The sequence below is a fragment of the Salvia miltiorrhiza genome, chromosome 7, assembly GCF_028751815.1.
Source record: "Salvia miltiorrhiza cultivar Shanhuang (shh) chromosome 7, IMPLAD_Smil_shh, whole genome shotgun sequence".
Classification (NCBI taxonomy): domain Eukaryota; kingdom Viridiplantae; phylum Streptophyta; class Magnoliopsida; order Lamiales; family Lamiaceae; genus Salvia; species Salvia miltiorrhiza.
In genome coordinates this window covers 20,211,985-20,354,766 of record NC_080393.1, presented here as the reverse complement: position 1 = coordinate 20,354,766, position 142,782 = coordinate 20,211,985, and the positions used below count along the sequence as shown (strand labels likewise).

The window sequence follows — 142,782 nt, the reverse complement described above, 5'->3', positions numbered from 1 at the left end:
CTTCTCCTCTTCTCTCTACTTTCAACACCCATATTGTTATTATAGTTCCTAAAAATGATATGTATAATTTTTTTTTTTTTAAGAAGGCGTGTGCAACATATTAACTCAAATCAGAAGCAACAATGTCTAGAAATCAATTAGAAAAATCGGCCTTCCAAATAAATAATCAGAAGAAGACAAAGAAAAATGAGCAAGCTCATGAACTACTCGATTAGCCTCACAATGAACGAGAAGAAAATCCAACACAGTATACTAGCGCGCATGAGCAAAGGCCTCCCAAAGCTCATCGCACAAAGACTCGCCCCTGTTTAGACTCTTGAAGAACATGTACAGCCAATAAAGAGCCGTATACATCACCACTGGTCCCGAATCATTCTCCAAACAATAACCCACCGCCACTAAAAGAGTATGCAATTCAGCCAAGAGCACCGTGGGAGTATAACCAATCATCTGGCAACCCGTTGCAACAGGCTTACCCAACGAGTTTCGGAGAATAAATGATATGTATAAATGGCATATCATATTTATATATTGATAATCAATAATTAATAACAAATGTTGCAATGACATAACTCATGACAACAAATTATTTTTAATATTTTAATTGAATGTTATTTCTATGGTGACATGTAATAAACTTAAAAAGATTTACTTATATACAATTAATAATATATCTATACTATATTAAAAAGGGAGTTTTCAATTTCAAATTGATTTCAAATCAATTTCAAAATTGAATGGCAAATTTGTGATTAATTAAAGGTTTATATATAAGCTATACATCCTTTTCTTTTCTCCTTCATTAACTTCTTATTTTTCTATTTTTTTTCTTTCTAAAATTGTGAAATTCGACTAATAATAAAATATTTGATATGCATATCAAATTAAAGATTATGACAAGAGCTTTAATTTGATACATGTTATGTAAATATTAGATTTAAAATATAAAAATTATATTTATTTAAAGATTAAAACTTAAGAAAATTATCTCTCCTCTCTCCTCTTTTTTTTTGAATAAATCTATTTTTTTCAAATATCTTTTAACTTATATTGTTTTCTTTTTTCACAATATCAGTTTTTATTAATGTGAATTATTCTTTCTTTTTTTATATTAAACTAAAATATTTATCTTAAATTTCAGTATTTTTTTTAATTATATTTAGAATTTTTTTATATAATAATCAAATTAATATCAATTTTATATATAATAAAATATAAAAATATTTTTCGTGCGTTGCACGAGTGCAAATGCTAGTTTTGTTATATCAATGATATATTTCATACAATATATGTGTGTATATATGTATATATTGATTGTAATCTACAATAGATGAGATATTATAGTCTATGAATGTTCATTAATTTAATCTAATATGTATTTATATATAATAGTACAAAAGGGGCAAAAACATCCAAATATTCTAAATCATAATTGTTTAAACAAAATAACTCATAACATGCAATATTATATGTAATCAAAGTAGTTCATTAAAAGTAATTTGTCACTCACATACATAAACATAAAAAGATTAAATTTTCACCTTTAAAAATTTGAGGATATTATAGAGTAGTAGCTCACTAGCTCTCGATCAAGACAAGTGATTTATTACGTTTGTTACCAACTTTATAATTTTTCAGTATAAAATACGAACTAAGAGGTAAGTAGGATTAAAAAATTTAGAATCGAATCAAATTCATTATTACAATTTGAACTTATGAGGATGATCAATTTTTTTCATGAAGCGTCTATTTTTCTATAAAAATAAAGCAAGAATGTGAAAATGTCAATTCAAAATAATTTCACTTAATTGAATTTTTTAAAAATAAATCATTTACTTTCTTTAAAAAATCTTAAATTTTAATATTATCTTATGTCATTTTCCTCATTCAGTTTATTCCATTAAAAAATTAATTTATTTTAGTTTCAAATTTATCTAAAAAATATCATAAATTTACACCAAAAATTGTATAAATTTTAGTTTTAGTGTACTCAAAAGAATCATCCAACTTCTTCTCATCTCTATTGTCCTGATCCGCATGATAAAACATATTATATCCATTTCAATTAAATAGACATTTTTTTTTTCAGATATCTCAAAATATAGGTCAATTTTCGTAAAAGGTAACGTATTTATAAATTATTTATAATACATATCTATTTAATTATTTAATTAACTCTAGCATTAATGTATTGTCAAATAATAAATACGGACATATTAAGAAGTTACTTGCATAATTTTTTTTCCAATGATTTTCTTAATATATCCTTGTGCAGAATTCAATCAGCCTATATAATTGGGACGAATGAAGTATTTTGAGAAATTCTGAGTTGTATAATATGCATCAAAGAATAAAACTTCTAGAAAATCTTTTTTGCTAATATGCATTAAAAAAAATTTAGAAAATATTTCTTGCTTAGTAGAAACCTAAAATAAAATATACTACATGGATATTTTGATGGACATTTAACTAGCTAATAATGATCGTTTATAAAAATATGTTGTTAATTGACATATTGGTCATTAATTTGACTCGCATACAATTATAAAAAGTCACCTTTATTTGAACAATTATAGTATTAGTGAGATCTATCTTATATAAGTTAAAAAAATTATGAATGTTATCTTTTAAGTTATGTAAATATTATTAATTTTATTATAGTTGTATTAGTATAATATAAAAAGGCATTCAAATTTTAAAAATATAAATTAGTTATACTTTTTAATGATTTAATTAAATAATTAATATTGTGCATCGCACGGAACAAAGCTAGTTTTTTTATTAAATACCATAGAAATGCTAAAATGTAGAAAATCCTAAAATGTCCCCACAGAAAAATGGACTTGTTTGTTTTAATATTCTTGGTTTAGTCGTTTCCAAAAACAAAAAATGGGCCGTGCAACACTTTCTACCAATAAAATTGGGTTCTCCATAATGCCTAGTAGAGTGACAGTAATCGGATTAATGGATAATGAAATTGAATTTCTTTCTCTTAAATCGAGATACTTGTGGCTATGATGCACAAATAATAATTAGCCACATATTAAAAAAAATGTTGCATAAAACTGAAAGAATATAAATAAATAAATAAAATCAGTATATTCGTTATGAAATATACATCTCTTGAGCTTTTCTTTTCATGGGTAAACAAAGATTTTTATTTATTTATCTTTTTTATTACCCCTGTTTTTATCTAACATAGCATCCTCGTAAGAGGTTTCGAAGGAGGCGTTTGCTTTTTGAATGAGGTGATAGATTGATAAATATGAAGTTGAGTATTTAAAGGATAAGAAGATCAAATAAGTTGAAAATTAATCAATCTATCAAATTAAATGGTGCTTTTATTATTTTTATTAATTAATCATATCATTCAAAGTAAACGCAACACCCCTTCGATTGCTAAAACCAACAAGATTTTGATTTTATTTTAATTTTATGTTTTGTGGAGAGCACCAATAAATTTATTCAACAAACAAATTAATACAATCGATCCAAATGGGAAAAAAAAGGATGGTCTAGGTTTTTTAAAGATTTCATGATATATAAAATTAATTAGATTGTTTAATATCTTAAAATATTTTGTTGTTAATTCATGCTTCCACGCCACTTTAAAGCTAGGTATGCATCAATCAAATTCAGCATTCCTAATTGAGGTAGGCATATGGCGATTTTGGGCAACCGTCATTGTATTATTCTCAGTTAAAGTTTCAATATTACATGAATACGTGATGCAAAATGTTAGGATGATTGGGACACAGTGCTGCAAAATAAATTAACTCAACCACTCACATGCATGAGCAAGTTACCCCGTCTTATTAAGTTTGATTTTTAAGTGTTTTGAACATGCATATTAAAAAAATCTTCCGCTCAGGCCTAGCCCAAGCCCACTATTAACCCTAGCCCACTACCCTCTCCTGATATACCCCACCCAGCCCCACTCTCTCTCTCACTTTTCACTCTGCGCCGCTCTCTCTCAAACCCTAAATCCCTCTCTCTCCCTGACTCTCCATCTCCTCCGCCGCTCCACCGCCCATCTCCTTGGTTTCTCCATCACCATTATGGCTCCCCACTCTTTACCGTTGTCCAGCTCCACCTTCTCCTCCTTTTTAACCCTTGATGCTCATTCAAACTGGGATAACGAATTATCAAAAGCAAGAAGGGCTATCACCGGGCCTTCCAGACCATCAGAGCCCTGTTTGGTGGTTACCTGAGTTGCTCTTTAAGTCATCGGAGGCCTGAACTTTGGCTCCTGCTGTTGGTGACTTGTCTGCACTGAGATCTGTGAAGCCACTCCACTTTCAGTTCCTGTTGGTCGTGATTGTACAGCTGCCGGAAGGGCTAGCCGAGTACAGGGGAAAATCTGAGCCCCACAGTGTCCCGAGGACACCTTTTCCCCCTTTTTCTCTGAACTCTACCTCTTTCACCTTTCTGTTCTTCCTTTACTTTCTACTGTTACTTGCCTTCTTTCTCTTTTGTGCAGATCAGAAGGAGAGGAGCAAGGAGAAAAAGTTGAAGATCAGAAGAAGAAGAAGAAGACGAAGTCTCAAGTGCTTGAGCACGAAGTGGGGAAGACAGGAGGTTCGGGAACTAAGTGGTGAACCCTGGCTAGGCGAAGATACCCAACAGTGGTATCAGAGCCACGGTGACCTAGCCAGGGCACCCTCCGAACACATCTTACCCACCCCGCCGCCCTTTGGCTGCGCCGATTCGCTCCCGACGAGCAAGGAAAGGGTAAGTCCAGCTCTTCCCCCCGGAAGAGTTCGGCTCTGGTAAATTGGCTTCCACCCTGAAACTCCTAGTCATTAGGATTGGTGTTGCCTGCTGCTTTTCTTTTTTGCATATTTTTGTTAGGTCTTGGTATCTTGCGATCATGCTCTTCTGTGTGCTTCCGCTTGCTGCCTAGTATCTCGATAAACCCCTGGCATTCAAAAGCCAAGTGAGATCTCTCTTGTATTTGGTCCAGTTCGTCTGGATTCTCCTTTAAAGGAGTCTCCTCGTGCGAGTATCCTGGAAATCAAGGGAGAAATGGGGCTATCTAGATTGGCTGTGTGTGCCTTGTTTTCTTGCTGTTTCTGCTGTTGTTTTGATCTCTCTGGTGTTTCTGTTTGCCCTGAAAACTCTCTTGGATTGAGAGTTTTACCCTGCTCTGGACTCAGATAGTCCTTTTGGAACTTCTCGGAGGGACCAGTGTGAATCCTTGCTCCACAGATCAATTTGTGCTGAGATCTGGGCTCTTCCCTGCTCCTTAACTCCAGAAGTTTCCTCCTTAAGGTCCCTGTGACCTTTTGTTGTGGTGTTACTTGCTCTGTGTCTTGCTAAAGTGTTCAGCCTTGTTTTCATCTAAATTCATCATGAACAACATGCATTTGGTGCCATTCAATGGCAGGGATGATTTTCAGGACTGGAAAACCAAAATAGAATGCATTCTTGTTAAGGAGAAGGTTAATAAGGCTTTACTAACTAAAATTGATAAGACTGTCACTGATGAAAAATTGCATGACATGAATGATAATGTTAGGGCAACAATTCTGTTGAATTTAAGCAGTTCTGTTGTAAGGAAAGTGTCACACCATGCATGTGCTAAAGAACTGTGGGATGAACTAAACTCCATTTATGCTGCACCATCTGAAGTTTCTACTTGGTCTTTGCAAAATCAGTTTATGTCTTTCCAAATGGATTCTTCTAAAGATGTTGACACTAATATGGAAATTTTCAATAAATTGCTTCATGACTTAAAGCTTGCTGGAGATGACTCCATTGAAAAATATGCACCCCAGATTCTGTTAAACTCCATACTTGAATCCTTTGTTGAGGTAAAATCTGCTCTAAAATATGGTGGTGCTAAGGTTACATGTGATATGATCATTAATGGGCTTAAGTCTAAGGAGAGTGAGCTTAAATTGATAAAATCAAAACCTTTGCATGGTGAGATTTTATATGTTAATAAAAATCAACCCCAGAACTTCAATAGGGGTAAGAATTTTGAAAAATCCAAGGACATGAGACCTGATAATCAGAATGGTGAAAATAGAAGTCAGAATCAGAACTCTGACCAAAAATCTAGGAAAGTTTGCTGGAATTGTGGAAAACCTGGACATTTTATAAACAGATGCAAACTTCCTAAGAAGAAAAAGGAATATGTCCCAGAAGAGTCTAATCAGAATGCTAATAATGTGTATGAAGAAGATGGTGTGTACATGATGCATGATTATGATTTTCAGTTCATCAGTTACTCCAATGCTATTTCAAAAACCATGAGTTCCAGTGAATGGCTCATTGATTCTGGTTGCACATTTCATGTTACCCCATTTGAGCATATGATTCATAATCTCCAACCTGTTAAATCTGGGCATGTTGCTTTGGCTGATGGGCAGAACTGTGAAATCATGGGAAAGGGTGATGTCTGTTTAAAATTTGAAAATGGAAAGTTTCTCACTCTAACTGAAGTCAGATTTGTGCCAAACTTGAAATTCAGTCTGTTGTCTGTGTCTCAAATTACTGATAGCATGATAACTGGTTCTGTTGATCACTTAAGCTTCCAGTTTAAAAAGGATTCTATGCCTTATTTTTCTGCACTAAGGAAATGAAATCTGTATGCTGTGAGTGCTGAGTCTGTGCCTCTGCATGTTGCTAATGTGATTCATGAAGATAAGTCTGCACTTTGGCATGCTAGACTAGGTCACATGAGTAATAAAGGCATGGAAATTTTGAAAAAATCTGGGTCTTTTGGGAATGACAAAGTGTCTGGCATATCTTTATGTGAACCTTGCATCTTTGGTAAACATCATAAATCTGCTTTTTATGTGACTACTCCCTACCCTAGGAAACATGTCAGTTCAGAAATCCTTGAATACATTCATGCTGATGTTTGGGGCCCTGCCAAGGTGCCCACCCATGGTGGAAACATGTATTTCTTATCTGTTATTGATGACTTTTCAAGAAAAACTTGGGTATTTCTCATGAAAAACAAGTCTGATGTGTTTGAAAAACTTTCAAAATGGGCTAATGAAATTCAAAATCAAACCAGAAAAAGGATTAAGTGCATCAGAACTGACAATGGTCTTGAATTTTGCAAGCATTCCATGGATACTTGGTGTTCTGAGTTAGGCATCATTAGGCACAAGTCAGTCCCTTACACTCCACAGCAGAATGGAGTTGTTGAAAGGATTAATAGGACTCTCCTTGAGAGAGTTAGGAGCCTACTTGTTGCATCTGGTCTTTCCAAACATTTTTGGGGTGAAGCACTTATGACTGCTGTTTATTTGATTAACAGATCCCCCTCTGTCCCCTTACTTGGCAAACTACCTGAGTCTGTTTTCTATGATAAGCCTGTGTGTTTAAATCACTTGAAAGTGTTTGGATGTGCTGCCTATGTTCATCAGAATGTTGGGAAACTAGAACCCAGAGCTAAGAAATGTATTTTTCTTGGATACCCTGAGGGTGTTAAGGGTTATAGGTTGTGGGATAAGTTTGTCCCTGGATTTAAAACATGTATAAGTAGAGATGTGTCTTTCAATGAACTAAACTTTCCTTGTCTACTTGAATCCTCACAATCTACAACTCCAAGTGAGGTGGAGAACTTGAATGCTCATGATCATACTAGATATGAATTTATGTTCACACCTGTGGTTCCTTTTGAGGTGGAACCTCAGCAAAACACTGAACCTCCTCCTGTCCCTGACCCTATTGTTCAGCCAGAACCTATTGTGCCTGAACCAATTGTGAATGAACATGCTGTGCCTGATCTTGTTGATCCTGAACCTATTATGCATCAACCTGTCCACAATGAAGTGCATGTGAATGAAAATCTGGATAATTATCAACTCACTAGAGATAGAGAAAGGAGACATGTTAGGCAGCCTGCTAGGTTTGATGACTACAACCTATCTTTGTATGCCTTTAATGTGTTTAAGAATGTGGATCAATCTGAACCATGCTCATATTCTGAAGCTGTTAACTCTGAAAATTCTGATAAATGGTTAACTGATATGAAGTCCGAGATGAACTCATTACATGGTAACTCTACATGGATTCTTGTTCCTAAACCTGCTGATTGTTCCATAGTTGAGTGTAAATGGTTATTCAAGATTAAAAATGAGGTGGATCATGCAGGTACAAAGCTAGACTTGTAGCTAAGGGCTTCACTCAAAAGGAGGGCATAGATTACAATGAAATTTTTGCACCTGATGTTAAATTCACCATTGTTCGCATTATGCTTGCTTTGTGTGCTCACTTCAACAGGGAATTAAAACAGATGGATGTAACTACTGCCTTTCTTCATGGTGATCTTGAAAATAACATTTACATGAAGCAACCTGAAGGTTTTGTGGATAAAAATTTTCCTGATCATGTGTGTTTACTGAAGAAATCTCTCTATGGCCTTAAGCAATCTCCTAGGCAGTGGAACCTGAAGTTTGATAAATGCATGCAAAATTTGAACTTCTCCAGAAGTCAATTTGATCACTGTCTGTACTTTTCAAACTCTGAACCCTCTGTGTATTTGCTGCTTTATGTTGATGACATGCTACTGCTTGGCCCATGTTTAAAAACAATTGAAAGTGTGCAGAAAAGCCTATGTGAGAACTTTGACATGAAAAACTTAGGAGATGCTAAGAAAATCTTAGGCATGAGCATAGAAAGAAATAGAGAGAAATCCACCCTGTTACTGCATCAGTCAGATTATGTGAAGCAAGTTCTTCTTAAGTTTAACATGGATAGCTGTAAGCCTGTGAATGTGCCTCTTGCTTCCCATTTTGTGCTTAGTAAGGATCAATCTCCCCAGTCTGAGTCTGAAACTGCTGAAATGAAAAACATTCCTTATGCAAATGCCTTAGGATCTGTCATGTATCTTATGATTAGTACCAGACCTGATATTGCTTATGTTGTGTCTTGCTTGAGTAGATATATGGCAAACCCTGGACTTCCCCACTGGGAAGCTATGAAATGGCTTTTCAGATATTTGAAGTCTACTATGAATCATGGTCTGATTTTCTCTAAGTCAGATGATGGTATTAAATGTGTTGGTTATGTTGATTCTAATTATGCAAATGATAGAGATCATAGAAAATCTACCATATCTTATGTGTTTACCTTATGTGGTTCATGCATTAGTTGGAAGTCTCAACTGCAAGGTATAGTTGCATTATCTACCACAGAGTCTGAATACATTGCTACCATTGAGGCTGTGGAAGAAGCAATTTGGTTAAATGGTATCCTGTCTGAAATAAAGTTCATTGATGATAAACCTGTGCTTTTCTCTGATAGTCAGTCTGCTATACAACTATGCAAAAATCTTGTTTTTCATGATAGAACCAAGCATATAGATGTCAGATTTCATTTCATCAGGGACATTGTTGAAAAAGGAGAAGTTATACTTGATAAGATACCATCTGAATTCAACCCTGCAGATATGGGCACTAAATGCCTACCAGTTGCAAAGTTGGAATCTTGCAAAAAGACCTTGAACATTGGTTTGGGTTAGAATCATGTCTGTGTGACAAGTTCAGCCTTTGTGGCTGCTTGTTACTTGTCTTTGTGTTATCTTTTGTGTGTCCTTGTTTCTGTTCTTTGTCTTGATTTTGCTCTGGTCTTGTCTTCTGCTCTGTTATGTGGTTTTGCTCTACTTTGCTTGTCTTGTTTTCTGTTGTTTGCTCTGCATGTTTTTTGAGGTCTGTTCTGCTGTCTGTTGTGTCTGTTGCATGTTGTGTCTTCAATGATAACCTACTTTTGGGTTTGAGAAATGGTGATTCCCCATTGGGTTGGTCTCTGTGGCTTGAGATTGGGAATAATATGCTTAATATTATCTCTCACCCTCTCTTTCCTGTCTGTGTGATAGGTTAAGGGTAAAAATAGGGGCTGTGATGACAACTCCAAAACTCAATGGCTGGCCGTTCCCTGGTGACAAAATGATCAATGTGCCAGAGGTGGAAATGTGGGTGTTGGCCCATAAAAAATCTTCCGCTCAGGCCCAGCCCAAGCCCACTATTAACCCTAGCCCACTACCCTCTCCTGATATACCCCACCCAGCCCCACTCTCTCTCTCACTTTTCACTCTGCGCCGCTCTCTCTCAAACCCTAAATCCCCCTCTCTCCCTGACTCTCCATCTCCTCCGCCGCTCCACCGCCCATCTCCTTGGTTTCTCCATCACCATTATGGCTCCCCACTCTTTACCGTTGTCCAGCTCCACCTTCTCCTCCTTTTTAACCCTTGATGCTCATTCAAACTGGGATAACGAATTATCAAAAGCAAGAAGGGCTCTGCTATTCCTTTCAGTGTGTTGTTCTCTTTATAATTCGGGATTTCCTGTGTGAGTGGTGGTATCACCGGGCCTTCCAGACCATCGAAGCCCTGTTAGGTGGTTACCTGAGTTGCTCTTTAAGTCATCGGAGGCCTGAACTTTGGCTCCTGCTGTTGGTGACTTGTCTGCACTGAGATCTGTGAAGCCACTCCACTTTCAGTTCCTGTTGGTCGTGATTGTACAACTGTCGGAAGGGCTAGCAGAGTACAGGGGAAAATCTGAGCCCCACAGTGTCCCGAGGACACCTTTTTCCCCTTTTTCTCTGAACTCTACCTCTTTCACCTTTCTGTTCTTCCTTTACTTTCTACTGTTACTTGCCTTCTTTCTCTTTTGTGCAGATCAGAAGAAGAGGAGCAAGGAGAAAAAGTTGAAGATCAGAAGAAGACGAAGTCTCAAGTGCTTGAGCACGAAGTGGGGAAGACAGGAGGTTCGGGAACCAAGTGTTGAACCCTGGCTAGGCGAAGATACCCAACAACTATAAAGTAAAAGGGTCTCATTTATGTTAAAGCATAAAATATGAAAAAGAAAAAATGAAATTGGATCAGCTTAGGAGTTTTTTTTGGGGGGGGGGGGGCTCAACTTTGGAGTTATCAATTCCTTTTTTCTATGTATTTTTTTTATTGAGGAAATAGAGTTAATCTAATCCTAGTAGTGACACAGCTGCCATGAAATTGGCTTATATTAGAATATTAATTGGATAAGTAGCGTGACATGTGAGCATAGTTTTATTTAATTTTTTTAATGAAGAAGTCATGGTTTTAACTCTTGCCTAATTTTGAAATGACCTCTACTGGTCAGTGGTCAACAACAACTTCCTAATTCTAAGCGATGTTTCAACGACTTAACAATTTTCATGTCTCATGTATAATTATGTTTCTTTTCTATTTGATGCTACGAAACGGTTTAATACATACCAAGAATCACTCGTTACACTCTAGTTCATGTAAACAAAAGAAACATCAATTTTAGAGAGAACATTTTTCATGAATTCTAGTCACTAGCAATCCAAGATAGACCACTATCCTGTTATAATTACTATTCACTAGCTACCATCCTCACTTTATGTAGAGAATTAAGTTATGGCATTACATAATATTATATATATATATTTGAGTTACACAATATTTGAAATTAATTTTATAGCTCATGTTATTATTATGAATATATAGATGAAAATGCATTTTAAATATATATAGATGAAGCCAAGTAGAAAGCCAAAGACAACGAAGACCAAAAGTAAAACAACTTCTTTCATAACTATAGAGGATGAAGCTACAACATCCACTATTTGGAAAACATAACATAACAACATCATTTGACTACAAGCAACCTCTCCCCCACCCACACAAGTATACATATCGACCAAAAGCGAAAGATGAGTTATTCCGGTTCACTACAAATAGTAGTGTCTTGATAAAGACATGTTAGAAAGAGTAAGAGCCTATTATTATAGGGGCGTGAAGAAGTTGCTGCTTTGTGGGGGGGCTAGTTTCAATGGTGGATTGGCTTGTCAAGGTCCTCTAGAGGGCGGAAGAAGGCTTTCTGCTCCAGCACCGAGTCTGCAGCCGCTCTCACATGCAACCCACGTTCCGCCCTGTGATCCTTGGCAGGGCCGAACACTCCGGTCTGAGGGTGAGGAGACCAGTAATGCTCAGGCTGGGGTGGTATCACATCATCCGGGACCAAAGTCGCCCGGATGTGCTCCTCGGGGTTCTTGTCGTACACCGACACGTGGACACTCCTCCTGCATATACATTACAATCACTTACCATCATACTTTCTCATACATCTAGTTGCCTAACACAATGAGCATTTTTCGTAAGATTGTTTCATGTTTGAGAAGCTTGCATAATTTGGTTAATTGATACAGTATATAGCAGGTGCATATATGAGTTAGGTAGTGAACACGTGCTATATATATAATGAGATAACATCCCACCTGAGTGGGCTAAGTGTCACAATTAACTTTTGCAGCGTGCTACCTAACTCAGACAAGCCAATTAATAATGAATATAAAATCAAAGCCCAAATTTTTTCCATGCATAATCTTGTAATGTGGGCTACGAGGACAGATAATTAAATAAGCACCCCCAATATTAAATTACATGGCCGTCAAATTTAGACTTGAGTTTATGGATCTGATTGAACTAAGATCAATGTCAAAATAAGTGCCTAACATGGGATGGCTTGCCATACCTGGAAGCAATTAAGACATATAAATAGCTAGTCGACACAAACTATGGAAAATAGCAATATTCGTAATAAATGAGATCATAATACATAATTCAGCTGAATTTCTTAAATTTATCACCTCCAATCACCCTAAGACAAACAAAACATAAGCACATCAGGTTTTTAACTTGAATATGAAGTTAGCAGTGCCACTGGAACACAGTCAAACAGCTGCAAGATGACTGCAACTTAATCACTACATTAATTTCACATTTGAATTCATTTCTTAATGTAGGTCGCAAAAGCTGCAAGAAACTCTATATCTGAAGAAATGGTGCATCTGAGTAGGCATACTCAGTCATAGTCATTTTATCTCATTTATGCAGTAGTATGGCGCAATAAGCGTTTAACGAATCACGCGTCATTGGGGTTTCTACTGATCTATCAAATTTTTTTTTTGATCGGAAAAAGGAAATTAGATTGAAAAAGGGACCAAAGGTACCAGCAGTACCCAAACACAGTTCAGAAAAAGCTGCCGTAGAAAGAGGAAAAACAACAACAGCAACAAAGAAATAAAAAGAACAGGAAAGCTCCAGAAAAAAAAAAAAACACAGGAGAGACAACAATTTAAGTTTTTGAGTGATATATTCTCAACTTCTACCATGTCATAAAAATTTAACAAGACGTATGGATAAATGACTAAATCACGAATACATAAAAAAGGGTAGTTAGGTCACTAGACACTAGTTCGCCCCCACCTATGCTGGAGATCATGAAGTGTAATTTACGGCTCATGTGGTGTCCTTATCCCTACTAACCTACCAAATACGAAACGAATTAGATTAACATAAGATTATATAGTTATAATTTACGGGGCGATAATTTCAATATTTTAAGCCAGCAGATTTGAACTATAGATACATTGAGTCCAAAAATTGACATTTCAACAAATGTAACAAGAGAATTTCTGTTACAGACATATCATTGATCTACGCCATGATGTAGCTTAATTAGAATTTTAATCTGCATGATATTGCTTTTCAACTTCTCCAGAAAACTTAACAAAATTCCGCATTTATATTTACGTGAAACTTCAGCTGCAGGAAGTAAAAATAAAAAATAATACAGATCCTAAATATGCTGCAAAGTAAAAATCCCCAATAAAATCCAGAAAAACCATTTCAGTTAGTAGAGCAGATTTAATGATGAACCGTGTACGTAACTAAAAATTAAGATAGGAGTTATTCAGCAAAGAACACTACCTCAACACCGATCAGAAAGACGAAACCTCAACAGGAAACAAATCAACAAAATTTAGAAAGCAGAGACTGCGAATTCTTCAAAGTCCCCAACCAACACGTGCACAGAGACAGAACAATCCGCCATAGCCAAGCAGTGAAGTAACTATACGCAACAATTACAAAAAACGCACAACACACGCACACCTGATGGAGAGTGAAGGAATGACAGAACGGATCTGGCCGCCAACCAATCGCTTTCCGAAGCTCGCCAGTCTGGAACCCTGCAAATTAGCTGCCATACAAATAACACAAATTTTCTTTTAGAGAGAGAAGGAAATTTGAAGATTTGATTGAAGTAAATAAGTGCTGAAAATGTGAAGGGAGAATGGCTCCTTTTATAGTGTGCGAGGTAGGTGCAACACTGTTATCATGTTTCTTCGTTTTTATTTATTTTTATTTTCTTCCATCCAAACAGAATATTGCCTTTTGTTTATTTGCTTCCCGCCTTGGTTGGCACCTATCCGTCAAATTTATGGACCGCCTTTGTGTCGGCTGCGGTCGCAGTTAACGGAATCGGGAAAGGCACTGTTTGGATTGTAGAAATTAAACCTTTTTGGATTATTCATTATATAAATATTGTCGTTCTCATTTGCAACAAAGTTGGTCGTATGCGGTATGCCTAATTGATAATTTATTGTCTGAAATTATTTGTTTCCATATTTGTGTATACACGGCTGATAAATAATTTCATCTTTCAACCAGTTAATTATTTTCTTTATAGGTGCATTTACTTTTTGAAAATTAATTTCAATAGATAAAATAATATAATTTTTTTTATTAAAATAGATTTAAATTTTGAATATGTCAAGATCCTTTTAATTTTTTATTATTTGAATTAATTTTATTTAATTTATATTCTTCATTAAAATAATGGAATTTAAAATTCTTTAATAAAAAAAATAAATAATTAAGGCTTGCATGATGATATACAGTACTTTATAATTTTTGTAATTGTAACTTTTTTCGTTTCTTCATGGTAACAAAAGTAGGAGACGGAATTATCGTATTCATCTTCTTTTAAAAAAATTAGATGGATCTGTGTGTCAAAGTACGATAATAATGGGATAAATGGGAATATCCATATAAATCCATGTGTAAGGTATGGTAGATTACGTGGATCCTACAATGGCTTTATCCGTTGGGACTTGGGACTGTTCTAACTATTTTTTCGGTTTGATTTGATTAATAAAATTACGCTTATGCCCCCTCTCATTCGAGTTAATCCTTTGGGTTTGCGAAGAAACATATGGGATCCTCTCTTTCTGTTCCAAAATGTAGTGTGTATCATCGACTCATCGTGTATAATTCTTAATTTTTTTATTTAATATTATTTTTTATAAAATTAAAAAATATTATTATATTTTCAAGTCTAATTAATATCTATCACTAAAAATTATAATGTAAAAAATTATATATTCTAACTTTGAATGAATGAACTCTAATAATATATTATTAACTCAAATAAATATAAAAAATAATTATAAATTCTAACTGAATGAGTAAACCCTTGCTAATTATTTTTATATTATATTAAAGTATAATAAATTAAAATTAAATAATAAATAATTAAAAATTATAAAAAAATTAAGAGTGGTACACATCACATTTGAAACAGAGAAATCCCATTTGGTGAAATGGGGTACCTCGACAACTCCCCGAAGAAATAATAAAAAATAAAAATTGTATAAAAGAAGCTACCTCGAAGCTTCCAAGTCGTATCATTATCCCAATTCGTTCAAGCATTTATGCTATTTTTTTTACGTACAAATAAATTTATATTTATAATATATACTTTATATCTCAACCGTCCTATAAAAATAGTCGTAGAAGAGAGTGATACGAATATTAATAAAAATAATTAAATATATTATGAGTGGAGAAGGGATCCTACTTAGCAGTAGTATTGGTAATGATAATCAATTGTAATGTGAGTGAAGAAAGTGGTCCACCATTTGATAGAAAGTTTCTAAAAATAGAAATGAACTAATTTTTGTAGACGTTCCAAAAATGACAAAAAAAAGGACTACTTTTTGTGAGGAGAGGGAGTATGCTATAAGTAAAGAAATGGTCTCAACATAAAAATAGTGTTAATAATGATAATTAATTATATTGTAAATAGAGATAGAATCCTATTATGCGGTAGAATTGGTAATAAGTTAATGCATGGCGGGTAACCTATTATAAAGTACTAATATTTATGAATAGAATATGATTATTTTTTATGGACACTTTAAGAAAAAAAAATTATAATTATTTTGACATGACAGCAGAGGGAGTATTAATTAGGGTTATTAGCCTGTAAATACATGAACTTTTTATATTTTCTGAAATTTAACATGACTTTTATTTTTAGCCCACAAATACACGAACTTATCATTTTTTCTGATTTTTGACATCGACAAGAAAAAACTCTATTTGTTGTTGAGGCGGAGGCCGGAATACATGATGTGGACTACGAAATATGCACTTGAATAGAATAATTTAATTCATTATTTTGATTTGAGAGTGAATGACATGGTATCCCGACCTTCACGTTAATAGTAAATTAGAATTTTTTCTTGTCGATGTCAAAAATCAGAAAAAATGCTAAGTTCGTGTATTTGTGGGCTAAAAATAAAAGTCATGTTAAATTTCAGAAAATATAAAAAGTTCGTGTATTTACAGGCTAATAACCCTATTAATTAACATACAAGAACTTGATAAAAATATTAAATATAGTGTGAATGGTCTAAAACGAAAGTAAAATTGTAATAGTATAATTTAGACTACAGATACGCGGAATGGTCAACAAAATTACTCTCGGAGTCTGATTTTGAGGCCTAAGCATTTGACTAATGTAATTACATTATGTAAAGCAGAATTCTTTATTCTGAGCAAAGGATATTCTCAGGGAATATTAATCGAACTATTAGACAAAAAGCTAACTTGCGAGATTTAGATTTGTGAAAAGAATTAGAATAAGAATGCAAAATAGGGAAATGAGAATTAATATATTTACCTTAATTCTAAAGTAATCACACTTTTATTATTTTGATACAAAACTGATGTGGTATTGACACCATTTACTTTTTTTAATAGTATATTATTAATTATTAGTATTATTAGTATGAATAACCAGGGGCTTAGCCCACTGGCCACCGGATCCTCACTTAAGTGAAGTGACCCGGGTTCGATCCCTCTTGGGAGCGAATTGGAGATTGGAGATATAAGGTGAATTTTCTCTTATGGAGAGATAAGGTGGTTCTTGGAGTGGATGGGGAACTAATTACTAACATCTAACATGACTTTGCCCGATCAAAAAAAAAAAAAAAAAAAAAAGTATTATTAGTATGAATAGCACCGAGTGGAGAATTCATGATACCCTTTATACACGAACGAAATCAAAACACAGTTAAGAATATGATTCCTTCTCTTTAAGCGGCACTCACGTGTCATTCATTTCTTACTTCTCTTTTCTTAAATTTAAATACCATAAACCAAGTAAATCTAAAATACGATATCTATCAACAGGGACGGATCCAGAAATTTCTCATTATGAAGGCACAAAATAACTATAAAAATATAATACGTTAAAAAAAATATTCGTTGTCCATGAAAAATAGTCTTATTATGTGTTGGACACAAATATTAATTAAGTTGTTAAAGTTATTGTAAGTAAATCAAATAAATAAGTGTACAATTTGTAGAAATAGTATTAATACAAAAAATAAAATAAATGTATATTATTAGTTAAAAACTAGAATAAAACAACAATTTATAGATAAATAAGATTTAATAGTTTAAAAAGTGAAGTAATTTTTTTTTGTAGATAAATAAAAGTAGGTAAATGAAACTTTTATGTGCGTATTGTATTAAGGATTGAGAGCTTTAAAAGTTTCTTATTTATTATATATTTATATATTTAATTAAATAAAATAAAAAAATTGTGGGGGCACGTGCCCCCACACCGGGACATGTAGATCCGTCCTTGCTCATCAATATATTATACTCAGAAAAGTTGAAGAAGCATAATTCAAATGGCAAAATTGAGACATTCAAATTATATTTATCAAGAAATTATTAATTCAGATTTCACTGATAACGTGAGTTGTATTTTTTTGGACGTTAAATGTTGAATTGTATATATTTGAATATTTAGTCTAATTTATAATAATATTTGTATTTTTATGTGTATGATTAGGCATTACAAGATAAAAATGTCTTACCACACTTTGTACACCCAAAGTTATCATATTCAAATAAGTTGATCGTAAGTTTTATGAATTTTCCTTAAAAGTAAATAATTTAATCAATATGTAGGTGTGTAATGGAATGACGAATCCTTGTCTTTTTTTTCTTTTGTTGAGTACTTGATTTGATGAAGAATGTATTAAACTTTTTTTTTCCCCTTTATTTTCAGAGACTGTGGATTGTCTTAACTCTTAAGTAGGGGGTTTTCGTCCAACTCATGGTAATAATTATACTTCCTCCGTCCCATTTTAATAGGCTCGTTTTTCTTTTTGAGACTATAATAGACTCGTTTTTCATTTCGAATAAAGAAAATGTACTTAATTGGAGTGGACCATACAACTTTCCTCCTAAAAAATAAATTTTTTAATCTCCGTGCCCAAAAGAAGTGGGGTCTATTAGAGTGGAACGAAAAGAGTATATCTTTTTCTTTTAATTTTTCATTTTCTTGCGAGGACATGAACCGGAAGGAGTAATATCTTTTTTTTCTTTTTCTTGTAAGGACATGAAAAAGCTTCGCTGCGCACGAAATATATATATTTGTATATAATAATACATTTGTGCATGTTAATTAATAATTAATAAATATATAGGATATATTAAATTATCATAACTTTTTAATTTTATCATTAATGATTAATTTTTATCAATTAATAACTAAATTATTAGAAGCTATACATGCGAATATATCTCCATATAAATTTTTGAATACTTTAAATTAATAAGTTATGTAGTTTTTTTTGTAACACTTTAAGAGTAGCGCTGTAATTACAAATTGGATCAGAAGTAGTGATTTTATTTACAATTAAGCCATTGTATAGAATTGGGAGGTTCTTCGCATCAAAATATTAAATATGTGGGGATTGATCTTAGTTAACCGGATTCGTGCATCGATAATTAAAATATTGTTTAATACATCAATACATATAGCTAGGTCTCACTAATTCTATTGTTTAATTAATAGCAATACGTATGTGTTTCAATAATTCTATTGTTTAGTACATTCAAAAAGTGTGGATTTCATTTAAATATATATATTATCGGTCTGTTCGAGCTCCAATAATGTTATTAATTTAGTAAACCGGGCAAAGTATTGCAAGTCTCATTATTATTTGAACTGTATATAATGTCAAGCTCCCAATATTGAAAAACACACCATGTATGAATAGAACATTTGTCGTGAATTGTTAAATTAAGTTTTTTGACTTCGTGAAAATCTCTTTCACTAAGTAGTCATCAGGCATGGACCATGACATGTAACAAAGTTTCCCATTCAAATTTATATTTACATTAATTAATTGAATCAAACTTCTCCACATATTGATTGCAATCACCGAATTATATATATATATATCCCGCTTCCTCTGCCGCAACACCTCATATAGTTAAACTCGAATCCATATTGCCCAAAATGTTCAGATATATTTAAGTATAAATTTATGTAGTACACGCAGAAGTATAACTTTTTTTTTATTTCATTCCATATTTTCGGAGCAAATTAAATTCTCCCAATGCAAAATAAAAATGCACCGGTGTCAACATCGATCTTTATATATATAAAAAGCAAAGTAAATGTAATTTAATTCAATTACAAGGATATAATTGGAATTGGAAAAATAATTTTACTCACATATCCTACAAAATCGCCTCGCCCAAAACAGTTACCTACAAAACATGAGAATTGTTAATGTTAACTTGATCTCTAAACCAAATGAACTCATTCAATATTAGTAACAATTAACTGTATACAGTCCGTGCTCCACCTTTTCTGTTTCTTGTTTCTCTTCTTTTTCTTGTGGCCTCTTGTGGTACCTCTGGTGCCATTTTGATTTAATACAACTTATCTTTTCCGATCAAAAAAAAAAAAAAAAGTAACAATTAACTGTACGTTTTAAAAATATTAACCAATATTAATGATGGTTTTTTTTTTGAAGGAAATATTAATGATGGTTAAAAAACGATATTCATGATTTTCTTTTCTTTTTTCAAACAATATCAAAAGTCATTTATTTTGAAAATAGGATTAATATTGTAAAATAACTTTTAATGTATTATTTTTTAAAAATGCAAATTATTTTGTAATTTTTCGACAATTATTTTTAATTTATTATTTTTTCTCATTCACTGCATAATTTTTTTTTTTCAATTTTTGTGTAATTTTGTCTATGATAAAATATGCATTATGTGTCTTATAAAACATGAGATCATGAAGATATATACCTTTAGTTTGATGCGTATTTAAATTTTTTTACCTATTTAATGTTTTAATTTTTTATTTGTATATGCTTGAAAGCCAATTAGACGGCTAACATGCTTAACGTCTTTGTAATTTTTTTCTTCAAATCACTTTTTTTTCTCTATTTTATGACATTTTGATTTTCATATTATGCAGTTCTATTTATTTTATGTTTATTTTAAGAACGAAATTATAAAATTACCACGTAGCAAAAGGATGTTTGTCAACATTGTCACGCTAACAATAGTTTATCCATGTTTATTAAATTGATTAATGATTTATTTGAATTAATTAATGTTAAAATAATTTTAAATTGATATAAAGGTAAAAATAATTACGAAGAGTTAAGTTTTCAAAACATAGAAGATAGTGATCAATTATTTAGCAGTTAACTTTTTTTAAAAATAATGAAAGTCAGTGAAATTGAAAAAGGAATAGAGAAATATTTTTTTTTTCTTGAAAGAAGGTTATGCTTAAGTTTTTTTTTTTTTTGAGGGTAAAGAGAGATGATATTATTGATCACAAATACATGGGGGATGGAGATGACCCTCCACAAACGACGGGGGTTCATTCCACACATGATGTGATAAGATATCTCTCGCAGCCTTTGCTAAACTATGAGCAATGACATTTTGTTCTCGCTTAATATGAAGAATACTAAAATCCGAAAGTAGCCTTAGTTCCCTACGGCAAAAAGAGGCAATCACACCCATCTCTAAAATGTTCTTCTCGCCCGAACTAATGACTTCGCATGCCCGTTTACTATCGGATTCCACAACTCCTTTCATGTAACCAAGGTCCTTGAGCCAAGAAAGAGCTTCTTTGATGCCAATTAATTCCCCTTCATCAACACTTCTACCTCCCGGCATCTTCATCGTTTTTCCAGCCACGAAGCTCCCTGCTGAATCACGGATGACTATACCAATTCCCATCGATTGGTCGTGCGCAAAGAACGCAGCATCGACATTACATCTCACGGAATCAGCTGGAATAGCATGCCATCCCAGACATGGAGCTGTCAGCTGCTGTCGAGCCTTAGGAGTAGCAGCCACTGACCTCGCCAACTTCCAATCAGACCACGTAACAGCTGCAGCCACAACAGAGGTACAAGGTGCCGGGTTGCTTTCATTCCAGACCACTGCATTTCTTTCTTTCCAAATCTGCCAAAGAAGCATGCAAACTTTGGTTTTAATATCATCATTCGAGCTGCCAACAATGAGAAAAAGGGCCATGACGAATGAGTCACTTCTGCTGATAATATTGGCGATGAAAGTCTGCAAATTACTAGCTCTCCAACAATCTTCGGCGAACGGACAAAAGAGAAACACATGCCAAAGATTTTCAAAACCTTGTTGGCAAATCGGGCATTCACCCCCGACACTAACCCCACGCGCAAGCAGCCATTCTTTCGAAGGTAGATTATTGCGTGCTGCTCTCCAGAGAAAATTCTTTACCTTTGGCGGAACGTCAATCTTCCAAAGATTCCCCCACTGACCTTCAACCTTAAAGGTGTCATCGATAGTGATAGAGCTTGCAAGACGATAGGCTGATTTGACTGTATAATGCCCATGTTCAGAAAAATGCCACACATGTTTGTCCGGACCTGCATCAGGGAGCACTGGAGTATTAATAATAGCTTTGAGGTCATCTTCACCAACAAGAAACTGGAGCAGATCAACATTCCAAGAGCAGGTGCCTGGGATAAGGGCTTCTTTGACAGTGAAATCCTCAAGCTCATGAGGAACTGGACCAGAAATTCGAAAGGAGTCCTTAGCTCGCACCCAAGGGTCAGCAAAAAAACGAACCCTCGAACCATCGCCAATTCTCCACCTTGTACCTCTTCTCACCAGATCTTGAGCAGAGAGAATGCTCCGCCAAGTGAAACTTGGACTATTACCAATTTTTGCCGTGAGGAAATTCCCATTAGGAAAGTACTTTGCTTTGAGAACACGACACATCAAAGCGTCAGGCTCGTTCATAATTCGCCAAGCTGTTTTCCCCAACATAGCAACATTCAAGAGTTGAAGACTTCGGAAACCAAGGCCACCCAACTTCTTATCCACACATAGCTTTTCCCATTTTAGCCAATTAATTCCCTTCCCTGAAGCTCCTTTATTCCCCCACCAGAAGGTGTTGAGCATGCGCTCCATCTCATCTGTTAAACCAATGGGAAGGGAGAAGATTGCCATGCAAAAGTTCGGAATTGATTGAGCAACACTTTTGATAAGAGTTTCTTTTCCAGCCTTTGAAATTTTCTTATCGTTCCATCCTTTATTCCCCCACCAGAAGGTTATGCTTAAGTTATCTACATTAAAAAGTTTAAAAGTTTGTTATTATACAATTATTTTTTAATTAATTATTTTAATTTTCAATATATTTTTTTTAATGAAGGAAATTTCAATTCAACGTCAATAATATAATTTTTGTAATTGGATCAAAAGTTATAGGGGATAAAGAGAATCAAATACGAATAAATATGTTCAAAATTGTTATTGGCTTTTAGATTGATAACATTATGTTTTTATTGATATTTCAAAATTATCTGCTAAATCTTTTGGACCTTTATAGAGTTTGTGTATTGTTGTTTGTTAAGAAAGGGCTGTTATTAAAAAATATATTGAAATTTTCATAATTTTTTTTTTAAATTGATGTATAAATATTCACAGCGCATCGCGCGGGACATACACTAATAATGATTAAGAAAAAGCTTCATATATCTGACAAAAAATCAATTTATAACATGAAAACAAATCAATGTGGCATCATAACTAATAAGGTTGATGCAATACAACCAAGAGTCTCACTCAAAGCCGGTGTTTATATAATTAGGTCTAAGTCTAGTCAGCAAACCAACGAGAATGGACTATTATTAAAAGAGGAAAGGTTAAGTAGTAACTAGTAAATGCATTCCTAATATTTAAGGTAAATAAATAAATATAGATTATATTTTGTATAATTAAATTTCGAACGTTCATAGATTAGAGTAAATAGATACTAATGTTCACAAATTAGGCAATAAATCTCTCTATCTAATGGATGTTAACTTTTCGTTAGAAGAGAGATTTATCTGTCTCAATTTCTAAATTATATGGACCTATATATTTTTAATTAGCTATAAACGTTATGGGTGGTTTTGCTACTTAATTATTCTTATTTTTTTCAACTAAATTCTTAATTTATGTCTTCTAAATTGATTCCATATTGTATTATTTTTTTCTTAAATTCTTAATTTATGTGTTCTTAGTTTTGTATTATATTTTAAATTATTTCATGAATAATAAGTTAACATTAAGCGTAATTTGTGCATTTATTCAAGATAATTTATATAAAAGTTATTGTATTACCATATTATATAGGAGTAGTGATGATGAGTAATCCTTGCATCAGCGCTAGATATTTAATTTCAAGTTATTATTATTTTATTTTATTAATACCAACACTTAGGGTGTAGCGTTATCACGGGTACTATCTGGAACAAAATAGAAGGTGGACATAATCGCCAGCACCAAGCATAATCTCTCAGCACCGCCAAGGAACCAGCGCTGACAAAAGAAATGAGCACGTTCCAAATCGAAAGTAATCGAAGGGGACATTGTCATATAATATTCCAAGCCAAGGACAAAAGATGAAGATCCAGCATCGTACAAATTACCCGAGAGGCCAGCGCTGATCTGTCAGATGAGAGAGCACCCGACAAAAGCTGCAAGTTAGTTACGGAAAAGAATATCCTAGGATGATGATTGAAATAGTCGTTCGTGCATGAGTATGTGAATTGGAGTGAAATGTCTCTTTTAACCTCATTGTATATCTCTTATAAAGAGCGATTGGCCGTCATTTGTAAAGACACATTCTCAATAATATACTTTTTTCTTCAAATATTCTTCAAGTATTTAGCAATTTTCTCGCGAACCAGGTTTATTTTTTCATCGATTATTAGCATTTTATTTAGGGTGTTATCTCTTGCTTCATCAAGTAATATTTAATATGATTAGTTATTCGAGCTTTATCTTTAATCTTATAGGGTCCTATGCAACACCTCTTATATCATTTATTTATATTTATCTTAAAATTCTTATTCTGTACATTTTTAATTCATACTTCCTCAGTCCCACTAATTTAATCGTCTTTCACTTTTCACACATATTAAGAAAATGCAATTAATCTTCTTTTTTTTTTTAAATAATTTTTATGTTTTTATTTTTCATACCTTATTTATTATTTTCACACATCATTTTCATATTTGAGTAAAACATTAAATAAGGGGACGTTCCAAAATGGAATATCTTTAGTTTAGTACTCCCTCCGTCCCGAACGAAATGTCCTATTTCTTTTCGGCACGGAGATTAAGAAATGTGTATAAAGTAGATAAAGTGGGTTGGTGGAAATTATTTAAATATTAAGTATAGAGAGATAATGTATTGCCAAAAAAAGGAAACATGACATTTCGTTTGGGACAGCCCAAAAAGCAAAACAGGACATTTCGTTTGGGACAGAGGAAGTACAATAATTTTATATAATCATTTTCACATTTAGTTTAGTAAAACGATATTTTTATATAATATTAATTAAAAAAGTGGACTATCTTTTTGAGACATCCCAAAATAGAATAAGGGACTAATTTTATGGGACGAAGGGAGCATATATTTTTTTTTAATATTAGAAGTAATATTCAAAAATATAATTCAATTATCTATCTTACATGACATCCACATATATTTTCGTTCTTATTTATCTAACTTCGTAATTTAATCTCTCTATGTTTTGGACATGTTTAAATCAAAATTTTGGTTAGAAAAATTGATTAATATAAAAAAAAAAAAAAATAAGAATGCAGAATGTAGAGATAAGGAGAAGAGATATATTTCTTTTCTAATTCCTTATTTGATTATGTGGTTCATTTGGATGAAAAGGAATAGCGGTAAGCACAGAGCTAACCCTTTTCGTGTCTCTCAGTCTCATGTTATTTCGTAGGTTATTCATCATCTCCGCCTTCTTGTTGCGGCCGGGACTCTCACCGATAGTCATTGGCGGGGATGTGCTCCCCCAGTTGATTTAATGCCACCAACTTGCCTTTTGAGGAGGACTCTTCGCTCCACTTTGGTGGCGCTGGATTCCTCTGGAGTTCCATGGGTGAAGCTGAACACGGATGGTTCTTACTATTCCCAGTTGCAGCGTGGTGCGGGTGGAGGAGTAGTTCGTGATCACACTGACACTCTTCTTATTACTTTCTGCACTCTTTGTGCTGCTACATCCAGTTTTGAGGCTGAGTTGGGTGCTTTGCTCGAGGGACTCCGGCTGACGATTGCTTTTTCTACTCATGTCTGGGTTGAGTTGAATGTTGCGGCGATCGTTTTGCTCATGTTTGTTGGGCATCATGGTCATACTAGTATCCATCATACGGTTGTCTGGATACGTCAGCTTATTCGGCACCGGTAGGTTCGCTTCACTCACATCCATCGTGAGGGAAATAAGCCTGCTGATTTTATGGCTACGACGAGAGGTCATCAGGTCATGACTCTGACTACATTTGATTGCTTTTATGCTCCTCGACAGTTTTTTGCTCTTGTTAGGATGGATCAGCTCGGTTATCCTAACTTTAGATTCAGATATCATATTGATAGTTAGTTGGTTCTTGGTTCTGTCCTTGTTGATGTTGGTTTCTTCTTCCTCTGGCTATAGTCACTTTTGGGCTGTAGCTATGTATGGTGTTGATCTGTTTATTTTCTATTTTTCCCTATATTTTTTTGTGGGCGTTGTCACTTTTGGTCAACGCTATATATAGGATACTGGTTGATGTCTATGCACAGGTTGGGGGTTTGCCTAACCCCTCATCCTTGGGGTGTTTTCTTTAAAAATGAAAAATAAAAAAATATAGAGATAGGGAGAAGGGTTTCCGTGCGTTTCATTTTCTTTTTTTATAGAGAAAGGTTCCCGTGCATTTCCATGTGCGTGTCTGAGAGAGAGAGAGAGAGAGAGAGAGAGAGAGAGAGAGAGAGAGAGAGAGAGAGAGAGAGACGCCTATGGCGTTGGGCGGCGCCGGATTTCGCCAGAGAAGGCTGCGGCGGCAGTAGATCAGGAAGAGAAGGGGCGAATGTGTTTTGAATGTGTTGGGCTTTAAGTTATGGGCTCAAGCTTTAATTCATCTATTGGGCTTATATAATTACCTAGAAAATAGATTTGGGCTTTGATTTAATTAAATTTGAACCTAGAAAAGACAAGAATTTGGCTTCATCTTAATTAAGAGTTGAGTTGCATTTGAATAAAAAAAAGATCTTTAAATGTTTTTTTAATTGGGCTAGTGATCCTAAAAACTTCTATAGAATAAATTATATTGATTTTAATTAAATTATTTTATTCTGATGAGGTACGGCGGGACTACGACGTAGAGATTTTGATGTGAATTGTCAAAATAGACTTTCAAGTTCAAGTTTAAAGTGTGAGATTTGGCTCGATGTTTAAGATAATTAATGTTGGGGACACGTGAAAGGTTAGATAGGCACGCCAAGTGACTTTGAGAAATCGCTTTTATTTCCATCTAATCTAAGTACTTAATTGTTTTGCTTAGTGTACTTTTCAAAAAAGAAAAAAAAATGTTTTGCTTAGTGTAGGGGTGGTAAAACAGTTCCGATTAACCGGTTTTAACCGTAATCGAACCGAAAAAATTGATTTTCGGTTAACCGATAATCGGTTTTTACCGGTTCGATTCGGTTATCGGTTAGTGTATTCATCACTAACCGGTTAATCGGTTTAACCGATCGGTTAACTAGTTAAACCGATTAATCGATTTATTTTATATTAAATTAATTAATTTATATTTTAATATTTTAATTTAAATAATACATTAATACTCAAGGTTTATTTTATATTAAATTAATAATTTTAACTGGCTAAACTATGAGTTTCGGAACTACGAATTATTAGTTACATATTAATATTATTAAGATTTCTTTATGTCGTGGCTTGATGGTTTTAATTCAAGGTTTTACTTGAGTATTAGAGCATTCACATTCCTTGAGTAAGTTCCTTATTCAATGGAGTGAGGGGATCACTTATGAGTAAGCACTCCATATTGGGGGAGACTCATCCACTTACTTATATCCATTAATTTTAATTTTTACATTTTTCATTTAATTTGAATTGCACCAAATTAAATAACACAATTACTTAAATTTAAATTACATCAATTTAAATTACTAAAATTTAAATATAAATTTAAAAATTAAAAGATTGAAAAAATTACAGCAAAAAATAGAAGCCCAAACATTTTTAATTTTTCTTTAATACTCTTTTAAAATAGAAGTCCAAACATTTTCAGCCCAATTATAATTTTAACATTAAAACTACTCATTTAACCTCATAGGCCTAGTGCGCTTCATCTTCACTTTTCCTCCTCCTTTAATGGCACCGCAACCGCAACCGCAACCGCCAAGTAATTTTCAGTTTTTTTTTTTTTTAATTTCTTGCGCGTGTACTACACGCGATGGTGGAAAAGAGCGGATGAGCCTCACTCATTATATTATCGAGTAAGCCCCACCCCACATCAGCTTATTCATCACCGAGCTTACTCGAATAAGCCCCTTCGAGTAAGCTGGTATGGATGCTCTTATATTCAAGAGTTTATTTATTCTAGTTAGTTTTAGAAACATTTTTTCAAGTTTTCACAGTAAATATTTATTTAAATTTTAAGTTTAATATTTTAATTAGATTACGATGTTATTAGTCTCTAGATGGGAGGAGGGCTACAACCTCGGCCTCTAATCCTACGCTAAACATAATTCTTATGTACATACGCATTAAATATATAAAAAAGGACTAAGACTAATTATTAATAGTACCAACTACTAATAGATTATCGGACTCTCTCACACTATCTCTTCATTAATGCAATATTAAGGGCGTGTTTGATATTAACTAATACACTGTATTGGCTAATTTAATATAGATTAGTCTAGTGTTTGGTATTATTTAGTAATAATGCGGATGACCCGGTTTAATCCCACGACCCAGTATTATTAATCCGGATTTCTTAGGATTAATAATACCATATCCCCCCGTAGGATTAACTTAAACCAGGACATTCTGTATTTAGCCATGATAACAAACACCAACTCAGTATTAATAATCTGTCATTATCCACGCTAAATATCCTGATTACAAATTATCCTATATAATCCTTTACTGAAAACCAAACGAGCCATAATAGTATTGATACTATCTAGAGGTGTTCATCCGATTCGAATCGGAATCGTCGAACCGATTCGGAACCAAAACTATAGTCAATAATAGAGCTGTAAAATCGGGTTGTGGGTATCGGGTATACCCTCACTCGCCCCGATACCCGCCCGGATATCGGGTACCCGATACCTGCAAATTTAAAGAGGAGGGTCGGGTGCGGGTAGCATATTCTCAAAAATCGCGGATAGAGGGTACCCGCGGTATACCCGAGGGTACCCGCATACCCGCAATATAATATTTAAAAATTAAAATTAAATAATTTTATTTAGGAATTTTAGGAATTAAAATTCCCAAAACCTCCAAGCCCTAATCGTTTTCGTTCGTCTCTTTCTCTCATCTAATTTTATTTAGGAATTTTAGGAATAATTTTGATTGTTGTGCTTGTTTGTCAGCTGTTTATTTATTATTTATTATTTATTTATCACAGGTTTTATGGATAATCGATGAAATAGAAAGGATATTTTCAATTTTTTTTGTGAAATGCGGGACAAAATACCCTCCAGCGGGACCAAAAACCCGCAAAATTACAATTAAAAAAAAAATTGCGGGACTGTAAGGGTACCCTCATACCCGCAGCGGGTATTCGCTGCGGGTATTCAGGTACCCGCAGTATGCAGGAGGGTCGGGTGAGGGTGGGGATTTCGGCGGATTTTGTCCCGCGGGTACCCGAATTTACAGCCCTAGCCAATATGGTTTCGAATTGGAATCGTCTCCATTCAAGTTGATTAATGTTTCAATTTTTTCAAACCAGTGGTTCATGGGTTGGAATCATAATCATTCATTTTTTTAATTGCTATATTTTGGAGTGTTGACTTGAAATTTATGAAATATACACAATATTGATCCTTTTTATTTAGATTGTAAATTGTTGGAATTTATTATGAATTAGATATGAAAATGAAAATTGACCTTTTTTTATTTTGGTTGTAAATGGTTGAAGTTTAGTAGTATGAATTAAATGTGAGAATGAGAATTCAACAGTTGTATGTGGTATTTCTTTTATCATTATAATATATCTATCTCAAATTCTCATTCTCACATCTAATTCGTACTAAATTTCAACTATTTACAATCTAAATAATATGATCAATTATCATTCTCACATCTAATTCATACTAAATTTCATCAATTTACAACCTAAATAAATGGATTAACATTGTGTACATTTCTGAATTTCAAGTTAACATTCCAAAATATAGTACTCCCTCCATCCTAATTCAATAGGTCATAGGGCTTGGGCACGAATGTTAATGAATGAATATTTTATAATAAAATATGAGAGATAAAGTATTTATTTTATAAGATATATTTGTTCAAAAAGTAGGAGAAGAAAATGTATATGACTATTATTTTTTAAATGAAACGAGAGATATTTGTTATGTATGACTTTCCATTTTAAGAAGTGGCTTATAGAAATGGGACATCCAAATAAAGAAACATTGACTATTTCTTATTTTATTTTATTTTAGCACCAAGAAACATTAATAATAATAATAATAATAAAAACGATTCCAAAGTTTTAAACCGTGAATCGGCGATTTGGAACTGGCCCGGAACCGCAGATGCACGGTTCGAACGATAATCGTCTAACTTTCTTCACGGTTTGATTATGATTCCATTTATTGGGACCATGGAAATATATATGGAGGTTCCGATCTTGTTCAAACTGAAACGCATCAAAACTGAGAGAAAATCAAAAACCAAAATAACAAGCAATTACTTTATCCGTCCCAATTGATAGGTCGCAAGACTTGGACACGAATGTTAAAAAATGAATAGTTAATAATAAAATAGCAGAGAGAAAGTAATTTTTTTCAGGGATATATTTATTGGTTAATTGCATATAAATTACTGAACTTTCAACAAATACTCATTTTGCACACAAACTTTTAAATCTTTATTAAAATTACCCAACTATTAATTTTTTTTTCTCATTTTGCATATTCACCCAATTTTCGTCGAGGCAACATGGCATAAATAATATTCGCTTGGCATGAATATGCTTGCATGTCATAAATATGACCGTGTAAAAAAATAGAACTGGCGTTGTATTGTATAATTGGATGGAAATAACATCGTTTCATGCCCAAAATTTAGTCAGAAAATGGATAAATATGCAAAATGAGAATTTGTTGAAAGTTAAATAATTTATATGCAATTAACCCTGTATTTATCAATAAAATAAAAGAGATAAATGGAGATATTTTTTTAAACGAGAAAAATGATATTTGTGGACCATAATGATATTTAATGTAAATAATAAATTATATGAAATTATTTATTATATATTAATTTTTTAATTAAAAAATGACCTATTAAAATGAACATTCAAATAAAAAGAAAAATTGTCGCATATTAAATTGGCAAAAGAGGGTGTATTAATTTATTTATGTATTTATAATCAAGCAAATTTGGAGGTTTCAAATCACGCACCGACGCAACCCAAGGGTTACTAGTTTTATGTTACTAGTATTAACCCAAGCGAAAAATCTAAATTTTTGAAGCAACTGTGCCACAAATCGAAGACTCGGGGATCTCAAACAAAAAGTGGAGATTCCATCTCAAATAATTGCGTTTTACTATACTTTAAAAAATAAAGGATCTCATAACACAAAAACATAAAATTGTAGAAATATATACTAGGTTTTGTAAATTCCACTATTATATGATTCAATTATAGAGTTAATAAAATAAAGCAAAAACCTGTAGCCACTAAAAGGAGAGAGTGAAAAAAATCTTTAATTATTTAAAACTAATAAAATAGGAGTACAGTAGTAGCAATAATAAGTAGTTGCTTGAGTTTCACACTTTGGCGCAAACTGGAAATCTCGTCGGTTCAATGTCTTCGGCTTTTGGTTACCGTGGCAACTGCAAGTGATTAGAGAGAGAAAGCGAAAATGGAGGTGGAGAGAAGAAAGGTGATTCTAGTATGCTGCGTCGTCGGATTTCTCGGTCTGCTATCTGCTGCGACAGGCTTTGCTGCGGAAGCTAAGCGGATTAAGGTAGCTGTCGATTTTGATTATTAGTTTTGCTTCTCTTTTTTCCCCCTTTTTTGGTGAAGATGAATCAGTTGCGTACTGGCTAAACGAAATGAAAGGCGAAAATAAAAACTCGGATTCCTCTTTCGGTGTAGAGAATTGTATCACTAGCATCCGGGTTTAGGTTTATATAGCTAAGTTCTACTTTAGCAATAAGCAAGCACCAATTTAGCAATGGATGTTTGAGGATGAAATTTCTCATTTCTTCTTTTGGCTAATTAAGATTGTGTTTGTGTGCTTTTGGTTGGATGATGATAGATGTGTTTGTGTAGCATTACATGTTATTATATTTTCCTTGTTTATTGGGCTGCTCCTTGTTCCTTCTATAAGTTAATTGCTTAATCACACCATTATATGAGCCATGAGTTTACTTGTGATTTCACAGTGAGCCTTAAGTGTTTGTTGGCTAGTTGACACATTTGTGAACCAGATGAACACTAGTTGTTGACTGTCGTCCCACTTTCTCCAATTGCATCTTGTATAAGTATATCTTTCAATGAGCTAGAAAGTAACATGCTGCCTCGAAAGTTGTTGACTGTTGAGGTACCTTGCTTGACGTAGTTCATTACAAAACGCGCAGACAAGCAAAGTTGTTTGGTTTATATTTTGATTTAGGTTACTAATCTTTGGTATCAAGAAATGAGTTGTGGTAGCATTCTTTTGAAATCTTCAGTTCTGTTAGTTAATCAAGCTGTATAATTGGACCATTTGTTTGTTTTGTAGGGTGGGCAGGTCCAGTTTCCCTCTCCTGAAGAATGTATATATCCCAGAAGTCCTGCCCTAGGCCTTGGTTTAACGGCGGCTGTTGCTCTCATGATTGCTCAAATTATCATAAATGTTGCAACTCGATGTGTTTGTTGTAGAAAAGGCCCACATCAGTCAAATTCTAATTGGACGACAGCTCTGATCTGCTTTATCATTTCATGGTAACTAAACCATTTACCGCCATAGTTCTTGGAATATACATATCAACCAGGATTGTTTGGGGGAAATTAGAATCCAATCTTCAGCTATATTACAAATTTTGTTTGTTCGTTTACATAGTCAATCTTTGTAATTGTGTGTGCAGGTTTACATTTGTCATAGCATTCCTTCTATTGCTAACTGGCGCAGCTCTGAATGATGAGCACGGTGAAGAGAACTTGTACTACACCAACTACTACTGTTATGTTGTAAAACCTGGCGTTTTCGCTGGAGCTGCTGTGCTGTCTCTTGCCAGTGTCATTCTGGGGTTAATCTACTATCTAACCTTGAATTCAGCAAAGAATGCATGGGGTGCACCTGTCCCTCCTCCTCAAAGTCACATTGCAATGGGGCAACCTCATTTTCCTCCTCAAGATCCTTTATTCGTGCACGAGGACACTTACATGAGGCGCCAATTTACGTAGTCACTTGGTCTTGTGTCTGTAGTGATTATGCCAATTGGTACAAAATTAGTCTCTTGCTTTTTCAGTCTTCAGTGAAAAGCCTTTTGAGTGATTTGAGGGATGTGAAAATGGTAGGTTCCAAAAAGAACTGATCCCAAAACAGAACGAAAGAAAAGTGTAGCAACCATTTTTTTAAATAAAAAGATGCAGTTCATATATTCTTGATATTAACTGTCACGATGTGTGACTAGCCAGCAAGCAGAAGCATGTATATATATGTTACAATCATTTACAACAGATATGTATCCACTGCCAACCCAATCATCTAATGCGGTTCACGTGAGCGAAAGGCACTGAGTTTGTCTTTGGTGCAGGCTTAGTAGCAACTTCAGGTGTCCCAAAAACATTCCAAAATCGAAGAGTCTCATCTCCTGCTGCAGATGCAACAGTGCACCCATCTGGGCTCTGCGCCATATAAAGAACTCGAGAGGTATGCCCAGTGAGTTCAGCCACCTTCACCATTGATGGGTACTTCCAGAGAGTGAGCTGATTGTGTGTGAAACCATGAGAACTCAGCAGTTCGCGCTCATTTTTGTTCCACAGAAGAGCACAGACCTGTGAGCCGGTGTCCACTGAGTTCAAGCACGAGCCGGTGTGTGTGTTCCAGAACTTGATGCACCTATCTCCAGCGCCTCCACCGGAGGCCAGTAAGTTGCTCTGGAACGGACACCACGCGAGTGCTTTAACAGCAGCGGTATGCTCCTCGAGCCTGTGAAGCCACTGAGTAGGAGCATTCGATGCTGCCATGGACCTGTCCCAGATTTGGAGGACATTGTCATTTCCACCACTAGCTAACTGCTGCCCAGATGCCGACCACTTAAGCCCACAAACTTCTTGATCATGTCCGGTATAAGTTTCAACAATGTGTGCCCTCACTCTCACATCATTGTTGAAGATCTGACCGTCCATACCTCCGGTTGTTAGGATGTGATTGTTCCAGTCCATGGCACCTACACGCGACCTGTGCCCTCCTTTCAAGGTTCTCAGCTGTTGCACCATTACACAACAAAGTAAATATTTGATTTCTTGAAAGACAAGACCAATACCAAAAGGCACTCACCATTCTGTTAGAGGTGGAATCCCATAACTGAACTTCTGAGTTGTTGAGACCAACAGCAATATGCCTTCCATCAGGAGCCCATTTGACACTGGTAATTGGGCCACATTCTTCATCAATTGTAACGAGTTCGGAGGTAGCTCCATCAGGAGCATCCCACAAATATACAGTGTGTCCAAGAGCGATGGAAAGAACATTGCTGCTGCCCCAGTCCAATAAATTCAAATAATAATCGTCCATAAGATCAGGGGCATCCAGTGTCTTCTCAGAAGTCTGCACAAAGAAATCCAACTTGCAAAGTTATATAACCTAATAATCAAACCCCATGTACAATAATATGATCTCCATCAGCACCAACCTGGGGGATGTGACGACGCGGTTTGGCAGATTTGACTTGGTGAGCAGCTGATGAGAAATCACTGGGAATTGCCTCTACTGGGGTTGGTGGCTTGTTCTTGAAAGCCAAAATCCGACTTCTGTTCATGTTGAAGGTTTCTGCAAGCTGCTTCCTGTATGCTTCTCTGGATGGAGAGGAGCTTGCAGTTGGGTTTTCCTTACCTGTAAGCATGTAATGAGCATAGTCGAAATCCATTGCCGACCTATTCGGTATGAAGCGATCCAACTGCACCAAAGCAAGCAGAAACACTCACTTATTAGTGCCATCTACATTCGAATCCCCCAAACAATGCCCAATTTCAAGATCAAACCAAACAGTTTTTTAACCCTAAACATGACTACAAATTAGCATTTACAAAAAGAATGAATTGCTTCCAACTTCCAGGTACACAAACAATTTTGAAAACAACAAATGAATGAATGCAGCCGAGATTTCTCAAAGTTGTGAAAGCATTTCTACGGAATAGTAAATCGTATAGTTACTAGGGCAACGAGAGCGGAAAATAGCATACATTCTCCTTCGAATTTCTTCTTTGCAGGAGCTGTTCTTGCAGCGGGAGTTGCGACTTACTCTTGTTTGGTGTGGAAGATGAGTTCATGTTTCCTGTTTCCATGTGTTAGCTCAAAAAAATAACAACAGTAATAGGCAAATACAAATGTGTACAGGTATAACCAAGTGTGTTTGTGTACGTGCGTGCTTCTTCAACAATCAGATATAAAAACAACAAATTCCCCAGAAATTAATCCAACCACAAATTCCAGCCTGCAGAAGAAGAATCAGTATATAACAGTTCAAATTGGATTAGTTATACAAAAAACAATAACAGATGTATGTAATTGAGATGACAGATCGTGAGGGATTTTTCTCGATTCAGCAGACAGAGATTAAATTGCTTGTTGGGTGAATGAAATCTGGTTCAATTGAGGGGTTTTTATATTGGATTGATTTTGTGTTTAGGGTTTTGAGAGGGCTTTTTCGAATGGAAAGGCGCCAACGGCTAATTTGTGGAGGAATTCGAGGAAGAGAGCCGTTGAGATTTACTTGACGAAATTTACTCGCTGCCAAGGAGGTCTCATACTCTCATTTAATGAAATAATAAAAATATATTATGTAGACTATTTTACCCTTTACATCAATTAATGGATTATTGGCACCTAATACACAAACATTGAGTCTATTTTAATTTTTCCCACAAACTTTGAAAGTTGTCAAAAAGTATACAAAGGGTGATTCTATTTATAATCCTATTTTACTCTTTATAGCCCATTATTTAATAAAATATTAAAATTATTAATATATGTACTATTTTAGCCCTATAGCCCCCAATTTAATTTGCACAGATTAAGCACTAAATCTGAAGAGAGAACTGAGCATATCCTCTACGACGGGGGGGAGCCTGTACTCCGGCGCTACCACCATGACCAGCAGGCGGAGGCAGCAAGTGTGGTGGTGGGCTAGATTCTGGAGCCGACGCAGAAACCGCCGTCGTGGAAGAAGTAGAGAACGGGGGAGGGTGGCAGCGGGGGTGGAGCGTGGTTTGTAGAGGCAGAGGTGGAGGTTGCGTTGGTTGTCATATAAGCAGTCTTTCCAGACGGCGGTGCCGCCATCTTCCACTTTGGCGGGGAATTGAATGTTGTTGCAGGACATGGAGCCGTCATTTGCAAAATTCCTTCACAATAATTTGATAACGAGGAACTGGCCTTCAACTGTTGCCTAGATGAAAACCTTGAAGATCGTTATTTGAGAATTAATTGAATTAGGAATTGAATGCCTATTGTGAACCTTCAAGATTGCTATTTGACCTTCTAAAGAAGATATGATGTCTTATCTTTTCCAAAATGTCTTCTATCCTTTCATTCGCATCATATAAAGAGTATTCCTAATTGAAGGCTTGAAGCCATGAAGAATTTGTAATTCAAGGCTTAGAAGAAATTATAATTAAATCTTACGTTTTCTTCTTAAATTTTCAAGGCTATGGATAAAGGTATACAACATGTAAATTAAATTGGGGCTTATAGGGGTAAAATAGTATATATATAAATAATTTTAATATTTTATTAAATAAATGGCTATAAAGAGTAAAATGGGGGCTATGAATAGAATCACCCATACACGAATTTTGACTCATTTTATTTTTTCCCACGAGCTTTGAAAATTGTCAAAAAATACATGAACTTTAAGCTCATTTTATTTTTTCCCACGAAATATATTGTTATAAAAAATATCTTAATATTTTTTTATAATTAACTGTAAACAACTGGAACCACAACAACACTCGCACAATTGAAGAAAATAAGATCGAAAGAAAATAGATGCAGACACTGAGATTTTACGTGGTTCAGCCAAAGAATTGGCCTACATCCACGGCAGACAAATAATCGCTTGTATTGATCAATCACAGTTACAACAATGGTGTTTCGAGCTCAAAAGAATATCTACGCTTAACACCTATCTCTCAACTATTTTCTTCTCGTGTTTTTCTTCTCACATATCTCAGAATGAAGATGAAAAACAACCAACCGCAAAACTTAGGAAGAAAGCTAACTATATACTAGCATGATAGTATATCTCTCAGATGCAATCAGACGACAGTAAAAGAGTTGATGATAACAATCACCAACCAATCCCATGACAACCCCAAAAGTACTTATGCATGGGAATATTAGCCTACAACCGGTGTATGCATGCTGATATACTTCTTCACATGCAAGCATATATAACAATCTCCACCTTGCTTGCTTGTCTCGCTATTACTTGCCTGCATAAAACCAAAAATCACCTGACATTTACAAGTTCGAGACAATACTCGAACTTCTCCTTCGGCAAAGGTTTTGTTAAACAATCTGCTGCATTTTCCTCCGTAGGAACTTTAGACACCCGAATCACACCTTTATTCACCAGATCTCGAACGAAATGGTATCTCACATCAATATGCTTAGACCTCTCGTGAAAAACCTGGTGCTTAGCTAAATGAAGTGCACTTTGGTTATCACAAAGAATTTCAACAAATTTCTGATGTATACCAAAATCTCCAAGGATCCCTCTGAGCCAAACACCTTCTTTGATTGCCTCTGTCATGGCCATGTACTCGGCCTCAATAGTAGACAAGGCAACAACTGACTGCAAAAGAGACCTCCAAGATACTGCTGTTCCATACAAATTAAAGATGTATCCAGTTTGAGATTTCCTTGAATCCACATTTGCTGCGTAGCCAGCATCCACAAAACCAATCAAAGGATTACCTTTGTAATTCTCTTTTCTTGTGAAATCACTCCAACATCAGATGTACCTTTTGCATACCTTAAAACATCCTTCAGTGCCTCCCAATGAGCCCTACCAGGTTGAACCATATATCTGCTCAAAACACTAATTGCATATGCTAAGTCGGGCCTAGTACAGATCATTAAGTACATAATGCTTCCAACAGCATTAGAGTATGGCACCATAGCCATCTCCTTCCTTTCTTGATCAGTGGCTAGACTTTGAGATGCAGATAATTTGACTTGTTGTGACATAGGTGTCACACTACTTCTTGATTCATTCATTTTGAATCTCTTAATGACCTTCATTATATAATCCTCTTGCATCAAAATCAGTTTCTCAGTCTCCTTGTTCCTTATTATATCCATGCCTAGGATCCTTCTAGCTTCACCCAACTCCTTCATCTCAAAAGTTGCCTTTAGCTTTTCCTTAATAATCTGAATTTCAGACTTTGACTTGCTATCAACATATCATCAACATACAAGAGGAGATAAACCACAGGCTTCTTCCCTTCCCTTTTAAAGTAAACACAACTATCATACCTAGACTTCACAAAACCTGATCTCATCATGAAGTTATCAAATCTGATATACCACTGTCTGGAACTCTGTTTCAGACCATACAAAGACCTCTTGAGCAAACATACTTTACCCTCTTCTCCTGGTAATGAAAATCCCTCTGGTTGTTCCATATAAATGGTTTCAACAAGGTTCCCATTTAGGAAAGCCGTTTTCACATGAAGCTGTTCCAAGAACATATTCTGCTGAGTGACTAGAGATAGAAGTATCCTTATAGAGCAGTGCTTCACCACTGGAGAAAATATCTCATTGAAATCCACTCCTTCTCTTTGTGTAAAGCCTTTTGCAACAAGTCTGGCCTTATATCTGATGATTTCTTTTCCATTTAAAAGCTCAAATTTTTCTTAAAAATCCATTTACACTTCACAGTTTTCTGGTGTCTAGGTCTGTCAACTACTATCCATGTACTGTTTTTGTGAATTGAATCCATTTCTTCTTTCATTGCTTGTATCCAATGAACTTTCTCTGCACTTTCCATGGCCTCCTTGTATGAAGCTGGTTCTTGATATTCCAAATTTTCAGCAACAGACAAAGCATAAGCTATAAGGTCAGCATGACCATACCTCTCAGGTGGTTTGATATGTCTTCTGACTCTATCCCTGGTCAGTTGATAGTCATTTGTGTCTCCATTGATGTCATGTTGAGCTTCTTCTTCTGATTCATGTTGAGGCTCCTGATCTGCTTCATCTTCAGAAAATGAAATAGGCTCCACCTCAAGTTCTGTAATCTTAGACTTCTCAACATCCTTCTCAGACTCAACTGATTCCTTTCTGTATGGCATAATGCTTTCTTTGAAGATAACATCTCTGCTTATGATTATCTTCTCAATCCCCTTTTCTGTACACCATAATCTATAACCTTTTACACTATGTTGATATCCAAGCATAACACATCTATATGCTCTTGGTGCAAGCTTGCTTTGTTTCACATGAGCAAAAGCCTGACATCCAAATACTTTGACATCTGCGTACTGGGGTGTATGCCCTGTCCACACCACATCTGGTATTTGAAATTTGATAGCAGATGATGGACACTTGTTGATGAGAAAAGCTGCAGTTGAAAGGGCTTCCCCCCAAAACCTTTCTGGTAAACCAGATGAGATCAGCATACATCTCATCTTTTCAAGTAAGGTTCTGTTTATCCTTTCTACAACTCCATTTTGTTGTGGATTGGATGCAACAGTCCTGTGTCTTCTTATGCCCTTTGCTTTGCAGAATTCATCAAACTCTTTGGACAAAAATTCCAGTCCATTATCAGTTCTCAAAACTTTGAGAGTCAATCTTTTTTTATTCTCCATCTCTACACACCACTGTTTGAAATGTTGGAAAGCATCAGATTTTTGCTTTAGTAAGAACACCCACACTTTCCTACTGTGATCATCAATAATGCTCAAAAATACTTAGCTCCTCCCATGGTTGGTGTACTAGAGGGCCCCCAAAGATCAGCGTGAGCATAATCTAAAGGATTTTCTGATGTGTGTTTCCCTTTAGGATATGGCAGTTTGGTGCTCTTGCCAAGTAGACATGTTTCACAGTGACTAACTTTGAAATGAGTGGGATGAGAAATGACCTTCTGTTTCAATAGTTCATTCAAAGCTCCTTCACTTACATGCCCCAGTCTCATATGCCATTTCATAGATTCATCCTCATGATTGACATCACTTTGTGCTGTTAGAGTTTGAGCTTCAAGATAATACAGGCTTTGCTTCCTCTTTGCCTTCATAACAATATTACTGCCCTTTTTGACATAGAGTTCACCATTGTTGGAAGACCAGCTGCATCCTTTAGATTCCAGTGTCCCAAGAGATATCAAATTTCTCTTGAGATCTGGAATAAACCTGACCTCAGACACAATCTTAATAGATCCATCATGCATCTTAAATTTTATGCTGCCAATACCCTTTATATGACATACTTGATTATTACCCAATAACACAGATCCACACTCTTTCATTTCAAGATCCATGAACCAATCTTTCTTTGGGCACATATGGAATGTACATGCAGAATCAAGAATCCAATAGTTCTCTGCCTTTCCTTGAACAACATTAAGTACCTCTGCCTGGGCTTCTTCTTGAATATTGTCAGCAGCATTATTCTGATTTCCCTTCAACTCTTGCATTTTCTTCTTCCATATGTAGCAATTTTTCTTGAGATGCCCTGGCTTTTGGCACTCAAAACATTTCCTGGTCTCCTTCCCATTATTTTTCTTTCATTTCAACTGGTTTTTCTTCTTTGTATCATCTTGGGACTTCTTTCCCTTTCCCTTTGATTTCTTGATGTGTAAACTTTCAGCCACAGTATCATGTTTGGTGTCACTTCGTTTCTGCAATTCCTTTGCTCGCAGAGCAGTAAGTACCTCATCAAGTGAGATTGGGGATTCTCTGCCGAAAACGATGGCATCCTTCATATGCTCAAAACTCTTAGGCAGAGCATTCAACAACAGCATTGCTTTGTTTTCATCAAGAATTTCAGTATCTATGTTCTCCAAGTCATCAACCGACTTACAGAACTCATCCAGTTGCTCATCAAGGCTTCTCTCTTCGGTGAATCTCATGGAATACAGCCGCTGCTTCATATACAATCTGTTGGCTAAGGACTTGGTCATGTAAAGTGACTCCAACTTGGCCCAAACATCTGCGGCTGGTTTTTCTTTTGAAACCTCCCTTAGAACCTTATCTCCCAAGCAAAGAAAGATTGAGCTTCGTGCTTTCTTGTCAATTTGATCTAGTCGAATTTTTTCTTCTTTGCTTGGATCCTCCCCTTTGATCTTCTCCTTCGATGGCAACAGAGCTTCATCAAGCCCCTGCTGGATCAGAAGAGCTTCCATCTTTATTTGCCATAAGGCAAAATCGTTTTTGCCATTAAACTTTTCTGCGTCGAATTTTGCAGAACTCATGTTTGCGAAAAGTCCTTCCAATCAGATCAAGAAAATCGACGTAATTCTTCTTCCGCCGCGAGATCGATTCCACCCAATCAATGGTTCCCACAGACGGCGCCAATTGTAAACAATTGGAACCACAACAACACTCGCACAATTGAAGAAAATAAGATCGAAAGAAAATAGATGCAGACACTGAGATTTTACGTGGTTCAGCCAAAGAATTGGCCTACATCCACGGCAGACAAATAATCGCTTGTATTGATCAATCACAGTTACAACAATGGTGTTTCGAGCTCAAAAGAATAGCTACGCTTAACACCTATCTCTCAACTGTTTTCTTCTCGTGTTTTTCTTCTCACATATCTCAGAATGAAGATGAAAAACAACCAACCGCAAAACTTAGGAAGAAAGCTAACTATATACTAGCATGATAGTATATCTCTCAGATGCAATCAGACGGCAGTAAAAGAGTTGATGATAACAATCACCAACCAATCCCATGACAGCCCCAAAAGTACTTATGCATGGGAATATTAGCCTACAACCGGTGTATGCATGCTGATATACTTCTTCACATGCAAGCATATATAACATTAACAATAAACAAAGTTCATTTTTGGATCATTTTTTTATAACAACATAAAAGAATATCCAAAAAATATTGTTAATTATAAGAAAATTATTTAAATTATTTTTTTACAATGATATATTTCGTGGGAAAAAAATAAAAAGAACTAAAGTTCGTATATTTTTTGACAATTTTTAAAATTCATGGAAAAAAATAAAATGAGTTAAAGTTCGTGTATTTTTTGAGAACTTTCAAAGTTCGTAAAAAAAGCCCAGAGTTTGAAATTAATATTTATTAATTTATTAGTTTAAAAATAGGCCCAAAGCTAAAAAAAATCTATTGTTCCGAATTTGGCCATTATGTAAATTACTCTCTCGTTCCATTATAAATGTCTCATTACTTTTGGACACAGAGATTAAGTAATGTGTAGAAAATAGATAAAGTGGGTTGGTGAAAATTATTTAAATATTAGATATAGAGAGAGAAAATATATTGTCAAAAAAGGAATGAGACATTCGTAATGGTACATCCCATTATGAAAAGTGAGACATTTGTAATGGGACCGAGAAAGTAATATTTTTGATAAATTAATAAAATAATAATTTCTCATAAGATCCTTGTATAATTATGTGGTTCTGAACACTAAATCAATAATCTCCTAAATTACAACGATAAATAGAATAATTTAGCAATTAAAATGAACTAGCGTCTAGCCCGTCGAAATTCGACGGGAATTATTTTAGGTCATCATTTATAATTATTTTATGTTATTTTTATTACTATAACATATGAAATAGTTTATATATAAATTATTTCTTTAATTAATTTGATATGATCAAATTAAATTAGTAATACAATATTTGAAATAATATTAATCTTAATCACGTTCGCCAATTAAATGTAGGTTGTGATAATAGAAATATATATATATATATATATATATATATATATATATATATATATATATATATATATATATATATATTCATTTGATGAAGTTTATAAAAAGTTGATGTGGGATTGAAGATTTTAGAAAAAAAAATACATGTAAATATAAAGTATGATATGATGTACGATTGATGTGTCGCATCTGCTGTTAATCGTATATCGATAATATTTACTCTCTCAGTCCCTCAAACGTTTTCCCTTTTTTTTTCTATTTTGGTTCGTCCCCAAAATATTTTTCTAACCTATTTTTGGAAACAATTTCACTAATTTCTTACAATTTCACTTTTTGTGGGACTCGTTCTCCACTTTCACTAACTATCACTCTTATAATTTCACTTTTTGTGGGACCCATTTTCCACTTATCAAATACATAACTAACTTTTATTAAAACCTGTGTCATCCTCTCTTAGGAAGATGTTTGGCGGACGGAGGGAGTATTAAGTTTGTTCAATTTTTTTAAATTTGACGGATAAGAAATAATTTAATTAAACATATATCATCTGAGTATCATCTCATATGGACCTAATAAGACCAGATAATCATATTAAGCTCTAAAGACCACATATGACATTTGAACGTCAAAATTTTGAAAACTATATTCTTTGGAGTTTGAAATACCACATCTGAATTTTGAGCATCATCTTGTATGGAGCTTGAAGATTATAACTTACTTGTGAGTATCATTTTGTCTAGAATTTGTGAAACTATAATTAAGTTATGAGAATAATCTCGTCTCAAACTTTAAACAACATCGTCAAATTTGAAATCATATTCAATCATACATATATATAGTTAATTATTTAAGTAAATACATCTATATATAAACGTATTATATATATACATATTAATTTGTGAGTATGATGCGATAAACTTAAACTAATATTATATAATAAAATAAAATACAAATATAAATCTTTTCTATATATGGAAATTGATTAAAAATTTAGAAAAAAATAAGAATGAATGAAAATTGAAGAAAATTAAAATAGAGTGATTATACGGCCACGTAGTATAGGATTTATTTGCTATTATATATATATATATATATATATATATATATATATAGATTGGGCATAGACATGTATTTTATTTATTTATAACATTTAGTTGAAGAATATCTTTTCTAAAAAATGAATCGACATTTGAATTGATTGCTTTTCGTGGATTAATTTATTGGTATACTTTATTTAAGTTTTAGTCAAACTTGGAACAATCTCAATTAACTGGGTATAATTATTTCTATTCTGGATGTCATCATTTTATTAAGTTAAATTTTTCGGGTGAAAAAAAGGTGGATTGTGAGGCATGATGAGTTCTTGTTGGTCATTGTGTTTATATATATAAGAAAAGTTGGTATAAGGTTTGGAGGGATTTTAGGCGTTTGAAAACAGACGAATGGACCCTCGAAGTGCTAATGTGTTTTAATTTGGCTGGGTTCCGATAATGAAATGGATATGTAGGATTTATAATTAAATGGATGTATTGGATTTATCTAATAGTTGTATACAATTATTTAATAATACAGACTTTATCTAATAGTTTTATACGATTATTTAATAGTATATATAGAATTTATCTATAAATTTATATGATTATTTAATAATTTTAAATGTAAAAGTTGATTAGAAATGTATAAATAAATAAGAATGAATGAGAATTGAGGAAAATTAGAATGAAGTGATTATACGATGCCACGTAGGATAGGATTTATTTTGCTATAATGTAAAAATTGATTAGAAATATATAAATAAATAAGAATGAATGAGAATTGAGGAAAATTAGAATGGAGTGATTCTATTACGCCACGTAGGATAGAGTTTATTTTACTTTTATATATATATAGATTGTATCTCTAACTTTACGCTCTCAAAAGCTTTGGCATAACATTCTCGACCTGCAACAAAATTATAAAGTGTTTTCGTCGCTATTATTACTTCCTTTGATATTAATTCTCAAATGAATTTTTAATTATTATACCAACAATTTTGTCTGAGGATTTTTAAACATGTTTCATTTGACTAGGATAATAGATGTTTCACATCCATTTTATCGTGGTAATGAAGATTATTAACTTTAAGGTGTGTTTGCTTTGAGGTATAAATGAGGGATAAACTACATTTATCGCCTTATACTTCGTTTGTTTTGATGTATAAAAAAATTCGAACATATTGTATAATTTTTCGAACAGCCCCTTATCTCTTGGGAAAAAGATAATTTTATACCTAAAAGAGGGTGGTATAATTTTATACCATGGATAAATATATTATCCTTCAAATCAAATAAGATATGACAAATGTGGTCCTCACTTTAAGTGATAAGTTTATACCTCATTATATTATCTCTCCATTTAGAGGGATAAAAAACAAACACACCCTAACTATTGTGTTAAGTTCACAAACGTCTTCAGTACGTGCTTCACTTAAATTCTTCGAAACCCCGTCACCCTTTCGTACGAATTTAACTACGGACGGATATTGTCTCTTTTTAAACATTTAGGGTGGTGTGTTTGCTTTTTATCCCTCTAAATAGAGGGATAATATAATGATATATAAATTTATCACTTAAAAGAGGGACCACTTTTCTTGTTTGATTTGAAGAATAATATATTTATACACTCTTTATAAGGTGGTATAAAACTATATTATTTTTTATTAGGTATAAAATTATCCATTTTCAAGGAATAAAGAGCTGTCCGAAAAATTATACAACCCGCCCGAATTTTTTCATATATAAAAACAAACGATGTATAAAGTGGTAAATGTAACTTATCCCTTCCTTATATCTCACTTATATCTCAAACCAAACGCAAGTCCACGCCAAAATTGCATGATACTAAACAATTTTTTATGTAAAGTTTGTTGAATCTATGTGTTATTATATTGAATTTAAGTTTGTTTAACTTTCTATGTTATTAAATTTAATATCGTTAAATATAAAATGAATAATTGTCTATAAATTTCCAAAATTTTACCCACTTTCTTATTTTGCACTCATACTTTAAATTTCGCATATAAATACCTCAATTTTGTTAATCATCTGATTTTGCACCCGAAGACGAATTACTCCCAAACCACATTTGACATGACAATATAATTTTGACATGGTGCACATATGTCTTAAATAATTAAACGTCGTTCTCAAATCTCCCTTTACATGGTGCAGAATCAGCTTTTGACATGACACACACATGTCTCCATTCATACAATTACTGCTCGTCAACGACAACAATAGTATCGTCGCCTTGAGTTCTTCTTCGTGTGAGACGTTTTCACATCTGCAGAGATTTCATGCTTGCACAACCTTAGGAAAGAATAATTTTCATGTAGAGAGAGATTTGAGGGAGACGTCGTTTAACTATTTCAAGACACGTATGTGTCACGTCAAAAATTATATTGCCATGTCAAATGTGGTTTGAGGTGATTCACCGTTGAGTGTAAAAACATATAATCAATAAAGTTTAGGTATTTATGTGTAGAATTTGAAGTGTGAGTGGAAAATGAGAAAGTGGAAAGTTTGAGAATTTACAGGCCGTTACTCCAATACAAAATATATGTTTTAATTAATAAATTATTAATTTTTATCTCTTTAAAATAATAAAATTTTGTGGTCCTCACAATATTAATCCCTCTGTCGACCAAAAGTATAGCACTTTGGTAATAAAATTGGTGATGACTTTTATGCAGTGGAGAAAATGTTGAGATGCATGGTTGAGATTAAATTTGAGATGTTTTTTTTGGTAAATAAGAAGTACTTGTAAGGATAGAAGTTGGTTATGTTCTAAAAATGAAAGTGCCATATTTTTTATGGATGTCAAAAATAACAAATTAAAAGTGCCATATTTTTCGTTGACGAAATGAATATTTGATAGAGGTTATCAATATATAATACGATTAAGGATTCCTGCGCTCTCCTTAATCTGGGGTCCTACGTGGCATATCTAAGAATTCAAGGTTTAAAATCCCTACAATTCTAGAGCCTTTAGCTCAATTCTCTATCGCTGACGTGGCAATATAATTCCACATAATATTTTATTATTTAATCTTTAAAACACTAACGAAATAATTTATCACTCCTAATTCCCAAATTCGATTTCCCCTTCGCAATCTTTTCTGCCTCCGCTCTCCATTCCCCACCCCCACCGGCTCTCCATTCCCCAATCGCTCGATCTGCCCCTCCCACCGCCGCGATTTGCTTCGCCGGACCACCCGGCTCTCCTTCCACCTTCGCCCACCGCTGCGATAGATTCTCCCTTCGTTGTCTTTTCTGCACATCGGCTCTCCCTTCCACCGCCGCGATCTGCTTCGCTGGACCACCCGACCCTCCTTCCCCATTACCCCACCGCTGCGATCTGCCTCTCCCACCGCCGCGATCTGCTGCTCAAGCCTCAATTTCGTCCCCAAATTCATTCTTTCCCCCGTCGCCGATGGCCCGTTCTTCGTGTGAATATCGACAAGTGAGATATTTCAATGAATGTTGCGTACGGGAAGGCCGCAATCGCCTCTGTCTGCTTCGCTTCGCCGGCCGCCACTCGGCCGTCTGGCTAGAAATCGCCATTACCGCTGCTGCCACCTCCTGTGACATGGTAAGCTTTCACCGAAATCGCCATTAAATGATACCCTAATCTCCCTTATTGCTCCCAAAGAAACCGTAGATCCCCAAATACTCACCGTCTTTTTGCGATTTCCGGCGATCACGACAGCCACCCTATCGCCGCCGCCCCTAAACTCCGGTGAAAGCTTCTGCCGGCGAGCCACGGCCACGGCTTCTGTCTCGACCCATCTCCATCTCTCAGCCCCTAATCTCCCTCATCTCTCCCAAAGAAACCCTAGATCCCCAAATCCTCACCGCCTCTTTGCGATTTCCGGCGACCACGGCAGCCATGGCCGCCGCTGCTTCGACTCCCTCTAGCTCTGGTAGAACAGTAACAAATCGCCGCCCTTCCCCACATGGTAAGTATTAAATGTTTGACTATTTTAAATATAGAATTATTGTTATTTTGGAAAGAATTTTAACAATGGAAACTCATAACCTAGATTTTTAGCTATAAATTACACGAATCATTCAGAAATTGGTCGCAATTTTTTTTACAGCCAACGCAAGGTATTGCTGCGTTTATTTATATTTGTTCATTGCTTAAGTTTTCTTTGTTTTTAAATAAGTTCTGTTTATAATTTCTCTTTTTATTTCTCCATATTGCGGCACCAAAAATCTAATATTTTACCTCATCGTGTTTTTACAAGCAATTGCAAGGTACCCTTCTTCTTCTTTTGTTGTGTTTCTGTGATTCACCTTTTTATTTCTATTTTCCAGATTTTTGGTTTAGATTTAGTGAATTAACTCTATGAGGGAGTAAGGGATTGCTTTACTTCCCTATTTTGCCGGTTTAAGTGTTCTGTTAGATTTCTTGTGATTTTCTTGAAAGCTTTCTTTTGTTGGCTGATGGCTGTGTTCTGTATTGAGATATGAGAAGTTTTCTGTTGTAACATATTAGTTGTACGTTCTGCACCAGTTTCAATTCAGATAGCTTATATTATTAGTTTGGTGAGTGGCAATTTACTCATGGAACTCTAGGTATAAATGTTAAAATTTCTGGGAATAAAATTTGGAGTATATATTTGATTGTGAATTTGTGATGCAACCCTAGGTGAATAAAATAGAATAATAATGTTAAGTTGTTTCTGTTTTGATGCACTCAATACGTATACCCTGAGTCTATCTAATAGATGTACACTATGAATTAATCGTGTCTGTTTGAGTTGATTACAGATAATATACAGACCAACGGCGCTTACAACACAAGAGAGGAGAGTTTGAAGAGAGAAGTAAGCATAGTCAATCTCTCAAAGTTCATATTTTTCATTTATTTGTCTCTGGTACATAGAGATTTTGATAAATTGGATTAGATTGATAGTGGATGCTTCTACTTTTACTTTTGGAATGTACTGCTATGTCTCCATTTCACATTTACCTTAGTGAATGGTCATCTATCTATATTCGCATTAGATTTGGGCAAGCTATCCATTTTTTAGTTCAGTTTTACATCTTCTTGAAATTATTCATCCATTTCGAAGAATTGTTGCTGTAGTGGCATTTTTAACTTCAATTTTTTGCTTGGGGATTTCTGGAATTTTGTGTGTGGATTTCTGAAATTTGACAGTGGGATTGATTATGTGGGTGCAGTTTTACATCTTATGTGAGCGATGGATATTTTCAGAACATTGTTGTGGTTGGTAGACATCGAGTATGTAAATTAGATGATTCTAAGATATTTTAAGATATCCGTTGTAGTGGGTGCGGATTTTCTCAATTTCTGGATTTCAGCTATCAAAACTGGATATCTCACATGTTTTTGAATTAGCTATGCTACAAATTGTGAATTAAATTAGATCTTCCTCTGCATTTTTTTTGGCCAATAGCTCATTTGGCTTCTTTAAGTTTCAGGCTTTCTGCTGCACGGGAGTGGAAAGATTTGTGGAGATTTTTGCAGCAGTAGTTCGAGTTCCTCCTCCCCAAAAAAACAAAGGGCATTTTTTATAATATGTAAATTGGATGTGGGCATTAGCGTAATTTCACGATTTGAAATACTATATCTGTTATCAAACAGAATTCTAAGATATTACACATATTTTCTAATCTATCAAACAAACATGTATTCCTTTCTAGCATAATTTGTATCAGCTATCAAACATTCCTATAATACAAATCCATTCATAAATAATATTGAATTATCTAGCCCTCTACATCAAACATTGCCTATAATTTTAATATCTTTATCTGACGCCTCCATTATTCAAATATTCAAATGATTATTTAGTTAATTAGATTAGATAAATGTGAGCAAGACGGGACACGTCGAATAGGATACCTGCTATATTAGTCTAAGGTATTTTATTTTGAAAATACATATATTTATCAACACGGTTTTGGTTTCTAATGTTTTTCTTTTTAGAACTATGGATTTTAACTTTGCAAATATTGAAGATTGTTACTTCAAATCAGAATGTGCAAAATCTAAGAGTAAGGATAGTTGGATATCTAAATTATTATGTTTTATAAAGGGAAAAATTCTTTTGATACATCAATTAAATTATATTGTAATTTCATAATTATAAAATTGCAGTGTTCGATAAGTTATGGATTGCCCAAAAAATAGTAAAATTTCAATTTATATCATGCATCTATCTCATAATTAGTTCTGCCAGATAAAATGTCATTCTTATAATTATTCCATGTTATTTTGGAAAAAGGATATACAACAATAAGTGGGAAAGTGACAACTCCTCGAACCCAAAATCGAACATTTATTATATTTTCACATTGCTCTATATTATTTTCACTTCTTTTTTAGTTCGTTAATATGTTGTTATTTAATATTCCTATCTTAAATTAGTATGAGTTATGACTTAAGAACCTCTCAAGCCCCGGCGGGTATCCGACGGGTAACGGGTGATGGGTATCTGAAGGGTAGTGGGTTGGTGGATACTAGACGGGTGGTGGGTATCCGTGGGTCGCGGGTATGCGTGGCAAATAGTAGTGTACAAGAAGTTGAAATTTTCTCTAAAGTTTGCTATATTTTCGTGGTGATTTATTTGTTGGGTGGTTGATTGCAGGATATCGACGCCGAGAAGCAGCAACGCCTCTACCTCTCAAGTCTCGGTGGGTATCCGATGGGTAGTGGGTGGTGAATATCCGACAGGTAGCGGGTGTCGAATACCCGACGAGTGGCGGGTATCCGCGGATCGCCGGTATGGCTGGCAAATAGTATTGGGTGGCAAATAATTTTTTCGAATATACATTTCGCTAAGTCATGTTAAGGATGAAAGTCCTCCTTAATTTATTTTTCATTTTAGTTTGATATATAACATAGACCTATGTCATATTAACACTTATTTATTAAATAATATTCATCATTTATAAATATATTATTAAAGATAAGTGTACTTTTTATTTATAAACTAGAACATCAAATAATTCCCGTCGAATTTCGACGGGTTACACACTAGTACTATAGATTATAAATATAAAGTAGAACCTCCGTAAATTAATATTCGATAAATTAATAATTTCTCTAAGATAATAATTTTATTCAATCTTGATTTGGGCCCAATATAAAAATTAATAATTTTAGTAAATTAATAAGATAATAATTTTTTAGAAGACACTTATATAATTTTATGGTCCCATCAACATCATAAATAAATGATCTGCTAAGTTCTAAAACTATAATGATCACTAAGATAATAATAATATATATATATATATATATATATATATATATAATGATCACTAAGATAACTTAGTAAAATATAAATTTATAATATATTCCTGTTGAATCGCAACACTCAAAAGCTCGTGTGTGGCATTCTCAAACTAGAACAAAAAATTATAGGGTGTATGATTTTAAAATTCTTTAATTTTATTTTCTTTCATTAATATGCAACATTCAACGTATCTAGTTTAGTTTTTTTTTTCTTTTTTTTTATACTGTGGTTTTTTCTAAGCAATCAAATTCAAATTAATTTATTGAATTCATACCTCATTACATTTATATTCAATAAATCATATTCTAATTATGATTAATTGCATGTAAATTTACGAAGTTTCATATTTTTCGGATGTTTTTCACGATTTTTTTTAATTTTGCATAGTAATTCGCCACATGTAATTTTCTTCTTAATGTTTCCGCGGTGACAAAATTCAGCCAAATTTCTTCTTTTTAAAGACCCTACAAGAAATGGAGCTCCAATAATACTTAATCATCACATTATTTGGCTAGATTTTGTCACCGCGATAACAATAAGTCAATAAGAAGAAATTTACATGCGATAGATTACTATGCAAAATTAAAAAGTTGTGGGAAACATTCGAAATAAATGAAACTTCCTGAATTTACAGACAATTAATCTTTTTAATTAATATTTTTCTAAAATAATAAAATTTTATGCAGCCATCAATTGCATTTGGATCTAATATTAGTTCGAAGAGAAACGTCAACACCAGTAATAATAATAATGTCTAGTAACTAATCCTTATTAATTTTGTTACATTACATCAGTATTTTATTAACGTCACAATCAAATATATTTCGTTTGATCGATATGTATAACTACACACATGTAATAATTATGACACTGATGCACATTTATAGGAATGAGATTTTTAATTAATAAAGTAATTAAAAAGATAAAAATAAAATACGCCGCGGCTACTGCCCCCAAAATTCAAAATTCAAAACCCCCAACGGTCATCTTTGACAACAATTGCAACCCTACATGTATCTTACCCCACCGCACACTATATATATATAGGCATAGCAGCTCCTTTTCCTCATTCATTGCCGCCTTCATTCACACTTCCCACCTGCCGGAATTTCTACTTTGAAGCAATGGATTTCCACAGCCTACCAAGAAGAGAATTGCAGGCCTTCTGCAAGAAGAATAAAATTCCAGCCAACATGACAAATGCCGCCATGGCTGACGCTCTCAAAGCTCTCGAGATCGTAAGTCCGTTTGTCACTTAAGTATCGTAACGGCAAGACCTATTTTTTTTTCTTCTTCTACTCTTATCATTCGGTTAGAATCGTCGACAACTATCACAGATTTGTCAGGAATGTGTGGATTGTTTTAGTCCAGCTGGGTGGCATGATTTATTTGCGGCCAGCAATTTTGATTTTAATTTTGTTTCTGAATTAGTTTCATTTATGAATAGATCTGGCTGAAATCATGTTCGTTTTACTCTAGTTCGTCAAATGCTCTATTTGTTTATTTGGCAGATTTTAATTGTTTGCTCAGTTAATTCATTTGTATAATGTGGTAGTGCTGAGGATTTTATGAGAAGATATATGTGAACTTGAGAAATTTTTAACTTAGTGAATATATACATTTAGGTATTTTATTTGAGCTTATTCTACTGAACTTCTTCGAATACATTTTTGATTGACAATGAGCTTCATATTTTGAAAGGTTTTATTTGATTGCTTAATTAGTGAATATATACATTTAAGTATGTTATTTGAGCTGCATACTTTCTACTGAACTTCTTCTCAAAGATCTATGGGAATTTGAGAAATTTAATCAGTTCTGCTATTTCTGTATTCTGCTCTTATGCAGACTTGGTTGCTCGAGAAATTATTCTGATTTATGATTTGCAGGTTGAAGGAATTGAAGAATTTATGCAGCTTTCTCAATCAGAAAGTGCGCAATCATCAATTGAGCTACCGGATGGCTCGGAGGTAACATCTCCATACGTGCCTCCAACTGGTGGCAGGAGTACACGTCGGAGAAATGTCGTGAAAGATGACGTAGAAGCTCTCACCTCAATCATGACTACAACTCGGCGTACTACTCGAAGAACTGCTGCCAAAGCCTCTAATGAATCACAGGTCGATGCTATGGAAACTCCAGCAGTGGTTGCGCAGGCTAGTAGAAGGAAGGTTCAGATGGCCTCAGCTTGTCTGAAAATGGATTCCCAGTTGAAGGAATGCGTAGAGGAACAGAAGAAGGATTCTTTGATGACCCCTGCTGCAGTGGGGGTTGCTAGCCGAAGAAGAAGAGCTGAGGAGACTGAGAAGAAAATGTACAGCACACGACGATCAGTAAGGTTGGCCGTGAAAAGTGTGCAGATGTCGAACAGTGTGAAGAGTGAAGGATCTGAGCTTTCTAATAATGAGTTATTTGCTAAAGATTGTGAAGATCAGGAGGTGAATCAGAAAGAGAGCCTGGAAGACAGGAATGAAATCTCAGGAATTCCTGGTACATTATTTTCTCAAGGATATATGTACTGAAATGTTTTAATTATTTCATATGCTTGTTTGTTGTATAATGATTACTGTCTAATTTGTAAATTTCTAAGGTGTTGATGCAATTGAAAATGTGGATGAGAATAAAGAAGAATCTGAAGTTGTTTCAGCTGAAAAGGAGGATATGACCATGGGAGGAACAGAATTGGGGAGTACTCGTGAAGAAGAAACGTCCACGGATTTTGCGGTGGAAGTTCAATCGGAAGAGATATGTGATAACACAGAATATCCTGGTGAAGAAGATGCGATAGTGCCAGTAAATGTGAGCGATGAAGTTCAACAGAGTGAAGGTATGTTTTCATCAGATTCTTGATTTGTAATGTCTTTGGCTGAACAGTTTATTTACTACTCTGTTTACTTATTAAAATGAAAACTTTGATGCAGGGCCTTTTGATGTCCCCACATGTGAAATTGAAGTTACAGTTGAGAGCTCAAAAGAAGTAAATACTGAGATTGGTGATGTCCCCACATGTGAAGTTGAAGTTACAGTTGAGAACTCAAAAGAAGTAAATATTGAGATTGATGAGGCCGGTGACTTTGAAAGTAAAGGTATAAATTTGTTTTTCTGTTTAGAGCTTCAATTAGGCCGTGAGCATATAACCATCTTAAATGAATAATGTTGCATGGGTGATTTTACAGTGGATGAACAAGGCTTGAATGTGAGCTTAGGCAAGCTGACACTGCAACAAGAAGTTGATTCTGATAATCTGGGCATTCCTGAAAGTGAAAAAAGGGGTGAAGAAGAAGGCGTTGCTAATTCCCCAAGCAAGCAGCCGCCATCTGGTGTTCCTCTTCATGAAGCTTCTGTAGAAATAGGAAATAAGGCATCGATGACTGGATTTTCAGACAACAAAGAGAACATCGAATTAGTAATCCCGCAAAAGATAATGAAGCGTAGTTTGGAGGAGGAAAGCTTGAGAAAGCTCACCAAGATGTTGAAGAAGAAGCTACAGATCTCGAGTGAATGTAGCAAGCAGGGCAACAACGAGGTCAGCCTCTCTCTCTCTCTCTCTAATTATTCTCAACATGTAATGTAATGTAACTAAATTTGTGTATTTGGATGGAATAGGCACTCCCAAGATCAGCTCTGCAAGTGCTTCCTGAGAATGGAAATGGAAAGTGAGGAGTTTGTGTGCACTGTGCGTGCACCACTGATGATGAAAATTTTGATGGAATTGTGAGGGTGAAGAGATGGGGGCTGTATTGATATTTCATCAATTTCCAAAAATGTGTTTTTCGTATTTGGAATTTATTGACATTCATGAGAAACAATTTGAAAGAATTGAGTTGATTACCGGTCTTAGAATCGGAAATAAATAAGCTTGTTTTTTGACAGTAAACATGGATTCGTGTATCGTAAAAGAAATGCTCTTGATATATTGCTTCTGAAAAATGAAAATTGTATCGGAGAATTTACATACGTCAGATGATATAACATCTATTTTGGATGAAAAATACTGAACGTGATTTTAGCACTTACTAGTGGACTACCCATTGAGTTTGGGATGAAAAATCACTTACATCCAAAATATTTATAAATTATAAATATGATTTAAAAAAAATATTTTATTTTTAGCATGATAATTCGATAATAATCAATTGGAAAAAAGTATTAGAAAGATTAATAAAATTGTAATAGAAAAAATAGGGTTAAAAATATTTTTTTTTATTCTAATCTTCTTTTTAACTTTATTTGTTTAATTTAAAAAGTTATCTTACTAAGAACAAACTCGAATCAAAAGTGATTTTACAACGTGTTAATGTTCAATTAAATTTATAAATATTTTGTTTAAAATTAATTTAAATATTTATTTTAGTTAAAAAGAAATATTAATTTTGTATTCAATATTAAAATGTCTAAAATGAAATGAAATGTTTTGATTTCAGACATATAGTAACAAAGAAGTGGGAATTATCACTTTTAGCCTTTTTTCATAAAAACATAAGTTATATAGCCCCTCCTTATGAAACATAAGTTAAACAACCCTTTTTAACTTAAAAGACTAGAGTGCCCTTTGATTTTTTATATTTTTATTTCATATTTGTATTTATTTAAATTTTACATTTTATAACACATTTTTTATATTTTTATTTTTACATTTTATATATTATTTTTATACACATTTCTTTTTTTCTTCATGTTTCTTCTTCACATTGCCGCCATCCACTGGCGGCCCGTTGCCATCCGCCCCTGCTGCCGCCAGCTCGCCGCAATCCACCCATGCTGCCGCTGGCCCGTCACCGTCCGTCCCCGCTGCTGCCGGCCCGTCGTCGTTCGCCCCCACTGTTTCCTCTAAAATTGGCCATGGCTGCCATGGCTGATTTTCGAGCTCTACCATGGCTGCCATGGCTGCCAAACCAATTAATCACGCCTCTCCCTCTCTCTCTAGCCTAGAATCATGTCCCAAATCTCTCCAAATCACATCTCTCTTTCTCTCTACCTTAGAATCACGTCTCAAGCTCCAACCCACGCGTCCCAAGTTCTAATCGAAGCCGCATTGTTCAAACCCTCGCGTCCAGTACTCGATTGAGTACTCGATCGAGTACTCGATGGAGTACTCGATTGTCCATCGAGTACTCAATCGAGTACTCGATCGAGTGTTCCATCGAGTACTCGTCAGATTTTTTTTTTCTCTTCTCTTTTTTTATTATTGTTTTTGGGAAGTTGGTGCTAAATATGTATTTTGCAATGTATAGGTTATTGCAATTTGCAATATTGGTGGATGTCATTGAGTATCTATACGCATAGTCAAGAATGACTAGAAGATTGAGTTATATAACTATATGTTTTGTTTGAAAACTAAACTATTTTGATATTAATTTGAATTGATTTGTGGTGGATTATAATATTTGATGATTGGATGATAATTTTATATGATTATCATATTTAATGGTGCGATCAAAATTAGTACAAGCGTATAATAGTTAATAATTACATGTAAAATAAGTGTATAATTAATAAATGAAAAAAAATCATCATTGTTTTTCAGTACTCGATGGTGTTGACCATCGAGTACTCCATCGAGTGGTGAAGAACAATCTTCAATTTTGTCATATGTGTCACATGTTGAAATGAAAAATATAATACCGATAATAATTCTCGTTGGTGATACAAACAAGCAACATGGACTTAAATCAAAATAATTGAAAGAAAACCATCATTGATCTTCACTACTCGATGGTTTACTCGATGACGTTCATCATCGAGTACTCCATCGTGTAGTGAAGAACAGTCTTTAATTTTGCTCATTTTCTCGAGATTTGTCATTATATGAAGCATTTCGCCGGTCTTAAATAACGTGTTTGTGCTAAATTCACAGAAAAATGAACATATTCAGTGTACTTAGCTATTGCACTTGAGTAATGATTGAAGTGTGTATATATACTACATAAGAGATAGTGTGGACTTTTATTTTAAAAATCAAATGATGTGTCACATGTTGAAATGAAACATGTAATAACGATAATAATTATCATCGATCGTATTTTATAATAACCAAATACACTCCCGTTGATGTTACGAACAAAAAACGTGGATTGAAAGCATAATATCAAAAGATGTGCCACGTGTTCATCGATTATCACACCCCATGTTATATAATATCCAAATATACTCCCGTTGACGTTATAAACAAGGAATGTGGGTTGAAATCACAATAATTGATAAAAAAATCACCATTGTTCTTCACTACTCGGTCGAGTACTCGATGGTGAACGCCATCGAGTAGTGAAGAACGATCTTCAATTTCGCTATTTCTCTCGTGAATTTTAATGATACGAAGCGTTCCCTCGCTCTTAACTAATGTGTTTATGCTAAATATGGTGAAAAATATAAGTATTAAGTGTATTTTACTATTGCACTAGAGTAAATGATTGAAGTGTAGAATATCTACTTCATAAGACATAGCGTGGACTTTTGTGTTTAAACTTAGGATACATGCCACGTGTTCATCGATTATCACACCCATGTTATATAATATCCAAATATACTCCCGTTGACGTTATAAACAAGGAATGTGGGTTGAAATCACAAGAATTGATAAAAAATCACCATTGTTCTTCACTACTCGGTCGAGTACTCGATGGTGAACGCCATCGAGTACTCCATCGAGTAGTGAAGAACGATCTTCAATTTTGCTATTTCTCTCGTGAATTTTAATGATATGAAGCGTTCCCTCGCTCTTAACTAACGCGTTTATGCTAAATATGGTGAAATATATAAGTATTAAGTGTATTTTACTATTGCACTAGAGTAAATGATTGAAGTGTAGAATACCTACTTCATAAGACATAGTGTGGACTTTTATGTTCAAACTTAGGATACATGCCACGTGTTCATCGATTATCACACCCATGTTATATAATATCCAAATATACTCCCGTTGACGTTATAAACAAGGATTGTGGGTTGAAATCACAATAATTGATAAAAAAATCGTCATTGTTCTTCACTACTCGGTCGAGTACTCGATGGTGAACGCCATCGAGTACTCCATCGAGTAGTGAAGAACGATCTTCAATTTCGCTATTTCTCTCGTGAATTTTAATGATACGAAGCATTCCCTCGCTCTTAACTAACGCGTTTATGCTAAATATGGTGAAAAATATAAGTATTAAGTGTATTTTACTATTGCACTAGAGTAAATGATTGAAGTGTAGAATATCTACTTCATAAGACATAGTGTGGACTTTTATGTTCAAACTTAGGATACATGCCACGTGTTCATCGATTATCACACCCCATGTTATATAATTTCCAAATATACTCCCGTTGACGTTATAAACAAGGATTGTGGGTTGAAATCACAATAATTGATAAAAAAAATCGACATTGTTCTTCACTACTCGGTCGAGTACTCGATGGTGAACGCCATCGAGTACTCCATCGAGTAGTGAAGAACGATCTTCAATTTCGCTATTTCTCTCGTGAATTTTAATGATACGAAGCATTCCCTCGCTCTTAACTAACGCGTTTATGCTAAATATGGTGAAAAATATAAGTATTAAGTGTATTTTACTATTGTACTAGAGTAAATGATTGAAGTGTAGAATATCTACTTCATAAGACATAGTGTGGACTTTTATGTTCAAACTTAGGATACATGCCACGTGTTCATCGATTATCACACTCCATGTTATATAATATCCAAATATACTCCCGTTGACGTTATAAACAAGGAATGTGGGTTGAAATCACAATAATTGATAAAAAAAAAATCACCATTGTTCTTCACTACTCGGTCGAGTACTCGATGGTGAATGCCATCGAGTACTCCATCGAGTAGTGAAGAACGATCTTCAATTTCGCTATTTCTCTCGTGAATTTTAATGATACGAAGCATTCCCTCGCTCTTAACTAACGCGCTTATGCTAAATATGGTGAAAAATATAAGTATTAAGTGTATTTTACTATTGCACTAGAGTAAATGATTGAAGTGTAGAATATCTACTTCATAAGACATAGCGTGGACTTTTATGTTCAAACTTAGGATACATGCCACGTGTTCATCGATTATCACACCCCATGTTATATAATATCCAAATATACTCCCGTTGATGTTATAAACAAGGAATGTGGGTTGAAATCACAATAATTGATAAAAAAATCACCATTGTTCTTCACTACTCGGTCGAGTACTCGATGGTGAACGCCATCGAGTAGTGAAGAACGATCTTCAATTTCGCTATTTCTCTCGTGAATTTTAATGATACGAAGCGTTCCCTCGCTCTTAACTAACGCGTTTATGCTAAATATGGTGAAAAATATAAGTATTAAGTGTATTTTACTATTGCACTAGAGTAAATGATTGAAGTGTAGAATATCTACTTCATAAGACATAGTGTGGACTTTTATGTTCAAACTTAGGATACATGCCACGTGTTCATCGATTATCACACCCCATGTTATATAATATCCAAATATACTCCCGTTGACGTTATAAACAAGGATTGTGGGTTGAAATCACAATAATTGATAAAAAAATCGCCATTGTTCTTCACTACTCGGTCGAGTACTCGATGGTGAACGCCATCGAGTACTCCATCGAGTAGTGAAGAACGATCTTCAATTTCGCTATTTCTCTCGTGAATTTTAATGATACGAAGCGTTCCCTCGCTCTTCAATTTTACTATTTCTCTCGTTATTTTTAATGATATGAGGTGTTCTGTCGATCATTGTTCTTCACTACTCGATGAAGTACTGGATGGAGAACGCCATCGAGTAGTCGGTCATCGTGTACTCGATAGCACCATCGAGTAGTCGGTCTACTCGATGGACTACCGAGTATCGTATCGAATAATAATTTTTTTTCATTGTTTAGAGTACAAACGACGTAATATTTTATTTGTTAATTAATCCAAAAAATAATACAAAAAATATAATTATTTTTCATTACTCGGTGGTGTACTCGATGGAACCATCGAGTACTCAGTGTACTCGATGGCACCATCGAGTACACGATCGAGTACTCGGTGTACATCTTGCACAATTTTTAATTTTACTTATTTTCTCGAGATTTATAATCAAAATTATGTTGCATTTAATTATTAACGAATTATACGCTTGTGCAAATTATAATCGAACCATCAAATATAATAATCAACTAAATTATTATCCAATCATCAAATATTATAGCCACACTCAAGTCAATGCATATAGTTACGCAATGAAATCCAACATTACAAATTGCAATAACCTACACATTACAAAACACATATTTAGCGAAGAAAAAAAGAGAAGAAAATAATTTCTGGCGAGTACTCGATCGTGTACTCGATGGAGTACTCGATCACGATCGATCGAGTACACGATCGAGTACTCCATCGTGTACTCGCGACAGACAACAACTGGGCGGCGGATTGCAGCAGCAGCGGCTGGGCTTTAAGCCCTAGTTCGGCGGCGGAGAATGGGGCTTCAGCGGCGGACAAGGGTCGGCGACGGGTTGGACGACAAGGGCTGAACTTTGAGCCCTAGTTTGGCAACGGAAAAGTGGGGCTTCGGCAGCGGCAGACGTTGACGGGGGCGTTTGTGCGTGAGCTGGGCTTCGACAACGACGGAGCAACAACACGAAGCATGGATGCGCTTCGACGGCGACGGGTCAAACGACGGAGTTGGGCGAGCAAAATTTTTTTCGGCGAGCTATGTCTGTAAATTACAATTTTGAGAAAGAGAGAGAGAGAGGAAGAGATTGGCTGGAAATCGCGCTGCTGGAAATCGCAGCGCGCGACGGCGGGCTTGGCTGGGCTTCGATGGCAACGGCGGAGTTGCGGCGGCGGCGGCGACGACGGGTGGTGAAGATGCTCACAGTCGCCGCCCCTTCTTCTTTTTCTTTGAAGATGAAAAACGTGAAATTCAAATTGAGAGAGAGAAGAGAGGATTGTAATTGTTTGTCTATTTTGTGAGAAAAAAATAAAAAATAAATAAGGGTATAATAGTGCTTTCAGCAAAAAAGGGTTGTTTAACTTATGTTTCATAAGGAGGGGCTATATAACTTATGTTTCATAAAAAATGGGCTATAAAAAGATTTGCCTTAGGTTTATAAAATATCTAGATAATCAAATATAATTTGTTACTTTAGTTGATTATCCGTCTCAAACAAAATTCTAAAAATACAAAATAAATATATTAATTATAAATGTATAAAATAACAAAGAATTAAAAAAAAAATCAATTCCACTTGCTTTCTTTTTTTCGTTTCCACTTTGAGCTGAAGTTTTCATGAAATTTACAATGTACAATGGCAGCTGCCTAAATATACATGGAAGTTTTAAAATGGATTCTCTAATTGGAATCGGGGTTATTTACAGCCTGACTTCAACCACATCCCCATCTTTCAACTCTGTGTTGGGTAATACCAGCTGCCCATTTATGGACACAAGCTTCCCATCAAATCCTATTCTTCTAGCAGCATCACCGGCCGTGCTACCAGTGCGCAGTCTCATTATCTCCCCGTGCGGCCAGCACACCACTGCAACTTCCCCAAGGGAAAATGACTCTGCATTCCTAAATTTTCTGTCGAACTTTAGTTGCCGTAGCCCTGCTTCAGAACGCAGTTGCTCCTCCCATTGAAGCATTGTTCTCAGCAGCTGTACCTTGTTGTTGATGTCAGTGTCCAGCAAAGCCGATTTAAAAGCAGAGCTAGGCTTCTCATTTGAGTTGGATACAGATGGAGTAGTCGGTTTCCCCTCGAAAACAGCTGACACAACAGCCCAGTATTCAGCTTCTTCCCACTCTGTCAACTCAATGACTTGGAGGAAAGTAGGCAAAAGTCGTTCAAATTGGTCTTGCTGCATGGTAGATTATACACTGCTGTTTTAGTACCCCTCTTTAGCTAGTCAAAACACAACATGTTGTTAGGACAAGGAAAAAAGGATTCAAGTTACCTTATGGTATATACCATCTCGACAAAGGGTGTACTTTTCCAAGCAAGTACACCAATCTCCGTGTCCCGGTGCACACCACCATTGATCCGATACCTGGAAAATGAAAAAAAAAAAACAAATCAGTCACAATAACCAAAAAGCTGCTGAACTCTAGTGATCTATCTAATTTTAAAGTCATTGGAATTATCAGCGTGAATACAGTCATAGTTATTCCATTGTTTAATCCAATCTTGTTAAGGAACTTTGATAAACTTTAAGACAACATTAGATTACGATATGTCATTCCTCCTTATTCATTTTAGTTGTATTTCTACAATGCCCCACCAAAAGTAAGCAGCCTGGTAAGATGCAACCAGAGAGAAAAACTACAATATGTCAAAGGGAAACCGATATTTCAATTCTTGAAAAATCGGGTTGTAATACTAGATTCAGGATATAGAAATAAATCAGGACTAGGGGAGGGCAAGCATTAATCTATTCAGTCAATTTACGGAGGGAGCATATTATAACTTATAAGAGCTTCGCAATAGAGAATTAAGGCAAGAATAATTTTCATCATTGACAAGAAAAAGCATCTGTGATGCTAAATATCGTAATAATATTTAAACTCCTTGGAAAAAAAAGAAAAAAAAAAACTTAAATCATGCTACCCGTCAATACTGCCACCTACTATTCAAGGAAAAATGCGAGTGCTTCATGTTTTTTCTGTATTGGGCCCCTAACCTTTTATTTTTTCATATTTAGTTCATGTCCCTATACTTTATTTGAATTAAAATTAGATATTAAAATTCAATTTATGTTAAAAGTAAGCCTTGTGCTACCCCAAAAACAATGACCTAATGTTAATATAAATGGAAATCCAGGATTTTACAAACAAAAGTTTAAGGACTTAATTAAAAAAAAAAAAAAAAAAAAAAAAGGTGAAAGTACATCACTATTTATGATTTATTCATTTAACAATGAAATTTGTGTATTTTATTACTTAAATGGGCACCTTTTTAAATAGATCTGCATAAGCTTCCCATCTTTTTATTTGGTATGGGGATCTTCTTTCAGCTACTGCCGTAGAAGCAGCTAGACCAAAACTCACAGCAACAAGCAATTCTCTTCCATCATTATCTATGCTGAAAATCACAGTTCGGTTTCAGAATCAGAGCTTTGATATAAAGATTCCACTGACCTGTAGAAAAGTTAATGTAATGGGTCTTGGTTGATCCGTGAGTGAGGTCATACGACTCATACCTGACAATAACTGCAGCAAGCAAGTGGCCAGCTTCCACTCTAAGAACTGGATGACCTACTTTAAGTGAGCTATATTTTTGTAGCATATCAGTGTCAACAGAAGCTTGATCTTCTATTTTCTCAGAAAAATCTGAAGAGACCCCAATGTTAGAATCATCTACACAGATCTTTGACGGCAATATATTGTCAGTTTCCTTGTATAGCCAATGAGCAGCAAGCCCATGTTCAGCATACTCATGCATTCTCTAAATCAAAGAAAATGACATCAGTAAGAACCTGAGATGAGCTAGTTTAAGAGGGTGTTTGGCTGAGCTTATGAGCTCTTGAAAACAGCTTATAAGCTGTTTAAGAGCTTATAAGCTCTTTCAAAGTATTTGGCAAAATAAGCTTATAAACAGCTTATAAGTTGTAAGAATAAGCTCCCAAAAAATAAGTTCATCTACCCCAACTTATTTTTCATAATCTTATATGCAACAATCATTTTACAGATATTATTCAACCATGGTTTGTTAATTCCATTTTCTCAATCTAACAAAGATTTTCTCTCTAGCACAAGATTCTCTCTCTAACTTGTAAGTTCAATTATCCAAACACTTTGACAACTTATAAGCTCTTGAAAAACTACATCTTACAAGTTGTTGGAGCTTATAAGCTCTTTGAATAAGCTTAGCCAAACACCCACTAAGTAAGAATATGAAGCAAATTGTACCTCTGTTCTTATTTGAACTTCAAGAGGAGAAGAGTCAGGCCCTTGTACTGCAGTATGAAGCGACTGAGACCAAGGAAATCCGTCATCAAGAGAAGTAAAAAAGAAACAAAATGCAAGAAGCATTCCCTGACAAGACAGAAGAACACTTTATTATAAAAAAAGATTACCTGGTAACCACTTGGTTTTGGGTTGACAATGTAATCATCAAATTCGCCGTCGATTGGGGCCCAAAGTCTGGGGAGATGAAAAGATGACGATAACCAATTAGTATCACCTTTGACCACACAATGAGAAGAAATGTGCAGGCGGAAAAGAAGATAGGCAAATTCTTGATATGTACTTGTGTATGATGTTAAGTAGATTGTAACAACATTGAACTGCCTGCCCATGTAAAGTCCCATTCTTATCTCCAACAACAACCCTCAAGGCTCTGGCATCATATACTTTCCTGATTCCGACATCTTTTCTTTTCATCTACAGAGTAAGATGAAAAACAGCAGGTGTTGGCCAAAAGCTAGATGAGAACAGCTAACTGATAAATCATCAATCAAAACTAATTTCTTAGAGTAGAGACAACATAATATATACAGATTCGTGAATAAGGAGTTGCTAGGAGTGGGAGGACAACTAAACAATTCAAAAACTAAAAAGAAGTACACAGGTCAATATATTCGCTAAAAGTAGCAAACTAATCTTAGGTTCCACTCCTCTACAAAGTCCAGTTTATCTTTCCTTTACATGACATACCTCTGCCTCATGTATTTTGCAACTCAAACCTCAGAAAGAACTGAACAATTTTGTGTTGTATCTTTGTAACACCCCAGAATCCCATCCATACCTTACTGTAGATGCTATACAAACTTTTTAAGCGTCCAGATAGAGATACTTCCATGCCAGGAACATAACTGCAGGACAGGATTGGCAATAAAGTAAACTTCTGGCACTTAACAAACTGTGCTGAAAATTAGGTTCACGAAAATTTCAATTTATAGCATTAGATAGAAGAACCTACGACGTTGAAATAAATAATTCTCGCTCCAATTCTTCTTCACAAACTACGAGTGATGCCAACGCAACACCAGCATCCCTCACAACTTTGGGTTTTTTCTGAGTATCCGAGCATGTTTCAAAATTGTGTGAAAAATTTACACGCTTTTTTCTATCCAATAAGAGATCAAATGGAAGCACAGCTTGCAAAAGAACCTGCAGATTGAGAACAAGCGAGACTGTTTAGTACAAAGGACCAATAAGGCACACCAGCAACCAGTTAATCATGCCGGTACTAATTCCACATAAAACAGGGAGAATTTTTTTATAATAGCAGCAAACAAAAGTTACATATACCTCATGACTGTTTAGTAGGTTAGGTAATTAATGAATATCTGATCATATTATCACTGGCTATAATTCAAATTGACAAGAAACAATAATTGTATAATGTATAATAAGGAAGCGAAGCAGTAGAAAATCCAAGAAGAGGTTGAATCAGTAAGCTCATGCAAGTACAACCAAAGTAGTAAAGAACTCTCTATATCATCTAGGTTTAGCATCTAAGAGTTGTACCTTCATGCTTGTATTTTCCTCATCCAAATCCCCAAATTCTTCACATTCTTGAAAGTGTACAACACCACTTGACTTTGTTGATATTCTTCTTAAGTTGCCTTTGTTACTAGGGCTCCACATGGATACAAGGTCCGCCCGCAGTTGACGAAACACTTTAGGCTGCAATATGAAAATACATACAGGCTTTACTACACGAGGACGATCAAACGTATCTATTTCTGGAATTTGTCCTTTTCCACAAAATATTTAAAAGATAATTAATTAGGTTTAACCTGAAGGACAGCAAAGCACAGATCTTCAAGTTCAGCTTTAAGAGCCCACAGACCTAGTCTGGAAGCAAGTGAGCACCATATAGCTAACGTCTCCTGTGCCACAGCTTGGGCTTTGCTGGGATGTAAAGCATATCTACAAGAAAGTACATACATAAGTTCCACAGGCTATAAATAACGAATCCTGTGTTTTTATGTGACAATTCGAACTACACGGCAGAAAATTAGCTTTCACTGCTGAGGAAAATGTGAAAAAGAGAAAACTAAAACTGGTAAAATGAACATAGTAGTAGTACATATAAATACATATCCTATAGATGTCAAGCCATGTAGAACATAGAGACAATGAAAAAGTAACATAAATTCAAATATGTACATAGTTCTCATATTATGAAGTCGATCTGCAAGCTTTATGAGAACGACACGTGGATCGTCAACCATGCCCAGCAACATTGCTCGTAAATTATTTGCCTACACAAAGATGAGACAAATGAATCATCAATTTCAATGAGGTTTAAAATCACAAATTATGTTCAGCACCTTATTTCACCCAGTCCATATTCATCAGGTTAGCAATGTAAAATTATTTATATGATTTATTCAGGTATAACGATATTTGCATAACCAAAAGAGCTACTCAAATAGTCACAAGAGAGATGAAAAAGCATCATGCTGCACTGAGTACTAGTAAATATCTGAAGTATCAGGAAGCCATATAAAAGAATAATATAAGGATCATGTAAAAATATCATACATCAAACACATAACAAAGAGCAATATTCACAATAATAATACTGCCATCTTGAGCACATATTAGCTTGTCTGTTTAGTTTTAAAAAGTCAATGTCTACACCATGATATTGGTTCTGGTATATTTTGGCAACTGCAAGCCTAGTCAAGAAAGAAAATATTTAACTGACATGCCATTTATTTTGGCAGCAGAAAGAAAATAGAGCTTGCTTAACTCTCATCTTGCAACCTCAACCAATCTATTGATCCTGTATGAACAAAGTGATTCAGCAAGGGCTGTCACAGAATCATTGATTCAATGAGCAACCCTTTAGTTAATACTTGGCATGGCATACTTGCTTTCTTACCTCTTCATGGTTGAGTGTATCTTGACCTACACTCATCCTGCGGCGTCTACGTAGTAGCTGCAAAACAAGTAACTGCCAGTGTTAGTTAGTGCAGAGCATGGTCAATACAAAAAAGGAAAATAAAGAAAAAATCATGGCAGTTAAAAAAAAATGAATGTTTGTGTGGTAAAAAAAAGTATAGGGCAAATGGCTATTTTTAGGTATTCATCATCACAGTCCACAATCTATTTGGCAAGACAATTTCAAGCACCATATCTTCAGAGGTGTTTTCACCTATGATACCTTGCTACTAAAGAGAGAGAGCTCTGGAGTTCGGGATATGTACATTAAGTGCTATACCTGATTAATATAGCTCAGACGAGAAACTCCAGCAACCAACTTTGCCACATCAGAATCAAATTCTCGCTCTATGCTGTCCAAACTTTCACAAGTGTCATCAACTATGTCGTGGAGGATCCCAGCTACAATTGTATCAATGGCCTGAATAAAGAGCACTAACTACCTCTGAATATGGATGAATAGGCAAATATGAATCACAGGCCAGAAAATGGCAGACATACAGTTGCACACAAAATATAATAGACAAGAAGCCCCAAATCCAATTATTGAACCCTGTTGCCTGTCGCTTACAGAGTAGTTTTTAAGATTCATGATTCACCTATATCATAAGGACGCAATTCAAATCATGCAACTTAATTGTCCACATAGGTTAATTACTTGGGAAATTTGCATCATTCAGAAGATAATCATGCAGTACAAAATGCAAATAAATTATAGGAAAGAGGATTACATACTCTTTTACCATATGATGGGACTAGAACAGCTAAAATTTTTCCTGTGTGAATACAGTGGGATAAATAGGGATCCCCTGTTCTTCTTGTCTGACCATGATGGGCTTTCCTTGCAAATGCAATTGCCTTTTGCACCTGCCTTCACAGGTTCAGAATCTTAGTGGCTTACAGTAGCAGAATATTTTAGGAGCAAATAACATAAACGAGTGAAGATGGCAAACCTTTGCATCATTAAATATGGGATACCCAGTAACATCTACTCCATCAAGAATATGAGATCCTGCCCAAAAGTGCACTCTCATTTCAACATGGCAAACAACTTGAAACATCAATTTGAGTTGCTAATCGCATGATAGATTCTTTAATTATATGAACTAACAAAATTATAGTGGTGTATAATTCATTTATGGATTCATCAACTATAATCCAACTAAATGGATAAACCTAATCATCCAGCATAAGAAAAAATACTTTCTGACATATATGGCATGACAAATCCACAAAAAATCTGACATATAGGATTGAAACCATGGCAAGCCCGTGCTGCTGTGGGCCTTGGGATTTCTTTCCTGTGTCTCTTTTCTTTTTTCTTATTTAATTTGTACCTCCTGGAACTGGTCGTCTTATATCTTAATCCACCTTATTTCTGAAGTTATGTCCTATCAAACAAAGCTATAACGTTCTCCAGTTTCTATACCAACTGCAGTGGTCAGAAATCCTTTCCAAGTACTTAATCTTCACTTCTCTACAACCCACTGTGTTATATTTCTTGGTCAGTGTTCATCAGTTATAAGAAAAAGGTCATTTCATGTACTAGATGCCACGTGGCAACCATCATACTGAGTAGGAGTAACCGCAGTATTACTTTATGGACCCTTAAAATTAAGAGTTGTAGCATAGTGCCATGGATTCAGCAAATTAACATATTTTGGTTACTTGACATACTTGTAAGCAGGTAGAAGTGACTCGCGGTGCTATCAGGTCATCAGAAAATTTTCAGTTTCAAACCAAAAAAAAATAAAATCAGCACAAACATCAACATTTGACCTAATATAAAGGCTAGAAACTTATCCTTCAACTGATATATCATTATAGCTTTGCAATTCGCTTCAATACATAAATTCAGTATATCTTTATAAGCTAATTAATAAGAGTCAAAAGCATATAAACTTTACCAGGTTTCTCATCAACTTTGGGCCACAGAAACTCCACCTTCGTGGAAAGACAAGCGCCAGAAGCAATTGCCACCGCCGTCACCGCCACTTGCGTGATAGCTGACGTCACGGCTCCATGAGCCGAGCTCGATCCGGCGGCGGCGGCGATCATGTTTCCGGAACTCAGAGACGCCGTGACAGCGAATTCCGGCAGAATTGGACCCAAAACGCAGCGAAACTTGGCAGACTTACCGATGAAAAATCGATTTTTCCGAATAAGTATGGAAGTTCTGGGACCGATAAACATGGTGGAAGAGTGGCATGAAGACATGTCTTGCTCTGGTGGTTGTGATTTGGGGTGAAACTCACATTTTTTTGTGAGATAGAATCGAAGAAGAATCCGAAATGTGGAGTGATGTGATATTTTGTTTGAGTGAAGGGAAAGAGGGAAACGAGTGGTTGGGATTGGGAAGGACATCATTAACTAAATATACTTATTAATCTTAGTTTTATTAACATGACTCATTTTCTATTTTTATGCCTCACTTCCCATCATTGAATTGGATAAGTTTTTCAAATACCGGCTCTCATAGTAGCTCTGATTAGTGGATATCATTAATTAAATAAATACACTTATTATTAATCTTAGTTTTAGTTTATTAACACGACTCATTTTTTTCTTTTTATGCGTAACTAACTCACTTTCGATTATTGAACTGAATAAATTTTCCAAAATACCCGCTCTTATTGCTTTAATAGTAGCTCTGATTAGTGGACATCATTAATTAAATACACTTATTAATCTTAGTTTTAGTTTATTAACACGATTCAGTTTTTCTTTTTATGCGTAACTAACTCACTTTAATAGTAGCTCTGATTAGTGGACATCATTAATTAAATACACTTATTAATCTTAGTTTTAGTTTATTAACAATTTAACACGACTCAATTTTTCTTTTTATGCGTAACTAACTCACTTTCGATCATTGAACTAGATAAGTTTTCCAAAATACCTGCTCTTCTTATTGCTTTAATAGTAGCTCTAATTAGTGGACATCATTAATTAAATACACTTTTTAATCTTAGTTTTAGTTTATTAACATGACTCATTTTTTATTTTTATGCGTAATTAACTTACTTTCGATCATTGAACTGGATAAAATTTCCAAAATACCGGCTCTCATTGTTTTAATAGTAGCTCTGATTAACACTAAGCATGTGTTCTTTTTTATTATAAATTTATCATGAAAAAAATAAGAGATAATAATATTATCCATTTTTTGTAGTGAAAATGAGCAATGAGTAAATGTCAAATTCTATTTTATAAAAAATGAAGAAAAAAAATAAAGAATTTAAAGGATGAAAAAAAAAATTATCCTTTATTTGCAAATGATGAATTTACAACAAAAAATAACACCCCCGAAATCAAAACTACCCGTTCAAAAATTTAAAATATATAAGTGATAATATATCAATTTACACAAGTATTTAAAACTATCTGCCTAAAATATTCACTTTTCTAAATCTCTATATATTATACCCATTACATTTATTAAACAATTTTTGAAGTACAAAGTATGTCATACATTTTTTGACCAAATACATTCCTTCAACTACAGTTACTTTTTCATACATGACATAATTATTGCTCCCTCTCATAAATCTCCATCTTTCAGCGCATAAATCCTCTTACCTCTCTCATTGTTTTTTCCGCCTCATTTTTGCTCCAATTACACCCTCTGGGCAGTAAAATTTCGGAGTGTTCTTATTTTCAGCGTTTTTGTTGGTTTTATTTTTTATTTATTCCAATTTCTTGTAGCCGTTGGATTTTGTAGATCTAACGCTAGAGATGAATTCTCTATTCTCTATTAATGTAGTATTCTCCATGGATCCCTCCCATATATATATATATATATATATATATATATATATATATATATATATATAATAAAAACATAAAAAAGAGACCTTGAATAAATAGGCAGAATCTTATTATATATGATTATGTAATGAGTTGCTCCATATTTTAGACTAGTGCATTAATTTGTATCACCTATTGATCCCACAGAGCACATGCTTCATAAATATTGTAAGTATTGATAGATGCACAAAATAAAACTCTAATAATATAAATATCATGTCATCAATAGTCACCACTAACATGTGAATAGCAATCAATATTTAGTGTGAACCTTCTCATGTATTAAGATCCATAAGATGGTACCCAAACCCAAATCAAAATAAATATTATCAATATTTTTGTTAGCGTTGGAGTTGGATTATGGAGCATTAGCAACTGGAGGGATGCTAAAATTAAACATTCCAAAGAAGATGCTATCAGCTATAAATATGAACGACTCCAACAATTTCCTACATAAACGCATTTGCGTTTTCTTTCATCATACAAACACATAATCCAAGTGTTGTTAGAGGCCTTGGTACGCTAATACACTGCAAAAAGATTCAAAGGGAAAAAGGGGCAGCATTTCTTTAAGCACCTCGGGCTTTTGCAATATACAGATTTGATTCATTCTGGTATCAATCTCAACCTACAAAATAGAGTATATGCAAGTTGTAACTGTGAAAACAAGCTTGCTGGTTTCCAGAGAGTTCAGTAGGACAAACAAGACTCAACCTTGTTAGAACGACGAAGGGCCCACCGAAGAAAATCCAGCAGCCTTGTGCTCCTTTAAAGTGCTTGATAACCAGTCCAGCCCTTCATACAACCCATCCCCTTTGAGGGCGCAAGTCCCTTGTATGTGCCATTTTCTATTCTTAAGATCGTAAAGGCCCAGCCCCTCACAAACTTCCATAGGGGTCATTGCGCCTTTCTGAATGGAAAAACAGACTTGTCAGAGACAAACAGAACCAAACCAGGTTATAATCTGCCCATTGCATATGGATATAAGAACTGCATACCACTTCAACCAGTTATACACACAATATAAGAATTGGGTCTCAGAGTGAAAATATGATTTTCCCTATTACATTTGGTGAACAAAGTTTGTTAACCCAAACAAAACAAAAAATCACAGAAAATATTATGACTAGATTAGACCCAGTCAAATGTACAAAGTCACGATATGAGTGTGAACATAAGATCGCACTCTCATGATCGTCTCTTAAGCTACCCACTTAAACTTCATTTTTCATAATTTTCTTAGTAGTAATAGTATTACAGAATCATACATTGATAAGGAAATGTATCTATATTTGTCAATGATAGAATTTTCTAAGAATCATAGTAACCTAGAGAGACAATGTAAACAAGGGAGACAGTTGAAAAGTTATCGAGGAAGACTGTGAATTGGTATATATATTCCTCAATGGCAATCTACATCCTAACATGTGTAGGTGGTTCATCACGTAGCAGTAAAATATATAGATAATTATAATAAAAGTTCTCCGTTTTACTCATCCTACTTAGAATTTATTCCATCATCGACCATCTTCATCTTGACGATGACCTCAGTCACAAAACCTAATCTTCAGTTTCTTGTTCAAAATTTTCAGACATGAAGTTCAAAGTTAATTATCCTCTGACCCGCATTTCTACCTCTTTCTCCCACAGCCAAACCAAACTGGATGATACACAAAAAAGCCATAGTACATATAGTACATTGCCTTCCCAAAAATCTAAATTCGCTGTTAAGAGATTGACAGAGATGCTTACCATGTCTTGTTTGTTCGCAAAGACCAATATAACAGCATTAAGCATGAAGGGGTCTCTGATAATCGCCTGGGAATATAATAATCAACTCAAAATAATGCAACTGTAGAAAATGTGGCATACACATATGTATCATTCAAGAGAAAATAAACCTGAAACTCTGCCTTTGCCCTGTCAATTCTCTCTCGATCCAGAGAGTCAACAACATAGATCTGCATCACAGAAGAGTTGGCATCAAGGAAAATTTGGGGAATGGAGTTCATACGACCAAGAAGAAAGGACATAATTATGAAAATTGTATCATTACACTTCGCACTGAAATAAAGTGAAGAACATCTCATAGAAAAAAATTAAAAATCTTCACTTCTTGACCACAACATTCATATAAATTCAGATCCACGAACAAGAGTTTGCTACATCCTTCTTCAACCGAGAACTAGGCATAGATCCCAAGAGTTCATATTTATCCAGTAAAACAAGTTCTCACATTATATCAGAAACAAAACTGACAAAATTTGTCCGTCGCCATGGGTCTCCCTTCCTGTAAAACTGATATTTCTCCACTAGATGTTACAGAACTAATAAACATATAGATTGGTAAACTAGGCACATCAAGAAGGGCAAGGTGCAGTAGCAATAGAGTGGCGTTTGAGGTGCTAATTCACTGCAAGCTTTCCAGGTATTGTTCGTTTGGGAAATATATGGGTTCAAACATGTTGCTTCATAGAACATGTGAAATTATATTTGCAGTTCTCTATCGACTTATGTTGTTGGCATCTTTAAGATGCACCTAACTTTCCTCAAAAAAAAAAGATGCACCTAACTTAACAATAACTAGTCAAAAGAAGTATACTGCTAAAAAATTGAACCTTACCAGCCCATCGGTATTATTGAAGTAATGTCTCCATAACGGTCTCAACTTCTCTTGCCCACCAACATCCCACACGGTAAAGATCACATTTTTATATTGAACTTTCTCTACATTAAAACCTGCATAATAGCAACAACTTTGATCAGATTCAATTCTTCTTCAGGACTTATGAGCCCCAAAAACCAGCAGAAGAAACACAAAGCACATGCACATATGTAGATGCAGACCAGATTCTATCAATTGTCGATCACTTACGCAAATCTTATTATTTGTGAAATCTTGAAGAAACAATATCAATCATATGGTACCTTGAACCAACAACAAGAACCCAAATGCAAAGCAGCCAAGTGTTGCTATGAGCACATCGAGTTGATGTTTAATAAAATGAAACAGGAACTTGTACCCAATGCTCATGGCAGGAGAAGGATACGTATAAGTATAACTATTCACAAATCACAATTGATAATCCTACTAAACATCATCAAATTCAAAATGTACACCAGCCACTCTGTTGTTAACTCAGTTTGTTGTGTTCAATGCATAACCACATAATGCCTCATACTGGCTATAATGCAATAACAAGAGATAATCTGAAAGGGAGGGGGGGAAAGAATATATAAACCAACCAATGGTAGGAACAGTTGATAAAACCTCTCCAATGTGAAGCTTATACAGTATAGTTGTCTTGCCAGCAGCATCCAGCCCAAGCATCACAACCTAAGACAATTGAGATTATGATATGAAGTTAACCTTTTAGCATAAAGTAGCATAGCATCTACTCATATTAATTTTGTTTGGCAGTAATAAAAAGGATCAAAGACAACAATCTACAAGGATGTTGAATCTGATGATAGAGGATGGACCTACAAAATAGTAACCCCAATCTACCTCCACATTTAATAGGCAATAATACAACACACTGGTCAAATAAGTATATCGACTACATAATACAAAAGTGAACTCAACACATGTACTATTAGTTTGATTGCCTAGACCAGTGAATTAATACGTCAGCTGATATACCACCTAGCTGGTTCGTCATATTCAAGCATGTAGCATTCTCCAAGTTCACATGTTTCAGCTAGATAACAAAGCACTATGTAATACATAATACAATTTGCTGTTCGTGTACCATTAGCACTAAATAATCAGAGATGTCACATTGTTTAAGATGCTACATCTGGTTGAGGAGCTCAAAATTCTTTTTCAAAAAACTGCTTCATAAGTGGACTTATTGGATATACTATACAACACAAAGTAGAATCAACAATATAATTAAAGTGCATGTGAAACTCAGACCAACATTTATACTAATTAGCAACGGTTTCTTGATCAACTTTTAGAGTCAGAACCAACAATTATGAAAATAGTTAGCGATTTCCAATTCATAAACCAGATATGCAAATTCTGTTTATAATCACTTCTAATCAGAACAATCAAACTTTGAAGCGTATGAAATGATAAAATCTAAGCTGACTCCTGCCGATAAACTTCATTATATTCCAGAACAAAATAACAACACCAAAAAATTTCAGAAAAATCAGAAGTACAATTTTAGCGAATCCAACTCTGGGTTAAATGAGAAATTGATAGCGCGTTTCTGCAAGTACCTACCCGCATCTCGGAGTTGCCGAAGAAACTATCGAAGAGCTTGCGAAACGCTTGTCCCATTCCCCGACTTAATCTTTTCCTCGCTCTTTCAATTCTCTCACTACGCAAACAATAAGAGAAAATCAAACGATCCGAGAAGTAGCACGGTTTTATGTTGTATTGGAAACACAAAAAAGTTGGAATAGCTTTGAAATTGAAGAAAATGATCTGGTGAAATTTACAAAGACAGGAAATGTCTATGAGAGAGAAAGAGAGATTCTTTGAGGAAGAAAAGAAAAGAAAGGGCTGCGTTGTTTTTAGTTTTTGCTTTTAATTTTTCCTTTTCCATTATCAAAGCTTGAAATAGTCAATTACTACTATTCATTTTACCATTAGCATTTTTTTCTTCTAAAAATAAATAAATAAATACATTAACCTTGGCCTTTCCTTTTCACTTAGTTCAACCAATAATTTATTTTTCTTCTAGTTCTTTTTTTTGTTTGAATAATTTACCTTGTAAAATAATTGGATGTCTGGCCAGTTTGGATTTATACGAAGATAAAAGTAATTTCTGTTAATTGAATACGATAAAATCTATTTGTAAAACATCATTACAATTGATACTAAACAAGTCTTAGAATTTTGTTACATGTTAGTATATGATATATTTTACATGATAATAAACTATTTATTTGTTATAATGTATAAACACCCAATTAGCAATTATTGTGACATGTGAAAGATCATAAATGAGTATCGTGGTGAAGATGTATATGTGGTGAAGATTAAAAAAAAAATACATTTTGACTTTAGATCATTATTAAAAATTATGAAATAGTTAAACTACGAGATAATTATTTTAGAAAACATTGAAGTGGCTTTACCTCTAAAATAAGCTTATAGAATCCAAATTTTAAGATAGTTGCCTTTTTCTTTTTAGACTTGCAAACTTGATTTTATAAGTAACAAAGTACAATACATTATACGTAAAATATAATACCACCAACAGAATCCAATAAATTACAGTAATGCGAATTATGAATTGAATGAATGCATATGCATGTGCACAATAATAAATAAGCATCCATGTCAGCGGAGATATATCGTTAGTTGAATATCGTTCACTGCCACGGAATATTGCACATGTCGGCCGCTTACTGGCAAAATTTGCGCAATGATCGTAATAATAATGTTTTTTCTTGGAGACAAATAATGATTAATATTTAATTTACTTACATAAAACCGGTCAAATAATTTAAGCTCATTTTGACTATTTTTTCTACTCACCATAGAAAATACGAACATCAATTTTCCCCTTCATACGAAGCCATGAACATGAACCAGGGCCGTTTTGATAAACCCTAGTTATCAAAAAACCAATAACTTGGAATAAAATGAAAACAATTTAGAAGAGTGTCCAAAACTGCAAAGTAACATTAAAGAATAAACCTTTATAAATTCAGAATACAGAATACTTCTACAAATCACCAAAAAGAGGATTTTTCTGCACAACCCACCCCCCTATCGCCACTGCCAACCACAATGTCTTCACAAATCCTTCTAGTGACATGCCATGTTCCTAACATTAGAATCTAAATATTCTACAACCAATACGTGGTTTCTTCAGCAGCACGCCGACAGCTTCCTCCATTCATCCAGAAATATTCCGGCCAGATTACGCAGACCACGGATGAAAACCCCCAAATAATGTGTATGAATGCGGAATTCAGCTGCCCAACCTAATTTTCAGTTAAAAATCCAAACTAGCCTTGGCTCAAAAATATGCCAACGCTCATGAATCCACCATCTCGTCTTGTATCTCATTGGGTGCAATGAGTCCTGGAATTGATAGCATGCGCTGTCGCTCTCTTTCTCTCTGGGCAGCTGCTTCCTCAGCATAAAGATCTTTATTGTCCTGAATCATAAATGTAAAATCAAGTGCGGAATCTCAATATCCAAATGAGGGTACAATTTAACTTCAGTCTCAGCTTTACATAAATAACATTTCAAATGCAGATTCTCTACGAATAGGTGTATGTTCACCTTCAAGCAGCCTAGCTCATTTTGACATTTTGCCATTCTATAGAAATATTTGAAGACTATTTCTTTCCCATTATAGTACTAGTCTAAGGGTTGGCTCAAAACACAGGTTGGTTTTTTGGTCAAATTACCCTACAGACTAGGTGTTGCCAAGACCAGAGATCAAAAGGAGAACTCGAGGAAAAGAAAATCGTCAACCAAACTCTGAGACTTCATTCATACGAGGTGCTGCACATAGAAATAGAGAAGAAGGTAGGTAGTGAAAGGGAAGAACATGTCTGTAGTGTGTGAGAAGGAAGTGGAAAGAACAAAAGAATTAAGCGATGAATAGACAAAAAGGGAACATAAAGCAGCAAGATGTAGCTACTGTCAGTCAAACGAATTCCATTACAAAAGCATCCTCACAAAGATTCACCAGGAGATGGGTGGAGCGAGAATAAAAACTTGATAGTAAATACTTCACCTGAGCTGAAAATTCTTTCGATTGGACAAGAAAATCTCGTATGTGGTTTTTGAATGAGGAAAGATCGCCTCTTGACTCAAAAAGTCCATTGACAAATTGGGTAACCTGAAGAGAACACAAAAACAGATAAATGTGCAGATGGTACACAAAACATCTGAACTACACCCAGAAGTTTTGGTTTAATACCTCAGTTGTTGTCATGTTGGGAAACGATGAGCTCAAAAGTTTAATGGTATACTCCCGGACAAACATGCCATTATTTGCATAAGGATAAGGAACATTTGAAACATCCCAGAGAGGCTCAGTCAACACACCCGATTCTACCTGTAATTTTACAAAAAGTTGTTATCAAGCTTGCTCAAAAGAAGTTTAACCCATAGAATCCGAATAACTCATTAAACAAGAAATGCACTCAAAGTATGCAGATTCCACTAGCACTTATTCCATTAGATTTGGTTAGTCAACAAGCTTGCCGGTACAAAAGGAGCAACCATAAATGAATAACAAGAAATATTGTTACCAGGCAAAACAAGTGTTGCAGCACCAGTACATGCAACTTAAAACCGGGCTTGTGGAATGTGTCTGTCAAAACAGCAAATATCTCTTGCTCTATTGTCAAAAAGTAAGTCCGATAGAACTGGTTACAAAACTCAGAACCCTGAAAAGCCGTAAAAGAACTTGTAAGGAACTGGCTAGATTAATAATCAAAACCATAAGAAATTAACAAACCAAACAAACCTGAAAATTTTTCAGCATTTCCAATAAAAGGTTGAGACCAGTCTCTGCAATATTTCGTTCAGTATGCCGGAATGCCCAAATGATAGAATCCAGAACAAGTTTCAATTGCTGAACATAAGAGTAAAACACCAAAATAAATAATATGTGCCAATAAGAATACAAAGACAATAGGTAACCAACGATCTTGAGTTGAATCTCCAGCATGTTAAAATGGAATTTATGGACAATCATCAACAAAGCAACACCAGTAACTTTGGTGCAACCATACCTCACTAGACAAGTGCACAAGGGCAGGAAAACAATGTGCAGCAATAGCTCTAAGTAGCGAAAAGAACTTCAGTCGATGCTCGGGATAGTCTTCAAAATTCTTTGTTATCATCTGAATGAAATTAATAGTTAAACACAAAAACTATAGTAGACACAGAACATAAATAGCTGTTGAAGCCCAACATTACAAGAAAATGTTGTAGTAGATCTTCATCACTACCAGTATCCAATAATAGCAGCATAAAATATTAACACATATTTATATGCATGGTGAAAGCACAGTTTAAATAGCTTCAAGATCTTGTTGCCTGAGTAAATATGATAATTAAGAATTTAAAAAAAAAAAAAGAAAAAAAAAAGACATTGATTATTATGAAACAACTAATATGTACCCAAAGGCTTCACCAACCTCTAGTGTACACTGGAATACAGCTTCAAATATTCGAGGAACCTTCTCAATCATTGTTCCCTTGTACCTAAACAAAGTTGAACAAGAGAAGAAAATTAATGATGAACGACAGCAGGATCTAGAGAAACCATATGCATATAAGCAATGACATCCAGGGCACAATAAAATCATCATGTTCAACAATGGTACTTGCCATAAAAGTGGCAAAGTATTCTTAGAAACACTTAAAGTTGCTGTAAAATCATTGTTAATCATTGCATGTATATGCAGTAGGTTGTCAGAAGGTCAGACGGTGTTCTGCTACAGATATCTAAGACAAAGGAGCAAATTGTAAAAGAAACCAAAATAAAAACTTACTTATTTATTATTGTTGCGAAGAGAGATAAAACTTCTGACTCTCTCGCATCAGGCAAATTCCGGGCATAGTCACCCAGCACATGGTCCATCATTGGAGGCACAAACTGTTTTCCGAGATGTTTCTGTTCTTCAGCTTTATCTGTTAATGTCTCAGCTTTTTCTAAAAATGTCTCAATGAGCTTTAATGTTTCCCTCTTGACTGAACTGTTGAAAATGGACGAGATGAACACAGCTATCAGACTGAAAATGGACAAGCAAAATGATGATCCAAAATTTGAAATATACCGTAAGAGTTTCACAATAGATGTCCGAGAAGCATAGGGCCCTCCTTGGGCAATACTGGTTGATATAAGCTCACTGTACATTCTGTGCCAAGCAACTCAACCATCAGGAAAAGTGAACACACATGTAACACTATTGAGGGAAACTTAGGACAGTGATTCTAAAACAAAATCCACAAACCTGTACACATTGAGCATGTCCAAAAAGATCATGGAAATCTGTGGCATGAAATACATCCCAAGAGAGCTAGCAACACTAGTATTTGTCTGGAAGAACAAATGTATGCATAAAATTATATCCACGGCAAGAAGATGAAAAAGCACATTGAGAATAAATATGGAGAGAGTAATAAAACTAGACAAGGGCACCGGAGAATGATGCCTATGATTTGTTGGCATACAATTGTCTTAAACACATTAATCACTAAAAATGCCATTCATATAGAGCAGACGAAGAAAAGACCAAGATAAATTAGGATTGTAGTAGAAATATTATCAGTTTTTCATCTAAAAGAAAATGCACCCTTTACCAGCCTTAGGTAAAGAAGCTTGTACTTTTGAGCCAACCAATACAAACAGCCATACAATCTTCAAAGGAAGACAGCAACCACACAACCCAAACCTTTAAGTAACTAGTTTCTGTCGTGCCTCAGACATCCGTATATGATTTTCGCTTATGAAGAGGGTGTGTGGAGTAGACAAATGCATCCAGGATAATCCCATCCCATATTGAACTTTTCTGGGTACAATAAATCGAGGTGCATATATAGATTGAATACAAGGAACCCCAGGTTGCTAGCCAACAAAGGTTGTAACCAAAACGAGGCAAAATCCAAAATTGCATTGCTAAAGATAGAGAATTTTACTGTATTCAATCATGACAAAGTGTGTCAGCTTGGCTTTATAATTAACTAATTGAGTATTACAACAGCCAAGAACGAGATGAGATCGATTTCTCAATATATATACTATATATGTAAATATACACAAGTACACGAGTTTATCTTTTCTCTTTTTTTTTTTTTTTGAGGAAAAGTATGCGAGTTTATCAGAGAGCCTTTAATTGATCATTTCCAGCTTGAACTTCAGACCATCAACCAAGCATCAAACCAATCAAGCAAATTAAACTAGTTTAGACTTGGCAATCATATTTTGTTTGAAACGAGTTAAAACAGACTCTATGTGACCATTCTCAAGTTTTTCTTAAGCAGTTGGTTCTTCTACCTATCGATGGCTTAGTACATATAAGTGAAATGAAGAAGGCTATATTGCATGGAAAGAAAAACTTACGATCCCATATAAAAATGAAAATAACTATAATAATAATAATAATAATAATAAAAATAATAATTTTAAAAAAATACCTGCAAGATATTAAGCACCGCACGGATCACATCTGGATCTTTCAAGAAATCCACACTCTGGCGTGCCTGTCCAATTATTTCAGTCCATTTCTGCAGTATAAAGTCAAATTAGCCACATTAAAACTTGAACGTCATGCAGGTGCATCAATATACATATGCTAAAAGAGAAACCACCCAATTTCCCTTCCTAGTGGAATTTTTCTTGCCCAAATTGTATGCTAATCTAGCAAATTGCTGTATATAATTGCATATTCTAATAGATAGATCACCTTATAATTATTTAATTATTTATCATTTTCCTTCTAAACTATTGTAAATTGTCTATTAGTACATTGCATTATTGCACAAAAGATGAACCACCTAATCCAAGTCAAAACAATAAAATATATTTACCCTTGACAATCATATACACTGCATGGAAAAGTTGCGTTATTTCAATAATCATTCAACTACATATATATTTTTTCAACAAAATATCGTGCAATGCATGAGATAAAACCTTGTTAGTTAACAAACAAATATTTAACAAAAGTGAAGCAGGTGGAAGGCACAACGAAGTGTCCTCCGAAATCTGTAGGAGCACTAGGACAAAACCTGATTAGGAAGTTCCATCAGCTTCTGCAGGTATTCAGCTCTCCTGAGGGGATCAGTTTCTGCTTGAATCATATTACCAACCTACAAGGCACAGAGTGGCAAGAATTAAAATAGACATAATGGAAAAAAGGAATATCTCAAGCGGTCAAGCTTTATGAGTTCATAAAAGGACCAGATTGGTATATTCTAAATTAGCAAGCACCATACGAGAAGGACCTACAGATTCATAAAAGGAATGGATTTGGTGAGGCTCAAGATCTGCAATAGTAGTCGGAAGTGTTGTTAATAGTTCCGATACAAATGGCTCGTGTTCTCCAACCTGGGTTTGGGAGAGACGCAGTTAATTCCTTTGGTTCTTAATGTAACATTTATGACTGAGATCAATGCCAAATACAACAAATGTATCATAACCTGCACGATGACAAATTTGCGCTTGCATTTTTGGACAATTTTCAAGAATGTATCACATGCCATGTCCTATAAATGAGCAGAAAGAATTAACATATCGGCACGCAGTTTAAGAAATTAATAATGATAAGTAAATAGAAGCATAGACTCATCAGAGATTTTTGGGAACAGCAGAATGGTAATAAAAGCCAAGGATGATCAAGAACATAAGGAAACCATATAAGAAACATGCACATAACATCATGGCAAGTTAAGGAATATCAGATTCCAACCTGAACTCCTGGGTGAGTCTCATGCATGAACTCAAACAATTTGTTCACAACAGTTTTCAAGAACTTCCAGTGAGCCCTCAAAAATCGTGGGTATTGACCAACTACATACCTGAACCCAAATAAAGACAAGGAAAAAGTTCAGGAAAAAACAGAACCACATTTTTGTCTGCAAATCAACTATTTATACTAATAGATAGCATATTGACCAGGTATTAACTCTCGCGCAGAATCATATTTAGACTCATGTATTTTGAGATCCTCACATTATGTTACTGGCAATGACAGCTTTATTGTCCTTCCCTTTAGTGATCTCACAAAGGTTTAACAAATCACGAATTACCATCACCAAAAACCTGTTTTCCTGCCAAAAATTGAAAGGTAATGGATATGCCAATTGTAAATTATGTCCAAGCTTCTCAACAACATATGACGTAAATTACTATCATGTTCCAGAAGAGAATAAAAGTTGAATTAATGTATCAAGAAACCACAAGACACATAAATGCACCAATATGCCTCAATGAGGATAACACACATTTTTCCAACATAAAATCTTATTATATAGCTCCATGCAATTTTATATGAGAAGTGGAGAAAATGAAGGCAATATTCCAGTTTATATATATTTCTGTCTTCCCAAGTAAAACCGTGTTGTGAGACTATTTTAGGGAAACCCCCTATAGCTTCCCCCAAAACAAACCCACATATCCAGCTGCCTCCATTTCCCTACCGAATTTCACTCAAAATACAGACTTCACATGAAACGAAATAAATCAAATTTAGAAAAGGTCCAACAGCCTTAGCAATGACCTCGCAAATTGATTGCCATCTTGCCTAATATGTCAATTGTTCGAAATCGGCCGAGATGTGGAATGCCATGGAAGATACATAATACTAAAATTTTATTTGTCATAGTTCTTTTATTGATGCTACCTTGAGTACACTTGATGTAGTATCCACTATCCACAGAGATAAAAACACACATGTGATGTGTGTGTGTGTGTTGGTCTAGCGGTAGAGTGGTTAATGCCCAAGGCCAAAGGTCTTGAGTTCGTGTCCACCGTGGCAGGATCTTTAATTTTCTTTGTTTAAATGTTAATATATCAAAAAAAAGGCACACACACATGTGCCCTCATGTATATTTGCAGATAGAGAGTAAACATAGCATCACATGTATTTCACAAGTGTAATGAGAGATGATGTGAAGTCAGGATACTTACAGAATCCAAATTCACATATCCAATAACTTTGTACCCTCATAAGAATCAAACCAAACATCAGTCTTGAGTTATTCTCATTCTCAGCACAACTACTTCATACACTCACCCACTAAAAATGAACTTAGAATAGATACCTATGGGCTATAACAACTTTCCCCTTCCACCAAAACAAAACAATATTAGTTTCCTCCAATGTTTTAAAGTAAGTTTTGTGAGGCGAAACGTTTTTCCTCCTGCTCACGAGGCGTAAGTTTCAAAAAGGAGTGAGGCGTAATAAAAAAACGGAATTCATAAAAAAAACGCATAAATTATACCTAATATCATAAAACACATAAAAACATAGCAAATATTCCAAAACACATAAGTTCTTAACTGCTAATAAGTCTTTAAAATCTTAAATTAAAGTCGAATAGTAATAAATATAGGCCATTAATCAACTATCAAATGTCCAAGAAGCTTAAATCATCCCCATCTCCATCTTCATCTCCATCATATGATTCATATTCATCTTCTTCATCCTCATCAATAAATCCAATGTTCCCACCTATATGATCATATAAAGATTGCTGAAATGATCGTGTACTGCTGCTATCCATGTACCGCTGTGGATGTGTACCGTGTACTGCTGCTGCCTGATTCCAAACGGTGATGGGGAGGTGGAGAAGTCGATAGATGAAGAGGAGAGGAACGCAGAGAGTTGACACTAGTTGCCGCTAGGTTTTTCAATTTTTAAAACATTTTGACCTTTTATTTTTATTTTAATATGTTAGTCACACTTAAATTATAACAGCCCATTTAAATTAGGGTTCAATTTAACTAAGCCCATCTATTTTCGCACCAAATGTCCTTTAAGCTCAGTTCAATTAAGTTCAGAAAATCACAAAAAGTAACTAGGGTTTGACGTGAAGCGCCTCACTGCCTCAGCGAGGGGGAGGCGCACGTTCAGGGGTGAGGGGGGTAAACGGCGCATGAGGCGCAGGATTCTGCCGAACCGCCTTGAAGCGGCATTTTTTTTCGTTTTAAAACATTGTTTTCCCCTCCAACCAACAGAATATACAAATAAATAAATAAATAAATAAAATTTTTAGATATTCATTCGTCTTCACTTTATCTTCAAGTCCCTATTGCATGTATCCCAAAAGGAAGAAAACGACTACAAATCAGAACATCATAACTGACTTCAAAATATTTCTATCTACATAACTATAAAGTACAGATTCAATTGTTGTGTCGTTATAGGCAATTAAGTGGGCACCATGGAAATAAAGTGCCATGTTATTTTTAATAGGACATCATGAATGACTTCCAAAGGAGGAAATGGGATGATCCAATTGCAATTAAACATAAACTTAAATCAGTCAACATTGCAACATCAAAAACATCATAATGGAATAACATGAAAATAGATATCTTTAGGACAATGACACCATAAGCTACAAAGCCTACAATACAATCATTTAATCAAAAATTCATGGGCCAGCTTTCCTAACAGTATATCACAGAATATAGATCTCATCAATGTGTACGCAAGCAAAGCTTATATACTATTATTACAGCACAAAAGAAAAGCAATCTGATAAGCTCTTATATACCTGCTCCTCTGCCATTGACCCAGAAATAGATCCAATGGCCCAACAAAGCGTATTAAGGTTGTTCCAAGTAAAATCCTCTCCATTAAGTTGTTTACCCAACTTTGTCAGCATCTGTAGCCACACACAGGATAAAAGTTTATTGGTTCAGTCCAAAAGCACGAATGCAATTCAAACCCCTGATTCCAATATGACAGCAAGTAGTTGAATATAGCCTTAAAAAACATGGATACAAGATGAAGAAAATCAACGACAATCATTCTAAGGGAACCAGCATAAAAAGCATAGAAAAGTACATAAAACTATATCACCGAAGTATAATCAGCCAATAGTTAAACACAGAAAAGAAGAGGCAGAACAAAACATCAAGCACTCATTGTATCACTCAAACCCCATACGCTAATGCTATAAGGCCAAGATTAGAGATAAAATCCTCATTAACTACTTTCATGTCCATTTTAAGGATCCATTACTCACATTTTCCACATTCTAATCCATAAAACCAAAATAAATCTACAACAAAAAACATTCCATAATCCAAAACTTCTATGTGGTGGATCTATATAATCTACAACAAACAAAACTAGCCAGACACACCTGTTTTTCAGTATCCTCGTGATCAAGATGAGCCAAGTAAATCAGTGTCTCCCTCATTATCTGTGAGTTCAAATTATTGCACATGTACCACAAGAGTCAAAGCAAGAACTTCCAGGCTAAAGAAGCCATTGTACGAAAAACTGCAGTGTAAAAGCCACATGAATTTTAAATATACTGGAGGACCTTATACTGCACAAGAACATCATTGTCTTTCATCGTCTCACGAACTATATTCCCATTTTCATCCTCAACAATGAGAACCTCTTCTGGCTTAGCCATGCGACAGATCATTAGTAATCTCAACTTGGACATTGGACCAGCATAAAGTTGACGTCTCTGCAGGAGTTGTGATCCTAGTCCATCAACCATAGCCGGAAGCATTGGCATCTGCTCGAAAACCAAGAATACAGCATTCGCATCACCATACCCTAACTTAGTTTAATTTACAAAAGAAACAGTATTTACAGAAACGATCATCAACATAATGCACAAGAAAAACAACACTTATACTCGGAATATTTAAAGGAGGAACCCTGAATATCATTTCCACCTGCAGTCCCATCATGTGTGCAGTCCCAGCAGGACTATCCAGATTGTGGTTAGAATCAAACAGCTCCGAAACTAAAGAATTCCAATAATCCAGGCAAACCTGCAGCCCATAGTACTCAGAAGGTGTGTAAAATATTTCAGAAGTATAACAAAAGTCAGACCTACATAATAGATTTAGAATTGATACAAGTACCTTAAAAACTTCAGTGTCATCCACATATGAGATACTAATTAGATACTCAAGGCCAACTAGTAGTATATTTATATTCTCTTGCGAAGACTCTAGCACTCGAATATGACACTGCATCCGACCAGGGGGGAAAAAAAGGTCAGTTAGAGGATTAGTAAGCCTAATAAGGGGAAAATGTGAAAGAACATGATCAATTCTCTTTTTCTGTTTCCGTAAAAGAATGCAAGAGGCTTGATGATTAATTCGGATCAAGTACCAGCAGAACAGAAGGAAATATTATGACTAGTTGAACAGAACACACAAAATTTACAATTCAAATGACTAATCATACTCACCAGCAATTGAACAAACAAATTTATCCCCAGGAAAACGAAGATGGTCGACAGCAATTGAGAACAGTCATCAAAAGAAAAATTAAATATGTTTATGCAAAGGAGATACTGACATAAAACACAAATGATGCAGGTAATTAATTACTGATAGAAGAGAGCATTTTAGCCACTTCAAATATGTACACACATTCAGCCATTATATGATTTATATCCACATACTGAATCCCTGGGTAGCCACTTCCAGATAGTTTTCTAGCCACATAATTCAAAAATAAGTAGCAATTGGATGGTTTGTCTCTTTTCTCTTCTTTTCATTGTTTTCATTATTACTATTATTATTATTCATAAATTAACAATTATATAAGTAAATTTAAAGACCGCGCCACGGTGGACTCGAACCCAAGACCTTTGCCCTTAGGCATTAACCACTCTATTGCAAGGCCAACACACGGACACTGTTCTCAATATTATGTAATACCAATGAAGGTGGGTTACCTTGAAGAATGATGTGAAAAACAGTGCCAAGTTCTGAATAAATGCCTGAAGAAACCATAGTAGACAAGTCTCAGTTCAAGGTTAAATATATACATATGGAAAAGGTGCAAAAATCCGCATAACGTTACCTTAAACTTTTCTTTGGTACATTCACCAGGAGGTGCAAGTCCCCCCCGCCCAAAAAAAAGATTTTTTGGTGCAAAAATACCCTTTCATTGACCAAGTTAAACAAAAGTTGACAGAATTTTCTTTTTTATTCATTTTTTCATCTTTCTAATCTAAGTTACCTTATAGACCTCAAAACATATCTACATAACTAAAAAATAAAATTATTTTATAATGGTAAAGCATTGATGATTTTAGGCATATAGATGTAATTTTAGGTCTAAATCAAGGGAAAGTAAATACACAAAAAAAGGTTTTAGGAATGAAAAGGATGAAAAATATGGAAAAAAAACAAAAATTTTGTCAAGCACCATTGACTTCGATAATAAAAGGATGTTTTTGCATGTTGGATGTGCAACAACAAATTAATAAATTTTTAAAGTGGAAGGGACTTGTACGTCCAGGTAAATGCCGGGCAGATATTTGCTCCCCCCCCCCCAAAAAAAAAAAAAAATTAGGACTATACCCTTACATGGTAAGGATTGGAGCCTTGGTGAGGAGGCTCAGGAGGGGATTGCACCTTCTACCAATAAGATTTTCGCAAGCCTAATTCAGATTCAAAGCACTCACCTGCTCCTCACTATTGCCATTTGCATATGCCTCTTGAAAGTTGGTAGTGGATGGGACAATAGCCTAATAGTAATACACATGAAAAGGTCACACAACAATCAGCACACCAACTAACTGGTTATATCAAGATACAACTATAAAGATCACATAGAAGAGCAGCATTATCTTCACTACCTGCAGTTGCACCATGAATATAGTATACAGTTTGACATACTGCATGTTATAGAAGTCCCCAAAACTAAGAGCAGCAACCTGAGAAAACCGGCTAATTAACAACCAATGTAATTGGACAAAGCATTTATCAAGCAGTTAGAAGTGAAAGGGCAGAAAGCTACCTCAGTCAGACACTGAATAGTGAGATTGCGATATGCAGGCACAGGAAAGAATTTCAATAGAGTTTCAAGCTGCCAAATAAATCACAACAGAGAGCACCAAATATTAATTAAGCAAACAAGATCAAATCAGCAACTAAGACACTAGACCAGATCAGAAGATTGCACTTCCATTCCTTCTTTGAAAAAGCAACCAAATGGAAGGGAAGAATTCAAACCAGTGGTGATTCAAATATGTAGCCCAAAGGAATCCAGGACAGGAAAGCATGTAACGTGGCCAAGGTAGCCCTGATGAGTTCAGCTCTTTGAGATGCAGACAACACGTACAAGCATAACTCGTGAATGAGCTGGAATTCACTGAAAACAAAAATTAAAAGAATTAAAAGAATCAAGAATAAAACATAAAATAGAACAATTTTAAAGCAGCCATACATAAAATACACACACCCCAAATGAGGCCAAACTACCATCAGAACTTCACCAAAAGGAAGGAGGGGGTTATAAGTAGTAAAATTGCCACCGGGATGCATACATGCAACTAGGTATTGAATCCTTGAGATATAAGCTAATGAAATACTATAATAGCAATGTTCACATGATTACCTATTCATAGATTGTTTCAACTCTTTAATCTTCTGTTGAGTCATTTCGCCCCTTGAAAAATCAAAGACCTCTTCACTTAGAAGCTGACAAGTAAACCTTCAAGTCAATCAGAGATTCAGATTCTATTAAAAGACCCAGATCAACACCATAATTACTTACTTTCAGAATGGCCATGCAATTTTCGCAGATGGTTTCACTTGATTTTGCTGCTGCAACCAAGTCAGGTACGAAACTACGCCACCGAGCTGGCCACTCATGCTTCAATATCTGGATATAAAAGAAAATTCACAAATGTGGCTAACTAGAACCTAATTACATGAATTATTTAACCAAAAAGTGATACCAAAATATATATAGTGGTTATAAATGCTCAATGTCTTCCAATAAATTACCTGAACCAGTATTATGTTTAATTTATTGACATAAAGCCTCTCCCTCCGGAAAGAGACTTCATCACTAGAAAGCTAACAAAAAACATTAGGACAAAATGTAAGTATTCGTACTTCCACAGTAAGAAAAAACTCCGGATCATAATCAGTCATGTGCAGATTTAGTTACCTTAACTATAACATCAGAAATATAGTTTTTCATGCCATCTCGTTGTTCTAGAGGTAAAGCATTCCATCTGTACTTAATAACACCTTCCAGAACCTGTATAGTGAAGTTCAGCATCTTTTTTATCAGTAATCACAATTGATGACGAAATCAAACAATATCTGCAGATACTGATATGGAAAATAAGCTTAGAACCACAACTAAAGAGGAACCTTATATTAGAATGAACATGCTTAACATACCTGTAAAGCAAAAAACTTTGTGTTCAAATTCTGAGCACTAGATAAAATGTGGACCACTTGAAGCCACATATCTGGGTTATTTTGTAAATCTCGCAAGATATGGTCTGCAGCGGTCCTCTGTCAAAAAAAACCCAAGAGAAGAAAGCCAAAAGTATTAAGCTGCGAGGAGGAGGATCTCAAGAAAACAGCATAGTTTCAATTAATTGCCTAGTTAATAATCTTTCCAACTAGATCTGCCTTCAAGCACAACTTAAGCATACTGTGTTGCAGTAGAATAACTTAGAGTATTTATACATGTAAATGACCAAAAATAATGGGAGAAGCCATATGCACAGCCTTCAAAATTACAGAAAGCAAATTGCACGACTGTGCCTGAATGGCCTAAATCACATTCCACAGCTAAGAAGATGTCATAACATAACCCAGTTGCAAGAGACTGGAAAAGATGTTCCAAGCAACTGTATACATAAATATGAAGATTGTTCAATCTTGTTCTGAAAATGAGATTGAGAGAGCGATTGTCAAACATTTTGAAAGAAGTAAAAAATAGTTTTCAAGGCACTTCATCCAATTTCTCGGTCGATTTTGGTTTAGTTTTCTTGTAGCTTGCTGACATCCACGCAACTGCCACGATTTCCTTGCATCTCTCACATATAGTACTTTCTGGTCAACCAAGTCCTCCCTCCCATTCATCTGATACAGTCCAAACATACATTTCTATGCAAAACCTGCTATTTCTGTATTTCTGTTGGAACTATCATTTCACCTCAATTACAATAAGATCTCCTACACTACAACTGCACACCATAAGATATTGCTCTCAGTCACTGTCCATGATTGGTTTCAACATGAAACAGCATATATTTCAATATAGTAATAATGCCACAAGAATAATGCTAAATCAGTAACTTAAAGGTAATACTACTCCAGAAAACTAACGTAATTTCAGATCCAACCAAAAACCTAAAAAACTCTCTGGAGGTCAGGTTGGAGGGAATATATTCTCTATGTTCAACTGTATGCCCATCTAAACAAATAGATTAAGAGAAACCAAAAGAGTGTATTCTGCATATAGTAACACAAAACAGATGCATAACTTCATATGCTGCCAATTGTTTGATGTTCACTTAAATGTCTATACTCTCTTTTACATGCATATCACGCAATTTGTTTAATACCTGTCTCTTTTTCAGTTTTAATGAGCTATGTAACAGAAAACAGATGCACAACTTCATATGCAATCACTTATTTGATGTTCACTGAAATTTCTCTTTACATGCACTACTAAGCAGTTAGTATAATAGCTGTTACTTGTCCACTTTTAATGAGTGAAGTGTCAGCTGTCAAATTAAATAATTTGAAAATGAGGCAAAATGCTTTATCAGAAAATGACATAAATTCAGATTAAATTGTCCCTAGTCTGATGAGTTTGCAGTTTCTATGGCTTCAACAGATATCGCAATTTGTCACTTAACAACCAGGCCTTACCGTTAGCAAAAAAAAATATTCTACAATTGTGTAAATTGGCATTGCCATATACTCAACAATCAAGTACACTTGCTGCCAAATAATTTCCGTTGAATCAAACATAATACGTGCCAGCACAAAAGTAACTCATGAGTCCCTACATCAATACTATGACAAGTGATTAAGAGCAGCACTGTGTACAGGATAAAGCTTTCGAAACCAACTAATTCTGTAGATTGTTTTATGAAAATCCATCAAATTCTCGTGCAAGCAAAACAGACAAATACAATTGAGGCGCCCTACAGAAAACCAAACCGCAGTAAAATTAAAGACTATAACAAAAGCAAATGCTCCACACCTCCTCTTTAGATCCGGTCCCATAGAAAGCGGCGACGGTGGCGTCGAGCAGGGAAACATCCAACGGCTGACTCAAATCCCGAAGCTTTTCGGCCGCCATGGATGAGATCACCAGTCACTCAAATTTAAACCCTAGGCAAAGGAACTCAGTAGTGGTAAAACCCTAGAGCACTAGCGCGACTAAACCAAGTCTATATTTACAAAAACTTGTGATAAGGAAAAAGGAGGGAGAGATGGGGGATGAGGGCTGAATTGGAAATAAAAAAGACAGCTTCAAATTGAAGCAGAGGGATTTTAGAGAGAGACTTTTAAATTGGGGTTTAGCCCCTTCTCTCTTGTTTTATACTACTATGTGAGAGAGAGTGACTGTGTGCGTAAATTTATTAACTAATTTAGAGGAGGTCTTGCTCCGTGGCGTGGATCTTGGGCTAAACCGCCTAAATTGTAAATTTTTGAGATTATGGCTTTTCCCACTTCGGGGAGCTACAATATATGACGTCACAATGAACAAGCTAAGAGCACCGTCAGTGGGACTCGGGGAACGGGCGCGTGCAAGCCCGCTGTCGTTGGCGGATCGAAAGGGCACGAGGCGCGGCTTGCATGCATGCACCGGGTGTGCATGAAAGGTGAAAATTTAAATTAAAAAAAAATCTGGGAGAAAGTTGTTCGCTTCAAAAAAGAATTGATTTTGTGACGGCATTCTTGATTTTCCGTCTTTTCATTTCTTATGTTTCTTTTATAAATACTATACTCCTTCATCTTATTACTAAATAAATTCAATTTTCTTCATATCATTCATTCTGCTTCAAATTTTCTTCATTTCCTGGTATTGTGATAAAAAAATAGAGGATGATTGGAGAAATTGGCAGAACAACCACCCCCAAAATCCTGCCCTATCGGCAGCCAATCCAAATTTGTCCGACGGAGCTTTCTCGTTGTTCTCTCAAGAATAAAACGCCTTCACTCCGGCGGGTCTTGAGGTAATTAACTTGAACAAAAATATTATCCAAGACAATGATGTGGCTGAGATACCCGCCATGCAGATGACGACAAAGTAATGATCTCGTCTATTTAGGAGGCATCGTCATGAAGTACAACGAGCAATGGTCTCCCAAAAGCAAATCAAGTCGCACTTTCAACGCATCCAAAATTACGTCAAGGTGAGGGAGGCCATATACAAAAAATGTCGAGCGAATTGGGGAAACAACATGTCAGCATGAGTGATGATCAAATCATTGGTCAAGCTCAAAAGTTGTATGTCTCCGAGCATGGGGTCAATTCAAATATCCTCACGTTTGGCGTGTGCTCCGTGAATCACAAAGATTCGCTTCTACCGGCTCAGATGTTCACTCATCCAAATAGGGGTACGCATCAAGTCCAACCCGGACCGACCGAAGGCCCGAAAATTTTATAAAAATAGATCGATTTGAACCAAAAACATAATGAGGACTGACCTTGGATTGGATCGAACATCGAGTTCGATTCAGTCCAGGCCCATCCCGATTTCAATTTTCAACCTATTTTTGCGGCGTGACGGGAGGGTGAGAATCCAATAGGTCGTTGTTGCGATATGACGGGAGCTACAACTCCGCCTAGTGCCCGAGGACGTAGCTGCTCAAGACGACGCCCTCGACTGCACCAATTTGTGGGGTGATGTGAAGTTCCCATGCATTCATCAACGTCGGAGAGGTGACATCACTGAGAACCTCATGCCGGAGCAATCGAAGTGCTCAAGTTCAATCCTTACCTAAAATGTCACGAAATCGATGTGATCAGAGCAAAATGGAAGTGATAATTTCTTATGGAATGGACGAAAAAAGGAAAAAAAGTGATACTCCCTCCGTCCCACCGAGCTTGAGGCGTTTCTTTTGGGCACGGGAATTAAAAAGTTGTAGATTAGTGTTTTAAGTGTGTAGTATAAAAGTGATAAAGTAAGAGAGATAAGGTAATAAAGTGATAAAGTAGGAGAGAGAATGTAATAAGGGGTGCAATTAGTTTTTGTAAATCATTGCTTTAAATTGCCTAATTTTTACCAAAAAAAAGAAATGATTTAAGCTCGGCGGGACAGCCCGAAAATGAATGCGACTCAAGCTCGGTGGGACGGAGATAGTACTTTCTTATGGGACGGATGAAGTATTTTCGCCATTATAGTATTACCTTATATTTAATTATTTAATGATTTCATTGTCATCATATTTATTTTTCATATTATATATATATATATATATATAGATATGTGATGAGGGGTGAAATACGTGTTCATCCAAGATCATGCCACGTGGGCTACTCAAATAAGTCAAAACATCAGAAGAAACGAATAAATATCAAAAAGCGTTCCTCATCAGAGAACTTCCAGAGAAGAGCAAACCGGAGAAGACCAAGCCAGAGAAGACCAAACCACCAGGTCAGAGAAGACTAAGTCAGATAAGCGGCTACCAGAGAAGAGGCTCCAGAGTCCAGACTAAGCCAGAGAAGTCGTTACCAGAGAAGCGGCTCAGGGTCAAGTCAGAGAGGCAGTTACAGAGCTAGAGCCGACAAAAAGTCTGACACCTTTTCATAATGTATCCGCTTAGGCCTAGGTAGTCAGTGCGCGGAGCGCGTGTACTAGTATAAAATTACTGTAATACTCTTCTTGTAACCTCTATAAATAGCTCATCCTCATAATAATATACACACGATATTCACCACACCTAACAAACGTTTTTAAGGTTTTCTCTTTCTTGTATATGAAAACTCAAGTGAACCAAAGAAATCTTTCTCCGTCCAAATACTTAGCTTAATTCTATACTCATCAATATATATATTATGTATCTTAATTTTTGTTTTTTTATTACATCAATTAATTTATTTACTTAAATCATAAAATATAATTAAAATATATTATACTAGTGCTCAAAATTTTTTTAAAAAAAATTATAACACAAATAATGTTAAAAGAGAAATTAATACAACACACAATTAAAATACACACGACATGTTAATTTAAATATGAAATGAAGACAAGCATAAAATTTAATTAAATTATTAATTATCGCTTAATTGTGTCCACACGTGGTCAACCAAGTCGGAGCGAAGTTGGTGTTGTGTTTTCTTGTCATGTAATCTATCATCTCTCAATCTCACGACGTAATTGTTGCATCCTCCCATTAAACTGTGATTTATTTTCAAATTATTGTCTCGACGCGCTTGGTTCGTCTCTGACACATTCTTTTGTTATTGCTCCTTCATTCTCAATTATTATGTTATGTAAAATAATGAAGCATAATATATGTGATATTTTCTTTGTACTCGAACTGGCTTATACCGCTAATTGTTGGGTCCCGTAGGTTACTGAACTAGTGTATGGGGGATACACCAGTAGGCTATTTTTGAAACTTAAAACTTCTTTTGTGAGCTTATGTGAGTATCGAAACTGATACTGACGTGAGTTGACTAAAGTGTTCAGTGTAAAACAAAATCAGTTAAGAACGGGCGTAGAATGATACTGATATTGGTTCAGTGGTTTAACTTCAGTGCGAGGAACTTGTCGACACACTGATAGTACAAGTGGGGTTTCAGTCTAATCAGTTTTAAACAATCAGAGAAGTGTTAGAAATCTTACTAACTATCCGAAGATTTGTTAGTTAGATTGATAACACTTGGAGCGGAAATAATTTTATGAAATAGCCTTTAAGTTAATCACTTTGTAAGGTTTTAGGGTGGGGTTTCTCTTTTCACTTTATCAGTTTTCAGTATAGATATGAAATAGAGTACAGATAGATGAAAAATAAATATTGAAAGCAATAAGAACACAAAGAGTTTTACGTGGTTCGGAAAACAATTTCATACGTCCACGGTCAATCAATCACAATGACAAATCACTGGGCTTGTGCTTGCGGGTGCAGAGCAAACCTTGCTTCTGAAACTCAAATTTCAGAGCCAATACACTAGGTTGGACTTTTCTCTTTCTTAACTCGCAGCTGCTAAGATAAGACAACACACGTCTAACTTGCAGTGGTTAAGATTCTCTGAGTTCAGACAATGAGACAACCGTCTCGAACTCTCTCTCTATCTCAAACGCTCTTCTCACTCTGGTATAAAAGGGTTCAGATCTCCAACTAAAGACTACTGAGAACAGGCTCTCGAGTAATAAAAAATCTAGGCTAATGATGAGAAATATGTGCCTAGAAGCTTCTAAGAGAATGTTTGTATATCAGGTGAACTGATATTTGGCAATGTGAATTCTCTTCTTCGATTCAAGTGTTTTTAGCTAAGTATAAGCGGAGTCTTGAGTTTGGCAGAGCTTCAGCGTATGTTCTTGAATCGGTGAGGTCGAAGGTTGAATATTGAGTTTTATTTATAAGCGAACGAGGAGGAATAGATTTGTTGGAGGGGATCCTTCAATCATATATGCCGTTTGACTTGTCAATTCAAATATGGCTAAAGTCATTGTCCTCTCATTTTCGCCGAAAGAGGTATAGTCTTTGTGAAATAGGAGATGTGTTACAGTGTAAGGTAACATGGAAAGAGAAACTCTGGAGGGTGAAGGACGATTCACCATATCCTTACATTAAATGCACTGCCCTTTACATTACATACGGCGTGTACTGGAAGTATTTAAGTTGTCATTTGTTAACACTAAGGGTGCGTTTGATACATAAATTGAGATAAGGGATGATAAATAATATCTAGATAAATAATATGAATTACATGAGATTGTTATTATTTATAGGTGTTTGATAAGTAAAATATAATTCTAAGATAATTAATATTCTTGTTTGGTATACAAGATGCAACTATAGATTAAATAAGTAAATTACAATTTTAACATTATAAAATTTAAATAAATAAATTTAAAAAAGAAAAAAAAATTATATTGTAACCCCACCCCACGCGAGCCCAGCTGAAACACCCAACATCGCCAAATCCCCACGCCGGCCGCCCAGCTGAAACCCCATTCCCGCCGACAAACCTCCATCTAAAACAAATTCAAGAATTATCAAAGAACGATGCGGTTTGTTCTAGATGCAAACAAATGAGGATTTATTTCTTGAATTATGAAGTCAACAAACAAAGAAGGATGAATTTGTTTTAGAAATAAGCAACAAAGAAGAATTTGTTTCTAAAATTTTGAAATCAGCAATCCCCCAAACCCATCGACTCTAAACCTTACCCCCTACCCCACGTCGACAGCCACTAAACACCTCTTTTCCCCTGCCAACGCCCCCATCCCACGCAGAAGAGAGAAGGGTAATTTTGATAATGAAAATGTTATATGGGATATAGATAAGTTATCCGACCAATTTGGTGTGATTAGTTTTCTCAGTGTAACAGTGAAATTGATGCGGGCCTAGACTATTATATAAAACGCCTATCAAACAGAAGGAAAAAGCTAGAAATATAAGATAACAAGCCTAATATACCCTATCAAACAGGGCCTAAGTGTGTTATACATTACTTCAGCTTCAGTTCGTATCTGCACTAATAGTCCGAGGATTCTATTCGAAGCATTCCTTTCAGTTGCATTAAATGCTCTTGAATGATAAAGTGTACTGAAGTGTTTCCTTAACACTTATACTTCAGTGCAGATCCTGCATTGAATTCAACATTTAATTCAGGTCGACTTCATTCTTCAGTATGGTGTATTCAATCATTCATTCTTCAGTCTTCAAGACTTCAGTTCTTTCGGTCATTAGTCGTTAAGACTTGAGTGTTTTGGTCTTCAGTCCTTTCGGTCTTCAGTCGTTAAGACTTAAGTGCTTTGGTCTTCAATCTATAATAGAAAGAAATGAACTCCAATAGTTGAGTTCGAAATAAAATCTAGTATAGTAAAATTAAAATCTAAGGATTTTGGGATCATCAAAACTAAGGGTAGTATATTTCTTCTTATTTCCTAGCACTAATTGTTGCCTAATGAGCTTGGAGAATCTCAATAGCTCGTTCAATCTCTTTTATTGCTTGTTCTTGCATTTCCTTGAACTTCATTCTTTTGGGATCTTGATGACACTTGAAGCTCTTGGTGAAAGTTGTCCATTCAGGATATATAATGTCTGATAGGTAGTATCCATAAAAATATTGCATGCCATTTACTGTGAAATAAGTTATCACTAAGATAAATATCATGAATCATAAATCAAACACTAATGGGCAAATTTATACAAATACAACAAAACATTTCAAATGGACATACAAACTCTAAAATTAGAAAACAAAACTTAGTCACACATAATTTAAGAATAACAAAACAAAATTAATGAAAATAATTAAATAAATAAATTTCGAAGATGAATCGACAATGAACAACTTAAATTCGAAAAAACAATCATTGCAGAAAATAAATATAAGCTCTAAAAATTGAAGAACAATGATAAATTAAACTTATGTATTGAATTATGTGTTGTAAAACTGTACCTTGGGTTCTATATATAAACACAAGAGAAAATTTGATAACTCACTTTTCTATGATTTTTAATATTCTTAAAGTGTCAATTTTATAGGAAATTGAGTGTTTGATAGTTATTTTATGCTTTAATTGCTTTATCCTATAAAATGTAATACCTACTCGTAATTTGATGAAATCTACATGAATAATGAAGTTGAATTAGGAAGAGTGTTATGAATGAAAGTCGTAGATCATCTGGATAAGAGTTCATGTTCCAAACAAATCATAAATCAAAGTTCAAACAAGGGAGATATGAACGAAATAAGAAAGTCATGCATAGTGGTGAATAATGATCGCCGATTTTGTGAAGGACAAAAGAACAACTTCGTTTATCGTCGATGTGATCTTCGATTTCTCTATTTTTGGGTGTAAAATGGCTATCGCCAATTTTCTAAAGCCATGAAGGTCAATTTCAACGATTTACGCGCCTAGTTGTCATTTTTGTTTGTATTTGGCAAAGATTCATAATTTTCTCTGTATTTTCAAGTTTTGTACTACGTTTTTTCCATGTGTCTATATATTATAGGTCCTTTTGTTGGCCTATAAGACACCCATTTTTCATCATTTTCATACCCTAACTTTAGAATTTTATTATTTTATTAGTTTTCACAGCTTAGATTTTTTTTTTGTAAGGATTGATGATGCAAGACCTATTAATCCTATTTTTTTCGAGTTTTATCAGTTTTATTTAATTCAATTACTTTTCTTTTTGTTTGTTGTATTTGCTTTATTTAATTCTGTCTCGCTAGTTTGTTTTCTGATTATGTAGCTTGTATATTGTTGATTGAATTTGTGTGATTGATTTATTGATATCAATTTGCTCGTTAGTTTCTAATTCATGATTTTTGTTTCGGTGCTCATTTCTTGTGAATTATTTGACCAATAGTTTGCATGTCTAGCTATCCAAATTGAGACTTAGGGGGGTGTATTCGTTGTGGAATTTAATGGATTTCTATGGATTTTAAAAGTCTGGGTGTATTCGTTCAAGACTTTTAAAAGTCTGCAGAAATCTGGGTGTATTCGTTCAAGACTTTTAAAAGTCCATATAAATTTGGGTGTATTCGTTTCAGACTTTTTAAAATCCATACAAATCTAGGTCTATTCGTTATTCCATTGACTTAAAATCCGGAATGACTTTCATGGATTTCATCCAAAAAATACACACGACGAAATCTGGCCAAGAACCATGAGAATTGAAATCCATGAAGTTTTAAGCGAGCGCTGAGTTCCAGCGCCAGCGGGCAAGAAGCTGAGAAAGTCCAGCGCTCGCTGGGTTTCCATTATGTCGACTAGAATCACTCTGCCACTCCTACTTCTCTCACTCCTCCTCTTCTCCCTTCTTTCCACCCCGATTCTCGCCTCTCATACCGCCGCCGACGACGACGAAGACCTTAGCTTCCTCGAGGAACCGGAATCTGGCGACGTCGTGCCCGTCGACCACCCCCACTCTGATGCCGAATTCTCTGAGGCAGAAGATGAGGACTTCGAGAACTACGACAACTTCGATGTTCCTTCCGACTTCGCTCACGGCGAAGATGTGGATGATGAGGTCGCCGCTCTTTGATTGAAGTCATCACTCTTGGTATTCATTTGATTTTATTTGCTTTGTTTTGAACCTAGTTTTGATTTTTCACCACTTTTATTGTCCATCCTGAATATTGAGTTAGTGCTTGTGTGAGATTATTCATTGTGCTTTCGTCATATCAGTCCATTTAGATATAATACTCGACTTACTACTTGCTATCAATTACACCTTGCGATATTTTATTGCTAATATTTTAGTGATCAATTTTTTGGCGCTGTTGTCGGGGACTGTTTAGATTACACTTCGATATTTCTTCTAGTATTAGTCATTATTCTAGGCTTTTATTTTCTTTGTTTTATTTATGTTTTCTTCCTTTGGATTATGATTCTTGATTGTTGTTTCAGGCGTGCATGATTACATGATCCCAAGGGAATGAGCATCTACAACCTTTGATTTTGGAGATTGAGAAGCAGCACAAGTGAGACAACCTGGAGAAATGGGGCAAGCCACGGATGTTAATGAATTTGATCCAGAACTTATTATGCGCAAGATGACAGAGTTAGAGCGGCAACTAGTCGAAGCCAATAAACGTGCACAATCAGCCTCCACCTCCACCCCCATTGGTTAAAGGGTTTTGGCCTCAATCTCAAGTTAGTCAATTTCAAGGAGTCGGATGAGGGCCAGTTGTTTAGGCCAATACTTTCGAGTTGAAATCGGGCTCATTAACATGGTTCAAGTCGAGCAGTTTAGTGGAGCCGTTACAGAGAACTCGCATGCACATCTAACTCAGTTATTGGACATTTGTGACACAATCAACCAGAACGGAGTGCCTCTGGATGCCATCAAGATGAGAATATATGGTTTCTCACTCGGGGATCATGCTAAGGATTGGTTCAAGGGTCTTGATTGGACTACAATCACAACGTGGGATGATCTATGCAATGCATTTCTAGCTAAGTACTTCCCTCCCACCAAGGCTCAGAAGATCATCTTAGAGATTTCACACTTTAGTCAGATGACAGATAAGACGATACATGATGTTTAGGGGAGATTGCGAGAGTTATTCAGATGTTGCCCTAAATATGAACACTTAAAACTCGTGAGTTCTAATTGGTCTTACTAACTGCATGAATATATTCTCAATACACTAGGTTTGATTCAAACGGTCTAGATAACTTGATTAATTAACTGATCACTAATTGGTTAAAGGGTTTTCGCCACAACTAAACTTTGGGCATAAGACGAAAGGAATTTTAGCCTCTAAGGCTGCGTTTACTTTGATGGAAAAGGTGAGAAAAAAACACATTTTCACCATTTTCCCACCCTTTTCACATGTTTACTATGATGAAAAATTTTCTCTGGGCAGGCTAAAAATTTTTCTCGGGCAGCTCCTTTTCAGCTCTTTTCTCTCAAACGTTGGATAATATTATCCAAGGTTAGAGGTGTGAAAATATTATCCAAGGTTTTAAAATTTTTAACTTTCCAATTTTACCCCCGAAAATGTATGGGGATAGCACACTAGGCTCTCAATTCTCTCCTGCAAACATAAAAAATCCCAAAATTCTCCCATCGCCGCCGCTCCGCTCATTCCGGCGTCGCTCCACCCAGCTCCGTCGTCTGCCTCGGTCAGTCTCTCTCTCTCTCTCTATTTGTCTCTCTTTTCCATCGTCTCTCTATCAATTTGGGAACCCTACAGAGTGCTCGCAGGTTGGGGTTTCGTGCGGGTCGGGTTCGCGAGCCGCCTCATCTCTCTCTCATTGTCTCAGCCACGCCGTTGCTGAATATCACCGGTGGGGTAATTCCTTAATTTTGCAAACTGAATAAACTATTTTGAATTTCTGTGTTTGTTTTGGTTAATGGAGAAATGTTGTGCCAATATATGGAAATATTGAAGTCTTTGCCTTTTGTAGGTTCATTTTTCCTGTGTTATAGGATAAATAGTAGCAATGTTTATAATGAATAGAAGTTGTTTATCCATGTGCGATACTTGGCATAAGAAAATAGGATTTGAATTAAGGCCAGAAAAAATCATACTAAGCTGAGTACTTTGTTTCTTATAACATTTGGATTTGTATTGTCATGGACCAAGATCGTGTAAACTATATATTTTTAAAATGAATATAAGTTACAGTTTTGTGATGACTTAGTGCAAATGTGTTTTGTATATTGGTTGAATAGTATATCGAGTTATTCATGATTTCAAGAAAATGATTATGAAGTTGCATCATGATAGAAGCAATCTGATTTTTAGTTTTAACTTGCTGGCTTTAGGCACAACTATTTGTTGATAAGCATTTTATTATAGTCAGGCTATGAAATTTTAGCTATGCTCTTCACTGAAAGGCAGTGAGGAACTTATCTTTGGATTTGCATTCACAAATAGTTTTATGGATTTGGTGTTGTGGGGTTAACTATCCCACTCTTCTATCTCCACCATACAGGTACATAGGCAATCACCATATAGTTTTCTGGATTTGGTCTGCTGCTTCCAAAAATTAATATATATCATGGATGATAGAAGACGCAAGACTATCTTGGTTATTATAGCCATCATTTTTATACGTCGATTCCGTCTTATTTTTGTGATGATGGGTCACCACTATTACAAACACATTTTGTGTACTACAAGAGCATATAGTAGGGGGGGCTTAATGTATAGCATTATTGACAAGATCCCCAAACAAGTTGAGTATTTGAAGCGAGTTATAGCGGCTGATGATGTGATTTGTGTTAAAAAAATACGGATGTCTAGATATGCCTTCACTAGGTTATGCTATCTTTTGGAACACGTTGGAGGTCTAGTTCCAACCAAAAGTGTTGGGATTAAAGAGAAAGTTGCATATTTTTTTATAATCTTAGCACACCATAGTAAGAACCGCGTTGTGAAGTTTGATTTTAGACGCTCGGGTAAAACCATAAGTCGTGGTTTTCTTTCAGTATTACGTGCTTTATTGCAGCTCCGTCATCTCTTATTAGTAACCCCAACACCAGTGACTGAAGATGAAATGAGTGAGCAATGGAGACCCTTTAAGGTATTTATACTGAGGCTATTTTATAAACTACTATGACTATAGTAGATACATTCTAATTATGGAATTTGATTTTTAGGGATATCTTGGTGCTTTAGATGGTACATATATACCTATTACAGTACCACTCTCAGATGTTTCTCGCTACAAAAACAGAAAAGGATTTGTATCTGTAAATGTGTTGGGTGTTTGTGATCGTAATATGAAGTTTGTCCGCATGTTAAGTGGATGGGAAGGATCTGCATCTGATGCTCGTGTTCTTCGTAATGCAGTCACAAAGGAATTTGGCTTCAAAGTACCTCAAGGTTGTAACTATGTATTGGTTAGGTATTAAATTAAAATTTCATTTTGGTTGTAAGTGTATTAGAAAAGTTAATATTCATAATATTATACTTATGTAGGTAACTATTACTTAGTTGATGGGGGTACGCTAATAGTAATGGATTCCTAGCTCTTTACAGAAGCACTCGCTATCATTTGAAATAGTGGGAATATGGACATTTGGCTCCTCAAAATTACAAAGAATACTTCAACATGAAGAACTCTAAAGCGAGAAACGTTGTTGAGAGAGCATTTGGATTGTTGAAAAAAATATGGGCCATATTACGTTTTCCATCCTTGTATCCGATCAAAACACGAAACCAACTCATATTAGCATGTGGGTTGCTTCACAATTTCATTCGCATCCACATGACTATTGATCCAATTGAAGAAGAATTAGAAGAAGAAGTAGGGAGTGAAGGAGGACCACCCTCAAATTTTGTCGACAACATATCATCCACTACAATATGGACTAAATGGAGGGATAATCTTGCAACCTCGATGTATGGGGAATGGATGGGAAACCGAGAGTAGTTAATATAGAATACTTCATGTATTTTCTAAGCAAGACAAGTACTGATTAGTTGGCAAAACAATGAAATAAGCCACATAAAGTTGTAATAGTTGGGAGGATTAATGTAATAAAGTTTGTAGTGTTGAGTTGTGCTGACCATCTTCTTTATTTTCTGTTTGTGTGTGTGAATTTGGGTCTTACCAATTTGAATTATGCTGACAATCTGTAGATTTCTCTGTTCATAATCTGAAATGTTACTGAATTTGGTCACTTTCTTCCATGGCTATTTTGTGTTCACCGATGTTCAATTTAGTAGTCATATTAGTTGAATAAAATTAATATTTCCTCTTTTGCACTTCTAAGTTTATTTCAATCATCTTTCCATGTTTTTCTTAAATGATTCTTCGCAGTTTGTTTCTTAATAGTTGTGGTTTCCTTTTGTGTATTGCTGCGATGGGCAAATGCACCCATTGATAGAGTTTGTTCTATTATTTATTGTCAAATGCAGATGGGCAAATCAAGACAGTCTTGGAACCGCGAAGAACAAAGAGCATTAGTTGATGCACTAAAGTTTAACATTATCAAGGTTGGCGAGGATAAAATGGGTTCAGAATCGAGCATTATCCCTTTCTTGAGGGACAAATGAAGGTGGCCATTCCAGGAATTACAATTTCTGCGGATCCCCACATAAAATCAATGGTTCAAGTGTGGAAAATGCAATATGGATTATTGTCTGGACTTCTATCCAATAGTGGAGTAAACTGGAACCCTATTCAAAAAAAGATTGAATGCACACATGAATCATGGGATGAAGAATGCAAGGTAATATTCATCTTTAAAATCACTTTTATTGCAAGAAGCTCAAGTTTCATATGTTTGCTGAAAGTATGATCGATTTATCCAATTGTATCAAGGCCTATCCACCAATGAAGAACAAGATGAATCATTCTTGGCCGCTTTATGACGATTGGGTTGATATTTTTGGCAAAGATAGGGCCATATAGGTGACATTTCTGTCAATTTTGCTCAAGCTGTGAATGAAGTGTTGGGAAGCGATGTGAATGATGCTCAAGCTGAGTTTAACAACATTGATGTGCCCTTGCCGATAAATGAAGACACTATTCCAAACATTCATCCAACAGAAGCTGAGACGACATGTGATTCTGCGAGTGAAAGTGGTTCAACTTTAGCAAGAAAAAAACGTAAAGTTGCAGTGTCAACAAGTGAAGATGGTTTCATTGAAGTAGTCTATGGACTTGTTGAAAAAACAGATAAGACTCTTTTGAAAATTGCTAAAAGCTTGGAGCCAGTCAAGGATGGCGATATTGGATCTGTCTTCGAAATGTTGAACGTGTTTCCCTTAACAATGCCCTCAAAGGTTGCAATAGGGAGATATCTTGCAAAAAACAGGGAAGAGTTAGTGTTCTTTCGTAGCCTCAATCTCGAAGCGCGGCTCGAATTTGTTACCCAATTGAACGGGGAGCTGTTTGGAAGGTAGCTATTTTGAAGTATTTGAATGATTTTGCTTCTATATTTTAGAACTCTGTTTGGTATAGCATTTGAAGTACTTTTGATTACGTTTATCACGATTGGATTATGTTTTTCAAGTTTTAGATTTGAGATGGTATCTTGACAATAAGAGCAACTTTTTGTGTTGCCTAGTTGTCTGGTAAAAATTTAATTTATGGAGATCTCTAGTACTTTACTCTGTCGAATTGGATTTCATATAAGATCTTATTTTATTAAAATGTGAAATGTTGGAGAGTTTTTTATGTACTTTTTAGCTTTTACTTTTGATTTCTGATCATATTATAAGTTTAATTTTTATAGTAATGTTATTTTTTTGTAATAACAATTAACTATACAGAATCTATTGTTGCCTTGGAGTTTATAATTATTTTTAGCTCTCAGTTAGCAATTTCTAATTGATGTTGGTTAATTTTATCTTATATTTATGATTATTTATAGTTTTTAAAAATTTAAATACACACACACATATATATATATATACATATATCTTATATTTTTTTATTGTGAGATTATTTAGAGATTAGTTGCCAAAGTATTTCGTACCACTTTTCATTAAATACAAAGTAAAATTCAACAGAAATTCAATTTTGTTTTGTTTTTAACCATTAATTAAGATTTATAATCACTTTTTTTAATTAAGTAAATTAAAAAAATAATAAAAAAAGAGGTTCTACAAGATTACGGACCAAAAAATATATTTGTTATATTTTATAACAAATTTGAGAGATGCTAAAAAATGATTGTGTATAAATTTGAGAGAGGCTAAAATATGGTTTTAGTAATTTGTATAATGAGGGCAATATGATAAAGTTACTAATTTATCCATTCATTTACAACAAAGTAAACAAGTGTGTAGGATAAGTATAGTAATCAACGCATTTCCAACAAAGTAAATACATGATAAAAAAAGGAGAAAATGATAATATTATCTCACAATTTCCTATCCATCCTTTTCCAATGAAAATTTTCCATCAAAGTAAACGCAGCCTAAAGAGTACAACTGATGTTGGAGTCGCGATCCATGGTTTTACCCATTCGAGAGGTAGAATTGGGTCTTTCTAAATCTTAATGTTTTATGGGCATAACCATTTAAAGTAGGAGAGGCTTATGGGCATGATAGTTAAATTCATTAACTGATAAGTTTTGGTTTTATACACTGGAAGGAAAGATTGGATTGGGGGCTTTAGCGTGCGTGACACGTGACAATATGGTTGTTATTGCTTGTGACCTATAACCTATTGATATATGGATGAAGTGAATATGATTGCACCTATGACAGAATAAAGTTCACGTTTAATGAGTCAAGTCCAAGTCAGATTATTGTCGTATTTTGATCAAATCGTTTTTCTGTTTCAGAAATCAACCCCATTTATAGTGATAACATGACCAAATAAGTTACAATTAATTTCCTATGAATTCGACCCTGCACTTGCCGCTAACTAGTGTAGTTGTAGCCTGTAGGCATTAGATAAATTTATTCGCGTGAAGCTAAACAACGGTTTCATCACGAGGGTCACTTGGCGAAGGACTACCGCAAGCCCAAGAAGAAAAAGGCAAAACAACGTGCCAACATCATCGAAAAGGACTCGGACGATTGGAATCATGGTTACTTGACGATGGTCTCTTTGAATTGCTCATCGAATTTCAGACAATCAAATTATTGGTCAACAAACTTTTGAAGTTAGGTTAAATTTTAAAAACTTTAAAATTTATGTATTTTTTATATAAAAAGTAAAATAAATTTTAGTTGTAAAATTTAAGTATAATTTATGTATTCACAGATGATTAACTCTTTCATTAATTGGTAGATAAGGCGATATTAAAACTTGACGGGTTTGTTGAGATGTTATGTAAACGATGGTTTGATTAAAATTTTCCTTTGACTGGTAGCTGATCATGTTAAAAAGAAAAAAGAAAATAAAAAGAGAGATATTAAATTATTACTAAGTAGGTAGTATGTGGATCTAACAAAACGAGATGTCTTTTTGACTACATTCATCACACGAAAGAACTAACTCCTTCAGTTTAATTGCAACATATTAAAAGTCAATGTTGCAATTTCAACACTCAATTTACTCCTTTTTACAATAGATACTAGTATGACCACGATATATTTATTATTTTTAAAATTATAATTATGTAAAAAAATATCAAAGTGTCAATATTTATGAATTATATTAATTGGTAACCAAAAATATGTTAATTTAAATATTATACTCTATTTGATTTAAAATAGTGTATAATAACAATATTATCAACTTAATCAGTATATTATTATAGTTAATGGGTATTGTATAATAATAATAATAATAATAATAATAATAATAATAATAATAATAATAATGATGATGATGATGATGATGATGATAATAATAATAACAACAATAATAATAATAATAATAATAATAATAATATTTTTATAGATTTTAAAGAAAATAATATAAGTCAATGTTATTTTGAACAAATAACATTAAATCATCAACAGAACAAAATTAACAGCCATTAACAATTTTGGGCTCTTATAAGTGCAAATTGTTTTATTATTAAAAGTTCATATTTAAATAACTCAAAACTAATAAAAAATTAGAAAAAAATATGAAGAATATAGGAAAAAATACTCCCTTCGTCCACGAAAAATAGTCCCGTTTGAGAGTGGACACGAATTTTAGTAAAATTGTTGTAAGTAGAATAAATGTACAATTTATAGAGGTAATGTTAGTATCAGAAAGTAAAATAAATGTACATCATTAGTTAAAAAATGAATTAAAAGTATAATTTATAGTTAAATATACGAAATAAGGTAGGATGTGATGGTTCAAAATGTGAAATGAGACTATTTTTCGTGGACAGAAAAAATGGGTAAGTAAGATTTTTTTTTCATGGACGGGGGGAGTATAACAATAGATATGTTTATATAACATTTTAAATTCTAATTTTATGATATATAACTAACTTTTTATTTACAAATTCATATTAAAATTAGTACAAATTTTTTGTTCCTTAATTGTATTAAATTTAAAATAATTATAATAAAACAATCATGTAATTATGTAAACTTTTTTGAATTAAAAAAATGACATATTTACTTATTTTTTCATCAACAAATGAAAACAAAATAAAAAAAGAGTATGATATTCAATATTATTGGTAAATGAGACATAACAAAAATTAATTTTGGCAATTTAAATGATCATAACTTATTCATTTCAAATTTATTTTTTATAATTTTTACATCGAATTAAATATCTTTTTATGATCTTTAATTTAACGTCCATATTGAATATTTTTTCATTAATCAAAATTAATGATTTTTTGAAAAAAAAATTAAGAAAAAGAACAAAGAAGAGATAAATTTTGGTGAAAAGAATTGAGAGGAGAGAAAAATTGGAGGTAAAAAACTTCTCTTTTATATCATATATAAATAAATTATAATTTTAATTGTATCTTTGTTTAAGCATGAATTAAATCTAATAACAATAACAATAAAATATAAAAAGTTAGTACTAATTTTAAAATTCAAGGAAGCATATAGAATAATAACCGAATGTTATATGTATATTAGCCCTAAATAAAAAATTGGAGTTTGAATGTTTCAGGGTATTTAACTAAATTATATATTAAAATTCACAAATAAATGGAAAGATGGACATTAATATAAAATATTTTTGTTGGGCATAAGACTTTCGACAACATGAAAAATTGGAATTGGGCTAGATTAAGTTAAAAATCAATACTAATAAAATTCATTAATAAAAATAGCAATTATAGTACTCCTCTCAGTAGCTAGAAATTTCCGCCTCTCTCTCTCAATTCACACCAGAAAACCCTTTTTCCTCTCAGTAGCTGTAGCACGGTACGTCCCCCCCCCCTTTTTCTTCGCTCCATTCGCCTCGCCTCTCACTCGCCGCCGCGAGGACCGACCTGCCCCGTTTTCTCCGCCAGCAGCCGCAAAACGGAAAATCAGCAGTAGCGCTGCAAGCCTCGAGAAGTTTGCCTCTACAGTTGCATTAGTCCGCCTCTCTGACCGCGAATGCCTTCGTCCGACTTTCACAACTACAGCCAGATAACTCAATTAGGGCTTCGAATATCTCTTTTTTTCTTCTCGTTCTTCTCAATCCACGATTTTTGAATTCTAATGTATTAATCTGCTATTCAAATTGTACTTATATGTGGGTTGGTGAATTTTGAATTTTTCTTTTTTTATTTTGTTCAAAAGAAGGTTTCGTGGTATAATCCAATTTGAAAATTTAAGTTCTAGTTGTTCAGAGTTTTGGAGAAATGTTTGCTGGGAGGATGATGTTGATTTCTGAAAAATTGAGAGAGGAAATCTATACAGCATCTTGTTGATAGAGAGATTGGGCAGATTCGTGATTTTGTAGTGTAAGATGTGAAGCTGAAAAAATTACTACCTCCGGCCTCAATAGGCTAGAAGATTTGAACACGGATATTAAAAAATGAATAATTTAGTAAATAAAATAGAAGAGAAAAAATAATTTTTATTGAAGATATATATATTCAAAAAAGTAGGAGAAAGCAATAAGAAAAAAATAATTATATATAAAATATAATGACATTTAATGTAAATAATAAATTATACTCCCTTCATCCATGAAAGAACTTCCTAGGAGGGAGTGACACGAGTTTTTAAAAAAAATATTGTTGAGTGTATTGGGAGTGGTGAAAAGGTGTTATAATTAATATTGGGAGTTGTGAAAAGTGAAAAGTAAGAGGATTATAAGTGGTGGGGTATAGTCAAAAAATAGGTAGGAAGTTCTTTTGTGGACGTACCAAAAAGGAAAGATATGAAGTTCTTTCGTGGACGGAAATAACTTCCTCTTTCTTTCTTTCCATTTTTGGACACCTACCCCACCACTAATAATACTTTATTTATTCTTACTTTTCACTTTTCACCACTCTCAATACTAGTATAACATTTTTCACAACTTCCAATAATAATTATATCACTTTTTCTCCATTATCAATATACTTTACAACTACTTTTCACTTTTCACCACTCCCAATACTAATTATAACATTTTTCACAACTTCCAATAATAATTATATCACTTTTTCTCCATTATCAATATATTTTACAACTTTTTATTAAAACCCGTGCCGTCCCCAAAGAGGAAGCCATTTTAGGGACAGAGGGAGTATTTGATATGAATTGACCTTTTATTTTAGCAATTGATCTATTGAATTGGAATGTTCAAATAAGGAAATACGGTCTATTAAATTAGGATGAGAGAGTTAATAATTTTATCAGTAAAAATAATTTACTAGGTGTTTCATACTCCATTCGTTTCATTTGTATTGACCCTTTACTTTTGGGCACGAGGATTAAGAACAATATAAATAATACAAACCACACACACACCCCACCTAGTGGTTATTGTGGCCGAGAGTACTCGAACCTGTGACCTCTTGGAGAACAGGCAACTACCCCAACCACTAGGCCATCCCAAGGGGACTGATTAAGAAAGTCTTTATTTATGAGTTAAGTAGGTAGAGTGTTTTATTTTTGCCACTTAAATAATCTTTATTTTTGCTATTTTAATAAAGGGGCCAATATAATTGAGATAACTCAAAATGACGAGGAGGCCAATACAAATGGGACGGAGTGAGTAAGTAATACATATAGATGGGAGTTGGTAGCAACACACAGGGAATTAATAAAAAACGTGTCAAAATATGGTACTACTATAAGTAAATAACAGCTGTCAGCTGCAGTATTCTAGATTTTATTTATTTATTTCCAACAAGCCAATATTCAACAAAAATTGTAGTAATAATCGTGTTAGATTGAGGATTTGTTTGTTTGGCGAACTCCAGCTAAGATACTTAATACTCTATTATTACTTGCGCATTTAATCAACCATTTACGTTCTTCCAGATTTCAACCATTACACGAGTTTCCCAACGCTGCCATGGCTTCCGATGTCGAGCGACCGAGGTTTTCCTCTATTTCTAAGGTATTTTTGCCAACTTAATCTTCTTCACTTCATCCATTTTATCTCAAATTTATGTGTAATTTTTTTTGCGCTTGCTCTACTAGTTACTGTTTATGATGCCTTTTACCAAATGCCGACTTGCTGATTTTAGTTACTAATCAGATAATTTGATGCCAACTTTATGATAATTTCTTTTTTCCTTATTTTGTAATTGTTAGAACGGAACATCATCTGGTGAAATCGGTAGCGAGCAAGAGCCTCTCTTGAAGAATGAAAGCAACGAAGTTGAGGAGTACTCTGTGGTTTCTGCGATTCTTCCGTGAGTTTGGACTTCTCATTCGCTCATAGCTGTTTTTGTTTCATAATTTCCACTTGATGATTAATTTTTAGGATCATTTTGGCATATTTGAATGTGTCCGTTTTTTCGGTTAATTGTTTGATAACGTACCAGGTTTCTGTTCCCTGCTTTTGGAGGACTGCTGTATGGTTATGATATTGGAGCTACATCTTCTGCTACTATTTCCATTCAGGTATTGCTTGTGGGAGGTGGTTGTTTTTCCGTTTTAAGGTGCTTCACATAAACTATTTTGATTGTAATCAATTGGCACTTTAGAAACACTAGAATTATGTTTTTTGGTGCAAACTTAATTCGTGATGCTAATGTCTTTCTGTGTTCTCTTCCTGTGCAGTCAGCCACATTTAGTGGAATCTCATGGTATAATTTGTCTTCTCTGCAAGTTGGTCTAATTGTAAGCAAGCTCATCCTTCCCGGTTGTTACTAAGCACGCGCGCGCGCGCACAGACACACACACACACACACACACACACACACACATATTCCATGCTTTTTGTAACATAATTCTGGGAAATCATGTTTTCTGTTTCTGTCTCCTTATTATGGCAGACCAGTGGCTCATTGTATGGTGCACTGATAGGCTCAATTTTGGCATTTAATGTTGCTGACTTCCTAGGTTAGTATAACTTCCAGTGTTAGACCTAATGATTGCAACTAGTATTGCTGAACACATAATTTGGGCATGAAACACTGCAGGAAGAAGAAGGGAATTGATTGTTTCTGCTGTTACATACCTTGTTGGAGGTCTTCTAACAGCTTTGGCTCCTACTTTTGTTCTCATGGTGATTGGGCGTTTCATTTATGGAATAGGAATTGGATTGGTAAGATTATAATTATGTAACCCCCTCCCTCCCGAGTGCGTGTGCGTGTATTATGGTGATTGACCATTTTTGTGAATACGTTAGAGGACTTGCTGATATTTGATGACTGCAATTTGTTTTCTCTTGCACTCATTGTTATGAGACAAGTATCAGGATTTAGTAGATTTTCTGAAATATATCTTTATCTTCGGTTGAAATTTTATATCTATATATGAATTTACAAAAGAAAAATCATCTTGGCCCCAGAAGTAAGTGACAGTCATGTGATGAAGAGCAAGATGTGTTATTTCTTGATTTTTTTTTTGTAACCCACTTTACTTTCCTGCATATTAGGCAATGCATGCTGCTCCAATGTATATTGCTGAAACAGCTCCAAGTCAAATACGAGGGCGGCTTATTTCTCTTAAGGAATTCTTTATAGTTCTTGGAATGCTAGTAAGTAATCCTGCCTTGAACGAAAAGCTCCGAACTTACATAAGCTATTCAATTACATATAATATTTTGTTTTACCTTAAACCGAACTCCGTGATAGTTAATTGTTATGTATGCTTGAAAACTACTTGAGTCCTGTAAATAAGACTTTTGAGACTTTGTTTAGGTCGGGTATGTTGCTGGTAGCCTTTTGGTAGACATTGTTACTGGTTGGAGATACATGTATGGAGTTAGCGTACCTCTATCACTGATAATGGGATTCGGAATGTGGTGGCTTCCCGCATCTCCTAGATGGATACTTCTACGAGTGGTACAGGGAAAAGGAGATGCTCAGGTTTTAAGAAGAGTTGCCATAGATTGCTTATGTAAATTACGAGGAGCGGCTATAGGTGAATCTGCTCCTCAGAAAGTGGATGACATTTTGTCTGAGCTTTCTCACATGCGCGAAGAGCAAGAAGCCTCATTAGCTGAGGTATTCCAGGGTAAGTGCTTGAAAGCACTTATCATTGGCGGTGGGCTAGTCCTCTTTCAACAGGTATATGGTTCAGAAAAATTGGATTTCCATTTTGAGAAACAAATCTAAATATGAGCTCATAACTCTTTTATCTATTAATGGCAGATTACAGGACAACCAAGTGTGTTGTACTATGCCGCGACAATATTTCAGGTACTGCTTCTGCATCAGTCATGAAAGCTAAATATATGTGGTTGCTGAGGACTAAATCCTGTTATTTTGCTGCTTCGCCAATTCTGATAATTTTGGTATCATAGAGTGCAGGATTTCCTGAAGCTTCAGATGCGACTAAGGTGTCTGTTCTACTTGGTTTATTGAAGGTCAGTTCCCAGGGTCCTATGCTCATTGCACTTTCTAGTTAATAGGTTATAGAGGTAACTATCAATTGAATTTTTTCCTATTTAATATATCTCCTATTTAGGGTTCCATACTGCTGCTAGCATTGCTATTGTGCTCGCTAGCATTGCTATTGTTCTCTAGGCCTATGTTATCACATTGCTCTCCAGTATATGATATATGTTTAAGAGGTTTCTCTTTCCCGTTCAGTCTTCTATTCTCCACTATTTACTGATGTAGTCCATTATTCTTGATCATACACCTAATCCTTGTCCACTCACATATTGCCTTTGAATTATAGCTGATTATGACCGGGGTGGCCGTTTCGGTTGTTGATAGGCTGGGGAGAAGACCTTTGTTACTTGGAGGTGTATCTGGCATTGTAAGTGATCTCTCCAGGTCTTTAATCTATTTTTATATGTTCAGACTATTTCAGTTCTTAAGTCATTCTTTTGTATGATACATTGGTAGTTGTTGGCCTGTTTAGCTTATTACTGACTTACTTGTTTCATTTGGCAGACGGTATCTCTAGTTCTTCTCGGATCTTATTACTCTTTCCTAGGCGATGTACCTGCTTTGGCAGTTGTGGCTTTGCTCGTATATGTTGGATGTTACCAGGTAATACCAATTGGTTTATTGCCTCAACATTACACTTTGTGGTATTTTTTTTTCAGTATCACAATACTGAGATATAATTAAGCAACTCTCACCTATGGAACATGATTTTGTGTGTAAAGAAGTGGTGAAAATTGCTATTTTAATATCTAATATGTTTCTATTATTTCCTGCTTTGACAATGGATGTATAAGTTGTGTGAAAGAGCATGTTGTCTTTGTTTATTTGTATGTTGGTTGAATTTGCTCTGCTACTTCCTGTTATGTCAAGTATGAAATCAATAATTGGAGTCTGTATTCTGCAGCTTTCGTTTGGTCCAATTGGTTGGCTGATGATCTCTGAGATTTTCCCCTTGCGTGTGAGAGGACGAGGATTGAGTATTGCTGTTCTCATAAATTTTGGGTCGAATGCACTTGTGGCATTAGCATTTTCTCCGCTGCAGGTGCGTTTTGAGTTGAATTAGTGTTTAATGTTATTAGTAGATTAGATTGTTAAATGTTGTGTTTAATTGTGGTTGCAGGAGTTGCTTGGGGCTGGAACCGTGTTTTTCATCTTTGGAGGCATAGCTATCTTAGCAATTATTTTCATATTCTTTTATATACCTGAAACAAAGGGGCTCAGCTTGGAGGAAATTGAAGCTAAGCTCCTATAGTTTCATACCAATTTCCAAGGATAGCTTCTGTTTTATGTAAAAGATGATCCACACTTGGCACTTTTCTGTCACTTCAATCGGATACACCTTCTGTTTTTTATGCTTCTTCACTATACAAAATAAATGGCTTATAAATATGAGCTGATACAAAAACAGAACCAGGATTTGGATTGGCACCATTAAATTGTGCACCCTGACATGTAATGATGTAATTGTGTTAACCTTATAGAACGTGGAAATAAAAGATCGATCCTTTTCTTAGGTTTCGAATTTGTAAAAACTAAACAAAAAAATCAATTTGTGGATTTAATTTTTTTTTTTTTGAAAGAAAGGTCTAAGAATGAACCACACGAATATTTCATATTTGTCGATTTGTATTTTTGATTTATTAAACATCACTATCCCAATTCGGCAATTCCCACCACTAAGCAAAGCTACCAAACGCACACGTTCGTCTTGAAGAATGGACGATTTTCAATTAATTACTACTCCATCCGTCCCGCTTCAAATGACCCTATTTCTATTTTGGATTGTCCCACTTCAAATGACTCAACCCAAATTTAGAAATATTTAATACTATTATTTTTTGGATGGTCCCACCACCACTTTACACATTTATCACATATTCCTTAATCTCCGTACCTAAAAATTTAGGGCCATTTGAAGCAAGACGGATGAAGTAATTATTAACATTTGCATTCCGTGCGATGTACGATAAATATTTTTTATTTTTATATTTATATAAAATTAATATCAATTCAATTATTATATTTAAAATATAAGTAAAAAATTAATTTTAATTAAATATATTTGAGTTGAATATAAATATTATATGACTGATCATTTTCTTCACTCACAATATAATTAATTTATAATTATTAACATTATTTTTCAAGTGAGACCATTTCTCCATTCACAACTACAAACCATTTTTATTAAAACTCTTGTCATCCATTTTAATGTTTTTTTTTTTGGACGGAGGGAGTATGTAATAGGGATATAATATGTAATCTATATTTTGTGATCAAATATTTTTTATATTAGTAAAGATCATTGTTAGTTATTTGGTTAATTCATTCATGTAATATACAGTTTCATGACATAAATATGTATCTTGAATCTAAAAAAAAATGAATTTTATTTTATTTTAATATTTGATACTATAATATATAATATGATAGTTGTTATTTTAATGATTTATTATTTGATTAATTCTTTAGTAATACTCCCTCCGTCCCTGAAATAAGTTCATCTTTTTCCTTTTTGGGACGTCCCACAAATAAGTTCCTCTTTCTTTCTTTCCATTTTTGGACAACTACCCCACCACTAATAATACTTTATTTATTCTTACTTTTCACTTTTTCACCACTCTCAATACTAATTATAACACTTTTTCACCTTTTCACCACCCTCAATACTAAGTATAACATATTTTTCTCCACTATCAATACACTTTACCATTTTTTCTTAAAACACGTGCCATTCCCAAAAATGAACTTATTTTGGGGACGGAGTACTTCATCCGTTCCATTAATAATTGTTTACTTTATTTTTTCATTTGACCTATTGATAATGACTTGTTCTAGGAAACCAACTTATTTCACAAAAAGTTGTGACCTCTATCACTTTATTTCATTTTTATCTTTTAATCACTACTTTATCCCATAATTGTACATAGTTGGCCATGACATGAATTTTAACAAAAAATTATTTGGAGTGTTGATAGTAGAAAAATGGTCTCACATTGATGATATTGTTAAGTGGATTGTGGGTAAATAATGTACTCCCTCAGTCTCACTAAAAGTGGCATGTATTCCATTTTGGGTCGTCCCACTATAAGTGGTCTGTTTCCGTAAATGAAAAAAATATAATCTTTAAAAAAAGTAGGTCCTACTACTTTTAATCAATTTACACATTCTCCTTAATTTTCTAGTCGAAAAGTTTTGAGCTACTTATAGTGGGACAGAGGGAGTAAGTTACAAGGATAAAATTGTGAAAATTATAATAATGTTCAAAAATAGAATGTGCATAAATTTGGGGAACGTGCCAAAAAGGAAAGCTATGTATAAATATGGGGGACGAAAGAAGTATTTTTTTTACTAATGTGTGTTGAACAGTAATGCGCCATTACGGAGGGAGTTTTTTTTTTTGATAAATTACACAAGTAAATAAAGAAGTTTTAAAGATCGTACGACGGTGAATTCGAATGCATGACTTCAGCCCTTGGACATTAAACACACGCACAAGAGTATTTTTTTTTTTTGATAAATTACATAAGTAAATAAAGAAATTTAATGATCGCATCATGGTGACTCGAACCCAAGACCTCGGGTCTTGGGCATTAACCACCTACCGCTAGGTCAATGGACACAAACTACAAATATGTTTTTTTTTTGATATATTATACTCCCTTCGTCCCACAAATCTTGACACGTTTTCCTTTTTGGGCCGTCCCACGAATCTTGACACATTTTCAAATAAAGTACTCCCCCCGTCCCACTCCAATAGGCTCATTTTCCTTTTTGGGTAAAAAAATTGTACTTAATTGGTGTGGACCACACCACTTTACTACCATTTTCATACTAAAAAGTAAGTTTTCTTAATCTCCGTGCCCAAAAGAAGTGAGCCTATTGGAGTGGGACGGATGGAGTAATATTTATTACCTTCTCTTTCCTACTTTATCACTTTTTTTACTTTCTCTATTCCACTTTATCACTTTTATTACATTCTCTTTGCTACTTTATCACTTTTAATATTAACTACACACTTAAAACACTAATTTACAATTTCTTAATTCTCGTGCCGAAACCAAACGTGTCAAGATTCGTGGATGGATGGAGTACACGTTAATAAAGAAATTTAATGATTGCACCACGATGAACTCGAATCCAAGATTTCAGGCCTTGGACATTAACCACCTACCGTTAGACCAACACACGCGCACACACAGCAACGGAGAACTCAAACCTAAGATTTCAAGTAACCTCTTACTACTAGGCCCTCCTATTGTTAGGCAACACACGTACACGCAAGTATATATATTTTTTTGATATATTACATAAATAAATAAAGAATTTTAAAAATTATGGACGGATGATTTGAATTCAAAACTCCACGTTTTAAGCATTAATCTCTTATCGCTATACTAACACACGCACACAAAGTTGCGTAAGTAACTAAGTATGTTTCTTTTTGATTAAAAAAAAAAAAGTTGCATATGCCTCGAGAGAAATATAGAGGATAGGAATGAAGCAACATAAGAAATTTTAGGTGGCAAACGAAATTACTGATACTCCACTTTATATTCCGCACAACTCTTTCATGTGCCCTTTATCTCTCTTGTACTAAATCGAGCGCTCTCTCTACACCTCAGCCCCCGACAATGGCGGCATTCAGGGGAAAGAATGGACTAACAATGGCGACGCACCTCATGAAAACCCTAACTGGATCTTCGAGAAGCCTCAGCGGCATCGTTAGCAGCGAAGTTGCCACCTCTCATACCCAAAAATGGATGCAGGTATATATAATTATACATAAGTTGGGAAATTCGTGTTATTCGTTTATTTATTTATTGTATGATGAAAATTTTCCGATTGTTCTGGAGCCTCTTGTTCTTATTCCATTAAATGATTGCTTTTATCGATGCGAGAGCTTTGTTGATTTAGATTTGAAGATCTGCAATCGCGTATTTTGTTCGTTGGTATTTAATTATCTTTTTACCTTTTGTTTTAGCTCCCCGAAGGGATTGGAAGGTCGTGCAAAATTCCAGAATTTATACCCCCTCGTTATGATTATATTTGCAGTTCAAAATACTGTTTTCCCAAAACAGGAAGGGGCAAATTGTTGAGAATGTGAACATTCCTTTCTTATTTATCTTTCATATCCTTTATTTTCCTTCTAGATTGAGTCTTTGTTACAGCTGCAGATGTTTCTATATACACGAAGTTTTGCAAGTTGGTTTAAAGGAAATTGCGAATACTCTATGCTATAGAGCATCTGCACTTGCACACCTGTTGGTGTTCTTGCATATAGGCAGGATATCCATGGACTAGTGTATATTCTTTTTGCTCGTACCTTCAATTTTAAAACCTATATTAGGATAATACAATGAGTGATAACTGATAAGATCATTGGGCTTTTTTCCATTTTCCCCTGCCCATAGTAACCTCTGCAAATAGTAATCTATTGAGGGTACTGAATAAGAGGAATATGACAAGCTTTTGAGTTTTGAGTTGTGTTCAAATTTTATTTGGTTGAGTAGCACGTAATGAATAAGATCACACTGGAGCTGGCAAATTGATCTCTACACCAATTTCATGAATAGGCAGTTTGCATGGCATTTACCAAGCTACCAAGAAACTGCTTCCTTGTTCTATCCCTAAGTTGATGGCTACTTGCTTTCAGTTACAATACTGAAAATATATTCGAGGTTTTAACAAAACCATCACTTACGCACCTGGTTCTGTGTACAGCTTTTTCGTACATCAACATGTGTGACATATCATCTCCAGGTGGAGCACTAATGTAGTCTTTTATTCTAATTATGGTTTATGGATGCTAACGTAGGATTCGAGTAAAAAGTCTCCAATGGAGTTGATCAATGAAGTTCCACCAATCAGAGTAGGAGACAGGATTGCTGTTTGTGAAGGAGGTCTGCTCTGCTAATATTTGTATATGTCGAGATTAATCCTCATTATTATTCTCATAATTTGTGATAAACCTAAGTCCCTTCTCTATGAATAGTGATTATCTTTATCTGCACCCATATCATACTATGTTTTAATAGGTGTCTGTTTGTCTTTGCTGCAGATAGTGACCCGGCACTTGGTCATCCAGTTGAGTTCATATGCCTCGACAAGGATGAGCCAGCGGTGTGCAAGTATTGTGGTCTGCGTTACGTGCAAGACCATCATCACTAGACGATGGGTCTCTGGTTTTTGCTGTTTTAAAGTATGTCATCCCAGTTGTTATAAGCTGTAATTTTCAGATAACATGGTGTTTGGCATGGCTGCCAAGTATTCTTGCTCCTCAAAATAAGGATTCCTTGCACATTTTGAATGAAAACTGCTCCTGTTCGGAGCAAATTGGCATCATCTTTTACCATATGAAGTTGATTATTTTACACTATTCATCATAAGCTATGGATTTGTTAATCGAGTACTCAGGTGGAAATGAGAAAAAATTATATCAATGATTTCACTATTGGTGGTAACAACGTATTTAAATCAATGAGGCTAACGAATACTATGCTAAAGCTACACCAAAACTTCCTCGCATTGAGAGGAAAAAGAAGCATATGATTCATATTTGATTTCAAGTGGTGGAATTGGTTAGGCAAAAAGTGGTTCCTCTTCAGTTCCAGCAAGTTTCTTCCTTTGATAATGCTCTGCAACTTTGTAATCTACCACCTCGCGAAACAGATTGGAATCCAACACGCAATTCTGACTACCGTACACCGCTGCTTGAACGCTTGCCATAAGCTTCGCGATCTCTCTTCCAGAAAAACCTTGCGTCTTTGCAGCAGCTTCCTTAATGATTTCGTCGTTGAGCCCTTGCATCTCTATTCTGTTTTGCTGCTTCTTGAATAACTTGGCCCAGAGCCCCGGCTTTCTTGCCCCTGCTTGTGCTATGTACTTGTCCAGGTACAAGTTAAGCAGCTTGAAACGCTCATCTTCACCAGGCAAAGGGAATTCTAGGACTTCATCAATACGATCTGAAACAGCTGAATCGAGATCACCAGGGCGGTTCGTTGCAAGAGCGAGGACTATATCCTTGGACTGGTCACCCGTACGGAACAGAAGGGCATTCAGCGCGCTCCTCTGAGCTTCACTCATGTAGGTTTTATTCCGCCTGGAGGGAGATGTTCGAATGTTAATACAGATCAAACTATGTTTGAAACAATGCAGGCTAGACTAAAGGAGAAAAACTCACTCGCACAAGAAGGCATCTGCTTCATCAATGAAAAGCAACAAACCCTTGTTAGATTTCTTGGCCCAATCGAACATCTGGTGTATCTTGGTAACAGCTTGAGAGCCCAGTGGCGCAACATCACCTCCAGTCATCAGTGCATAGTCGAGCCCCTATAAAAAATGAACTCAACAATCACAAAGTCATACATCAACGCGGTCCTTAACTTATAAATTCACACATGATGCATATCGGACCCATCTCTAGTGAGCCAAGTTTTCTTTGTGGGAGTGCACATATATTTCTAAATGCCTACTATAAGCTAAAGCAAGTGCATTGTAATAATTAATCCATCCATCAAGAAGGAAAAGGTTATGATGTCATACAGATTTGCGGGCAAGCTCCCTAGCAGCCATCGTCTTCCCTGTTCCTGGTGGTCCATAGAAAAGCATGTTTCTATATGGTGCCTTATGAACTTTTGTATGTGCAGTTGAACTAGCCAAATGCTCAATCCGTTTCTGGAGGCGAGGATGTAAGATAACATCTCCAAAACCTTTTCTGCTTTGTGAGCCAGAACCTGCATTACCACCTCGGTAAAGGGTGCTTATGCCGCGTGAAAACAGCCCAGACCATGGGTATTTACCACGGGAAGATTCTCGGATCAAAGATGGTTGTCCTAATATTCGATCCACGTAACTCCAAACCACCCTAGCACCTTCTCTGAAATCCAAAAACTTATTGTAAGCGTTTAGAGAAGCGCTGAAATAAAATTATACATGCCATCACCAAAGAATGGATCTAATCGGAGATGCCACTGCCAATTTGATACAACTTCCATTGTTTTCTAATGCCAAGACAATTTAATACAACTTCCATTGTCGAAATGCCAAAATCATCGAAATGCTAGGAATGAAATTCTTAACAGCATCCGCCAACTAATATAAGTGGCTTCTTGTTGAAAAACAATTGTCAAAAAACGCAAACCACTTATGGCAACAAATGACAAGTGGATTTAAAATGAGAAAAAACATTAAATAGAAAATGTTTTCAAATAGGTGTGGTTTTGCCCATTTCGGCAAGACAGTTTTTTGAATGTGAAGTCAGACAATATAGTCAAAATCCACTAAGCTCAAGGATTCTGAGGTTAACAACTTGACATTCCTAATATAGTACCTTGTCGTGTAGATGCCTGCTGCTAGAGCTGTTACCCCTCCAACCGCTACAACCATCTTATTCTGATCTGTTAAAATAGCCCGTAACCCTCCTGCATTTAAGGGAACATTTGGAGTTGGAGAAGCAGCATTAAATGAAATATGCAACCATCCATTTGAAAAATGACTCAAGGCCAGACACAAAAGACAAACAAATGGGAAATAGAAGCTTATACTTTCCATAAACTAACACCAACAAATCAGTTGCTAGTTGAGCATGTAAACTAGGGCCAACTTGCCAATAATTTTAGAACCCACAAAAGCTATGAAGTGGATCCTCACACTAAAGGTTCAACAAAGTATATTAGCTTCTAGTAGAATATACAAGCTCGAACACGTATTGCAGTTTTGCAACAAAATGAGCAACAAAAATAAAAGGTTATTCAAACATCACCGCTTGCGTTTCCGTTGCATATATATATATATATATATATATATATCTACCAATGTCTAGAAAAGTAAAGATCTGCAGTATTCGAGAGAAAAACCTCCAATGTGATCAAATGCGGTGTTAATAGTAGCAACCCATTTCTCTCGCTCTGCATTTGCACGTTCAACTAGCATTCGTCTGCTGACATCCTCTCCAAGCTTGGCCTCATGGGCTCTTCCCTCTGCTTCTGCCATAGCCCTGACCCTAATAGTTTCACGTTCTATCTCAGCCTTCTCTCTTTCAGTCTGACGACGCTGTGCTTGAATCTGTTCTTCACTTGCTCGTCTAGCAGCCTCTTGCCTCAGAGCCGATTCCTCTTGCATTTTTACAAGTTCTTGATTTCTACCCCTTTGATGTTCATTCTCTGCCTGCAAAACTCCAGATTACATGGTATATAAATAAGGGAAAGCCCTGATGCTTCACTTCACGTGAACCTGAAGGATCACATACCTGCATTCTTTTCTTGGCCAATTCATCTTCATATCTAGCCATCTGTGATTTTATTTGTGCTTTTTGTTGAGTTAGCTTTTTCTGTTCATCATAGACTATTGCTTGTTTCTCCTGGAAAATATAGAAACCAATTTTCATTTTTGATCCTACAATCTTGTCATCTCTGATCGAGATCGAAGCACAGAAAAACACCCAAACATGGCGAAATGTTCAGCTCACAAGCCCTGGAAAAGGGATTATTGAAGTGTAATGAAAGGAATGAAACTATTCCTAGTTCTATTCCTAAGCTTTAATTCCTTGATTGTTGAAGGTATAAGCGGGATTCTCCAATAAAAATGCTTAATAGGGAGTTGCAGTTTTCATTTAAAAGAGAAATAAGAGCTAAAATTTTCTTAAATGTAATTAGTGCAATGAAGACCTTGTCGCTTAGAGAAAGAATGTGTGAGATTAAATAGTGAATAACAAAGAAAAAGCTCAACAACGTACACTCATCTCTATGCTCACAAATCAAGACAATACTACTCGTTTTACAGTGGATTCGATCCCAACACTCCCAGCCAAAATGACATTTTCTCAAGAAACACATGTAATATGCTAGGAAGTTACATTCACAATAAAAAAATACAATCCCGTGCTTCCAAAAGTTAAATTGTATAATATCCACAAACTACTAATCTTTTACCCAATCTAAATTATGAAAAGAAAAAACCAGAATATCTAGGTTTGAAACCGAAAATCAAACTTGCACGAACAAGGTTCATTTTAAACTAGAAGCAAGCAGTGCAAAATATGACGAAGCTTACAGTGTCAGCTTGAGCTTGAATTGCCTTGAACTCCATAGCTTTTGAGCTTAATTCTTGCTGTTTTGTATCTTCTCGCTTCTTCATCACCTCAAACACCTACACCAACAAAAGTCCTTGAATATGTTACCAAATATCGTAACATCAACTTCCATGCGAAATTTGCTCAACCAACATCCAAACACCACTTCAACAGATTAGATGAATTAGGTGCATGCAAATAATCACATCAAAAATTCAAACAGATTTACTCATCCAGGGAAAAGAGAGAGAGAAACTAGAAACCTTCTTAGCATGTTGAGAACTAGTAATCTCCTTCAAAGCCTCAACACCCCTCTCCAAGGCCTCCGGGTCGAACCCGGCTGACGTCGTCCTCGGGTTATTATTGCGAACCAGTTGCGGCTCGTCTGCCGGCGGCTGAGCCGGCTCCGGAGCCTCCCCCTCAGCCGTTGAATAAGAGAATGGCGAAAAGCTGAAATGCCCATCTGCGTGGGCTTCGTCGACGCCGAAAGCAGCGTAGGTTAGCGAGGCTAGAATCCCTGATGCACACTTTTTTGCCATAATCTCGACGGCACTTAATTAAAAATGTGGTGTTTCGTGGTTTGTCGCATAAATGGGAATTGAAATTAAGAGCGAGTAATGATTGCTTGATGGTTAAGAAAAGAGGGTTTTGGTGAAGACGCCATAGGAGGTCTTGAGGAAGAGCAGCCTCAGGGTTTAGGTAGGGTTTCCGATTTTTGCCTTTCTTCGAGTCAGACCGGTTCGAGCCTCAGACTCAGTGCGGTTCAAACCCGGTCTAGACTTCCCTGTTGCTATGAAGTATAGTACTAATACTATGACTGAAATAATGATTTTAACTATTGCAAATTTGCAATTAAAACTAAAAAACTTATAATACACATTTATTATACATTTAGGGCGTTTACTTTCGAAATTTAGCATGGTTAAATAAAAGAAAAATAGTCTAATTCATTACTTTCTTAAGATGAATTTGAAATTTGGGATTTTCCCTCAATAATTTCTATCATTTGGTTTTCAAAAAAAGAAAAAACAAAATCTATAGTTTGAGCTAATTCTCTTTTACATCCCATTTGAAATATAGGATTAGAGTATTCCTAGATCATGTATCTTATCATAAGGGAGCATTTTACTTTTAAGAATTCAACTTGATAAATAGTAAAGTCAATTTTTTATTTATTTTTATTTAAATGAATTAAGAGATCCTATACATAAACTCCTTTTTATAAGACTTTTAGAATGTGTAAGTTCAATTTGATAAGTTCCACTATGAGTCTCACTACGTAACACTCTTTCATCCCATAAGAGTGTGCATAATTTTTTATGGAACGAGTTTTAATAAATATAAGGTGAGTCTGTTATGAGTGATGACAATTTATTGTAGTGTTATGATAATGTGATAAAAATAAATAAATAAATAAATAAGGGATTTGTAGTGGTCGTGTATAATAAAATTGTGAATAAGTTGATTAAGTGATGGTAAAAAATAAAGAGTTTGTGGTAGAGTAATGTCTAAAATAAAAAAATGCACACTTTTATGAGACATAAAAAAATAAAAATACACATTTTTGTGTGACGAAAGGAGTACATGACAAGTAGATTGTACATAAAAATACACTATTTTTAAGCAATGAAGTATTAAATCCAAAAGTATATTTGATGTACGACAGTCGTATTCGTATTCGGGGAGTTTAAGGGTAAGAAAGAAAAGAAAACAACATCATTTTTATGTTATATAAAAAAGCACAATGCTTTAATTATCGGCTGTAATGTCACATAATAAAATTTTGATATTCATGTAAGATTTATTATTGCCGAAAATTTAATTATGGTTAAATTTCAAAATGTTAAAACTTTATATATTAATTGACTAACATAAATTAATACTCCATTGTTTAAAAATTAAAATTTAATAGTAACTAAAAAAGTTAAGACGAAAAAAAGAAGTGAGAGTTGAGATTCATTTGTATGGGATTGAGTCGATATGGATAAATAAGGTGGGCTTAGGCCCATCTCATACGAACAGAAGACCCATTTTCATATGTGGGCTCAGGCCCATCTCATAATAAAATCCAAAATTATTTCTCTTTATTTTCGTTGTTTTATTTTTGTTTTTGCTTTTTTTTTTTGCGATGAATTTCACCGCCCATACCCAACAACTACAACATAAAAAAATAATGTGGAAAACTTTTTACTGTTTTCTTTTGTAGTTAAAAGTTCATAGTCCAATTAGCATGTTAAGTTTATTTTCTCTTAATTTACTACTAAAATTAATATTTTTTTATTGTGAGCCAAAAATTTTGTTTTAAAATGAGTATAAAAGTGTATATTAGAAAATTGTGAGTCAAACTATAAAGACGAGTTTTTGCGGTGCAGAGAAAGTATATTCTAATAATGTATTTGAGGTTGAATGAATAAGATCATTTCCAAATGGTAATGCAAAATTTATTTTGTAGTACCAAATCACCTTTAGCGATGCTCAAACTTGAGTTTGAAGCCACCTTTTGAGCAGTGGCATACGAAATTTTGATTTGCTCTGTTCATCACACAAAAATATTTTATTAATTTTTACATATTGCAAACTAACTCCTCTTTTTGGTGGATATTGAGAAGACGTCAGATTTTAGAAGAAAAAATGTTGCAGACGATGTTGAAAATGAAACAAAGAAGAAGAAGAAATGCAGCGGCAACGATTGTGCTTGAAGAAGAAAATAATTAGGAATTTCATTTATATTTAGAATTTTTAATTTATGTTTTGGACTTTCATAGTTTGGGCTCCAAATAATTGGGCTCAGTTATTGATTTTCTAAATGAAAATGGAAATGAACTTTTAGAGTGATGATTTTCGAAATTAGTTCATTTAATTATGTTAATTTATTTATTCTAAAAAAATTATGTTAATTTATGTTTTAAATTTTGGTTATTTGGAATTTTAATTTGCAATAATAAAATAGATTAACTTTTAATTACATGACATACTCCCTTTGTTCCGGCTATCTTGAGACAAAATTTTTGAGCATGAGCTTTAAAAATTAGTACTAGTATTTAGTAAGTGTTGTATAAGTGGACAAAAATGAAAATGTGAATAAAGGAAAAACTTTTTCCATATAAGACAATGTATCTAGATAGTTGAGACGGTTCAAAAAAAGAATGCACATCAAGATATGCGAAACAGAGGGAGTATTAAAAAATATGATGCACTAATATTTAAATTATTCTTATTAATATAAATACAAACTCTCGATTTTAAGAGTTTGTATCTCGGTATACAACGATAAGAAATAGAGATGCTCACCTATAACTTCATAATAAGTTAATTGAACAAGAGGTGCGTTAATAGATGTTGAGGTGGAGAAGCAGCATGCCATAATCCCATAGAAAAACTCAACCAATGGAGTGGAGAGAAGTGAGGAAGAGGGGGGTTGGTCGTCGTCCCTGTTCCGAGTGGCCACCGGCGAGGCAGTCAAATATCCCAAACCCTAAGAACCTTTACCCAAATTCCTGGAGAGCTGGACGTAGGGAACACCATGCAGCAATGCAGACTCAACACGAGACTTTCTGTAGAGACAAAAATCAGTGGAGGCAAGAGGAGAGGGACAACGTGTTGACATTCTTCTTCAACAATATCCCACCGGACTGTAGCATCGATTTCCTGAGAAGAAAGTTTGAGACTATCTTGAGACCGCTTGACATTTTTTGCCCAAAGAAAAAGGACATCAAGGGGAAACCTTTCGGTTTTGTTAGGTTTGAGAAGGTTGACAACCACTTTGAGTTGCTGGAGAGGCTGAATAGCTTATGGATTGGGAGTTTCAAGATGAGAGTTTACTTACCGCGGTTTGGAAGGAAAAAAGAACAACAGCGTGACGTTGGAGTTGAGCCTGAAAAAAGCAAGAGTCGGGAGGAGAACTCTGGTAGGGTTGCTCCGCGTACAAGGGATGCGGGAGTCTCCTTCAAAGAGATCCTCACTGGCAAGAAATCTACGGAACTATTAGCAGACGAGGCCCTTCTGTTTCAGCCGACGGAAGAGGAGGTTCATTGGCTGCAAGAAGCTTTCACGGGCTTCATCAAAAATGAGTACTCGTGGGACGAAATTAAAGAGGAAATCAATTGCGAGAGTGCCGGGATTATTAAGGTGACATCAATGGGGGGAAACCCCGTTCTTCTCCAGAGCGCCAACGATCAAACTGTCGAGACAAGCTTGAAGGATCTCAACGAGTGGCAGACCTTCTGGTTCCAATGGTGCCGACCTTGGCAATATGTGGACGTCAATACGCAGAGAGTCGTGTGGACGAGAAGGACTAGAGTTCCGGCGCACGCCTGGAACACAAGATTCTTTGGGGTCGCGGCGGCTAAATTCGGGCTGCTTCTTAAAATCGACGAGGACACCCGACAAAGAAATCTTCTTGATCAGGCCTTGGTTCAAATCTCAACGGGCCTTAATTCCGTCGATCGGATCGTCGAGTGTGTGATCAACGGAGCCTCCTTTCTGATTCGTATCGAAGAGATTTCAGACCTGTGTTACAGTCAAAGAGGAGGGGAGTCCGGAGGTGGGGAGTCCGATTCAGATTCCGATTGGGCATGGGAAGGTCTCCCTCCTTCAACGGCAGAGGCTTGCTTCGGCGGATCTCAGAGTTCCGAGGATTCCGATGGCGTCGATTCAGTTACCCAAGTTAGAGTCCCCTCGATTCCTGCATGCATTTTGACAGGTGGCGAAAACTCCAAGGCTCACAAAGTTGAACAATCATTTGCGGGTGACACACAACCGTTGGACCTTTCTAGGAGCCCTGATTTGGCTTTTGCGGGAGGTGGGTCGGGTGTTGGGCTTGGCTGTGGGGGCCGAAGTGGATTGTTCCCCAACAAGCCCATCTTTTCCACTTTCCGCCAACATGGGCCAAGGGGAGGAAGTGGAGCCTCTTATTTTGCGAAATAGAGACCCGGCACAGAGCGTTTCAGAACTCCCATCTCTCTCTGAGGCCACAAAGACGAATTCAACGCAAGGAAGCGGAGAAAGCAAAGAAGAAGATCCGAAGAGGAATCTCGAGACTCATGAAAGGGCTGTTACAGATTTGGGGTCGAAGGAGTCAGGAGAAGATGGGTTGGCAGATCCCTCAGTTCCAGAGGTGGAGAACATATCCTCTTCTTCGCAAATCGGACTATTTAAAAATCTTGGGAAAGCTTCCAATAGAGCAGCGGTTAAGAGAGCAAAAAAAAGGGCAACGCCTCAGAGCGAAAAAGAAAGAAAAAAAGAGCTGGAACTCCTTCATTGAGAACCTGGATCAGGGGGTTAGTGTGGAACCCCTCACGATGGTTTCTGAAGAACAGGGTGGAGATGAGCCTAGCAAGGCAGATGCTGAGATCAGAATTGAAGAGGGCCTCAGAATTTGGCAGCTGGGAAAGGAGCTGGGTTTGTCCAGCAAACTCCAAGACCGACAGATGGCAACACAGATTATTGAGATTTGCGACCCAAAGGGGGACGAAAGGAAGCTTGGCGTATCCAACCAAGGTAATTAATGATTATTGCATCTTATAATGTTAGAGGCTTGGGGAGTATTGCTAAAAAGAAAGACTGTGGGGATCTCATTCGCAGAGAGAATGTGGATTTTATTTTCATTCAGGAAACGAAATTGACTACTTTACCAGATTCTTTCTGCCGTGATTGGTGGGGGGCCAATTTGGGGGAATCGGTGGGAAGAAACTCAGAAGGGCGATCGGGAGGTTTATTATGTGGGTGGAATAAGGAGAGATTTGTGGTTTCCAGTACTTGGGATTTTCAGGGCGCAGTTGGGGTTATTGGCGTTTGGAAAGCGGAGAATGTTCGATGCTGCCTCGTCAATATTTATGCGCCGTGCGACAGTCAGGAGAAGCGTCTGCTTTGGGAGAGATTGCGGCTTGTGGTCGAACAAAATAATGATTTGTGCTTGTGTGTGGGAGGAGACTTTAATTCCATTAGAGAGGCAGGATAACGTGTGGGCTCTGGCGTTCCTTTTGGGGCTTCGGACTCTCGGCAGTTCGATGATTTTATTCGTGCGAGCCAGCTGACGGAAGTTAAACTGCAAAGTAAGAAGTTTACGTGGTATCAGCCTAATGGAAGATGCAAGAGTAAGCTCGACAGATTCCTCATTAATGACAAGTGGTTGACACTTTGGCCTTCCTCTTTTGGGCGTGGTCTCCAGCGATCTACTTCAGACCACTGTCCAATTCTTCTTTCCACAGAGTTGAAAGAATGGGGGCCGAAGCCGTTTCGTTTCCTTAACGTTTGGTGCCCGCACCCTGATTTCGACCGTGTGGTCAAGGAGGCTTGGGAGGGAGCCGATTCACCGGGTTGGAAATGGTTTGTAGTGAAAGAGAAATTGAAAAAAGTTAAAAACGCTCTGAAAGAGTGGAACATTTCAACTTTTGGACACGTTGACCATAAGATTAATTCCTTGAAGAACGAGTTACAGATGTGGGACTCTCTTGATGATACTTTTGGGTTGGAGGAGGAGGAGATTTTGAGAAGGAACGAAGTGAGAGCAAACATTATTTTACAGACAAAGAATAAAGTTGAAATCCTCAAACAGAAGGCAGGTGCACAGTGGGCTAGAGAGGGCGATCTAAACTCCAGATTTTACCACAGAGTCATTACAGGTAGAAGAAGACAGAATGAAGTGGCGGGTCTCCATTTTGGCAACTCGTGGATCGAAGAACCGAGAGAAGTCAAGAAGAGAGTAAAGGAGTTTTTTCAGAATATCTTCAAGCGTTCTAAGCGCAAGCTCCCAACTCTCCCCGCAGATTTTGTTAGGAAAAAGATTTCTGATGAAGAAAGAAATTGGCTGATCCGCCCCTTCCTGGAAGATGAAATCAAGAAGGCTATTTGGGAATGTGAAGGCAACAAGAGTCCAGGCCCGGACGGGTTCAATCTGAATTTCTGGAAGGTCTCCTGGGAAACGATTAGAGCTGACTTGAGCTTGGTTCTTCAGGAGTTTTTTAGAAACGGGAAGATACCTCGGGGAGGAAACTCTTCCTTCATCGTCTTGATCCCTAAAACAAGTGAAGCTACCTCGCTCAACGATTTTAGACCAATCTCACTGATCAGTAGTCTCTACAAGATCGTCGCCAAGATTCTCGCGGGAAGGATTAGCGAAGTTATGGCCTCGATCATCTCTGAGAATAGTGCTTTCGTCAGAGACAGATTTATCTTAGACGGGGTCGTGATCCTTAACGAGGTTATCTCTGAAGCCAAGAAGAAAGGAGAAGGCAGACTCATTTTTAAGATCGACTTCGCCAAGGCCTTCGACTCGGTGGAGTGGGACTTCGTCGATGTTATGCTCCAACAATTCAACTTCGCTCCCACTTGGAGGAAATGGATTAAGGGCTGTCTCACTTCGGCCTCCGCTAACGTTTTAGTGAATGGATCTCCGTCCGGGGAATTTGATTTGGAAAGAGGACTCCGGCAGGGCGATCCTTTATCCCCGTTTCTGTTCTTAATTGTGGCAGAGGGACTTCACGCCTTGATTGAAGGTGCGACAGATAGAGGACTGATTCAGCCGGCAGAGGTAGGCTCCGAGAAGATTAGGATCTCTCACTTACAATATGCCGACGACACGATTTTCGTGTTGAACAAGACGGAACAGAATTTGAGGACTGTTAAGTCGATTCTTGCCTTGTTTCAGTTCATGTCGGGCCTTGCGGTTAACTTCAGCAAGTCCAGTTTGATGGGGGTTGGCGTCGATGAAGCTCAGCTGGAGAGATTGGCGCTGGATCTTAACTGTAAAGTGGGGAGTTTTCCTTTCAAATACCTTGGTATTAAAGTCGGGGGAAGGCCGAAAAGTGTGGTTGACTGGAGCTACATCGTGGAGAAAGTTAGGAAGAAGATTGATGGATGGAAGAACCGAAAACTGTCTTTGGCAGGTCGTGTTACGCTGGTTAAAGCGGTACTGCAAGCAATTCCTTCGTTCTAACTCTCATTTTCTTTTATGCCCAAGTCTGTGGTGAAATCCTTATGTTCAATCTTTGGGAATTTTGTTTGGGGGGGAAAAGGGGATCGTTGTGGAATTTCTTGGGTTAGTTGGAAGGATATGTGCCTCGACAAAAATGAGGGCGGACTTGGTTTTTGTAACGTGGAATGGTTTAACGAAGCACTTGTGGTCAAGTGGGTGTGGAGGTATCTTGAAGGGAGCGAGACGCTGTGGGCGAGGGTGATGAGATCTATTTATGGAGAGATTCAGTGGGGGGCTGATGGGCTGTCTCTGAAGGGGAGAGGGGGGTCGAGGGGAGATTGGTGGCCGACGGTGGTTTCAAAAGGGAGGGAGAACTGGTTCTTGGACAATGTTGAGAGGAGGGTTGGAGATGGCTCGAATACAAAATTCTGGATTGACAAGTGGGCTGGGAAAACCCCTCTTAAATTTGTTTTCCCTAGGCTCTTTAACTTATGTGAGAACAAGGAGGCATTGATCAAGGAAGCTGGGAAGTGGGTGAATGGTGAGTGGGTTTGGGAGGTTAAGTGGAGACGTGATCTCTTTGAACGCGAGTTAGGGGCTGTTAACAATCTCTTTGCTGTTATCGCCGATGTGAAAATTTGTGCAGGTGGTGGAGTGGACAGATGGACTTGGAGAGCAGCAAAGGATGGTGCCTTCACAACGAGAACCGCATACTTGCTGATCAAGAACGCCAGGTCAGTTGATGGTACGACAGTCGCCAACAAAGATCTGCTGGCAAATGTTTGGAGCCCTCCAGCTGCATTCAAGACAAAGGTGTTCAGTTGGAGAGCTTTAAGGAGGAGGCTTCCAACCTGCGTCAATCTGATCAAAAAGAAAGTGCCTTTGGAAGTTGTTGAGACGTCATGCAATGCCTGTTTCCACCCCTCCGAAACCGAGGATCACGTCTTACTCCAATGCCCGAAAGCGGAGGCAGTGTGGGATAGAATTCAGATTTGGCTTGGATGTCAGTCGGTGCGCCATCACGACATCACGGTGCACTTCAATTCTTTTTCTTCTCTTGGGAAAGGGAAGAAGTCTCGTAACCTTTTAAAAGCTCTTTGGATGTGCACTTGCTGGTCGATTTGGAAGCAAAGAAATTCTAGCCGTTTCGAAGGTAAGGTTCAGTCTGTTGATTGCTTGGTGTCGGAGGTCAAAGCTCGATGCTGGACTTGGTTTTGTGTTTTTAAGATTGCTGGGTCTGTCAGTAACTTTGAAGAATGGTGTTCTCCGGGTTTACTTGCTAAACTCATGTAGCTCCTTCCTTTCGGCATCTCTGGTGCCCTAATGAAATCTTATTCTTATCAAAAAAAAAAAAAAAGTTAATTGAACATTTGTGGGAGAATATACTAATTTCGAGTCTTGAATTTTATGTGTGTGTTGGTTTGTTTGTTGTATTTTATTTTTCAAATTATGTAATTTTTAATGAATTTTACTCTATTTTGAAGTTTTGTATTTTTTGCTTATTTAATAATATATAATAAATTTAATATATTTTTTTAATAATAATAATAGTTAAATTTTTGATATAATATTTTTTTTATATAAAATTAGTAATTGAACTTTTTTTGGGGTGAACGTATAATTTGAAAGAAATATTTAGGTATAATTGAAGAAGTATAAAAAATGAGCGGAAAATATTCTTTTAAATTTGAGTTTGATGCAAATGGTTAGAGTATAATTATTATTAGAAATGACATATATTGTGAAAAGAGTTTAGGTCTGATGTGAACTTTTGGAGATGGTTTGAGTTCACGCTGTAAGTTATTGTTTATAGCTGTTACCAAAGTATTGATTTCAAAATAGATATTTTCACTCCACACTCATATTCTTGAGGATTTTTTATTTTTATTTTTTAACTCCACAATCTTAATATTTTTCCCAAATTAAAATATTGCAAGTAATATTGTGTAGAATGACGATGGTATTGTAACTTCTAGTGAAAATAAGGAATGAGTAAGAGTAGAATTCTATTTTCTAGGAAATAAGGAAAAATAAAGGATGAAATTATTTTTATCCCTCATTTTTCTCACGGTAAATTTATAACTAAAGAGAACACACTCCAAATGTAAATTCAAAAATTACAATAAACAAAAAGAATAAAATTTAAAATTACAATTAGAATTATCTAAAAGCTACATTAAATTAATTTTGTATTGAATCCCAAATTAAAAAATGTATACTTTCATACAATATGTAGTATATTATAAAAAAAATAAAAGACGCGTGCACCATACATTTTCCGCTAGCTCGCACCAAACTCGCATAAACAAGTTTACTCTGGAGCCCCTTAGGCACGGTAGCGACATCAGACTTGTTGGACTAGCGCGAACTACGTTGCGGATGCTCTTAGTCCACGTAGTTTGATTCAAATTCATACCACATGTTCCTATCATTTCTTTATCCTTTGATTTTAGTTGTGTTCGTAAGCTCGATGCTGGACTTGGTTTTGTGTTTTTAAGATTACTGGGTCTGTCAGTAACTTTGAAGAATGGTGTTCTCCGGGTTTACTTGCTAAACTCATGTAGCTCCTTCCTTTCGGCATCTCTGGTGCCCTAATGAAATCTTATTCTTATCAAAAAAAAAAAAAGAAGTTAATTGAACATTTGTGGGAGAATATACTAATTTCGAGTCTTGAATTTTATGTGTGTGTTGGTTTGTTTGTTGTATTTTATTTTTCAAATTATGTAATTTTTAATGAATTTTACTCTATTTTGAAGTTTTGTATTTTTTGCTTATTTAATAATATATAATAAATTTAATATATTTTTTTAATAATAATAATAGTTAAATTTTTGATATAATATTTTTTTATATAAAATTAGTAATTGAACTTTTTTTGGGGTGAACGTATAATTTGAAAGAAATATTTAGGTATAATTGAAGAAGTATAAAAAATGAGCGGAAAATATTCTTTTAAATTTGAGTTTGATGCAAATGGTTAGAGTATAATTATTATTAGAAATGACATATATTGTGAAAAGAGTTTAGGTCTGATGTGAACTTTTGGAGATGGTTTGAGTTCCCGCTGTAAGTTATTGTTTATAGCTGTTACCAAAGTATTGATTTCAAAATAGATATTTTCACTCCACACTCATATTCTTGAGGATTTTTTATTTTTATTTTTTAACTCCACAATCTTAATATTTTTCCCAAATTAAAATATTGCAAGTAATATTGTGTAGAATGACGATGGTATTGTAACTTCTAGTGAAAATAAGGAATGAGTAAGAGTAGAATTCTATTTTCTAGGAAATAAGGAAAAATAAAGGATGAAATTATTTTTATCCCTCATTTTTCTCACGGTAAATTTATAACTAAAGAGAACACACTCCAAATGTAAATTCAAAAATTACAATAAACAAAAAGAATAAAATTTAAAATTACAATTAGAATTATCTAAAAGCTACATTAAATTAATTTTGTATTGAATCCCAAATTAAAAAATGTATACTTTCATACAATATGTAGTATATTATAAAAAAAATAAAAGACGCGTGCACCATACATTTTCCGCTAGCTCGCACCAAACTCGCATAAACAAGTTTACTCTGGAGCCCCTTAGGCACGGTAGCGACATCAGACTTGTTGGACTAGCGCGAACTACGTTGCGGATGCTCTTAGTCCACGTAGTTTGATTCAAATTCATACCACATGTTCCTATCATTTCTTTATCCTTTGATTTTAGTTGTGTTCGTAAGCTCGATGCTGGACTTGGTTTTGTGTTTTTAAGATTGCTGGGTCTGTCAGTAACTTTGAAGAATGGTGTTCTCCGGGTTTACTTGCTAAACTCATGTAGCTCCTTCCTTTCGGCATCTCTGGTGCCCTAATGAAATCTTATTCTTATCAAAAAAAAAAAAAAAGTTAATTGAACATTTGTGGGAGAATATACTAATTTCGAGTCTTGAATTTTATGTGTGTGTTGGTTTGTTTGTTGTATTTTATTTTTCAAATTATGTAATTTTTAATGAATTTTACTCTATTTTGAAGTTTTGTATTTTTTGCTTATTTAATAATATATAATAAATTTAATATATTTTTTTAATAATAATAATAGTTAAATTTTTGATATAATATTTTTTTTATATAAAATTAGTAATTGAACTTTTTTTGGGGTGAACGTATAATTTGAAAGAAATATTTAGGTATAATTGAAGAAGTATAAAAAATGAGCGGAAAATATTCTTTTAAATTTGAGTTTGATGCAAATGGTTAGAGTATAATTATTATTAGAAATGACATATATTGTGAAAAGAGTTTAGGTCTGATGTGAACTTTTGGAGATGGTTTGAGTTCCCGCTGTAAGTTATTGTTTATAGCTGTTACCAAAGTATTGATTTCAAAATAGATATTTTCACTCCACACTCATATTCTTGAGGATTTTTTATTTTTATTTTTTAACTCCACAATCTTAATATTTTTCCCAAATTAAAATATTGCAAGTAATATTGTGTAGAATGACGATGGTTTTGTAACTTCTAGTGAAAATAAGGAATGAGTAAGAGTAGAATTCTATTTTCTAAGAAATAAGGAAAAATAAAGGATGAAATTATTTTTATCCCTCATTTTTCTCACGGTAAATTTATAACTAAAGAGAACACACTCCAAATGTAAATTCAAAAATTACAATAAACAAAAAGAATAAAATTTAAAATTACAATTAGAATTATCTAAAAGCTACATTAAATTAATTTTGTATTGAATCCCAAATTAAAAAATGTATACTTTCATACAATATGTAGTATATTATAAAAAAAATAAAAGACGCGTGCACCATACATTTTCCGCTAGCTCGCACCAAACTCGCATAAACAAGTTTACTCTGGAGCCCCTTAGGCACGGTAGCGACATCAGACTTGTTGGACTAGCGCGAACTACGTTGCGGATGCTCTTAGTCCACGTAGTTTGATTCAAATTCATACCACATGTTCCTATCATTTCTTTATCCTTTGATTTTAGTTGTGTTCGTAAGCTCGATGCTGGACTTGGTTTTGTGTTTTTAAGATTGCTGGGTCTGTCAGTAACTTTGAAGAATGGTGTTCTCCGGGTTTACTTGCTAAACTCATGTAGCTCCTTCCTTTCGGCATCTCTGGTGCCCTAATGAAATCTTATTCTTATCAAAAAAAAAAAAAAAAGTTAATTGAACATTTGTGGGAGAATATACTAATTTCGAGTCTTGAATTTTATGTGTGTGTTGGTTTGTTTGTTGTATTTTATTTTTCAAATTATGTAATTTTTAATGAATTTTACTCTATTTTGAAGTTTTGTATTTTTTGCTTATTTAATAATATATAATAAATTTAATATATTTTTTTAATAATAATAATAGTTAAATTTTTGATATAATATTTTTTTATATAAAATTAGTAATTGAACTTTTTTTGGGGTGAACGTATAATTTGAAAGAAATATTTAGGTATAATTGAAGAAGTATAAAAAATGAGCGGAAAATATTCTTTTAAATTTAAGTTTGATGCAAATGGTTAGAGTATAATTATTATTAGAAATGACATATATTGTGAAAAGAGTTTAGGTCTGATGTGAACTTTTGGAGATGGTTTGAGTTCCCGCTGTAAGTTATTGTTTATAGCTGTTACCAAAGTATTGATTTCAAAATAGATATTTTCACTCCACACTCATATTCTTGAGGATTTTTTATTTTTATTTTTTAACTCCACAATCTTAATATTTTTCCCAAATTAAAATATTGCAAGTAATATTGTGTAGAATGACGATGGTATTGTAACTTCTAGTGAAAATAAGGAATGAGTAAGAGTAGAATTCTATTTTCTAAGAAATAAGGAAAAATAAAGGATGAAATTATTTTTATCCCTCATTTTTCTCACGGTAAATTTATAACTAAAGAGAACACACTCCAAATGTAAATTCAAAAATTACAATAAACAAAAAGAATAAAATTTAAAATTACAATTAGAATTATCTAAAAGCTACATTAAATTAATTTTGTATTGAATCCCAAATTAAAAAATGTATACTTTCATACAATATGTAGTATATTATAAAAAAAATAAAAGACACGTGCACCATACATTTTCCGCTAGCTCGCACCAAACTCGCATAAACAAGTTTACTCTGGAGCCCCTTAGGCACGGTAGCGACATCAGACTTGTTGGACTAGCGCGAACTACGTTGCGGATGCTCTTAGTCCACGTAGTTTGATTCAAATTCATACCACATGTTCCTATCATTTCTTTATCCTTTGATTTTAGTTGTGTTCGTAAGTTCGTAACAAACACGTTGGGTGATTTTTTTGGGTGCTATAAATGATCTGGTCTACATGTATATAGGTATCAAAATTTCCTATTTTTCTTGTAAAATAATGCAAAGTTGAGTACTGGTAAAACTAGACATATGTTTAATGTGCAATTTTAATGTTGCATAGTTGACGGTTGACTTGTATTTCTTTCAATTATTTTGGTGTTAGTTGAGTTCATTGGTGTAGAAGAGTCGAATGGGACGTGGCAGTCGGCAGTTGGCATCACGATTTTGTGTTTCCACAATTTATAATCTCTTTAAAATAATTTATAAATTATTTAAAAATTTTATATATATTATTCAACTACGATATGTTATTTTTAAATTCGTCTTTTTTCGATTTTTTTTTCTAACAAATATTTTATCTTTCTAATAAAAAATATTTTTTTATCTTATAAGTTCAATTATCTAGACACTTTGATAACTTATAAACTCTTGAAAAATTATACTCCTTATAAGGTTTCAAACTGTACATGATAAGAGTATTTGAATTTCATAATGAGTAGAATTTTGAGTAAATTAAAAATATGTAGAGTTGCGATTTGTGGTAAACTATGCATATGTTTCCGTTTCCGATGGTTTGATTAATTTATCTAGAATCGATCGTTACACAGTCGTGGAAAATTATGTCGAGTAAGTACAAATGAAATGCAAAATTTGGCATTTTTAAATGGGCTAAAGTCCACTTCATATCTTGATATGTAATAAAGGATTTTTAACTTTTTCATTATTGTGGGTATATAATAATCGAATCCAGAAAACTTCTAGAAGACATCATGATTGAAAAAGGTCGAACGCGAATATAGATGGCAATGGATCCTGGACCCGGTCCAGATCCGCAAATCCATATCTATTTTTTAGGATCTGGACCTTAGGAAAAATGGACCCAATGGATCTGGACCGGATCTGGGTTATTCCTATAATGTCCGGATCTGGATCTGGAGCAAAAAATCTGAGACCCAGATCCGGTCCATGGATCCATTTATATATAAAAATATATAGAATGTTATTTATTTTTATCTAACTCTAATCTAATATCTATGACTAATCTATATATCTCTTTTCATAAATAATATATAATGCAATTAAAGATAATATTTTACTTTTATTTTAATTTAAATTTTAGTTTTCGTTATTATTATTATTATTATTATTATTATTATTATTATTATTATTATTATTATTATTATTATTATTATTATTATTATTATTATTATTATTATTATTTGTATTGATAACATTAATTTTCTTTTTTCTATGTAAAATAGAGGACACATTGTTCCACTGTTATTTAGTACTTGATTATTATATTCATATTGTTATTAAACTTCGATAATATTTTTATAGAATATGGTTAATTCATTTATTTTGAATAATTGTTGAAAATCTAGACAATAATTATAATTTTATTTGGGATTAATTTAAGATTTATAAATTTAATTTAGAAGACAAAAAGTATGGATCCGGGTCTGGACCCGAGACCCTGTGGATCTTATGGATCTGGACCTGTATTTCATTTTTTTGAATCTATTGGATCTGGACCGGATATGGGCCTAAGTCAAAAAATTCGGATCTGGATCTGGACCAAGCAGGATCCGGTCTAGATCCGACCCATTGCCATCCCTAAACGCGAACAAGACAATACTAGTCCAATTAAATTAAGATTAAGCACGGTTTATAACTCCAATTTTGAAGTTTATTTTTCTGAGAAGAAATTATCTGAATTTTTATTCGTTCGTTATAACCTTGAACTTCGCTGAATATTTTTATTTTGGTATGAACGTAGAATCCAACATAAAAAGGGCAAATCATTTCATCGGTATTTCAGCATGAGGTGATTTTTTTTACCACCTCACTCGTAGTATATTCCACGCCAGCGATAATTCCACAAGCTAATTCAATTTTTCAATACTATAATATTCTCGATTGTAGATCAAGATTAAATTTCTTTATGCAAAATTTGAAGTGTTTAGAAAGTAAATGAAAATTCGGGTAAGATTGTTGAAAACGGTTCCAAAGTGTTTACCATAAATTAACGGGGTAATGTAGGGGCGGATCCAAGATTTGTCGATAGGGGGGCTGAACTCGAAGGTATTGAACGGGGGTTCCTCCGAGCCAAATTTTTCGGGCAGTCTATACAATTTATTTTTATGTGTAAATAGAATTTTAATGGACTTAAGATTAAAATTCGATCACCGACTATAATAAATAATTATTCTTTTTCTATTGATTTAATAATATATACTAAAGTTACCCCTGCAAATTGTACAATTATAGTTGAAAGAATATAAAAAAACTTCATCTATATATTTTTTTTTAATTTAAAAAAATAATCTATCTTCTACAAGAATAAACTAATTTATATTTTTCTATTGAAAGATTTTTTATTTTTTTTTCTGCAAGTTGGACTGGGCTAAAATTGAACTATTTAGATATTAAGTTAAATATGTGTAATATATATAAGACAAAATTTTGGGGTTGCACTGAGCTGGAGCCCAGTATAGCCCCTTAGTACATCCTCCCCTAGGTTAATGGGTAAAGATAAAAAATAAAAAATACCAACTATAAAAGAAAATTATAAAAACTACCAATTTTAAGCTTGACATGCTAGATTAGCCTAGACTAATGCACGTCGAGCATGTCGAGCATCAGTGATAAATACACTAATGCTCGACATGCATTAGTCGAGCATTGCGTATGTGTGATAAATATATTAATGCTCGACATGCTCGACTTCTGCAAGTCCAACAATAGTGATAAATACTTCAATGCTCGACATGCTCAACCATTGCGAGTCGAGCAATCGAGCATTTGTAGTCGAGCACTCTTAGAAAATACACTAATGCTTGACATTTATCGTTTACAAGTCGAGCATTAGTGCAAAATACACTAATGCTCGACATAAGGGCAAAAATGTCATAAATGAGTATATTTATATATTTTATAAAAAGTGGATATTTTTTATGTTTTGTCTTTCAGTATCGGTATATATCATTTTGCCCCTAAATTAATTATACTTTATTCGTCTCAATTCAATAGACCGCATGATTTGGATACAGATATTAATAAATAAATAATTTATAATAAAATAAGAGAGTTAAAATAACTTTTTTGAGAATATATTTATCCAAAAAGTAATAAAGAAAAAGGAAGATATTATTTTATAAATAAAAGGAGAGGTAATTATGTGTGGACCGTAATGGCATTTGATGTAAATAATGAGATCTATGAAAATATATATTTGTTAAATACTAACTTTCCATTTTAGGAAGTGACCTATTAAAATGAGACATGCAAATAAGAGTAAGCTTCGAGGTACTGGGAAGGGATAATCTTCATTTAAGAGAGTGTTTGCTTTGAGGTATAAGGAAGGGATAAACTTTACCACTTGAAACTTCGTTTACTTTGACATAATAAAAAATTCGGGGCGATAAGAGAAAGAGTCGGCGGCCTCGCCGGAGTTCGTGAAGGTGCAGTGAAATTGGTGGAGTGTACGGCGGCGTCGCAGTCACAACACAATAATTTTTTTTGCACATTAAAATAATTATTTCAGGTAGATAAATAATTCCAGGTAGATAAGCTATGTAGGCTCTTCGGTTGTCCACGTCTATTTTTGGTCTTCGAAAAATTTTAATAGGACACAAATAATATTTTTTTGGTAAGTTGTGTATCGTTTTCATAATTATCTTTAGATTGTGATATTTTTGAGAATTCGCTAAAACGATGGGACATATATTAAGTAACCTTCACCCTTAATATTATTACATCTGGTGAAGTGAAGCACCGCAAAATTCACAAAATTAATGTAACATTTTTGTAATCGTGCATGGAATTCTGATTTTGACAGTTGTAATATTCAGATATTATATTAGTACCACTTGTGAGTTGTGGCGATAGAAACAGGCTGGTCCCCTCGCCAACCAACTCACAATTTAAAATAAAATTAAACAATCAATTTGTGGATTTATATGCACACACAGCTACTTAGATTGACGGATATATGTTGATACTCTTATCGACGTTGGCTGAATTTTATAGTAGTTAACATTTCAAAATCACATATAAACATCTTTTTTATTAAAGCAGACATACTTTTTGAATTTAAATAATACTAAAAATCTTATAAGGGGGTCCAAGTGAAGTGAGTCATTGAATAAGATGGGGAAGTACAAGAATTTTTTATTTATATAATTGATTTTCTTGGATTAAGATTTATGTAAATTATATTCATACTCCCTCCGTCCATAAAAAAGGTGTGATAGAATGCTGAAATAAGATTTTATTAAAAAGAAACAACAACGGAAAACCAAAAACCCTTGAAAGCACAAAGCTGCAAACTAAGGGTCGAGCCTCGTTAAAACCTCAAAACAGTTGAGGAAAAAGAGTACTCGTCAAGGATCAAGGTTGACAGAGCTGAGTTAGGAGGTCTCAAGGATTCCGGCCGAACCATTACCCTTAGGCCTCCCGGCTCGAAACCGATCCAGAACGAAGAGAAAAAAAACCCAAAAAAAATCAAGCGAAACAAGTAAAATAGGGAATAGAAACATCCTCCTTGACAAAATAATTTAAACCAGCAATGGCATGAGGCCAAAAACCCTCTTTCCTAGCTTGAGAAGCCAAAAAATCCGCCGATCTGTTGCCCTCACGAAAAATGTGGGAAATGCGCCATGTGAAAGTTTGGAGAGAGCAAGCTGCCACCGAGGCTTGAATCTCCAAGGAACCGTTTCAGAGTGCGACTGAAGAAGCTGAACTACGTAAGAAGAATCCGACTCAAACCAAACTCTCTCCCATTTGGCACGATGCAAAGATTCAATCGCAATAATAATAGCTAAAAGCTCTGCTTCGAACGCAACCCCCTGGCCGCCTGAGAAATGATAACAACCAAGAACGTCATTGAAGGCATTCCTAAAGACGCCCCCCGCATGAATCCTCCCTTCACGAACCGAACCATCAGTATTAACTTTAATCCAAGACGGCGGTGGAAGGTGCCAAGCAACGTAAATATAGGAGAAAGGCTTCCTGGGTTGTCCAGCGATGGAAATATTCTTAAGAATGAGAAGATCAGAAACCGAGTTGGCCATAGTACCAAGGACAAAATTGTTGGCAGCTTCACAAAGAAAAACCCGGACCTGCTTGAGAATCAAGTGGCGCGAAGGTGCTAAATTTTTGTGTATGACGTTATTGCGGTGAGACCAGAGACTCCAGAGGAGAGAGACCACCCCAGCTTTCCACAAATTGCCAACTTGTTTGCTGTTGTTCTGGTGGATAGAGAAGCGAATCATGCTGCCCACGTTCAACGGCAAAGGTTTCTCAATCAAAAACCAACGAAAGACTTCCGCCCAAATAGAAGCCGAGAAGGGACAGTTCAACAGAACGTGATCCATCGTCTCTTCCGCTGCCGAGCATAAAGTGCAGCGGTTCGGCCCCTGAATACCAAAGAGGCGATTCATATCAAAGGTAGGTAGCTTGCCAACAATAGTGCGCCAGACAAAGAGAGATCG

The 142,782-nt window shown here is 35.0% G+C and overlaps 11 protein-coding genes and 1 long non-coding RNA gene across 15 annotated transcripts; 5 read left to right on the top strand and 7 right to left on the bottom strand.

Annotated features, from left to right (window-relative positions):
• Positions 1 to 11,526: 11,526 nt before the first annotated feature.
• Positions 11,527 to 14,311, bottom strand: LOC130993290 (late embryogenesis abundant protein At5g17165-like). The gene is made up of 2 exons (XM_057918124.1): positions 13,916 to 14,311; positions 11,527 to 12,042 (listed from the first exon to the last, which is right to left on the bottom strand). Exons 1-2 carry the CDS (start codon positions 14,008 to 14,010, stop codon positions 11,790 to 11,792), a joined length of 348 nt encoding a protein of 115 aa, XP_057774107.1. The 5' UTR covers positions 14,011 to 14,311; the 3' UTR covers positions 11,527 to 11,789.
• A 16,823-nt stretch (positions 14,312 to 31,134) lies between these two features.
• Positions 31,135 to 33,086, top strand: LOC130993289 (protein MODIFYING WALL LIGNIN-1-like). Its single transcript, XM_057918123.1, has 3 exons — positions 31,135 to 31,471; positions 32,231 to 32,433; positions 32,577 to 33,086. Exons 1-3 carry the CDS (start codon positions 31,367 to 31,369, stop codon positions 32,893 to 32,895), a joined length of 627 nt encoding a protein of 208 aa, XP_057774106.1. The 5' UTR covers positions 31,135 to 31,366; the 3' UTR covers positions 32,896 to 33,086.
• Positions 32,489 to 35,455, bottom strand: LOC130993288 (cell division cycle 20.2, cofactor of APC complex-like). The gene is made up of 4 exons (XM_057918121.1): positions 34,900 to 35,455; positions 34,350 to 34,613; positions 33,995 to 34,264; positions 32,489 to 33,921 (listed from the first exon to the last, which is right to left on the bottom strand). Exons 1-4 carry the CDS (start codon positions 34,999 to 35,001, stop codon positions 33,196 to 33,198), a joined length of 1,362 nt encoding a protein of 453 aa, XP_057774104.1. The 5' UTR covers positions 35,002 to 35,455; the 3' UTR covers positions 32,489 to 33,195.
• A 12,364-nt stretch (positions 35,456 to 47,819) lies between these two features.
• On the top strand, positions 47,820 to 49,366 carry LOC130993287 (uncharacterized). The gene is made up of 3 exons (XR_009091616.1): positions 47,820 to 47,876; positions 48,393 to 48,448; positions 49,068 to 49,366. It is a non-coding gene; the product is annotated as an uncharacterized LOC130993287 (long non-coding RNA).
• A 2,580-nt stretch (positions 49,367 to 51,946) lies between these two features.
• On the top strand, positions 51,947 to 54,764 carry LOC130993286 (uncharacterized). The gene is made up of 6 exons (XM_057918120.1): positions 51,947 to 52,125; positions 52,777 to 53,377; positions 53,478 to 53,714; positions 53,809 to 53,973; positions 54,064 to 54,413; positions 54,494 to 54,764. Exons 1-6 carry the CDS (start codon positions 52,012 to 52,014, stop codon positions 54,545 to 54,547), a joined length of 1,521 nt encoding a protein of 506 aa, XP_057774103.1. The 5' UTR covers positions 51,947 to 52,011; the 3' UTR covers positions 54,548 to 54,764.
• Positions 54,765 to 61,024: 6,260 nt separating this feature from the next.
• Positions 61,025 to 69,178, bottom strand: LOC130993284 (uncharacterized). Of its 3 annotated transcripts, none has more exons than XM_057918117.1 (17): positions 68,653 to 69,178; positions 67,699 to 67,733; positions 67,481 to 67,612; positions 67,026 to 67,166; positions 66,687 to 66,743; positions 65,966 to 66,060; positions 65,593 to 65,725; positions 65,321 to 65,479; positions 64,770 to 64,960; positions 64,596 to 64,662; positions 64,098 to 64,231; positions 63,925 to 63,991; positions 63,758 to 63,820; positions 63,049 to 63,293; positions 62,801 to 62,930; positions 61,807 to 61,899; positions 61,025 to 61,710 (listed from the first exon to the last, which is right to left on the bottom strand). In XM_057918117.1, the coding sequence occupies exons 1-17, from the start codon at positions 69,110 to 69,112 to the stop codon at positions 61,225 to 61,227; spliced, it is 2,688 nt and encodes an 895-aa protein (XP_057774100.1). In that variant the 5' UTR covers positions 69,113 to 69,178; the 3' UTR covers positions 61,025 to 61,224. The 3 variants fall into 3 exon arrangements, with proteins under 3 accessions (XP_057774100.1, XP_057774099.1, XP_057774102.1); XM_057918116.1 differs by having other exon boundaries at positions 67,699 to 67,757; positions 68,653 to 69,177; XM_057918119.1 differs by having other exon boundaries at positions 67,481 to 67,616; positions 68,653 to 69,176.
• Positions 69,179 to 70,944: 1,766 nt separating this feature from the next.
• LOC130993283 (uncharacterized) lies at positions 70,945 to 75,139 on the bottom strand. 2 transcript variants are annotated; one of them, XM_057918115.1, is made up of 7 exons: positions 74,787 to 75,139; positions 73,799 to 73,889; positions 73,176 to 73,291; positions 72,454 to 72,513; positions 72,305 to 72,370; positions 71,267 to 71,462; positions 70,945 to 71,180 (listed from the first exon to the last, which is right to left on the bottom strand). In XM_057918115.1, the coding sequence occupies exons 1-6, from the start codon at positions 74,841 to 74,843 to the stop codon at positions 71,271 to 71,273; spliced, it is 582 nt and encodes a 193-aa protein (XP_057774098.1). In that variant the 5' UTR covers positions 74,844 to 75,139; the 3' UTR covers positions 70,945 to 71,180; positions 71,267 to 71,270. The 2 variants fall into 2 exon arrangements, with proteins under 2 accessions (XP_057774098.1, XP_057774097.1); XM_057918114.1 differs by having other exon boundaries at positions 70,945 to 71,462; positions 74,787 to 75,132.
• A 1,054-nt stretch (positions 75,140 to 76,193) lies between these two features.
• On the bottom strand, positions 76,194 to 91,559 carry LOC130993282 (protein EXPORTIN 1A-like). Its single transcript, XM_057918113.1, has 32 exons — positions 91,220 to 91,559; positions 89,395 to 89,511; positions 89,156 to 89,248; positions 88,990 to 89,061; positions 88,757 to 88,864; positions 88,598 to 88,680; positions 88,213 to 88,351; positions 87,998 to 88,066; positions 87,837 to 87,914; positions 87,663 to 87,725; positions 86,928 to 86,972; positions 86,104 to 86,211; positions 85,912 to 86,010; positions 85,545 to 85,748; positions 85,362 to 85,421; positions 84,768 to 84,878; positions 82,219 to 82,316; positions 81,956 to 82,064; positions 81,687 to 81,752; positions 81,496 to 81,594; positions 81,276 to 81,356; positions 80,682 to 80,771; positions 79,499 to 79,584; positions 79,322 to 79,402; positions 79,037 to 79,240; positions 78,680 to 78,746; positions 78,272 to 78,382; positions 78,004 to 78,111; positions 77,786 to 77,923; positions 77,452 to 77,589; positions 77,266 to 77,370; positions 76,194 to 76,677 (listed from the first exon to the last, which is right to left on the bottom strand). The coding sequence occupies exons 1-32, from the start codon at positions 91,316 to 91,318 to the stop codon at positions 76,555 to 76,557; spliced, it is 3,252 nt and encodes a 1,083-aa protein (XP_057774096.1). The 5' UTR covers positions 91,319 to 91,559; the 3' UTR covers positions 76,194 to 76,554.
• Positions 91,560 to 110,238: 18,679 nt separating this feature from the next.
• Positions 110,239 to 114,334, top strand: LOC130993281 (D-xylose-proton symporter-like 2). The gene is made up of 14 exons (XM_057918112.1): positions 110,239 to 110,530; positions 110,728 to 110,828; positions 110,961 to 111,039; positions 111,199 to 111,258; positions 111,414 to 111,480; positions 111,561 to 111,685; positions 112,019 to 112,120; positions 112,284 to 112,652; positions 112,737 to 112,784; positions 112,889 to 112,951; positions 113,269 to 113,349; positions 113,487 to 113,585; positions 113,887 to 114,024; positions 114,103 to 114,334. Exons 1-14 carry the CDS (start codon positions 110,486 to 110,488, stop codon positions 114,232 to 114,234), a joined length of 1,509 nt encoding a protein of 502 aa, XP_057774095.1. The 5' UTR covers positions 110,239 to 110,485; the 3' UTR covers positions 114,235 to 114,334.
• Positions 114,335 to 117,419: 3,085 nt separating this feature from the next.
• LOC130993280 (NADH dehydrogenase [ubiquinone] iron-sulfur protein 6, mitochondrial) lies at positions 117,420 to 119,327 on the top strand. The gene is made up of 3 exons (XM_057918111.1): positions 117,420 to 117,751; positions 118,801 to 118,885; positions 119,044 to 119,327. Exons 1-3 carry the CDS (start codon positions 117,617 to 117,619, stop codon positions 119,151 to 119,153), a joined length of 330 nt encoding a protein of 109 aa, XP_057774094.1. The 5' UTR covers positions 117,420 to 117,616; the 3' UTR covers positions 119,154 to 119,327.
• Positions 119,328 to 119,406: 79 nt separating this feature from the next.
• Positions 119,407 to 123,741, bottom strand: LOC130993279 (uncharacterized). The gene is made up of 8 exons (XM_057918109.1): positions 123,318 to 123,741; positions 123,036 to 123,131; positions 122,233 to 122,343; positions 121,841 to 122,150; positions 121,315 to 121,405; positions 120,528 to 120,861; positions 120,166 to 120,314; positions 119,407 to 120,084 (listed from the first exon to the last, which is right to left on the bottom strand). The coding sequence occupies exons 1-8, from the start codon at positions 123,591 to 123,593 to the stop codon at positions 119,565 to 119,567; spliced, it is 1,887 nt and encodes a 628-aa protein (XP_057774092.1). The 5' UTR covers positions 123,594 to 123,741; the 3' UTR covers positions 119,407 to 119,564.
• Positions 123,742 to 141,846: 18,105 nt separating this feature from the next.
• LOC130993942 (uncharacterized) lies at positions 141,847 to 142,665 on the bottom strand. Its single transcript, XM_057918979.1, has one exon. The coding sequence runs from the start codon at positions 142,663 to 142,665 to the stop codon at positions 141,847 to 141,849; it is 819 nt and encodes a 272-aa protein (XP_057774962.1).
• Between the last annotated feature and the right edge of the window lie 117 nt (positions 142,666 to 142,782).

Excerpts from the sequence above, each read along its gene's own strand:
- LOC130993284 (XM_057918116.1), bottom strand. The coding sequence starts at position 69,112 with ATGATGTCCTTCCCAATCCCAACCACTCGTTTCCCTCTTTCCCTTCAC. Across the intron at positions 67,758-68,652 it reads CAAAGTTGATGAGAAACCTG|GATCTCATATTCTTGATGGA; the intron begins GTAAAGTTTATA and ends ACTTTTGGGCAG. Across the intron at positions 63,821-63,924 it reads CAAAACCAAGTGGTTACCAG|TCGCTTCATACTGCAGTACA; the intron begins GTAATCTTTTTT and ends CCTTGGTCTCAG.
- LOC130993942 (XM_057918979.1), bottom strand. The coding sequence starts at position 142,665 with ATGGATCACGTTCTGTTGAACTGTCCCTTCTCGGCTTCTATTTGGGCG.
- LOC130993289 (XM_057918123.1), top strand. The coding sequence starts at position 31,367 with ATGGAGGTGGAGAGAAGAAAGGTGATTCTAGTATGCTGCGTCGTCGGA. Across the intron at positions 31,472-32,230 it reads CGGAAGCTAAGCGGATTAAG|GGTGGGCAGGTCCAGTTTCC; the intron begins GTAGCTGTCGAT and ends TTTGTTTTGTAG. Across the intron at positions 32,434-32,576 it reads ATCTGCTTTATCATTTCATG|GTTTACATTTGTCATAGCAT; the intron begins GTAACTAAACCA and ends TTGTGTGTGCAG.
- LOC130993280 (XM_057918111.1), top strand. The coding sequence starts at position 117,617 with ATGGCGGCATTCAGGGGAAAGAATGGACTAACAATGGCGACGCACCTC. Across the intron at positions 117,752-118,800 it reads ATACCCAAAAATGGATGCAG|GATTCGAGTAAAAAGTCTCC; the intron begins GTATATATAATT and ends ATGCTAACGTAG. Across the intron at positions 118,886-119,043 it reads GATTGCTGTTTGTGAAGGAG|ATAGTGACCCGGCACTTGGT; the intron begins GTCTGCTCTGCT and ends TCTTTGCTGCAG.
- LOC130993286 (XM_057918120.1), top strand. The coding sequence starts at position 52,012 with ATGGATTTCCACAGCCTACCAAGAAGAGAATTGCAGGCCTTCTGCAAG. Across the intron at positions 53,715-53,808 it reads TGAAGTTCAACAGAGTGAAG|GGCCTTTTGATGTCCCCACA; the intron begins GTATGTTTTCAT and ends ACTTTGATGCAG. Across the intron at positions 54,414-54,493 it reads GCAAGCAGGGCAACAACGAG|GCACTCCCAAGATCAGCTCT; the intron begins GTCAGCCTCTCT and ends TGGATGGAATAG.
- LOC130993283 (XM_057918115.1), bottom strand. The coding sequence starts at position 74,843 with ATGGGACAAGCGTTTCGCAAGCTCTTCGATAGTTTCTTCGGCAACTCC. Across the intron at positions 72,371-72,453 it reads GGGCAAAGGCAGAGTTTCAG|GCGATTATCAGAGACCCCTT; the intron begins GTTTATTTTCTC and ends TTATATTCCCAG. Across the intron at positions 71,463-72,304 it reads TTGCGAACAAACAAGACATG|AAAGGCGCAATGACCCCTAT; the intron begins GTAAGCATCTCT and ends TTTTCCATTCAG.
- LOC130993281 (XM_057918112.1), top strand. The coding sequence starts at position 110,486 with ATGGCTTCCGATGTCGAGCGACCGAGGTTTTCCTCTATTTCTAAG. Across the intron at positions 111,481-111,560 it reads TAATGTTGCTGACTTCCTAG|GAAGAAGAAGGGAATTGATT; the intron begins GTTAGTATAACT and ends GAAACACTGCAG. Across the intron at positions 112,121-112,283 it reads TTATAGTTCTTGGAATGCTA|GTCGGGTATGTTGCTGGTAG; the intron begins GTAAGTAATCCT and ends GACTTTGTTTAG.
- LOC130993279 (XM_057918109.1), bottom strand. The coding sequence starts at position 123,593 with ATGGCAAAAAAGTGTGCATCAGGGATTCTAGCCTCGCTAACCTACGCT. Across the intron at positions 121,406-121,840 it reads CGCATTTGATCACATTGGAG|GAGGGTTACGGGCTATTTTA; the intron begins GTTTTTCTCTCG and ends CCTTAAATGCAG. Across the intron at positions 120,862-121,314 it reads GCAGGCATCTACACGACAAG|AGAAGGTGCTAGGGTGGTTT; the intron begins GTACTATATTAG and ends TTTGGATTTCAG.
- LOC130993288 (XM_057918121.1), bottom strand. The coding sequence starts at position 35,001 with ATGGAAACAGGAAACATGAACTCATCTTCCACACCAAACAAGAGTAAG. Across the intron at positions 34,614-34,899 it reads GAAGAAATTCGAAGGAGAAT|TTGGATCGCTTCATACCGAA; the intron begins GTATGCTATTTT and ends GCTTTGGTGCAG. Across the intron at positions 33,922-33,994 it reads ATTCCACCTCTAACAGAATG|CTGAGAACCTTGAAAGGAGG; the intron begins GTGAGTGCCTTT and ends ATGGTGCAACAG.
- LOC130993290 (XM_057918124.1), bottom strand. The coding sequence starts at position 14,010 with ATGGCAGCTAATTTGCAGGGTTCCAGACTGGCGAGCTTCGGAAAGCGA. Across the intron at positions 12,043-13,915 it reads ATTCCTTCACTCTCCATCAG|GAGGAGTGTCCACGTGTCGG; the intron begins GTGTGCGTGTGT and ends ATGTATATGCAG.
- LOC130993282 (XM_057918113.1), bottom strand. The coding sequence starts at position 91,318 with ATGGCGGCCGAAAAGCTTCGGGATTTGAGTCAGCCGTTGGATGTTTCC. Across the intron at positions 80,772-81,275 it reads TGATGGAACTTCCTAATCAG|AAATGGACTGAAATAATTGG; the intron begins GTTTTGTCCTAG and ends TTTATACTGCAG. Across the intron at positions 78,112-78,271 it reads TTGTGCACTTGTCTAGTGAG|CAATTGAAACTTGTTCTGGA; the intron begins GTATGGTTGCAC and ends TCTTATGTTCAG.